The 143,358-nt window shown below is 39.7% G+C and overlaps 12 protein-coding genes and 1 non-coding gene across 22 annotated transcripts; 8 read left to right on the top strand and 5 right to left on the bottom strand.

The window, feature by feature from the left end:
- Positions 1–5,380: 5,380 nt before the first annotated feature.
- LOC146537982 (TAR DNA-binding protein 43-like) lies at positions 5,381–6,588 on the top strand. Its single transcript, XM_085188195.1, has one exon. It carries the CDS (start codon positions 5,588–5,590, stop codon positions 6,494–6,496), a length of 909 nt encoding a protein of 302 aa, XP_085044321.1. The 5' UTR covers positions 5,381–5,587; the 3' UTR covers positions 6,497–6,588.
- Positions 6,589–6,613: 25 nt separating this feature from the next.
- LOC146537981 (serine/threonine-protein kinase ICK) lies at positions 6,614–9,810 on the bottom strand. Its single transcript, XM_085188192.1, has 5 exons — positions 8,443–9,810; positions 8,273–8,335; positions 8,070–8,192; positions 7,377–7,585; positions 6,614–7,297 (listed from the first exon to the last, which is right to left on the bottom strand). Exons 1-5 carry the CDS (start codon positions 9,279–9,281, stop codon positions 7,236–7,238), a joined length of 1,296 nt encoding a protein of 431 aa, XP_085044318.1. The 5' UTR covers positions 9,282–9,810; the 3' UTR covers positions 6,614–7,235.
- A 116-nt stretch (positions 9,811–9,926) lies between these two features.
- On the top strand, positions 9,927–16,285 carry LOC146537980 (uncharacterized). The gene is made up of 3 exons (XM_085188196.1): positions 9,927–10,303; positions 10,384–10,501; positions 12,706–16,285. The coding sequence occupies exons 1-3, from the start codon at positions 10,091–10,093 to the stop codon at positions 13,020–13,022; spliced, it is 648 nt and encodes a 215-aa protein (XP_085044322.1). The 5' UTR covers positions 9,927–10,090; the 3' UTR covers positions 13,023–16,285.
- On the bottom strand, positions 9,958–23,264 carry TrpRS-m (Tryptophanyl-tRNA synthetase, mitochondrial; the record flags this gene model as incomplete). The annotated part of the gene is made up of 7 exons (XM_085188245.1): positions 9,958–14,044; positions 20,944–21,095; positions 21,650–21,794; positions 22,492–22,731; positions 22,810–23,010; positions 23,076–23,145; positions 23,224–23,264. Coding segments are annotated over 7 exons (1,197 nt in total), but the record flags the coding sequence as incomplete, so codon positions are not given.
- A 1,915-nt stretch (positions 23,265–25,179) lies between these two features.
- LOC146537978 (NAD(P)H oxidoreductase RTN4IP1, mitochondrial) lies at positions 25,180–32,857 on the top strand. 2 transcript variants are annotated; one of them, XM_085188193.1, is made up of 5 exons: positions 25,180–25,356; positions 31,434–31,616; positions 31,699–31,907; positions 31,984–32,562; positions 32,634–32,857. In XM_085188193.1, exons 2-5 carry the CDS (start codon positions 31,436–31,438, stop codon positions 32,772–32,774), a joined length of 1,110 nt encoding a protein of 369 aa, XP_085044319.1. In that variant the 5' UTR covers positions 25,180–25,356; positions 31,434–31,435; the 3' UTR covers positions 32,775–32,857. The 2 variants fall into 2 exon arrangements, with proteins under 2 accessions (XP_085044319.1, XP_085044320.1); XM_085188194.1 differs by lacking the exon at positions 25,180–25,356 and adding an exon at positions 28,122–28,249.
- A 5,275-nt stretch (positions 32,858–38,132) lies between these two features.
- On the top strand, positions 38,133–38,203 carry TRNAV-GAC (transfer RNA valine (anticodon GAC)). Its single transcript has one exon. It is a non-coding gene; the product is annotated as a tRNA-Val (tRNA).
- A 510-nt stretch (positions 38,204–38,713) lies between these two features.
- On the top strand, positions 38,714–57,216 carry FASN1 (Fatty acid synthase 1). 3 transcript variants are annotated; one of them, XM_085188191.1, is made up of 12 exons: positions 38,714–38,852; positions 43,998–44,204; positions 46,664–47,430; positions 47,682–48,230; positions 48,329–48,832; positions 49,670–49,898; positions 50,193–50,674; positions 50,954–51,913; positions 51,995–52,837; positions 53,242–53,984; positions 54,126–54,985; positions 55,628–57,216. In XM_085188191.1, the coding sequence occupies exons 2-12, from the start codon at positions 44,039–44,041 to the stop codon at positions 56,731–56,733; spliced, it is 7,209 nt and encodes a 2,402-aa protein (XP_085044317.1). In that variant the 5' UTR covers positions 38,714–38,852; positions 43,998–44,038; the 3' UTR covers positions 56,734–57,216. The 3 variants fall into 3 exon arrangements, with proteins under 3 accessions (XP_085044317.1, XP_085044315.1, XP_085044316.1); XM_085188189.1 differs by lacking the exon at positions 38,714–38,852 and adding an exon at positions 39,458–39,680; XM_085188190.1 differs by lacking the exon at positions 38,714–38,852 and having other exon boundaries at positions 43,517–44,204.
- Positions 57,217–65,011: 7,795 nt separating this feature from the next.
- On the top strand, positions 65,012–93,993 carry dachs (unconventional myosin-IXb-like dachs). 6 transcript variants are annotated; one of them, XM_085188647.1, is made up of 13 exons: positions 65,012–65,157; positions 65,240–65,619; positions 72,893–73,093; positions 74,137–74,216; positions 80,979–81,218; positions 82,535–82,692; positions 83,337–83,875; positions 86,324–86,513; positions 86,882–87,106; positions 87,180–87,404; positions 87,505–88,107; positions 92,349–92,867; positions 92,943–93,993. In XM_085188647.1, exons 3-13 carry the CDS (start codon positions 72,960–72,962, stop codon positions 93,207–93,209), a joined length of 3,180 nt encoding a protein of 1,059 aa, XP_085044773.1. In that variant the 5' UTR covers positions 65,012–65,157; positions 65,240–65,619; positions 72,893–72,959; the 3' UTR covers positions 93,210–93,993. The 6 variants fall into 6 exon arrangements, with proteins under 6 accessions (XP_085044773.1, XP_085044774.1, XP_085044772.1 ...); XM_085188648.1 differs by having other exon boundaries at positions 65,012–65,619; positions 87,186–87,404; XM_085188646.1 differs by having other exon boundaries at positions 65,012–65,619.
- Positions 93,994–94,909: 916 nt separating this feature from the next.
- On the bottom strand, positions 94,910–110,104 carry LOC146537974 (uncharacterized). Of its 2 annotated transcripts, XM_085188644.1 has the most exons (5): positions 109,980–110,066; positions 108,265–108,652; positions 107,461–107,729; positions 97,617–97,713; positions 94,910–96,748 (listed from the first exon to the last, which is right to left on the bottom strand). In XM_085188644.1, exons 2-5 carry the CDS (start codon positions 108,278–108,280, stop codon positions 96,597–96,599), a joined length of 534 nt encoding a protein of 177 aa, XP_085044770.1. In that variant the 5' UTR covers positions 108,281–108,652; positions 109,980–110,066; the 3' UTR covers positions 94,910–96,596. The 2 variants fall into 2 exon arrangements, with proteins under 2 accessions (XP_085044770.1, XP_085044769.1); XM_085188643.1 differs by lacking the exon at positions 108,265–108,652 and having other exon boundaries at positions 109,675–110,104.
- Positions 110,105–110,506: 402 nt separating this feature from the next.
- Positions 110,507–114,113, top strand: LOC146537973 (proteasome subunit alpha type-6-like). The gene is made up of 5 exons (XM_085188642.1): positions 110,507–110,690; positions 110,814–110,990; positions 112,736–112,891; positions 113,002–113,275; positions 114,004–114,113. The coding sequence occupies exons 1-5, from the start codon at positions 110,615–110,617 to the stop codon at positions 114,059–114,061; spliced, it is 741 nt and encodes a 246-aa protein (XP_085044768.1). The 5' UTR covers positions 110,507–110,614; the 3' UTR covers positions 114,062–114,113.
- LOC146537972 (uncharacterized) lies at positions 114,095–116,613 on the bottom strand. The gene is made up of 2 exons (XM_085188640.1): positions 116,330–116,613; positions 114,095–115,718 (listed from the first exon to the last, which is right to left on the bottom strand). Exons 1-2 carry the CDS (start codon positions 116,400–116,402, stop codon positions 114,550–114,552), a joined length of 1,242 nt encoding a protein of 413 aa, XP_085044766.1. The 5' UTR covers positions 116,403–116,613; the 3' UTR covers positions 114,095–114,549.
- Positions 116,614–116,740: 127 nt separating this feature from the next.
- Rab10 (RAS oncogene family member Rab10) lies at positions 116,741–120,828 on the bottom strand. Its single transcript, XM_085188645.1, has 4 exons — positions 120,598–120,828; positions 120,185–120,384; positions 120,017–120,106; positions 116,741–117,535 (listed from the first exon to the last, which is right to left on the bottom strand). The coding sequence occupies exons 1-4, from the start codon at positions 120,722–120,724 to the stop codon at positions 117,341–117,343; spliced, it is 612 nt and encodes a 203-aa protein (XP_085044771.1). The 5' UTR covers positions 120,725–120,828; the 3' UTR covers positions 116,741–117,340.
- Positions 120,829–123,299: 2,471 nt separating this feature from the next.
- SA1 (stromal antigen) lies at positions 123,300–139,043 on the top strand. Its single transcript, XM_085187671.1, has 10 exons — positions 123,300–123,555; positions 123,917–124,548; positions 127,131–127,301; positions 127,810–128,014; positions 128,276–128,501; positions 128,713–128,836; positions 130,096–131,638; positions 135,364–135,494; positions 136,202–136,797; positions 138,797–139,043. The coding sequence occupies exons 2-10, from the start codon at positions 124,069–124,071 to the stop codon at positions 138,921–138,923; spliced, it is 3,603 nt and encodes a 1,200-aa protein (XP_085043797.1). The 5' UTR covers positions 123,300–123,555; positions 123,917–124,068; the 3' UTR covers positions 138,924–139,043.
- The last annotated feature ends 4,315 nt before the right edge of the window (positions 139,044–143,358 follow it).

The following is a 143,358-nucleotide window of genomic DNA, read 5'->3' as shown; positions in this document are numbered from 1 at the left end:
TCGGCTTCATCAACGATGTCTCCCTATTTTCCTTTTTTTTCAGCTTAACGCACACAGTAGGGTAGGCCGAAGGAACCTAGTGTGAAGACACTACGTTCCTCATTTTCTGCCGAATTCTAGAGGCATTGCGTGTTGAGAGCCGCGAGCCACCGATCCATTTTGCCTTTATTTAAGCCAATATTTTTACTATAACTCTTACAAGTTTTTGCCTATATTGCAATAATAATTGAACAGAAAGATTTACAATTTATATAGATATGTCGAAGGAAGAGATTAGAACGGAAATTATATTATCTTAGATGTATATTTGACCAATAGTATAGTGTGTAGTTAGAGCCTTCAAAAGTCTCTTTGTCCGACAAAATATACATTGTCATAGCAAAAATAGTGACGATAATATAATAATAATATAATAATAATCATACGATAAGAACGAGAAATAAAGATAAGCTTGTTACACCAAGAATGTCGCCTGCAAAAAGTTAATAAATCTTTTATGGGTCTGAGTATACGTGTATATAATAAAATTCCGTGTATTCTTAGTTTGCCACTATAAAAATTTAAAATATTTGTAAAAAAAATTCTAACCAGTAAAGCGTATTACACTGTTTAAGAATATTTAGAGGATAAGCATGTATGGAATTAATGTCTATTGAATATAATGCAGGATAGCTGCCAGCTAATGTAATAGATTGTACCATTTATTTTGAAAAGAACAACTGTTGAGTTTTTTGCCGGCTCTTCTCAGCAGAACTACCTTCCGAACCGGTGGTAGCTTTTTGTTCATATATTCATTCGACGATTCAAAAGTACTTATAATAATTGCCTATTTTTGAATAAAGAATATTTTGAATTTGAATTCAGCTTCAGAGGAAATGATCGAAAAGACACTAATTGTTGATTATTTTGGAATTACCATTGGCTGACATATATTTAAAAGATTGCATTTTGACTTTTATTTGGCCAGTGAGGTAATTTGACCAATAACGCGGAGGCTTATGCCTTGAGTAGTGTCGTGACGCGTGAGGGTGAAGTTCGATTTTAAAAATAAGAAGGAAGTTGACGATCGTGGAATGATTTAGTCTTCTGATGTTTTTGGAGAAAAGAAGGACGAGTGTCACGAATCTGCTTCGTTATTCCTGCTTGCATTAACTCACAATGAAGCCCACAGGTCCAATAATAGTTAATTTATAACAATCTAGGTTTAAAGATATTTATTTCTCAAAAAAGACTTTACAATCACTTACATGAGATTTGTGTAATTAATGTTTACAATTTTAAAAAGTCAGTCTTAATACTTGCAAAATATTCTTCATTTTTGCTTCTTCTTGCTTCATTTAACTTAGTACAATAAGGTAGAAATTTATATAATATTAATTACTAGAGGGTAGAAATGTTCTTTTAATATAAAGTTGTAGTTACAATGAGTAATTTAATATTATTTTTATAGTAACATTTTATATTTGTATTTAGGATAGTTTATGCAATTATATTAAGATAATTTAGATTAAATAAGTATTTAAAGTATAAAGAGTTAATACCAGCAAGCCATTATGATAGAAATTATATATAACAAATTTTATAAATATTACGAATAATTTGTGTGAATATGTTTCCATAATTTAGTTTTAAAAATATTATGCGAGCTAGCATTTCTTATGTCGTGGGGTAATTTGTTATATATACTAGTCAAAACAAAATAAGGGCCATTTTTGCACTTTGGTTTAATTTATTCACATGAATGTAATCTTGAGTGGTTGATACTTATGGTACGTTCACCTTAAGTGTTGACAAGATCTATTTGAGTATACTGCCAGCAAAAAATTGTAAAAGTAGGTAGATTTAGAGATTTTTATGAAGCACTTGATTTGACCCTTATTTAAGTTGATAGTTAAATTCAGTCAAAGTTTGGAAGTAGTCGAGCATAGTTCAAATATTGTTTAACTATCGTGTTAATTGATCTTTTCCGAACACTATGCCATGTATTCGACGACACATGGACTTGCCAACCACAACCAGAGCTGTAACTTTAATTCAAGAAGGACATTCACAACGTTCTGTAGCTCTACAGCTCGGCTATTCACGAAGAGCGGTCCAAAATGCTTGGAATCATTTTCAAGAGACGGGAACGGTATCCAGAAGACGAGGATCAGGCAGAATTAGATCCACCACCGCACAAGAAGACCGCTATGTTCGCTTGACTGCGCGAAGAGAGCGTTTTATTACCGCTCACGGCTTACAAAATCGCTTGCGGCAAGCCACAGGTACCCGCGTTAGTGATCAAACGATTAGGAACCGGTTGCACGAAGACCAGCAGTTCTCCAGAAGACGAATAGTGTGAATTCCACTAACAAGTGCTCATCGTGCAAATCGTTTAGCGTATGCAAGGCAACATCTTGCATGGGACATAAGTGACTGGAGTACAGTGTTGTTTACTGATGAGAGTAAAGTGAAATTTTTTAATGATGATAGACGCATTAAGGTTTGGAGACGTGAAGGTGAGCGATTTTCGGATGCTTGCATCCGAGAAAGTGACAGATTCGGGGGTCCCAATGTGATGGTGTGGGGAGGCATCAGTCTATCGGGTAGAACTGAGCAAATAATCCTAAACGGAGGCACTGTAACAGCTCAGCGATACATTGAAGAGGTTATCAGACCTCATGTGGTGCCTTTTGCTCAGAGAATTGGTGCAAGATTCAAGCTGATGCACGACAATGCACCCGCACACACCGCTCGAGCCACCAAAGCAGCTCTAGAAGAAGCGGATATTGAGGTGTTACCTTGGCCTGCGAACAGTCCAGACCTCAATCCGATAGAACACATGTGGGATCTACTCAAACGAAGCGTTAAAAGTACTGACCGGCCCGTACATAACGAGCGACAGTTAATTCAAGTGCTCAAATCAAGCTGGGAGCAAATTCCTCAAGAAACAGTACGACACCTGATTGAAAGTGTCCCTTCCAGGCTTCAGGAATGTGTACAAAAAAGAGGAGGGCACACACGATACTGAAGACAACAAAAAAAGAGTTTTACAAATGCTAAAACTTTTTAAAAGCTTTATGAGCGGGAGTGAGTTTTTTGTCAAAATTGGATAGTCAGTTAAAAAAATTCTAAGTTAATTTTATTGTATCGATTTTAATTAAATTTTAAGTTAATTACATTAGAAAATAGTAAATCTAACGAACTTCATTATTTTCTAATACCTAAGTCCAAGTAACAGATAAATATACTTGAAAATTGCAGTGGCCCTTATTTTGTTTTGACTAGTTAAATTTGAGCCATTCAGTTAGTATATCTAAGTCTTTTTGGGCTTGTATCATAATATCATTAATGTTGGTTCCAAAATAAAAAAGACACGTATCATCTGCATATAAAGTAAGATGTCCCCTCAGGCCCAAAAACGCTATATCGTTTACGTAAAGTAAGAATAACAGTGGACCCAGTATAGAACCCTGAGGGACACCACAAGTGATTGGTAGGATTTTGCTTTGGGTTAGATCTATTTTGACCGATTGATACCTATTACTCAAATAAGATTCCAATAAATTTAGAACTTTGTCCTGGATACCATAGCGTTTAAGCTTCCCGAGTAGCAGTTGGTGACAAACGGTATCGAATGCCTTTTTCAGGTCAATGAACACGCCCAAAGCAATATGTTTCTTATCTAAGTTTATTTTTTATTTTATTTATAAGGTCAAGTGTTGCAGCTAGGGTGTTGCTTTTCGCTCTAAAACCGTACTGGCGATCGGAAACAATTTTTTGGCTATCAAGATGCTTCATCAAGCGCTTATAGATTATTTTTTCTAAAATTTTAGAAAAGACTGGAAGTACCGAGATCGGACGATAATTACCCGGATCCGACTTAAGCCCAGATTTATAGAGGGGGGTTATTTTAGCTATCTTAAGACTAGGAGGAATTATTTCATCGACTATGGCTTTATTAAAACAATTGGATAAACTTGGAGCAATTAAATTCGCTACGCGCTTTATAGCTTTAACGCTAATTTTATCAATGCCCGAGCTTGAATTTGAGTCTAATTTACTTATACCTTTGATTATTTCCTCGGCTGTACAAGGTTCAAGAGAGGATAGTGAGTCGTAGGCAACGAAACTTAACAAGAGTGAGTAAGCACAGCGCAGCGGCTTAGATGCGAAAACAACTTATGTCACAGCACTTTCGTTATAGGAATATGGAGGTATTTCCATCGTCCGTAAGGTTTTATTTTGCAAGACACTAATTTAATATTTTTAGTAAAAATTAACACACGCCTGTTCAGACCACCGTCGACAGACTGACTGGACAATCTCCTACATATATATTAAAAATACCCAAAACTAACTATTAATCTATATGAAAAACTCTATACTATATACATAACTATGACAAAATTCACACAACTTTTACATGAATAAAGTCTCTCAATTATTATTCACAGAAATTATAACTTTATTATTTCTCTATGTAAAACTATACTTAACAATAATTCATAAGAAATTTAACGATATTAAATTAATTATTACTATAAAATACGATTATTTCGGTAAACTATAATAAAACTATATAAAAGTAATACAAACTGAAAAATATTATTTAAAAACTATAATGTGACATTTAAATCTGTTAATAATTCTATTGATCTTACTATTTATTAAGACAAAAAATACTCAAATCCTTGTAAGTGTGCCTATTAAATTTAAAGACCTCCATCGTTTTCTCCAGAATCCCATCACCTGCGAGGTATACCCTTTCAAACAAAAAAAGAATTATCTAAATCTGTTCAGATGTCTTCGAATAATCGCTGAACATACACAAAAAAAAGATTCCGACGACTTGGGAACTTCCTTTTTTTGGAAAGTCGGTTCACAAAATATCATTAGAATGCAAAGATTAATTTCGCCAAGGTGGTAAAATTAAATTTGGAACTCCTAAACAAAGAGGAGAAATTTGTTATTAAAGTGGCCAGGACGTCAAACACCAACTGCATTTATAAGGACCTAAACCTAATATTTTACTAATCGTGGCTTCTGTGTCGCGGCTGGATTTGCTTAGAATAGGGAAACTCCCAGTCCGCTCGACGGCCGCAAGCCGAGGTTCGAGCCCCGCAGGGGGCGCCCTTGCGTCGTTGGCACTCCCACAGGCAGCCCCACAGTGCCTGCATATTTTCAGGGACAGAGTACTCTGTTGGCGACACAGGGTGGGGAGGGAAGAGGGTACCCTCTTGTGATGTTGTGTCGCTGTAAAGGCCAATAGGACTAACAGCATTAACCTCAAAACCGAAAAAAAAAAAAACTAAAATTAAATGTCAAACGCTTGTTCAGCTTTACTATACCAACATAGTCTGTGGCGCGTGATGTCTCATCTGTTGCAGTCTATACTATATGTATAGTCTGTGCGTACATAAAACTTCATGTTCACGTCATACGTCAAACGTCATGCAAAAACTACTTATATTAGAAGAATTATAAAATTATTTAATTTTAGATTAAAACCTCAGAAATATAATTATAGGACGCCTTTTGTCCTTGGAAAGCCGATAATGTAAACGAAGATGAAGTGTACGGCAGTCGGTGTCGTCTGGTGAGCGCGATGTCGATAGAGTACGTGGTGGTGAGCGAGGGTGAGCAAGAGGAGCCCATAGAGCTGCCCACGGAGGAGGACGGCTCGCTACTGCTCAGCACCGTGTCGGCGCAGTTTGCGGGCGCCAGCGGCCTTAAGTACCGCGCGGGCGGGCGCCTGCGGGGCCTGCGCCTGGCCGACGAGCGCGTACTGCCGCCGGCCGAGGGCTGGGCGGCGCACCGCTACTTCTGCGCCTTCCCGCGAGCTGACGTGCCCGCGCCCACGCCACGCCCGCGCTGCTCAGACCTGATCGTCCTCGGCCTGCCTTGGAAGACGGGGGAGGACGCAGTTCGCGATTATTTTGCCACATTTGGAGAGCTACTTATGGTACAAGTGAAACGTGACGCTAAGACCGGCCTGTCAAAAGGATTTGGTTTTATTAAATTTGCAGACTACGACGCACAACTACGCGCACTCGGACGCAGGCACATGATAGATGGGCGCTGGTGCGACGTGCGTATTCCCAACAGTAAGGACGGCGGCTCTGCAGCACACCGCAAGGTGTTTGTGGGTCGATGCACCGAGAGCCTCACGGCCGAAGATCTTCGTGAATACTTTGGTGCATTTGGTCAGGTGACAGATGTTTTTGTACCAAAACCATTTCGTGCATTCAGCTTTGTTACGTTTTTGGACCCTGATGTAGCGCAATCCCTCTGTGGTCAAGATCATATAATTAAAGGAGTGTCGGTGAACATCTCGACTGCTTCTCCCAAGCGTGAGCGTGGAGCGCGGTCTCAGCTGCTAGGATGGGGGCTACTGGAGAGTGGTGCTCCGCGAGTGTACAGCTGGCCGCCAGACGCGTGGCAACACTCCGCACACTCTGCACACTCGCACTCAACAGCACCAGCTGAAGCCAAACCCTACCTCAAGTACGAGTAAATATCTTCATTGCCCTCCTTGTTGATAACTCACAGATTTTATATAAAGATAAATGTGTACATAATAATATAATATAGAATGATAAAGTTGTTTACCAGCCTTTTATTATTTTTATTGCCTTATATTTTACCAATGCCTTTAAATATTTAAAAGTACATACATATTTACAAATTCACTTCACTTTAGGCATTCTTTGGCTTATATTATAGTTAATATTTTTATTGGAAAAAAATATTATTGTGCTTGGCATGAGTATTTTATTATACAACAAATATCAACTACAATGATTTTTAAGATTTAACAAAGTATTATTTTGATGAAAATTTTGCAATATCGATCATATCTTGTTTTATTACATTGTTATTAATAGAAATAATAAAGCTAAATGCACTATGATGTAACAATTAACACTCACTATCCTCATAGCCTGGCATGTTTTCACATAGGCTACCTGAAAATATTGTTTTTGTTTATGTAATGTAGGAAAAGATTAAGTTAAAAAGAATTACTGCAGATACTTATTGTATTAAAGATAGTTTAATGGCTTGAATATACATTTAGTTACAGTTCAGACAAAAAAAAAATCGTACATATTTAATAATTTTCTCTTAATTTAATATTTTTTATTTAGTTCTCAAATTATTGTAATTAACTATTGTGGTGTTTCATTGGAATACTCCTGCCATTGTGTGTAGGGTTACATAATGCCTACTATAAAAAAATATATTATTTTATTTAACTAGCGTAGATATTTGGCCGCCCAATCCACTCTCGCGACCCCACTTCCCACAGCTGTCGCCTCTGAAACAATTCCCAAACTGAGATTGACAGATAAATGGGCAGAAATTCACTTAATTATCTACCCATTGAAGTTATTAACCTTGGTGAGAGTGCAACGTCAGCGGGTGGAAGAGTGTGGTGTCGATCCTGGCGCCTGCCACGTAGCGCGCGGCGCCCAGGTAGGCAGCGGCGGCGGCGGGGGCGCTCGGCGCGCCGTCGGGGGCGCCTGCCTGCAGGGGCGCCAGCACGCTGCGCACGCGCGCGCCGCCGCCCGCCCTCGATCTCCGCGCCGAGTGCACCACCTCGCCCCTGCGTGCGGACATGTTTCACTAAATATATTAAAAAGTCCTTCCATCCCAGTCCAGGCCTGGGATGGAATCCCGCTACGTTAATGTTTCTTACGTTTTCTTAAATAGTATGCTATCCTTAGTGTAGATGTAGAACAACACTAAAAATGTTTTAAATATTTACCAAATTAATTATTAAAAATATTTATCAAAAATGTATTCAATTTATATTTTTTTAGCTTCACGCTGCATCCCGCACATAGCAGGCTATTCAGAGGGAACCTGCGAACTTATAATGCTAAAAAACCTCCAGAGGTGTTGAGTGGCGGAGCTCAACGCCCTGTTTTGCCTCGTTAGTCGTTACCAGAGCAGGGAAAATGAAAATATGGAATATTTAATTCCCGAGTGCCATCACAACCGTCACGGTTTCAATCGCACGCTTGTGCCCGCCGGCCACGACGGCCTCAATTTGTACTATTTGTAAGATATTTATAGAAAAAAAATACCCTAATATGTCTGCGAAACGATCACGCATCGGAGTGGCGGCGGCAATTGGCAAGGCCGGGGCCGGCACTGCAGCAGCTAATGTTGGAGGTGCTGCGTTTTCAAGCTCTACGCGAACGCCGCTCCTTTACCGCAGACAATAGGTACTGTTAATTATAATCAAGTAAAATATCTCTGTGCAATCATGCTGATTCAATACACTCACCGTCTCGGCCTCGGTACCGTAGGAGGGACAACGAGTGCCATTCCGACGGCAAAATATGGAAACCTGAAAGATTAATTTACCTATATAATTTTTAAATTTATGTTTCATAAAAAGGTAATAAAAATATAATACGCTTATGAGCGATCTTTTGGACTAGCGTGTAGCGGCACCTGAGCGCCTGTGGAGCGGAGGGCCGGTCGCGCGGAGGGTAGCGTAGCAGTGCGGCCAGCAGCGCCAGCGCGGAGGGCGATGCGGCCGGCAGCGCGCGCGCCAGCGGTACGCCTGCGCACGCCGGGAAACGGAAGCGCAGCGCATCCGCCAGCGCGTGCCCGTCCGGCCAATGGTCGCGCGACGGCGTGCCCAGCACCGCGCTGATCTTGTACAGCTGGTCGATCTCCGAGTTGCCGGGGAACAGCGGCCGGCCGGTGTACAGCTCCGCCATGATGCAGCCGAGCGCCCACAGGTCGATAGGGGCCCCGTAGTGAGTATCGTGAAGCAGGACCTCCGGTGCGCGGTACCACCTCGTGGACACGTAGTCAGTGTAAGGTGGCCGCGATCGTACCTCGCGAGCCAGGCCCAGGTCCGCTATCTTTACTAGCTCAGGACCTGCGCAAAGCAAGTTCTCCGGCTTGAGATCGCGGTGGAAGAACCCGTGACGGTGCATGTGCGCGAGACCTTGGAGTACTTGGTATAAAATATTGCGGAGGACCGGCTCTGGAAACGGTCGCTCGGCGTCACGTATTAACTGGTAAAGATTGCCCCGCATATATTCAAAAACAAAATATAATGTATCATTTTCACGAATGACTTCACGTAATTTAACAATATTAGCGTGGTTTAGCTTTTTAAGAGATTTGACCTCGCGAAGGTTCATAGCTTCATCCCAGGAATAATATTTTCTTTTCATTCGTTTTATAGCGACCTTCTCCCCGGTGTCTCGTCGCTGCGCCAATGCGACTGATCCGTACGTGCCATCGCCTAGTTGTTGTAAAACCACATAACGATTCATTTCTCCAGTTTACTGGGACAAAAATTTGAAATAATTGTAAGTTACTTTATATGCAACATACTTTCACTATACTTAAGATATGCTGTATGTAACTTCTACGGTTAAAATTACGTACTTTCTTTGTATATCATGGACATATATCTATTTCAGAGAGTTGTGATACTCAAAAATTAAATTAAAGTTGTCATACATTGAAAAGTCTAAGACATCACAAAGTTACTATGGAAACTAATAAGCAAATAATAAATATTTTATCGATAATTCAAATACTAACAATTCAGGAGAAACAGTAAATTAGAGCCAACATTATAAAGTATGTAAAACTACTACACGTAGGAAAATATCTGTATCTATCTATGAATATTTTCTACGGTTACGATTTAGGTAGTCGTATATATATAATTTACTTTATAAAAACACGCGCAATGCCTCCAGAATTCGGCAGAAAGTGGGGAACGAAATGTCTTAACACTAGGTTCCAGCTACCTACACTGCTGTGTGCGGGATACAGTACGTATAATACGGTACGATACTATCCTGGCACGTAAACAACGGTACAACACTATTCGGGAGTCGGTTGTGACTGTCAGGCATCTGTCAGCTGTCAACATTCAAGATGACACGACTTGATATTTTGACATTTAGTATTTACCATTAAAATCAAAATAAAACTGCATTTATGTCAATACTTTTTAATTATTTTTTTTTAGACAACCTATTTTACTATTTTACAATGAAATAATCGTTGCCTAATAATTGATATTTGTGATAGTTCAATAGCGGAGATTGACGAGGCATGAATTGTAGAGATGAGCGGCGTTTTGACTAGATGTAGAGTGAGCTCGGAACAACTAAATACTTTGTTGTCTTTTATGGAAGAGCACCGCGACTTCGCTGCTGGAAAACAATCAATATATTCGAGATTCAGCGCGTGCAAATTGTGGAGACTCTTAGCTGAACGGCTCAACGCGGCGGCAGACGATTCCGGAGGAGCACGCAAGTCGCCCGATAAATGGTGCCGGGTAAATATACTGAAAGACAAAAAATATGTTAAAATTAACGTAACAACTATTACATAAATGAATTACTTTCATGTTTCCAGTTGTGGGCAGATCTGAAATATAAAGCACGAAAAAAGTCTGCAGCCGGAGGAGCTTTGGGCGATCTATCTAGTTTTGAAGAGCGCATTCAGAACTTATTTAACAACAAGACAACTGAATGTAAGTAACAATTAAACTTATTGGAAACTATTGAGTTAATATAGCTGAAAAGATAAAATTAAAAAATTCTTAGTTTATTGCTTTTAAAGTGAGTATACTGTTAGATAAAAATGAAAATATCAATGTTGCTGCAACACAATAATGGGCAAATTTATACATATATATTTTAATACTAAATCTAGTAACAATATTAATAGTCAATGGAATGAACTTTATTTTACAACATGGTTACATAAACCATTTTGTAAAGTTTCTTCCCTTTGTGAATAAATATTCTTTGCAATCTATTGTTCATAAATATCTCTGTGGACTGTGATGATTATAGTATTTTTCCATTTACAATTGTAATTAGTAGTAAGTAGTGTATATACTTATATGCAGAGTGGCCTATAAGACTGTGTTAATCAAATAAGTATTGTAGTTCCAACATAATGGATTGGGATTAAAAATAAATAACAGTAATTTTATATTTATTAAATATAATGATCATAAGTTGACATTCTAAATATGTTGATTTCTGTAGTGAACAAATAAGTTATAGTATTTTTAGGGTCCCATACCTCAAAATGTAAAATTTTTATCATTTACCTCAAGATTTCATAGATGTAACATTCTGAGATTAATATAAAATATTCAAGTCTATGGTCCTTTGTAGCACAAAAAAATCAAGCTTCTAAGTGAACAAAATAAAAAGATATATGTTTATATATTGTTCTTGTTGCATGTCGTATTAAAAAACCTATTTGGCAAGAAGTTAGAACTTGCAGTACAAATTACATATGCAAAAAGTGAAATTTCGTAGATGTTTCATAGAAAGAAATCATTATAAACTTATAATAGTAGATAAATTCATACATCAACATAATTGCATACATTGTATGTTGAACTTGGTACTGTTATTTGTACTTGGTAATTTTGCGAGTCGAACTTGCATTTGACCAGTCTTTTAATAAAACATATTTTTGCATATCATAACAGTCATCATTGTTGCTTGATGTTTGCCGATAATGATAAATAACAGTTTACATATTGTGGAATCCTTAATACTATCCTTATTCTTCCAGAACCTCTGTTGTTAAGATAGTCCAGTTGGAATCCTTGCCTATTTTAAAAATAACTTTTATTTCAATACAGTTCATATTAAAGAAATAGCGACCCCCCCGCGGCTTCGCCCGCTTGAACTACATGATTATTCATTTAGTAAACAGAATTGATGGTCAAATGTGTTGATGTCAATAAATAATTTAATTTTAAGTAAGAATTTATAATATTCTTTGTAAAATAACTGTAATGACTGCATATTACAAAAATCGACTCGAGTAATTCAATATCGAAATCGAATCTAAAATAAATAAACGAATATCGAATCGAAAATGTTTAATTGAGAACCTCCTCCTTGTCTTAAAAGTCGGTTAAAAATACAGATTTATTATAAGTATAAATATAGATATGGATTGCTTTATATTTGCAGGCAAACTCATGCCTTGAATTCATTTAAATGACTAACTTTTTTTTAATGAACCAATTTTGATGAAACAAACTTTAGATGTTAAGCTGGGTTGAAACAAAGAAATTGGTGAAAGTTTTACGTAAATCGGTTCAGTACTTTCAGAGATTAGAGTGACCATACATACAGACAGATAGACAAGAAATTAAAAAAAAATGTTTTCTATTATTCTTTTTAAGTGCCCCTCTATCCATCTCAGTCAAAAATATTAAATGTACAGATAAAATATTTTTACTGTTTTATTATACAGGGTGGAAGAGGCAGCGCTTCTTTTACTGAAACTGCATATAGGGTAAAATATTTCAAACCCAGAATTAAAAAAAATAATCAAGGTACCTCAACGGCTGGGACATAGGATTTTTTTTTCATTTCACGATTTTTATCCATACCTGTATTTCGTGTCACGCACACATACGTATGCGACGTTGCCGCTTTGACAGGTAAGTGAGTGCGTGCCTATTAATATACTTTACAAATGGCGTTTTATTTTAAAACGATAATTTTATTATTTATTTTGTTTGAAAAAAAAACTTTTTCATTTTTGAGAATTATTTTTTTTCCGAATTATATTAGGCTTTTATAGAGTAGTTAAAACTGTGGTTTCATTTAAAGTGGCGCTGACAATTTCACCCTGTATATAGAGATCTGAATTGTTTTGAATAGGCAGTGCTACCATTTTCTCATACAATTTTTGCAGTGGGTGCAGGTGGGTGCAGCCACTCTGACGAGGAGCGCAAGCCGGCGCTGGAGGAGGACATGTACTCGGAGGGCTCAGGGGCCGGCGGGGGCGGGGGCGGCGGTGGTGAGGGCGCGCGCCTAGCCACCGAGGAGCTGCTGGCCGAGGCCGCCATGCGCAGCGCCCTCGCCGCCGAGAAGCAGGCCGAGGCCGTCTCGCAGGCTGTGGAGCTGCTGCGCGATCTCGTGGCGCTGCTGCGCGAGCGCACCGCGCCACCCCCGCCCCCGCCCCCGCCCGACCACGCGCTCGCAATGCAGCACCACCACCACCGGCTGTAGACCGCCACCGGCGAATAATTACTTATCATAACTAATGTTGTTTTATTTACAAATCCATCATTACTATATACAAATATATATTCGCCTAATATAAGTTGTGTAACGTAAAACACGTGCCTGAGAAAATGGGTATGAGTCGAACCGGCATTTGCCTACAGTCAAAATGTGCCAGTTTGTATGTATTGTATATCTATACTATTATATAAAGAGGAAAGATTTGTGTGTATGTTTGTAGTGGATAAACGTAAAAACTACTGAACTGATTTTAAAAATTCTTTCACCATGAGAATGCTATAATATCACTGGAGGAGATATTTATTTCTAGAAACAATTAGAGATTCCTACTACAATTTAAAAAAAAAATACAGACGAATTGACAACCTCCTTTTCTTACAGAAGTTGGTTAAAAAATATGTAAAAAATAGACATGCGCTGCAAAGACTTGAAGATGGAACAAAAAAATGTTAAAGAACATATCATATCCATTCCAAAAACTTCGCGATACCATATATCCTACTAATGTAGTTTTTAGAATTCACCTGAAAATATGAAATTGTTTTCAATGTTTGTTCATTGAAAATAATTTCATAAATACATTTATTAATATAGTACAAGTGGCTGAAGCCGCCCAGGTCGGCTAGTATACAATATATACAGAGATGTAAATAATATTTTTACATTCTTGTAATAGTATGTCGATGTTGAACGTGGACCGGAGCGGCGTGCGCGAGGCGCAGGCGCGCGCACACCTCGTCGTGCACGCGGTCGGCGCGCGTTCTTGCGACGGCGGCGCCGTGGCGCAGCACGTCGCGCAGCAGGGCAGGACGCTGGCGCAGGCGGCGCGCGCGCTCCCGCAGCGGGCCCAGAGCGGTACACAACGCCGCCGCCACCACGCGCTTGTATTGCGCCGTGCTGAGGCCTTCCGCCTCCTGCACCGCCTCCTCGGGCAACATGTCCGCCGCCAGACAGTGCAGCGTGATGAGATTGGAAACACCGGGCCGCATCTCCGGATCAAAGGTCACCTATAAAAATATTATTTTATTTTTTTTTAATACTTTCTTTTGGGCTATCCAAATACAGAACTGTGCATTTACGGCGTTATGGAATGTTTGTCAAATAGAGTAAAAAAATTGTGAAAAACATAGGATACTTTTTTTCTTATATTTGTAATATTATCGATATATACTAATATATTAAAATACATTTAAATTTGACATGCAATTTATTCCGCCATGTCAATAACAATCGCCGCTACGCGTTGCTAAGCAACGGCTTGCAAAGTTTATTGTTTTAAGAAAACGTCACCCAAAGTGAGTTTGCTTACGCCCAATATTTTTTTTTTTTATTTCTTTTATTTATAATATCCGTAATATCTTATTATAATTATATATTATATGTATAACTATTTATTATATGTATATATATTTATTGGATGTATATGTATGTATATTTTACTTCTGCACATCTGCATACCTATTATCCCACATGACAAGGTTGGCTGGGAGAGAATGCTTTTAGCGTTAAGCCCGCCTTTTGTACATTGTTTTTTGTATTTTTAACCGACTTCTGTAAGAAAAGGAGGTTATCAATTCGACTGTTTTTTTTTTTTATTTTTTTTTATGTTTGTTACCTCATAACTTTTAACTGGGTGAACCGATTTTGATATTTTTTTTTTATTTGAAAGGTATAGCTTCCCGAATGGTCCCATTTTTTTTTTGGTCCATGTCTGACAATGGTATCCATGAGAAAATCACATAAGTCTTAAATTTGCATTAGGCATGTGCGCGACTAATAGCCGAATAACTCAGTGTCGCGCCAACCGATTTTGATGATTCTTTTTTTATTTGAAAGGATACACTTCAAGGATAATTTGGTGAAAGTTTGGTTAGGTTTCAATTATGGAATCCGGAGAAAATTGAGAAAGTTTGTTTTTTTTGGTAAAAAATTGATTATACTGTAATAGTTACAAGCAAAATCTTTTTAAATTGATGTCAGAAGTGAGATTCCTGATGGTTGCATTTCTTTTCAACCAACCTCAAAAAAGAGGATGTTCTCATTTTCAACCAACTTCAAAGAAGGGTGATTCCCAATTCGCCCGAATACTTTTTATGTATGTTCTTGTCAATATACCAAAATGTAACTTTGCACAAAAATAATAGCTAATTAAATGAAGTTTTACATAGAACAATCACAACCACTCGTTGACAACCACTACCACCACCATCACCACTCGTTCAAGAAGCATCATTTTAAGATCTACCCATCACTAAAAATCGTAAAATAAATTAATTTTTAACAAAAAGAAAAACCGACTTCTAACATCGAACTAAAAAGTGAAAAATAATTATATAAAGATTTTATAATTTTGAAGTCCAAATGACCTAGCCTACGAGTGGTATAGTATGACCGACGCGAACGGGCAGAACTTTGATGGTTTTGTAAATTTTTATATATTTTCGAATTACTATTATTTTTTATGTAATTATTTGCTGCTTATAATTAATTTATCTCAGTTCGGTTATCTTTACCGATGTTATACACTTAAAATATCGTAAATTTAATCATTTATAAAGTTTGTGTATAGTTTGTGTATAAAAGTATGTTTTAATCATTTAATATTGTTCGCAAAAATTTATTATTAATTAATATAGAAAAATGTTAAGTACGCGCGCACGGCAAACTTTAGTTACTTTTTCTAATTAAAAAAATGTTCTTTTAGTTACTTTTACTTCTTTTGTTTGTTCATTTCGGTTACTCAGATATTTTTTCTAATAATAAATCTCCACTTATTATTATTTTTTAACTTATTTTAATTATTTAGGCTTATATTTTCGCGGACGTAGCCGCATCCGGGTCCACTAGTATATATATATATATATAAAATCGAAAGGTCACTCACTCATCAAGAAATCTCAGAAACTACATGTGCTAGGAATCTCAAATCTTGCATACGAGTTATTTATAGGACGTAGGTGCTCGCTAAGACGGAAATTTGCAATATTTGACTTCTAAGGGGTTGTTTTTGGGGTTGAAACTTCGTTACTACAAATGCTAGGAGTCTCAAATTTTGCATGGTCGTCACTTATAGGACGTAGGTACTCATGGAGACAGAAATTAATAATAACGTAGTACACGCAGGCGAAGCCGCGGGCGGGCCACAGTACTTTAATATTATTATATCTAATATATAAGTAGTTCATCAAAACACTTCTGAATTTCTGTATTAAATACGTACAATAAATAATATATACTAATATAATAAAGCGGAAGAGTTTATTTCTTTAAACGCTAAGATCTCTGGATCTACCGATCCGATTTACTTCCTTTTTGTTTTGTATGAAAGCTGCATTCTTCGGAAGCCAAAACCTGCGTTGCGTTTGTTACGTCGCATAAGTTCATATGTACATACATTGTAATTGCTGTGGTAAGTGTAGATAACTACCACAATTAAGTGATTTACAAATGTAGATCAAATCAAATCAAATATATAAATCAAATATATTTATTCAAATCAACTTAAATGTTACAAATTGCCTCTTAAGTGAAGAGGAGTGCGTTGGTAGCCGTACTAGTATAAACTGTGTCACAGCCACCAGCGTCTTTGCCCCTTTACAATTTTTATGACGTTTTAGACATCTGAAGCATTAATTATCAGTTAAATATTATAAATATAAAGTGCATAAACATAAAGTGGAAAACAAGAAACACTATATAATCTTTCAAAATCGTCAAAACAAAAAAAGGAGAAAAAAACTAACTAGACTTATAAAATTATGAATCAATGAACAAAGCGTAATTATCACGTCGAGCGTAACATCGAGTATGTGTGAGTATGTGTATGTGTGAGTATCTGTATGTGTGAGTAGGTGTATGTGTGTGTCTGTGTATGCGTGCATGCGCGGGTATGAGCTTTTAGATATGTAAGTGTGTATTTATTTAGTTGAGAAGAAAATTCTCAGTTTCAATGTAGGACAGTTTGTTAATCCAAGTTCTAATAATTTTTTTACATTTAATAAAAGGTAGTGGATATATATATTTATGTTTGTTAATTTTATTATAAATGTGGCCGCTGATATTGTAAAAGTGCGTGCGAGCAGACCTCGTTCTGGAATACAAAGTTTCACAGACCCTGGACTTATTACGGTTGGAATTAGGCCTGAAAACAATACTTCTATGCTTGCGGAGTATTACCAACATTATGAAGAGCTTCCTGACTGATAGAACAGAGGTGTCACGGTAGAGTAGATCCGTACTGTAACGCCTAGGTTTCCATAGCATAACTTTCAGTATGGCTCTTTGTGCGCGTTCTAAGGAAAGTATTGTGTTTTTGCTGGCGCCCCCCCAAACAACGATGCAATAGCTTAGAAGACTTTGTACGAGAGCATAATATACTGTGAGTAGGATGTCAGAATCACATGAGTTTCTTAGTTTTTTTAATACCGGAATTATTTTACGTATGCGGTTGGATAAATTGTGAATATGAAGTGACCAGCTTAAACAGCAATCTATAGTAACTCCCAAATATTTAATATTGAAGGCGCGAGAAAGATTAAGACAACTGCAGTCGTTTTGATGAGAGCAAGTATGCGCTTTAATAACAAAGTCAGATGTCGGTTGGGAGCTGAGTCGGTGAGAGAAAGCCATAAATTTAGTTTTATCAATGTTGATAGTCAAAAGGTTGTCATCATACCATTGTGTCACCAATCTGATAGCATCCTCGGCGTAATTTTTGGCCTCAATCCAATCTCTCCCATGTATTATTAACACAGTGTCGTCTGCATAAGCAATGATTTTACAGTTGGGCAGTGACATATTGCATAGGCTATTTACGTACAACAGGAATAGAGTGGGACCCAGAACGCTTCCCTGTGGGACTCCAAATGAAATACCTGCTTTGTCACTTACAAATTGATCAATTTTAACATACTGAGAGCGGTTAGTTAAATACGAACGAAAGATATCTAGAACTATACCACGTATACCAAAAGTTTCCATTTTGTTAAGCAAGATGGGTATAGAAACAGTGTCGAATGCCTTAGATAAATCAAGGAAAAGTCCGATAACTTTTGATTTATTGTCCAGGTGCTTAGCTATGGTTTCCGTAAGCAACAAAGTAGCATCTTCTGTGGATTTGTTTTTAATGAAACCAAATTGATTGGTAGCAAGGATATTATGGCGTTGTAGATAATGTGTTAATCTTTTATTTAATATTTTTTCTAAGATCTTTGAAAGGACTGGAAGAATCGATATCGGTCTATAGTTATTGACACTATTTCTATCACCTGATTTATAGATGGGATGAATCAGAGCTCTTTTAAAAATATCAGGAAAAACACCGCTTGAAAAGCATGTATTAAATATATGAGTAAGAGCAGGGATTATACTAACGCTAACCCTTTTAGTTACCATTGTGTGAATGCCATCAATGCCAGGAGCAGAATCTTCTTTTAGATTAGAGATGATAGCCTTGATCTCTTCATGATCGGTGTCATAAAGTACCATGGAGTCATTTGAAATATAAGAATGGGGATTTTTGATAGCATTTTCTGGACTTAGTTTATGAGAACATTTAGTGAGTATGGCGTTGGCATATGTCGCACCAATTTCAGCAAAATGATTATTAACAATGTTGACAGAGACATGAGGATCACTATGTAGATCTAGTAAGACCGCAGGAGAAGGTGCGGTCGGCTTAAAATAAGTAATTTTATTAATTGTGTTCCATGTACCTTTCGGATTATTTTTATATCTCAAAAATTCATTTTTCTCATAAGCAATCTTTACTTTCTTTATCAAGTTAGTACAAAAGTTACGATATCTGGTGTAAGTAATTCTTAGTATCGCATTGGTCGGGTCACGTTTACTCTTTTGATGCAGTCTGTCACGGTGTCTAATACATCGTACTAGTCCCGGAGTCAACCATGGCTTGATTGGACGTTTTCGATGTGGGACTTTAATTAATCTTGAGTGAGCAGTTATAGCTTCAGAAATTATATTAGTCAGGAGTGAAGCGGCTGTATTGGCATCAGTAGAGTTAAGCACACATGTATAATCAATCTCAGAAAGAGATTGAAATAATGACGGATAGTCTATTCTAGAGATAGTAATTTTAGACCTATCATATTTTATGTTACATAATAAACACAAAACCAACGGCGCATGATCAGTCACATATGAATCAAGAATATACGTAGCTGCGTGTCTGTTAGTTCGTAGCATTACATGATCAATGCAATTTTCGTTACGAGTCGGAAAATTGTGAGCGCTTAAAAAACCGTGGAAAGCCATCATGTCCAAATATGTACCACTATTTAAGTCGGAACTGTTTGGAGCGATATTAATATTCATATCACCAATTACAGCTACAGATTTGACGTGCTTAAGGGATGAAAGACATAAATCAAGGCTATCACAAAATTTACTAATATTACTGCTAGCTGGTGATCGGTAGACTGCCACTATAGCATATTCATTATTATATTGCAGAATAAGAGAACTAGCATCGGATAGTGCGAACTTAGTAATTGAATGCTTTATTAGTGATTTGATGTAGATTATAACACCATCGTTTTGGTTCTGATAATCCGAACAATAGGAAGTGTATCCTTCAATACAAGGTGGATTCGTTGTATTAGAAAGCCAACATTCAGTAAGAATCAGTACATCAAACCTGATACAAATTCTCTCGAGGAGAACAGCAAATGCATCGAAGTTACAAGATACACTACGTATGTTGGTATGCATTACAGTTAGAGAAGTCTGAGATATGTTAATATGATTACCCAGGTCTTCTGGAGAACACACCATGGCATCAGACACTTGAGCAGTATCTATGTCATTAGATATATCATTTAAGGGCAACATTATAACCAGATGGTTCATTGGGGCATTTCTTTAGTAAATACGAGTTTAACCTTTTTTGATAACTTGTATTTGGATGCAGTGTATTCTGATAGAGAGAGTATAGATGAGGTATGTGTGATTGTATGTGTAGCAGTATGGTAAATTGAAGAGTAATGAGAGAGAGTGATAAAAACACACTATTGTAAAATGAATAATTACAATAAGTAAAACACAAAACAGTCATGTATAAACCAAAAGAAATTACAAATATAAACTGACCAAGCCTTAAAAAATAATAAAAATATTGTGAAAATACAAAATTATGGCAAAACATAATAAACACGGCAGCTAAAGCTAGTCACAGCCTAGACGAGGAGAGGAGGCGAGCCAGATCGTTTTCAGTGTCGATTCTGTAAGACTGACCGCCTTCAGTCCTACGGAGAAAAACTTTTCCATGAGCTGTCCAGCAAAACTTGTAGCCGTTTTTGATGCTAAACTCACGTGCTAAATGAAAAGTTCTTTTTGCTTTTTGGGTTAAACACTCGCTAATATAGACAGGCTTGGGTTCTCCACTTAGGTTAAGATGTGAAGTATTCAACTTATTTGTATTATGATTACGATTATAAGTTTTTACGGAAGCTAAAATTCTCTCTTTTAATGATGAATACAAATTATGTAATTTGGACCTATTTGCAATGTTCAGATGATGGAAATAAAACTGCTGTGTGGCTGCGTGCTCGGCAGGCACGCGTCTGAACTCTCAACGTCTCAACCAAAAAATATTGGCGAGAAGATAAAACAAAAAATACAAAATGTAAATAAATAAATAAGCTTCTAAATACAGACAGACCTGAGCCCGCGTTTAAGTCATTGATTATGTTATACATGTTTCACAAGAAAATATTGTTTTTGATATAGTACTTGTTTTTTTTAAAGTTATAAACAAGTTGACGAAATATCGAAAAACGCAAATATGTAACGATATTGCATATGTATATATCAATACATATGCAATGTTACATAGAGAGTAGGTACGAATTTCGTTAAATCAAATGACTTTATATGGAAGAATACAGACCTGTGGGGTGAAGTCCGTAACAGCTTTTCGAATCTTTAATGTGATGTCATCGTCGGAGTCGCTCAGTAAAATCCGCGATTTTGGGTCGGTATCAGACTTTGACATCTTTTTTGTTGGATCACGCAAACTCCGCACGCGATCGCTGCCGTCCTCTATTATTTGTAAAAACATAAAAATTGATTCAGTTAAACGATATACAGTTTGTATCTGGTGATATCACTAACTATACGGGAAAAACAATACCATGACCAACAACACTCACTACAACTAAAGGATGTGCCTATGTACTGCAGACACAAACACACAAACACATCGTTTAAAATATTTAGGAGTTGTTGTTGACCAGCTTTCCTGGAAAGAGCACATAAATTTATTTTATGGACGAGTAAAGAGATTGATTTCCATTTTTACGAATATATGATACATGTGTGATTTTCAATTACTGAAAAGTATTCACTTTGCGCTTTGTAATTCTTTAATAAATTATGGTATCATTGTTTTGGGTGGAGCCATTAAGATACTATTATTGAGAGTAGAAAGGGCTCAACATGCTATTCTTAAATTAATATTTTGTAAAGATTATAGATACCCTACTGACACCCTCTACAAAGTTTGCCAATTTTAAATATAATAAATAAATTATTATATAGTAGCAGATTAACAAGAAACAAATAATAATGTACATAAAACTTAATTTAAATATAACCTGGTAATATTGGTTTCGGAGTTGGAAAGAGTCGACCAAACCGGTGGTGGAAAGTTTTCACAAGTTGTGAGGCCACCTGAAGATGTTGTAGCTGATCTATCCCAACAGGCACATGTGTACCTCGATACACCAACACATCTGCAGCCTGGATGAGGTAAAAGGGCCATTTGATTTGAAGTCCACTTTAGGGTGTACAATGCGGGTATAAAATACACGAATAAAACGAAGTACCTCAGAGCAGGACCATTTTTTAAATATATCGAACAATATCACAATTTAATTTGATCCAACACCATCTATTGAAAGCAGGTACTAAATATTTATTTTACTTGTAGAATAACATTGGGATCAACCATACAGTTAATAATTTATTTGACCATTAATATTATATTAGTAGTATTAGTATTTAACAGAGGTTATGATTAAATTTTAATTGTTTTTACTTCTCTGCTCAGTGATAACAAACAGAAGCATTAAGTTTTGCAACATAACTTAATGCTCAGTGCTGCAGTTCCACCCTTAAGCTACCCTGGTATGCAAGGCAAAGTGTGATTATAAAAAAAAATACTTTTTGGATATGAAAATAAGGTCATATTTATTAAAAACTGGTAATATATTTATGCTACAATGGAAGAGCATCTTACTGTAAATGGAATGTTAATGGTATGCCACTATAAAAAGCCACTATAACCATGCTACAGATATTATCTTAATGACTTATTTGACCCATGACCAGACCATGGAAAATGGGGTGTCTCACAACTGGGTTCTCTATGCTTAACCTTCAGTGCAGAATAAAGTGTAATTGAGAATGTAGCACTAAAAGAAAGTGTTGAAAATACCTGGAGTACTGGATAAAGCAGTAATCCAATAGGAACTTCCTTCATTTTAGCAGACTTTTCCTTATATTGTGGCAAATGAGCTAGACGAGCATGTGTGGCGAGGCAAGCCAGCAGCCAACACAGTTCTGCATGTCTTGGTATGGCTGACTGTACAAATAGTACACTCTTGTCAGGGTCCAGTCCACTTGCCAATAAATAAGCTACTAAATCTAAAGTGTTGTCTTGTATTTGAGCAGGATCCTAAACAGAGATATCAATATATCACTTAAAAATTGTCACACATATTTTAGAAATAATTAATTTTGTTGTAAAATATACTTGTGGAGTTGTGTAAGCATGAAGGTCGGCTACAAACATCATGAGGTCATCCCCTTGGTCCTGAAGTCGCACGCAGCGGCGCACGGCAGCGAAGTAGTTACCAACGTGAAGAGCTCCTGTAGGCTGCAATCCCGTCACAACTCTCCTTGGCCATACTTCACTTTGTTCCTTCTTGGTATTGGTAGCATTATTATTCACATCCTTCGAACCCAATAGTAGGTGCATATATATTTACAAAAACTGTGTGCCAGAAAAAAATTACTAACCTGCAAGTTTCTTTGTTGAGCTTTGTATATCCCAGAAGATATGCTGCGATAACAATCCTTTAATCGTGATCTGTTTTGAAATAAATATTTCCTTACTAATTTCATACTTTTGACATAAGAATTCATTCAAAAAATATTTGAATATTACATAAAATTGTTATTTGCTTTGCTTATGTTCGCATACACAAATGAATTTCATTTCATGAAATTGAAAATTGACACTTTGTCATTTGAAATTCAATTGTCATTTGTATTTGACAGATTCAAGCTTCGTGTCAACACTTATTAACCGACATTGGAGCAAGAGTGAGGAGACTGAGGAGAGTAAGTGTGCCATGGCTTGTGGGCTGGCGCCACAGTCGCAGGTTGATTGATTGATTGATAGTTCAGAGCGTATCCCTATTATCCGAGGTGTTCTTTGCATCGACATCGATTGTGACCTGCGGGTAAGCACTCTTTGGAGGGACAAAGTCTGGAGATCACGGGTGGTTTGTCTACCATAGCCATACCCTAGCACGACTCGGATCACAAACTAAAGCAGTGGTAAATTTTATAAAACTGTGGCGACTTTCCAAGCGGGCACAAGGTGCGGTGTAGTTATAGACTATATGCCGAGGATCTTTGCCTGACGTGATTTTTCCACAGAACATGCCACCTCACGGCTAACCTTAGGAGGCGCTATGTCAGCCGGGGGGTAGATCTTGCTTAATGATGTGGGTCTAAGGCAACCGTTATTATTCGACAAGTCGCATTTAATGCTATGTCCGATTAATACAGTTTCAAGCAATATTATAATACAAAAAAAACAACGTGACATTGGCGAAGTTATTATTATATAATGAATATAATATACTTATATGTAAATATAATATAGTGATAATAGTGTTCGACTGGCACGCTCTCAACAACTTAAACTAAGAACTGAACTTAATACTGAAAAAAATCATTAAATCCAAAAATATAAGATTTGGGATGATAGTAAATGTTGTGTTGTTTCGACATGTCGGATTAAGGTTGTAAATATTATTATTTGCCTGAATCACTTTTAGGTATTATGTCCCTCATGATCATAATATCATCACAAGTTAGAAAATATCACTATACTATTTGTAGGATAATGACAACTCATTCGCCTCAACAGGTCAGTTGTGACACAGAAGCACAAGCGTGTGAATGTAAGCGCGACAGATTATAGGTTCGATTCCCACTCAAGAAAATCAAATACCTAATATTTTCAGTTCTTCGCTCTGTTGTCTAGGTAAAGTGGAGTATTGAGTTCCAGTACTCACCACATAATGACTCCGAAATACAGCGAAAAGTGGAAAGCGTTCTAATACTAATCTGTCTCTACCTACCCTGCTTCATGCAGGATACATGCATATATGGTATACTTATGCGTAAGGTGATCAGACGTCCAGACGTTTTGAACGGGGCTGTCTCGTTTTTCACTTATGTATCGCGGTGTCACAAAACATGCCACCGGGACGTACCAATGTTTCTGAATAGTATGGAAATTAAGTCGGTCGTAACAAATGTCTTCGCGATTATCGCAATACGCTATTTTTCAAAAGAACGGAAGTATTAAAGTGTCAATTACACCAAAAAAGAATGCACCATCAGACGTCGAGAAAAATTAAAGTTATCTTTAAAAAACGTAACCACACTCCTAAAAAGAAAATTCGACGAAAAAAATGAAAGCTATGTTTTATTTACCAGTACAACAAAGTTATTGATAATAAACCAAAGATTATTAAAAACAGTCTTTTATAACTGAATCCAACGTCTGTAATAGAGCAAACAACAATTTTTCTTTTATTTTTTTGTCATTTTTAATTTTCTTAAATAATTTAAACAGCATTTATTTAGGTGCCGAGAGCTTCTAGGGGGCGCCTCGTGAGAGTGTGGACTTTACATTCGACATTTTTATATTATTCTTATATAATAATTAGTTAATAGTTTTAAAGTAAAATATATTTTAATTAGAATAAATATGTTAATATATATTAACATTCATTTTAAAGTATGTTACTAATGGTACTATTTATGATCACCCTATTATGCTTTTGAAAACTACACCTTACGCCTTACCATAATAAAATACTAATCAGTTGTTTTCTAATCTGTGGTCGGCGGTCGCTTAGCTCGTCATGAAAAAAGTAGAAAAAAAATGTCAACATTCAAATGTCAATTTTCAACAATAAATAACATTTTAATTTTGTTAAATAAATAGCGTATATAGATCTAAATATTTGTTATTATTATTGTATATAGTGAACGAAAGGTAAGAGTCTACTAAATAATACTGTCCATTCTAAATGATTATTTAATAATCGATATAAAGTATCATTATGCAAGTTAGGGAAGTTAATGTTATTTAAAATATTTTACAACCAAATAAGAATGCTAATAAACAATCTGAAATAACTGGAAGCATTGCGTGTTGAGTGGCGGAACACGACACCAGAGCGAAGATATAAAAATATTAAACATTTTATTTCCTCGAGTGGGGATCGAACCCACTACCAGTGGCATTTTCAGTAAGGCCTTAATTGACAAACAAACATATATTTTTAATTCTATTAATATTTAAAAATAATAAAGATAAATAGTCAGTGACGTAGTTAGGGTATTTGCTGCCTGGTGCAGTTTAGGAATTGAGGCCCTTTAAAATGGTCAAAATAATTTCAGATTTCAGAACTTGGTAGAGTAGATATACAATTTTTTATTACTTCAAAACTATAATAACTATATATAAGTTGTAACATTAGATTTTGGTAAAAATTATTGCAAAAATTTTAAAATAGACATTACCTGCTTTTGACTAGCAAAGTCATTAATCAAACTCTTTGCTAAGATGCATTTACTTCTATTCCAGAGAACAATACACCTCACCACATTCATTTCATTTCTTCCATCTTTGCTAAATATGCTTATTGGAAGGACCATTTCATTCATTGCATTTTCTCTCTTTAAATACCATAACTTTTGTCTTGCTTCTATTCTAATGGTGAAGGCTTTGTGTTTTAATGGTGAAGGATGGTTCTATTCTAATGGCTCTGTGAAGGGATGATAATGATGCCTAAAAAATGTTTAATAAATTTAATTAAATACACATAAGTTATAAATAAATATATACAAGCAGAAGTAATTGACATCAAAATCTCTATCAAAGAGACTTTTACTTTTTTTTACCATTAAGCTGCCACCAGCCCAAGTGCCCTTTATTGCTATGTGGACCACCAACAGTAGCATTATTTATTTTTTATTAAAGTATCTTTTTCTTTGTTTTGATTTGCTCTTGTTTCTTGTTAAGTCTATTAGACTAGTTCATCAGAATATCCATTGCTTGACGAGGGGCAAGCAGCTAGAGCTGGAATTATTCATGAACTCGGAGGAAATTAATATTATGTGTATTACTGAACATTGGTTAAAGGTGAACCAGCTCATGTTTAATTTCAGAAACCACCGGGTAGGAAGCTCATTCTGCAGAATCAACACAATACACGGGGGGTTGCTTATTATATTAAACAAGAACCTTAAGTTCAAGGAACGGAAAGATATTGTGTCCCTTTCTGTAGAATGTTCTATCGAATTAGCGTGTGTTCAACTAGAGCAATTCATTGTTATATGTGTATACAGACCTCCCTCCACCAATTTAAAATTATTTTTAGAAGTAATGGATGAGGCCTTAAGCAAAACTTACCAAGTCGGGTAAGCCTTTGTTAGTGTGTGGGGACTTTAATGTTAATATTTTGGAAAGTTTAAGTACCACCATTAATTTATTAAGTCTTTTTAAGTCACACAATTTACTTAATTTATTTATGGAGCCAACGAGAATAACTCCTACGACTAGTACTTGTATAGATAACATATTTACTGACATTATTCCATGCTACAAAAGCATTATTAATAAATTGGATTCTGACCACTCTGGTCAGCTAGTAGAATTCTATAGTAAGAAAAAACAGGTGGCTAAGAAAAAAATTGCTTTTGTACCTGTCACAGCTAGTCGTTTGGAACGTATGAGAGTTGCTTTACTAACTAATTTACTAGTTCTAGATATAACTTTACCTCCCAATTCTTCGTACAATTCTTTTTTTTACTCTTTTATTAATAAATTTCATTCAATATTTACTCCCAAAGAGATATCCCCCATCCCAATTACTGATAGTCCTATCTTTGGTGACTGGGCCACAGCAGGTATTTATAAGAGTAGGGAGACGCTGTATATGTTATATTATGAAAAACAGTTTAATAGTGGTGAGGAGTTTAAAGAGTACTTAAAATCTTACTCTAAAATTTTCAAAAGTGTTTGCAAAATTGCAAAATCTTTATTTATTAAAACAAAAATCAGAAATAGTAGTAATAAAATTGAAGCCACTTGGAAGGTTGTTAATGCCGAGACTGGGAGAAAGGTGAAAGATTCTAATTTTAAACTTAGTATTGATGGTCACATTGTTGATTCCGATTTGGAAGTGGTCATTGCATTTGAAAAGTTTTTCTCTACTTTCCCAGTCAGTCTAACAAACGATTTAGGTTCTTCCACCACTATTGCAGAATCGTTAATTAAAGACAATGTTCCCGAATTTTATAATGGTTTCGTTTTCCGTCATGTAAATTATTCAGACATTAGTGTAGCTTTCAAATCAATTAGTATGAAAAAGACAGCCGACTTGTGGGGTGTCTCAGTTAATATCATAAATTCTTTAATTGATATTTTGATCCCTGATTTAGTTACAATTTTTAATAGATGTATTGATTGTGGAGTGTTTCCTGATTTGATGAAATATAGTAAAATAACTCCATTGTTTAAATCAGGTAGTACGCAAGAGTCCACAAATTTCAGACCGATTTCAGTACTACCTACGTTTAGTAAAATTTTCGAAAAGCTGATACTCAGTCAGTCTTACTTATTTTAAAAAAATAAATTACTGCACACAGGTCAATTTGGTTTCACTCGTGGAAGGTCAACATATGATGCTGGGGTCAAATTATTAGAGAGTGTATTCGCGGCTTGGGAGGAGTCACGTGATGCCTTTGGGGTGTTTTGTGACTTATCCAAAGCATTTGATTGTGTGCAGCATAAAACTCTTATCAGGAAGCTACACCACTATGGTATAAGAGGCATTGCTTTGGATCTTCTCACTTCTTATTTAAGTGATCGGATTCAAAAGGTAAATGTCAACGGGAAACTATCACACGGGTCACCTGTAGCATTGGGGGTGCCACAAGGCTCTATTCGGGTCCGTTTTTGTTCCTTTTGTACATTAATGACTTACCTCACCTTATGAGAGATATCTGTGAAATAGTGTTGTTTGCATCTTTAGTTTTTAAGGTTAATAGACGGCATTTGGGAATTGACGATGTAAACAATGCTCTTTCTAGGATATTAGACTGGTTTAGTGCCAATAACTTGCTTTTAAATAGTAGTAAAACTAAATGTATCAGGTTCTTTACTAAGAATGTGCAACAAGTAGAAACCAGGGTTTTGATGAACAATGAGGAACTTAAAGTAGTTAATGAAACTGTTTTCTTAGGTATAACATTAGATGCTAAGTTACAATGGGGTCCGCATATAGAAACTTTATTCGGCAGCGTATGCTGTCCGTAAGATTCGTCAACTGACCGATGTTGACACCGCGCGTTTAGTATACTTCAGCTATTTTCATAGCATTATGTCTTACGGCCTGTTACTTTGGGGCAGTGCCACTGACATAGATACCATTTTTATGCTCCAAAAACGGGCTGTCCGAGCAGTCTATAAAATGGGTCCACGGGAGTCACTAAGGAATAAATTCAAAGACTTTAACATCCTCACACTACACTCCCAATATATTTACGACAACTTAGTATATGTGCATAGAAATATTAATAAATTTAATAAAAACAGTGACCTCCATCAACATAATTTAAGAAATAAAAATAAGCTTGCTGTGCCCTTCTCTAGGCTCCATAAAGTGTCTCACTCATTCGTAGGTCAAAGTATAAAAGCTTTTATAACAAACTTCCAAACGACGTGGTTAATTTATCACTGAACAAATTTAAAAAGGTGGCAAAGCACAGGCTCTGCCAAAAAGCATATTATATATAAGTAGTGGAGTGCCACGTATCCAGATGGTGTGGATGATATTTAAGTTTGTGACGTGCTGTGCGGTTAGAAAATTCGGCGGCAGGTAACAGGTCAAACAGTTCTTCAGAACACTCACCATGATAAATGCGATAGCGAACGCACAGCGAGGAGACGTCTCTACGCAGATCCAAAGTGTCAAGCCTTTCACAGCTTACTGGGTCCTTAATGATTCGAACAGCTCTACGTTGTATGCGATCAAATGGGTCAAGCTGATACTGGGGTGCACCAGCCCAGAGATGAGAACAGTACTCCATGTGTGGCCGAACCGGGGCCCTATATAGGGCCAATCGGTGTTTTGGCGTGAAGTACCGTCTCGCTCTATTGATGACCCCCAGTTTCTTCGAGGCCAACTTGGCCTTGCTTTCCAGATGATCGCGATACTGGCAGTCACTCGAAACATTAAGGCCCAATATGCTGATACTGGGCGCGGCTGAAAGGGGAGTGTTCTGAAAGACTGGCGATACGATAAAAGGGGTTTTTTTTTGTGGTTAACGCGCAAACTTGTGTCTTCAGGGGGTTAAATTGGACCAGGTTCTTTTCACCCCATGAAGAGACATTCTCGAGGGATGCCTCAACAGAAGACACAAGTTTATTTCGGCACTGTTCAGCGTTTTCCCGAGAAAGACTTGCGTGGCCGTAGTAAACAGCGTCCACCGTGCTATCATCTGCATAGCAATGAATGCTAGAATCCTCCAGCATGTCATTGATATGCAGAAGAAACAGCGTGGGGGACAGCATGCAGCCTTGGGGAACGCCTGCGTTCACGGGCATTTGATTGGAGCAAAAACCGTCGACAGCGACCTTGATGCTGCGCCCAGTAAGAAAGCTGGCGATCCACCTGCATAAATTCTCGGAAAGCCCATAGGATGGAAGTTTAGCAAGGAGCGCCCCATGTCACACTCGATCAAAGGCCTTCGCCATGTCCAAACTAACTGCCAGGCCCTCTCCCTTGCTTTCGATAGCCGCAGCCCAATGGTGGGTTAGGTAAACCAGAAGATCACCGGTTGAGCGACCATGGCGGAAGCCATATTGACGGTCATTAATCAATCGGTGATCCTCTAGATAAACCAAGAGCTGGCTATTGATGAATGAATGTATTATTGTTTACAGTATAAAATTTGATAATCTATACTAAGTAATGTCATAAGTATTAAAATTTTCTTTTGTTGAAGGCTCTATTCATATATTGGGAGTTATTGGTTCTATTAGAGAAATTATTGTTATGTTGGATAGCCCATCGATCACGATATCTATAGCGGCTATAGATATTGTCATCGATGGGCTTTATAAGCTCTGCCTGGGTTAAATGGCGGGAGGTCACTGGTGTGGCTTAACGTCTTAACGTCTCGCAAATGAAGATGCTGAGAAGGATGTGTGGCGTAACGCGATCTGACCGGATATGTAACGCATTCATTCGAGGTAATCTTGGAGATGTAGCGGATAAAGTCCAAGAGCGTCGCCTTAGTTGTGCCACGTTACCAGCCTAACAACTACGTAGGATGCAAGTGCCTTGCTATATCAGTCGTTGGTGTGAGACCTCCCGGACGGCCAAGGAAGCGCTGGTTAGATGCCGTGGTGCTCGACATGAGAGCCCATTGTCTAACCACCGAGGACGCTAACATTTATTTTAATAAACATTAGATTTAAGTAAAACAATTATATGATTGCACGCTGTGTTTACCTTTATATAGTTGTACAATTAAGTTCCATTTTTTATTGGATGTGTTAGTATTATAAGTATCATTGTAACAACAGCTAGTGAAACTTTTACAAACAATATAAAAATAAAAAATGAAGACCGTGCAAAGTGAAGTAAGTTGGGTTGGAAAGCAGACTCTGGAAAAAGCCGGGATTAATGCCAGAAAGAAAAAGAGTTCCTTGTCCTGATAACTTCTTTTATAATTGTACACTACAAAACCAGTTTCCACGAAATCTTTCCTTTCAGTTCAGTTTCAGCTGAAAACTTCGTCTCGGTCGCACACTAGTGAATTCAGTATGTCTAATTCAGTCTGTGTCCATCTTAGAATGTCAAAAGTATAGGCAAGAAGCGGCATAAGTATAACCCAACCGTTAAAAGTACCGTAAGCACCTTGTTGCCACCAGACAAAAGGCTGCCAAGCACTTTACCTATCTTATTATTATACCACCTGACATAAGCAGCTACTATAGCAATATTTTCTATACATAAGAAATAAGTATGTAATTATCCATATGTTGATCTTTTCTAGTAATGTCTGGATTGCGGGGAGGAGTGGTGGTGGGCGCGCGCATGCAGGCGTGGCGGGTTCATGCGTACGGCGCTGGTGAGCTGCGCCTAGAGAGCGCGCGCGTGCCCGCCCTGCGCGCGCCCGGCGACGTGCTTGTGCGCGTGCGCGCCGCTTCGCTCAACCCCCTGGACGTTGCCATGATCGGTAACTTGCATTTATTTTCCTGCCATGGAGGCTAGATAAGCTGTTATGTTTGGATATCTTTATAAACTTACTAATTTCGTAGGTGGATATGGAGCTCGGATTCTAAATGCCTTACGAAAACTTGAGGGGTCAGACGTAGAGTTCCCTCTCGTGGTAGGGAGGGACTTCGTGGGCGAGGTGGAGGCGGCGGGCGCGAACTCGCGGCTGCGGCGCGGGCAGCGCGTGTGGGGCGTGGTACCGCCTCACCGCGCCGGCGCGCATGCGCAGTACGTGCTTGTCAAGGACCACTGGGTAACTATGATCCGCTAGGGCTCGTGTACCTCCCTCCTGTAGACCGTCTATAACGTACACCGTTGACGCCCGGCAGGTGGGCCCGGCGCCGCACGCCCTCAGCGACCTGCAGGCGGGCGGCGCGTTGTACGCGGCGCTGACGGCGTGTGCGGCGTTGCGTGCGGCGGGGATGCGCGCGGGCGCTGAATCAGCGCGGGGCGCGCGCGTGCTGCTGCTGGGGCTGGGTGGCGTAGGACAGGCGGCGCTGCAGCTGCTGGTGCAGCGCGGCGCGCACGTAGTGGTGGGCTGCGCCGGCGAGCTGTGCGGACGCGCCACGGCGCTCGGTGCAGCGGCCGCGCTTGACCGCCACGCGGCCGGTTACGAGCGCCTTCTGCTGGAGAGCGGGCCGTACGCGGCGGTGCTGGACTGCGCGGGGCTGGGAGGCGCGGCGGCGGGCGCGCGGCGTTGGCGGTTCGCCCGCTACGTGACGCTTAGCTCGCCGCTGTTGCGCGAGACGGACGCGCTCGGGTTGGCGGGCGGCGCGCTGTGGGCGGCGGCGGCGCTGGCGGCGCACAGCGCGGCGGCGCGCAATGCGGGAGGACACGTGCGCTGGGCGTTCTTTGCGCCGTGCGCCGCAGACATCGAGCTGCTGCGGCGGCTGGCAGAGCACGGGCAGGTAGGTGCGGGAGCGCGGGCGGGCGTGCGGTCCGCTGGGCGCACAGAGTATTGACGGGCGCTGTGTTGCAGCTGGCGGTGAACGTGGAGCGCGCGTACGGGTGGCGCTCGGGCGCGGCGGCGTACGAGCGCGCGGCGGCAGGAGGTGCGCGGGGGAAGCTGCTGCTCGACTTCACCGACGACACGCCTGACGAAGGTCACGAGGAAACATGATTTACTACCGCATTGATGAATTACTTTAGAAGTATAATTTTATTAAATCTTTAAAAGAGCAATTAAATATAGGCATATGAACAGACATTACTTTTAATACTTCATACCTGTGTGCTCATTAGTTGAGTAATCTTCCCTCGATAAATGAACTTATAATAGTTTATGTTTCTAGTAAATATTTCACAACGTGATCAGAAATTAAATTGCTTGGAGACATTTAAAGCAAGAACCTCGTCCAACAGGAACTTGATTAGAGCTGAACTGCGCCCTACCCTTACGCCGTTAATGTATGCAAAGAACTACTCGAGTGACCTTGAATTACAATTGTATTTCATAGAAAAGGTCGTTCATCGAAAACTACTAATCTATAAATAGAGTAAAATGAAAGTGTCGCCCTCCGCCTCCATCAGTGCCTTTCTAAGTCTTCTTCTGAACTACCTAACACAGTTTTAACTGCTTCCCCAAAAAAAAAAGTTTTTTTTTTCAAACAAAATAAATAATAAACTTATTGTTGTAAAATAAAACGCCGTTTGTTAAGAACGACGCTCCCCCACAAAAAATAACAGACGGACAACAAAGTCATAAGGGCTCCGTTTTCACCTTTTGAGATAGGGAACCTTAAAAAGAAGTAAAACATTAATTTCTTATTATGTAGCCATAGCTTTACTAACCCTATTCGAAACATTTATTGCGTGAGTACGATCTTCCGCTATTTGCAAACAATAATACTTGTTCTAATCTTAACAACTTACAGTTTTTATTTCAGCTATTGTTCTACTAAGTCGTTACTATCAATTAATAATTAAATTCAATGAGGCAATCACTACAATACATGGGTAGTAGATGCCTGCATTTCTATTTGTAGACAAATCTGAAAATATTCTTTATTCAAATAGACTATTATGAGTACTATTTAATCGTTGATAAACATGTCGCTACCACCCGACTCTGGCTCGGAAGACAGTTCTGCTAAGAAGAGCCGGCAATCTCAACAGTTGCTCTTTTCAATGTCCATGGTACAATTTAATTATTTTACCTACTTAGTTTACTGGCAGTTATCCTGCATGTCATTTAATAGATATTATACATTTACTATATTTTTTTATTTTCTTCCTAATACATATAGCCCAAGATCCCAGAATTGCTAGACTACCTACCTACGTCAACGTACCTATAGCCTACGTCAATTTAGCAAAGAAATGAAATTTTGAGAAGTATCAGTCTAATATGTAGATGACAGATGACAGTGTGCCTACTCACTAACTCGAAAGTGGAGACGTTTCAGAGGTAGCGCAAAATAACGGTATATCTCTGTCTGGGAAGATGATTAAGACATCGGACTGGTCGGGGTGCTTATGAGTTTAACGGCATTTGACGTCTGGCAGGAGTAAAGGCTCACGTAACCTTAACTTGGCGCTATCTCCGAAAGGTCCCCACTTTCAAGTTAGAGAGTATGCATATAATCTTAACTATATATTAGACTATTAATCCTCAAAATTTCAGCTTTGCTAAAATGACGTAGGTCTAGGGGCTAATCTCGGTCTAATAGCATACTGTTGTAGAATATTGAGCTTTACTTGTTAGTGTTTTTATTTGTTTTTTATGTTTTCACTGGGTAAATCGATTTTGTTTCGATGATGTTTTTTTTTTATTTGAAAGCTAGCTATGAGAAAATCACATAATATGTCTTAAATTTGCATTCGATATGTGCGCGACAAAGGAACGAATAACTTAATGTCGCGACCGATTTCGATGATTCTTTTTTTATTTGAAAGAGTACACTTCAAGGATAGTTGAAACTTCCGGTTGAAATTAAACAAGTTTGTATTTTTTTTATTATAAGTATAGATATATCATAAATGTGGGCATACCATGTCTCATAAATGATTTAATAACTTTAAAAATAAAATCGAACGTATCAGAATGTTTACTTTGTAAAAGTAAGTAATTACTACAATCACGATGTCGGCCGTGATAATGAAATGTTCCAATGCTGAATGTTACCGAGGTCACGTCGAAGTCGAGTTCAGCGATCTCTGTTCTGCAGCATCCCGGCGCCCTCGTGAGGCGCGCGCGTGTCCGTTGCGCGCTGCCCGCTGCCCGGTCGCCCGTGTCACCTACATATATGTATACTTACTTATATTATCTCTTTATTTTTACTAAACTAAGCAAATGTAAATTAACTAAGTAAGCATAGATAAATAGTAAGTATTGTTTGAGGTAATTAGGGGAGAACAGGGTAATGAGAGCCTACTAAGGGAAAATGTTGATAGAAATCATATTTCTCAAAACTTTTCTAATTTTTTATTAGGAACTCATACCTTGATAGACTATACCATTACCCGACAAGTGCGGCTAATGAGAGCCTATTAAACTATTATTAAATATAAAAATAACAAATCGTACTTTAAATGAGATCTTTTGTTATTATAATCATCAACAGGTATAAAACTATTTAGCTTCCCCTAAATTATGTCGCTTCTTTAAAGTACTAAGTATAAGGAAAATAGCAATTTTTTTTCAGCGTGTAGCGAAAAACACACAATCGTCCCCCGTGACTAAACAAATGGCACTAATGACTCGAACGCGTCAGGCAAAGTTTGTCGGTGGTTGACGGAAACAGCTGTGTGCTCACGATTGCGCGAATGGACCTGCATTCCGTGAAATCACCATAGCTCTCATTGCCCGACCGCTCTCATTACCCTGGCATCCCCTACTCCCAATTTAACTACATAGTTCACCATAATGAACATTTGAATATCATGTTTAATTTAGTATTTAGAAATTACTTGTACATTATATAATACTAGCGGACGCGCGCAGCTTCGCTTGCGTACTTAGGGGTGAATTCTAAAAAACCACGAAACATGTAATAAATAATAATTATAAAATATTAAGTCTAAATTTCAAATTTTATAAAAATCGGTGGCGATTTAAAGATTTTTCCATACAAACTTTCAACCCTTTATTTGCACCCTTAGCGGTGAATTCTAGAAAACCGTGAAACACATGTTCCATTAAATATTTTTAAGAGTCTAAATTTAAAATTTTATAATAATCCGTGGCGTTTTAAAGATGTTTCCATACAAACTTTCAACCCCTTATTTGCACCCTTAGGGAGAGAATTCTAGAAAACGATGAAACACGTGTTCAATTAAATACTTTTAAAAATCTAAATTACAAATTTTATAAAAATCAGTGCCGGTTTAATTTTTTTTCCATACAAACTTTCAACCCCTATCTCACCCCTTTAGGGTTAACATTTTTCAAAATCCCTTCTTAGTGGATGTCCAGATTACAGAAGTAAACATCTGTCTAAATTTCACGTTTCTACGCACAGCGGTTACGGCTGTGCGTGCGTCTTACCTCAGTCAGTGAGGACAAGTCCTTTTATATATATAGATAATCTATTACCGCCTATTTTCCGCGAATATTACGTAAAGGAATTTAACAGATTGATTGATGCACGGATTCGTAACTTACACTTAATTAGTATCTTGCGAGCATCTCAAATATCTTTTTGCCCTGAGGAAGAAAAAATATTAAGAGAACACTTTAACAGTTACCAACAGAAACCCACAAAACAAAGAAATTTTAAAAAATAATGTTTCTCAAATTGATTGTATTTGAATCCAATTTAATTTGTTGAAGTTGAAGCAGTAGTTACCATTGAACGTATGTGAAGATATTACATCAATAGGTTACTTAATTGCGAGACAAAATAATGAATGCTAATGTTTACACATATATCTTTGTGTCCAACATATTATAATGTGAAACCTAATTAGGGAAAACTCATATTTTATTGAAGCGTAAATATTCTGTTTACGTAAGTTAATTTAACGTGAATAATAACTTGCAACATATTTGTTTCCATAAAAATACTGCCATATAACAAATATTAGGTATATTTGGTACATATGTGTATTTTTCGTTTCAGTTTTCAGCAGTCTTTGACAATGTCTTAATTTTTTAAATGATAGAACTTTCGGGTATTAATAGCAGGCGGATGTTGGATGTGTTAGTAATAGAACTACCTATAGACTTCTTTTTATAGTAAACTTACAAACTATTTACTTAAATGTATTACTTATATCTTTTAACAATGGCAAAATTAAATAAAAAATGTTTTTATAATTTTGTAAATGTATAAAAAGCTATATTGCTTGAGAGTCATTGACATAATACGATTATACATATACTCATATATATATAGTTTTTACTATGCAAACTAAATTAAATAAAATTTATTAAATTAATTAAGAGCGAAGAAATGAAAATATAAATGTAAATAAACATTTCATCTCCTCGAGTGGGGATCGAACACACTCTGGTAATAAGTAGATACTCCACCACCACCACCACCAATAGTACCAATAATTATCACAATGCATGCCAAGAAACCATATTTTAGGCATTTTTTAAATTCATTAGGCATTTTTTAAATTTTGAAAAACGACCAACATTCTTATCTCTAAATGAAACAGTAAAAATATTTTGTCTGTACATTTAATATTTTTGACTGACATGGACAGAGAGACACTAAAAAGAATAATAGAAAGCAAAAATATATTTTTTTTTATTTACCCCAGTATATTATTTGGTATTCAAAAAATTTTCTAGCGATCGTTAGCTTTTTTAGCCCAGAATAATTACCAGATTTAAACACGCCACTAAAATATTGGTATTTTTACATCTATTTCGTAACAAAATGAATTTTAGTTTGAAATGAATTGTAAAGGAGTCCATATATTTGTATGGCATCCAATAATAAGAATATTGGATTTATTTACTAATATTTTAGGAAACGTAATTTGGTGACCATTCATCCATTTTGGAAAACGTTTCAATTTTCAGAAACGGCTTTACCGATTTAAGGGGAGACGACGTGAGCGCGGGCCGCAAACTTATCCTATAACGTGTAGTGATCATTTTTCTGTCTAAAAATAATAATTTCAATATATTTTTTATTGTGAGTCATATTTTTCCATAATGGTATTAATCCTTATCCTTTAAAATACTTTATTAATTTTCTACTTTAAACGAAGATAAAATTTGCTTTTTACACTATTTCGAAATTGCGATTAGTTTTACAGGAAAACGCATTTAATTATTAACGCATCACGCTACGCATAACGATTCACACATCAGCTGTATCGAGTCAAGTTTCACTTATCCCTTACTCTCAGCATATAAATAAGTATATTAGTTACGTTGGCCATTTAATGTAGATCAAAACTGTCTTTTACTGTTTGTCATTTTAATAAGTACTTTAGAAGTTGTTACAATATCAAAAAATCCTTGCTGCGAAACGGCTCGCCACTCGCCATGCGTCCGCCGCGCCCGCCTGCCTTACACGCATCGGTAGTTCAGTGGTAGAATGGTCGCCTGACACGCGGGCGGCCCGGGTTCGATTCCCGGCTGATGCATTCTATTTAATTTTCCTCCACAGGCTTTCCAAATGACATACTTTGGGGCACCTCCTCCTTACGGAAGTCGGTTAAAAAGTATTTCTTTGCCCTTCTTTTGCGTAACAAGAACAACACAGATATTGTTTTTATGAAGTTGTATTTATACTTAGTCTGGCCATAAGTTATATTACGATAAAAAAAAAACTAAATATTATTTTTGAACTTAAAATCTGTAATTTTATACAATTGTTAATGGTGTTTTCTTACTTTCGCGCCAATATTGTGAAATATTTTGTAATATTAAAATGGAGCGGGGTGATAAAGAGAATCGAATTGCTGTCATTGCATTACGTAAAGTAGGCTTGGACTACGGAGCCAATTGCTACCGGGTTATTGACAGATACCTCCTACGTGAAAGGATATCGAAGCAGTAAGAGAAAGAATTCGAAGAAATCCTGTCCCAAAGCAAAAGATTTTATCTCGAGAGATGATGATAGTACACTGTACCGCTGTATAGCTGTATAATTACATGAAACAATTAACAGATTACTTCTCTATAGTACAGGCACGCAACACGCGAGGCCGCCCAATAAGACGGAGAGCACGCGCGGAGTCGCACGCACGGACGCTGAGAGGACAGCAGGACAGCAGGACAGCAGGACAGCAGGTTAGCGATGATATGTTCACTCGATACGCAATGCCTCCAGAATCCGGCGGTGTTGCCTACCCTGCTATCTGCGGGACAGCGTAAAGCTGATTTCTTTCAATTCTGATGCTTTTAATTTAACAAATGTGCTTCGTGGTTTTATGTATTTTTGAGATATGGTATTTGTAGGTAGCTTATATCTAAAAATTATCCATGTCTCAAATAAAATTTGTTTATTGAACATGGCTCTATATTAGGCCAGCTTTACGGTAACGCCGCGACCCACCACCACCACCCACCACGCACGGTCGCATCCGACAGTACAGATTCATTATTAAGCGATCTCGAATATTATTACTCGTTTTATCATGAATTTTTGTTTACGAAAACAAAACACGTTTCGCCAGTATGGGTCGTAGCTTTGAGTTTGGAGGTGCTGGTAGTGGGTCCCCGCTGGGCGGCGTGGCGGGCGCGTGCTCGCGCCGTGGGGCGCGTGCGGGGCGTGGGGTGGCGGGGGACGCGGGCGCGCGCGGCCCTCATTGGCCGCATGCACGTGGCCTGATCTCGCACCATGGCAACGCGCCCCCGCCCCCCCCCCCCCCCCGCTAGGTATTCGCGCAAGGAGCCGTCCTCTGAGTCACAGTCGCGATCGCGCCGGGCGTCGATATACGCGCGTGTCATCGCCTCGCGCTCGCCTCCGAGTTCGCACCGAATATCGACTGCCGGTCGATACCCACAAGCTCCCGGAGCACCTGAGGAGTGGTGGAGCGGCACCGACGCGACCTGCCCGATCGTGGACCAAGGCCCTTCCTTCACGCTTTGTGCAATTGTGCATTACTTCTATTATAAGTAAGTACACACAAACTTTGTGACACAATTATCAACTCTTATTAGAATTCAATGAATTACCAAAAGCCCCTATACCCATGAGACACCTGTATGCTGCTGCGGCACATGCTATGTGCCTATGCGCCAGGCGGCATTTACGACAGAGAGAATAGAGCTGTGACGCAATGCGCGTTAATCCGTTGTCATTAAACAAACGAGACAACACTCATTTATTGTTATTCATAGCTTTTTTTCAAGTGCCTTATTATTAAGGCATATACTTATTATTAAGTGCACTTGAAAAAAGGCTTTTGCTTGCATTACTACTTAATTTGATAACATGAACAAAAGTAGTAACGTTGGCTTGCTGCAGTTACAGAACTGTAACTATCGATCAGCTGATATGGGCGCGAGTCAGACACACTAGCGGTACCGCCACCACCACCTCCCAGTCCAGTCCCTAGCCACTACGTACATACTATAAACATATTGTAAATAACAGTTTGTTTGTGCATACTATTATACTATACATATATTAAAATATTTAGTTTTAACGACTAACAATTTAGCTGATGCGTAATTTCAATGATATTTATGACATTTGGAGTATTTTACAAAGTGGTAGTGAGGTTTACCGCAAACCAAGCAGGATGGTGCGGTGGTGCGATGCGACACTGGTGCCTCACCAGCACCACCAGTACAGAACGTGGCGTGGTGACGTCACGCGCCTCGCTCGTGTTCACACCTGGACATATCGGAGGACAATTAGACGCCATGGCAGGTATTGAGTAGGATAAATGTAGCATAGTAAATATCTCAGATTGTCATTATAATACCACAAGATATGTTATTACATTCAAAAATATTTTAATATCTAGACAGAGAAGTTTGCGAATACAATGAAGACCTCGCGATTACTAGTTATAAAAAATAAGGATTATGAAAAAATACATTACTTACAGTTTTATATGAAACTGTTTAATTTATTTAACCACTATGCTATGCTAATAAGAAAATGATAGGTATCATATATTAAACAATTATGTACATACATATTATTTGAAATATTTAAATAAGCTACGTAATCCTTAGAAAAGAGCGGATGGCAGTTTATTAATGTCTAATAATATGCACTCGGCAATGTTTATATTGTATCGTTTATGCATTTTTGTTAAAGCATCAAGTACACTGCGGCTCGCGCCACAACTTCCTTTTCTTAGAGATTAGATGGGCTGCTAGGTTTCCACGTCAGGTACGCCAGTTGCTCGTACTTGTGAATCGTACAAAACTCATAATTTGAATATTCAAATTATAAGTCAAATAAAAAATATAGTAAATTGTTAGTAAAATTGAATTTAATATAATGGTAATTATAGTAAGTACCTATTACAGCAGCTGAATAATATTTATGTGTTATGCTTCCTTATCGTGAGATTATTGCATTGACTCCATAGCACACGGATACTGTAACTGCAAATATAATATCTACATTACATTGTTAACGGACCTACAGGGGTAGGTCCATCGGTTTCTCCTACAACTTTTACTTTTTTGACAAAATATCATCTCTGGTATAATTTTTCCAGGTGCCAGGTTTGAAAAAGTACGATAAAATATTACGACTAACATATAAATAAATATTATACCACATATAGATACAGCAAAGATATTTTATGTAATAAATATAATACAATAAACGTATGTATAAAATTCCTTTCTGCGTACATTTTGTGTCAGTTATATTTTACATGAATACAGTAAATAGATTTTAAGAAAATGTCAATGTAATAAGAAAACTATATAATATATTTAAATAAGGAAATGTGCGCACGAAGAAGCATGCGTCGGCGGCGTGGCGCTTAAGAATGTGAGATTGTGAGAACCGCTAGACACTAAGTAGGGAACGGAGTGTCTTGACACCAGGTTCCCTCTGCCTCTGGCCCTGGCCTCTGGCCCTGGCCTCTGGCCTGTTGTGTGCTCATTTGTCCATATGTAACATGTTTTTGTTGATTGCTGGTCTGCTCGTCGTTGTTTTACCAATAATAATACAGAATACCTACATTTAGTATTTGCCTTATTGTTATTGGATTTCCCAAGCACTGCTGACACCGTCGTGGTGTTGTCTATTTTACCTCATCTGTATTGCTGGCTGCCTTTGCGGCTTGTCGGTAAGTAAACAAGGAAAGTGAACAGCGCACGTACGTACCTACGGGTATATTACTTTGTTTACCATTTGCGGTCTCAGTAGGATGTTGAGAAAACTACATCTGAGAATTATGTTTATTTCTATCAATTATAAAGCTGAAAAATTTGTTTGGTTCTCACTCCACCTGCAGTCGTCCTGTCACAGAGACTCGTTGATACATCAAATCTGATGTCAGTGTCGATTCCGTCGAATCAAGTCTATAACAATTGTCAGCCGAAACGAAAATCTTAACCTTTTCTTTTGTACATAGTTTTAATGATTATTACCATTAAGATTAATTTAATTTGTAATTGAGCAACTTTTCATCTCCTTTATATACCTAGTTTGTTTATGTTTTGTTCATTTTTTATCTCTTATATAATAAAATAATAAAAATGTTATGTCTGTACATTTAGAATTTTTGACTAAAGTGGATAGAAATGGACAGACACCTAAAATATATATATATATATATATATAGAAAGCATTTTTTTAAATTTGTTGGTTGTCTGTCCGTATGTACGTCACGTTTATCTCCGGAAGTACCACCTATTGCTTTGTTTTAACTCGGGTTAACATCTAAAATTTGTTTCATTAAAATCGGTTTGAATGTAAATTTTATAATATGGACCGTTTATTTTGAGAGTGGTGTAAGTCCATTTTCTTTTGTTTCGAGAAAATTAAAGATTAGTATGTCGATGATTATGCAATTTCATTTACCGAACGATTTTAAGTTGTTCAAAACATGGTATTTTTTTGAGAAATTAAACACGGACTAGTTATATATAAAAAAATTACATTAAATTAAGCATGAATTACGTGATAGCTCATTTTTCTCAAAAATGGAATTACACCACTTTCAAAATAAACGGTCCATATATGTATTAGTTTGTGATAAATGTGTATTTTTAACCGACTTTCAAAACAAGAAGGAGATTTTCAATTAAATATTTTCGATTCGATATTCGATTCCTTATTTTGGATTCGATTTCGATATTGGATTATTCGATTCAATTTGGGTATTTTTTGTAATATGCAATCATTACAGTTATTTTACAAATAAAATTATAAATCCTTACACAAATTAATAATTCAACATTTAAGGCTGTTTCTGAACGAGTAAATTAAATTATTCATTGACATCAACACATTTGACTGTCAGTCAACTCTGTTTATTAAAAGAATAATCATGTAGTTCAAGCAGGCGAAGCCGCAGGCGAGCCGCTAGTGTATGTATAAAGCTCTTCTTTTTCGTATTCATTCCACTCATAGAAGTGGAAACGTTATTGGTTAATGTAATGTAGATATGTAGGTATTAGCTTTAAGTATTGTAAGCGCTATTTGTTTCCCAATAAAAAAATAAATAATAAATCAAACAAATAAGTTATGTTACAGACTGTTTTTGTTACGTAAGTGGAATTTATTAAACTAATTATCTTTATATTTAATTAATATTTGTATGTAATTATATTGATATTGTAATTGAAAAATAAAACATCTAGCGCGCAATGTCTCGTAAACTGAAAATATAGTTCCATCATCCCTTCGAGGCATAATAGTGTCCAGTTCTTGAATACAATGGGTGCAGCAGCAGCCCACAGCGGCTGCGGCGACCAGTGACCTGCCACGATGCCGTCATTGTCGTCGTCGCGGCCGGTGGGGGAAGCAGTGGCCCGCGGACAGTCTTTAATATAATTACTTTTATTTACTCATGTTATGCTCGTTTAGAAATTACGATACGCGCAAGTCAATCGAGAGGTCAAAAGACCGTCTGTCGTCGCAGATATCTCGCGAAGGTCGAATCGGTCAATGGTATAATAAAAATTTCACGACGGAAATGTTTCTCCTTAATCCTTCCCGCGTCGCAAACTGCTGAGTTGCCAAATGACGATATGGAAGAGTGACGCGAGAGAGCCGGAGAGGTCGACCTTGGTCGTCCTTGCTAAGTGATAAGACGCGCAGGGTCTCATGGAAACGTGGACGGGTCGCGACCCCGCTATCGCGCCCTTTTAACCGCACGTCGCGCGGCCGCAGCTTCACTTGACGTGTGCACCTCCTCGCGAGCGGCTTGTCGTCGCTCACCTCCGCCTCTCGGAAACACGCACTCGTAAATGTTGGCACCGTTCGGAGCTGACAAGGCTGTTTGCTTGCAGATACGAGATATTGTATACGGTGAAAACTACGAAGGAGCAAGATGCCGAGTGCCATGATGAACGGGAGCCGCGCGGGCGACGCGGATGACGTGGTGCTGACAGGCCTGTCGGGCCGCCTACCCGAGTCCGACAACATTGATGAGTTCGCGCAGCAGCTATTCGACGGCGTGGACCTCGTCACGGCCGATGACCGTCGCTGGACGCCTGGTGAGTTAACCCACTAATTTGACTAAAATTGACGCACAATAGCGGCTCGTGTATTGTAGTGTAATTCAGCTCGGGTCGCGCGACCGCCAGCCAATGTTCGCTGCACGGTGAGGGCTTCTCTTATTCGATTTAATTTCAACTTCGGTCTCGATTCGAGTGTAGGTACATATATGCATGTGCGTCTCAGCGGGTAGACTAGGCTAGAATCATGCTGATATCTGATAAGAGCAGAAGATTCGTACGACCTGAAAAGGTCAATTTATTATACAAGAAATGTAGCTTGTTTGTTATGTTGCGTACTTTCATAAAAGTAAATAATTATTTCTTTGATCAAAACAGTTTAATATAAATATCTGGATCTTTCATTTTATAACTATTAAACCGAGTCACATACAAATAGATGGGTGCCTACGCCCTACGCGTCTGTCGCATCTCGCGTCTTGGGTGTTGGGAAACCAAGTTAATCCAATTCTCTATCCTTATTTAATTTTCCTTGAGGATATAAGTGGGCAAACAATAAACAATTACATAAGTAATTGTCCTCATTACTCATTTGAAAAATAACAAAACCGACATCGCTCGCGTTCTTCTCGCGAGCACAGGAATAGTGTGCGCAGCGCCGTCATCGATAACAAAGACACTCCAGATACAAGTGTAGTCATCGCATAGCTCTTCATGATTATATTTTATTTTTAGAAATTTGATAAACTTCATTCATTCATTTTGGTTATTTTTTATCCAAAAACATATATCAACAAATACCTACTTGTTGATAAAAATAAATCAGCTTCACGCTGTATTCCGCACACAGCAGGGTACGCAGAGGGAACCTAGTGTTAAGACACTCACACCCTTGTGCCGCTGCGCCACGACGGCCTAGAGTGGCCGGACGGTACTTGTTGATGACCTAAAATTTACGTATTTCAAGTACCTACAGCAGAAATATCTATTTAAATGAACTCGAGAAAAGCTTAGGTTATTACATTAATTTTATGTAAGTACTAGCGGACGCGAGCAGCTTCGCCTGCTATTTGGACCCTTAGGGGTGAATTCTAAAAAGCCATGAAACACGTGTTCGATAAAATATTTTTAAGAGTCTAAATGTCAAATTTTATAAAAATCAGTGCCGATTTAGAAAAAAATCCATACAAACGTTCTTCAGCTTAATACATAGAAGTATCTCTCCTATCTTCTACCGCCAAAACACTTTGCGCGTCCGTCGTCTGGGCACACCTGTCATGCTGTGATCCTCTCTAAATTTACCTCCCTCTGCCGCTGTTCTCTACGTGTTCATGTCAGTCAAGTGCCAAGTACTTTCCGAGGCCTACCTCTCCTCGCAGTATGGCACTTGGAAACACGAGCTGGCTCAGTTTCCGACCCTGTATCGTCTCCACCTTTTACAGGCTTTCGCTTTCGCCATGTGCGACGCACAACTCCGGAATCCGAAGCGGACTCTAAAACTCCTTCGTTATCGTAATTCTTTGTGTTTTTTCTTTTTTCAATATCCATACTAGTCCCACGAGTATGGGGGGAAAACAGTCAATCCAAGCAGTATTGGTAATTAATTGGTACCTATCTAGGATTGCCATCAGTGTAATCCCATCCCATCATACAACTTCAGCGCCTTCAGAACTAATACAACGGGCAGAGATCGGGGCCTGTTAGATGACAGTAAAAGTTTTTAATCAATGGTGAAACAATAGGATAACTCTGACATCAAAAATTAGTTATAGTTTTAGGACAATGTCGGGCCTTCATACAGTGCAATGTTAGACTTTTAATTTAGAAGCTTCTCCCATTATTTGTTTATTTTGTTATTTATTTAATCTTAATATTGAAATTTGAAATTGCTATTAATCATGACGTGTAATATATTCAATATTCATGTTAGTATTTATTAAAACAAGTAGCGCGACAGCGAAGGGCGCGCGCGTGTCGGCCGCGGCTATCGATCCCGTGTCACGTCACGTGTCCCGCTGTACTCGCTACTAGTGACCGACTGCTTTACTTGTCGCCTGCCACGGAGGAGAAGCTCGTTACCCCTGCAGGGACGATTATAACGAAATATACACGTTTATACGAATACTAGCGGCCCGCCCGCGGCTTCGCCTGCGTGAACTACTTTATTATTAATTTCTGTCTCCATAAGTACCTACGTCTTATAAGTGACGTCCATGCAAATTTTTGAGACTCCTAGCATTTGTAAGAACGAAGTTTCATACAAACTTTCAACCACAAAAACAACCCCTTAGAAGTCGAATATTACAAATTCCCGTCTTAGCGAGCACCTACGTCCTATAAATAACTCCTATGCAAAATTTGAGATTCCTAGCACTTGTACTTTCTGAGATTTGGTGATGAGTGAGTGACATTTCGATTTTATATATATAGATAGATAGATTAACAAAACTTTATTTAAAACGCATATTTCTGAACATATTATCATTGATATGTGGCAGGATTGCACGGACTGCCCGAACGTAATGGCAAGCTCAAAGACCTGGCACATTTCGACGCCACGTTCTTCGGCGTGCACGCGAAGCAGGCCAACCTCATGGACCCACAGCTGCGGCTGCTGCTGGAGCTCACGCACGAAGTAATCGTGGACGCGGGCTTGAACCCCGCTGAGCTGCGTGGCTCGCGCACTGGCGTGTTCGTGGGCGTCTCCAATTCCGAGACCGAGGAGCTGTGGACCGCCGACCCCGACAAGATCAACGGCTACGCACTGACGGGCTGTTGCCGCGCCATGTTCGCCAACCGCATCTCGTACACGTTCGACCTGAAGGGCCCCTCGTACGCGCTGGACACGGCCTGCTCCAGCTCCATGTTCGCGCTGGCGCAGGCGGCGGCAGCGCTGCGCGCAGGCCAGTGTGACGCGGCCGTGGTGGCCGGCGCCAACCTGTGCCTCAAGCCCGCCAACTCACTCAACTTCCACCGCCTCAGCATGCTGTCGCCAGAGGGGCGCTGCGCTGCCTTCGACGCGGGCGGGCGTGGCTATGTGCGCTCGGAGGCGGCCGTAGCCGTGCTGTTGCAGCGGCGCGGGGCCGCGCGGCGCGTATACGCCACCGTGCGCGGCGCGCGCATGAATACGGACGGCGCCAAGGAGCAGGGCATCACCTTCCCGTCCGGTGACGTGCAGCGACGCCTCGCCGAGGAGACCTTCGCCGAGGCGGGCCTCAGGCCACAGGACGTGGTCTACGTCGAAGCCCACGGAACGGGCACTAAGGTATCTTCTATATATTCTTTCTTGAAAACGAATGTTTATTATTATTATTGAGTTTCACAAAGGTCGAAGAATCTCTGTGTTTGTTAACTTTTATTTGGCTTACTTATGAAAACGACGCTTGTGATGCAGGCACGACATATATTATCCTTATAAACAGTCTTGGTCATAAAATAGCATTAAGAAGTGAATTAAAAGCTGCATCAATATTCCGTTTCTGTATTTTTTCCTTATAAAGATGTAAATGTTTCCAGGTCGGAGACCCTCAAGAAGTAAACGCGATCGCAGAGTTCTTTTGCAAGGATCGCAAGACGCCCCTGCTGCTCGGGTCGGTGAAGTCCAACATGGGGCACTCGGAGCCCGCGTCCGGGCTGTGTTCTATCGCTAAGGTGGTGGTGGCCATGGAGCGCGGCGTGATACCCGCCAACCTGCACTACAAGGAGCCCAACAAGGAGATCCCGGCGCTCAGCGACGGGCGCATCCGCGTGGTGGACCGCAATACTCCGTGGGAGGGCGGGCTCGTGGCTGTCAACTCGTTTGGGTTCGGCGGCGCCAACGCGCACGTGATCCTAGAGTCGGAGCGGGGCGCGCGCCCGCCGCCCGCCGCCTATGCCGTGCCGCGTCTCGTGCTGGCCTCGGGCCGCACGGAAGCGGCGGCTGCCGAGCTGCTGGCGCTGGCGTCCGAGCACCCCGCCGACGCCGAGCTGCACGCATTGCTGGACGCCGTGCATGCGCAGAACATCCCCGGCCACGGCTTTCGCGGGTTCCGCCTGCTCGCCGACCCGCCCATAGAGGAGATCACGGTGAGACACGTTTGTTAGAAACAGACATATACTATAATATAATTACAATTGCCAGAAAAAAGAACATTTGAAATATTCGACAAATTTTTAATTCATAGGAGGTGGAGAGCGGGCCGCCGCGGCCGGTGTGGTTTGTGTTCTCGGGCATGGGGTCGCAGTGGGCGGGCATGGCGCGCACACTGCTGCGCCTGCCCGCCTTCGCTGCCAGCGTGCAGCGCTCCGCCGCCGCGCTGCAGCCGCACGGCGTGGACCTACTGCACGCGCTGGCCGATGCGCCGGACGCCGTCTTCGACGACGTGGTGGTGTCCTTCGTTTCCATCGCCGCCGTGCAGGTGGCGCTGGTGGACGTACTGCGCGCGGTCGGCGTGCGCCCCGACGGCATCGTGGGCCACTCCGTGGGCGAGATCGGGTGCGCGTACGCGGACGACACGCTCACGGCGGAGCAGGCCGTGCTGGCGGCGTACTGGCGCGGGCGCAGCATCGTGGACGCAGGCCTGCCGCGCGGCGCCATGGCGGCCGTGGGGCTCTCGTGGGAGCAGTGCGTGGCGCGCTGCCCGCCCGACGTCGTGCCCGCCTGCCACAACGCCGCCGACAGCGTCACGGTGAGGCACTCGCTTAGTAATATACATAATAAGTTACTTAGTAATATATAATTAAAGGAGACATCCTAATATTCTACATTCATCTTCATTTGTGACTCTCAGCTTTTTGCTTCTATGACATTATGCAAGTTAGATATAAGAATAAGTCACGTGATTGTAGCTTGCGTTCCAAAAAAGATAAGAAGGAAAAATAATTTATATCCTATGTGGTTTTCTACAAACTTAATCAAAAGATGAGCCGAAAAAATACATACAGGTTACGTTTTAAAAAATATAAAAATCCCCTGAATTATGAAATTGAGTTTAAATTGCTGTGAGACAGGTGCAATCTTCTTTTTTTTAATCTTATTCAAAATTATTTTTTTAATCTAAATTATAAAGTATTTTTAATCTAAATTATATCGTACTTTTTTTTTTTATTGTACTTATAGTTTGTGTATGCAATAAAGAATTTTATCTATCTATCTATCTATAAAGATAATGGGATACACGGAAATAAAAGTATAAGGAAATGTTAAAATTTTATAAAACACTTTCCCTATTGTCATATATAAAGTAGTATAAATTATTGAATAATAATTATTGTTATTTTAGAAGGCACTTGGTTTAATTTTTTTTTATTGTTTTTAATGTAGGTGTAGGATTTTAAGTTTTAGAATACCTGTTTTTATTTATAATCATATTGAGCTAGCCTGTAAGAGTGATGTATGATGTGAAACATATTTAAACATTTGTACTGTTTTTAATTATTAGTATTTTTTGTATGTTATATTGGCTTGTCTAATCAATATATATAATAAACACTTTAATCAGCGGTGTGATCAATGCGTGTCGCAGATATCAGGTCCGGTGGAGTCGGTGGAGAAGTTCGTGGCGACGCTGACGGCGGAGGGCGTGTTCGCGCGCCGCGTCAACAGCTCGGGCGTGGCGTTCCACAGCAAGTACATAGCGGCGGCCGCGCCGCTGCTGCGTCGCTCGCTGGAGCGCGTCATCCCCGAGCCCAAGCCACGCTCGTCGCGCTGGATCTCCTCCTCGCTACCCAAGGACCAGTGGAACTCGGACCTCGGTGTGTTAAGTCGTTTTATTGTAAAAATTACAAATTCTCAAATATCTGCCGTACCACTGAAAATCGACGAACATACATGGTGATGAAATGGATAGGTACTGAGTGAGGTCCTCTACACAGACAACAGTTGATCCGTCGATCGCGTTAAATTTAAATATCACTTTGAAATTACTGAGCGGATTAATATTGCTTTTTTAATAAAAGCCTAGAGGTCGTTGTTGTGCAGTGAGACTTAAAATATTTTAAGATCAAATAAAAATAAAACGATAAAATAAAAACGTCCACACTTTCCAGCTAAGCTCAGCGACGCTGCATACCACGTGAACAATCTGCTCTCGCCAGTGCGGTTCGCCGATGCCGTGCTGGAGATCCCGGAACGGGCCGTGATGGTGGAGGTGGCGCCGCACGCGCTGCTGCAGGCGGTGCTAAAGCGGGCGCGGCCGGCGCCCGGCGCCGCGCACGTGCCGCTCGTGCGCCGCGACGCGCCCGACGCGTGCGCCCACCTGCTGGCGGCGCTGGGCCGCCTGCACGCAGCGGGCGCGCAGCCGCGGCCGGGCGCGCTGTACCCGGCGCCGCGCTTTCCCGTGTCGCGCGGCACGCCAGCGCTGGCGGCGCGCGTGCGCTGGGACCACGGCGTGGAGTGGAGTGTGGCGCACTACGGCGCCGCGCGCTCCGGAGAGAACGTCGTCGAGTACGATCTCTCCAAAAACGAGGACGCCTTCGTCGCCGGGCACAACATCGATGGCCGGATACTCTTTCCCGCTACCGGATATATTGTAAGTGTTCAAGCGAGTCCAATTTGCATCTGATTCCCAGTCGAAAAGATGAAATGGTTAATATTAGAGGCCGTCTTGGCGCATGGGCATAAGAATGGATATTATTTCTTAATATTTCCATTTCTTCGCTCTGATATCAAGCCAAAAGCCCCGACGTTAAGAGATCCTTGAGATTTTGGCTGAAAGTGGGGATACGGGCTGACACGGCTGATGTTTATAACAATAAAATATTATATTATAGCCTTAATTATAACTTTACTTATTTTTTTTTTAATCTAGACTCTCGTGTGGAAAACGCTTGCAAAGTTACATAACAAAAAGCCAGAAGAAACTCCCGTAGTTCTCGAAAATGTCCAGTTTAAGCGCGCTACTATCATGTCCCGCGACGCACCCGTGCGCTTCCTCATTAACATCCTGGAGGGCTCTGGCGAGTTCGAGGTGTGCGAAGGCGGCGCCGTGGCTGTGTGCGGCACCGTGCGACTCGCACGCGATCCAGTCGCCGAGCGTCTACCCCCCGGCGACGAGCAAGACCAGGGCCCCCATCATCCCGACCTGCTGCCTCTGCAGGCCGACGACGTGTACAAGGAGCTGCGCCTGCGCGGGTACAACTACTCCGGCGTATTCCGCGGCATCCGCGACGCCGACGCGCTCGGCACCTCCGGTACGCTCCTCTGGGAAGACAACTGGATATCTTTCATGGACACCATGCTTCAGTTCGGCATCATCGGCACCGACACGCGCGAGCTGTACGTGCCCACGCGCCTGCAGCGCGCGCTCATCGACCCCGCGGCGCACGCGGCCGCACTGGCGGCGCGCGCCGGCGACCCCGCCTCGCTGCCCGTGCGTGTACGCCGCGACGTCGATGTCACCACCGCCGGCGGTGTCGAGTTCCGCGGCGTCAAGACCAACCTTGCGCCGCGCCGCGCCAACCCGCAGCCCGCGCCCAAGCTCGAGAAATACGTGTTCCTCCCCTACGATAACGCCGCCGTCGGCACCGAGGACACCTCGCGCTCCAAGCGCGACGCGCTCACCGTCTCCCTGCAACTGGTGCTGGAAAACGCGGGCTCGTTGCGCCTCAAGGTGGTGGAAGTAGCGCTCGAGCGCGCGCCCGAGGCGCTGCTGTCGCCACTCTCGCTGGCCGTGCTGGAGGGCGAGCCGCAGGTGCGCGTGGAGGCGGTCCTGGCGGCCGGAGCGCAGACCGCCCCCTACACCGCCGTTCTGCAGCCTCTCGGCATCAAGGTCTGTATTATCATGTCATTCGTTTCGTAAACATTCATTAAGTATATAACTTTAATTAATAGTATGTATAACTTTTTAAAGATAACGAACAAGGATGCCCGCAACGCAGCGCCTGACTCCGACTGCCATCTGGTGATCGCGGCCGACGTGTTGTCGCGACACGGGCCCGCAGTGCTGGCGCACCTGGCGGCCGCGCTGGGCGACGCCGGCATGATGCTGCTTGAAGAGCCGCACGGTACGCTGGAGGCGAGAGAGGCGCGGCGCGCGTTGCAGATGGCCGGCCTCATCCCTGTGTCGCGCCAGGTAGCCTCCAACTGCGAGTACGTGCTGGCGCGACGCACGCCTGCGCTGCCAGAAGCGCGCGTGATCGTGGAGGTGGCGGACGACGGCGCCTACGCGTGGGTAGACGAACTGCGCGAGGCGCTGAAGCGCGCGGAGAGGGAACCCCTGCGCGTGTACGCTTGGTCGAGCGCGCCTGCAGCAGGCGTGCTGGGGCTGGGCGCGTGCCTGCGCGGCGAGGCAGGTGGGCGCGCGCTTCGTGTGTTTCACGTGCCAGGTGCGCGCGAGCAGTTTGACCCGGACGCGCCCGGATATGCGGCGCAAGTAGCGCGCGACCTGGCCGTGAACGTGTTGCGCGCGGGCGTGTGGGGCTCATACCGACACCTGGTGCTGGTGGAGGCGGGCGAGGCGCAGCTGCAGGTGGAGCACGCGTACGTGAACACGCTGACGCGCGGGGACCTGTCGTCGCTGCGCTGGATCGAGAGCGAGCTGCGATTCGCGGAGGCTCGCGCGGCAGGAGGGGCCAACGAGGCCGCGCGGGGAGAGCTGTGCCACGTGCACTATGCGCCGCTCAACTTCCGTGACATTATGCTGGCGACGGGCAAGCTGCCACCCGACGCGCTCCCCGGGAACCTCGCAGGACAGGTACTAATTTCACTGTTAACTAATTACTACTATTTTAATTTATTTGTACAGAAACAGCCTTAAATGTAATATTATTGATTTGGATAAAGATTTATAATATTGTTTGAAAAATAACTGTAATGATTGCATATTACAAAACATACCCAAGTCGAATCGAATAATCCAATATCGAATTCGAATTTAAAATAATTAAATGAATCGAATATGAAATGGAAAATATTTGATTGAGAACCTCGTCCTTGTTTTAAAAGTCGATTCATTTCCCGCTCGGGGAAATGAATCATTTCATATTTTCATTTTATCGTTCTGGTAACTATATGCGGGATACAGCGTGAAGCTGGAAAAAAAACAAATTCCACAATTTGCGGGCTACAAGTCGAGTGACATATTGTATTGAACGGTAGGATTGTATCCTGGGATTGGAGTTCAGCGGGCGGGACTCAGGCGGCAAGCGCGTGATGGGCATGGTGGCCGCCAAGGGGCTCGCCACCACCGTGCTGGCCGACCGCGGCTTCCTGTGGGAGGTGCCGGCTGCCTGGAGCCTGGAGGAGGCCGCCACCGTGCCCGTGGCCTACGCCACCGCCTACTACGCGTTGGCCGTGCGCGGCCGCATGCGGCGCGGCGAGACCGTGCTAGTGCACGCTGGCACGGGCGGCGTGGGGCAGGCCGCCATCGCCATCGCGTTGCACGCCGGCTGCGCCGTGTACGCCACCGTGGGCACGCCCGACAAGCGCGCCTTCCTGCGTGCGCGCTTCCCCGCGCTGCCTGACGAGAACATCGGCAACTCGCGCGATGCCTCCTTTGAACAACTCGTGCTGCGCCGCACGCGCGGTCGCGGCGTCGACCTCGTGCTCAACTCACTGGCCGCCGATAAGCTGCTGGCCTCCGTACGCTGCCTGGCGCCCGGTGGCCGCTTCCTGGAAATAGGCAAGCTGGACATGTCCAACAACACGGCACTGGGCATGGCCGTGTTCCTGAAGAACACCACCTTCCACGGCATCCTGCTGGACGCGCTGTTTGACGCGGCCGGCGACGACGAGGACAAGCGCGCCGTGGTGCGCTGCGTGTCGGAAGGCATCGCCAGCGGCGCCGTGCGCCCCCTGCCCGCCACTGTCTATACCGACCAGCAGCTTGAGCTGGCTTTCAGGTATCAACCTCAACCTTTAACCGTTCGAACATTGTTATTCAAATAAATATGTTTAAAAATATGAGACAAGAATATATTTCACATGGTTTTTCAAAAAAATTATGTTCTATTCAAAATTATTAAAATATTATATTTGTGCAGGTACATGGCGACTGGCAAACACATTGGTAAGGTGTTGTTGCGTGTGCGCGAGGAGGACGCCGCCACCAAGCTTGTGTCTGCCATCCCGCGAACGTACTTCCACCCCGGCAAGAGCTACGTGCTCGTCGGCGGGCTGGGCGGGTTTGGGCTGGAGCTTGCGCAGTGGCTGGTGGTGCGTGGCGCCACGTGCCTGGTGTTCAACTCGCGCAGCGGCGTGCGCACTGGCTACCAGGCGTGGTGCGTGCGGCGATGGCGCGCACATGGCGTGCGCGTGTTAGTGTCCACGGCCGACGCCACAACGGGCGCGGGCGCGCGCGCTCTGCTGCGAGAGGCGGCCGCGCTAGCGCCCGTGGGCGGCGTGTTCAACCTGGCCGCCGTGCTGCGCGACGCCTTCCTCGAGAACCTCACGCGTGACGACTTCCGCGCCGTCGCGCGTCCCAAGGTGGACGGCACTAAGGCGTTGGACGCGGCGTCGCGCGAGCTGGCGCCCGAGTTGGACTACTTCGTGGCCTTCTCGTCGGTGTCGTGCGGGCGCGGCAACCCCGGCCAGAGCAACTACGGGTTCGCCAACTCGGCCATGGAGCGCGTGGCGGAGCAGCGCCAGGCGGACGGGCTGCCGGGGCTGGCCGTGCAGTGGGGCGCCATCGGCGAGGTGGGCATGGTAGTGGACACGATGGCGGCCGGCGACGAGGCCGTGGTGGGCGGCACACTGCCGCAGCGCGTCGCTTCGTGCATGGAAGCGCTGGGCGCGCTGCTGGCGCGGCCGCACGCCGTGGTGGGCTCCATGGTGCTGGCCGACAAGCGCCAGGCCTCTGGCGCTTCGCAGCAGGACCTCTTGCACGCCGTCGCCAACATCCTCGGTGAGTAAACTGTTCGTGGATTCGATTCTCAATTATTATTTTAATTTCCTCACTCTGATAAAGGCACAGCACTGGAAAAATAGCTAGTATGTGGAGAATGGAGTGTAATAATCTTATCCCTCTATTTCGGGTTTTAACTTTGTTAAACTTGAGAAAAATTTTTATAGATAAAAAAGTTAAGAAAAATTATATGCTTTATATGTAATTAAAAAAATTAAATAAAAAAATATATTTATTGAATTGGGATGTGTGTACCAATTTTCAAGTTAATCAGAGGATCATAAGTGAGGAGAGATCTTGACGGAGACGACAAATTAAATAATAATACGACGTTACGCACCTGCCACTTTTTGATTTCCCTTATGTAAAGAACTACACCGTACATTAAAATTGGAACTTAATGAGATAAATGTATGTTGATTTCTAAATGTATGGCGGTGGGTAAGAGTCTACCATGACCTGTATTTATATTTGAATGTATTTTAATAACCTGGCAGATCGTTCGTCATGTGAGGTTTATCAAAAACTATTTTCGGAGGCCAAAATATACACGATGAATCCGGTTACCATAGTTTAATTTAAAATGTGTGCTTGGCCCCAATTTCAATAAATTATTAATATAAAATGTTAATGGTTATGCAGGTATAAAGGATCCTAGCAAAGTATCGGACTCTGCCAACTTGGCCGAGTTGGGAATGGATTCGTTGATGGGAGCGGAGATCAAGCAGACCCTGGAACGCGGCTACGACGTGGTCCTCGGCGTGCAGGAGATACGCGCCCTGACCTTCGCCAAGCTGCGCGCTCTCGGCGGCGACGGCGAAGGCGCGGCGGATGCGGGCGTGTCAGCGGGTGCGGGCGAGGAGGCGGAGGTGGAGGCGGGCGCCGAGCTGGTGCAGTTCGCCACGCTTGGAGAGCTTGTGCCCAAGCAGGTAGTGGTGAAGTTGCCGAGCGCGCCCGCGGCTGACGACACGCCGCCCGTGTTCATGGTGCACCCTATCGAGGGCGTGGTGGACGTGCTGCGCGGGTTGGCGGCCGGCGTGCGCGCGCCCGTATACGGCCTGCAGTGCACGGCTGCCGCGCCGCTCAGCGACATGCCCGCACTGGCGCGCTTCTACGTTACACACATGCGCGCGCTGCAGCCGCGAGCGCCCTACACGCTGCTGGGCTATTCCTTCGGCGCCGGCGTGGCCTTTGAAATGGCGCTGCAACTGGAGCGCGCCGGCTGCGAGGTGCGCCTCGTGCTCGTGGATGGCTCGCCCGCCTACTTGGCCACGCACACCATGCGTGGCAAAAAGAAGCGTGCCGCGCGCACCGCGCAGAGCGACGAGGCGGACGCGCTGGCCTACTTCGTGCAGCTATTCAAGGACGTGGACGCGGGCAAACTGTCGGCTGAGTTGGAGCGCCTGGCCAGCTGGGAGCAGCGCGTGGAGCGGGCCACGGCGCTAGCAGCGAGCGCCACGCAGCATGCGCGCGCGGCTCTGGCCGCCGCCGCCGCCGCCTTCTATCGCAAACTGGTCGCGGTGGACGCGTACAAGCCCGCGGGCCAGCTGCTCGCGCCCGTCACACTGTTCAGGGCCAGCGACAACTACGTGGCGCTGGCCGACGACTACGGGCTGGGCGCGGTGTGCGCGGGCGCACTGGCCGTGCGGCGCCTGCCCGGCACGCACCGCTCTATCCTGGCCGGCGCCGCCGCCGCCGCTATCACTGAGCACCTGTCGGCGCTGCAGGCGCGCGCGCCCGACGCGTAGTCCCACTCTCTTTTCTATAGACGTGTGATTCGATACATTCCAAGGCGCTCGCGCTCCACTCGCCAGTCTCCAGAGTGATTAGTCGTGGTAGTAACCAGTAATCTACATTTTGTAGTATTTGAAAAGAACATCTGTCTTAGTGATATTTTTATATACCAAATATAAAAAAATCAACAATTAGTGCATTTATATAAACTTGTATATAAAATTATATGAGATGGGTTCGATGACAATTTGCAATTTTGTATTAAAATACTAATACTAACGATTGTAAAATTTCTCATTATAACATAATTTTCTGTATATAAAACGTTAATTAACAATGGGACAAATTGGGCAAAGTGGGAAGGGGGGGTTTTGGGGCCGGTCGGCCGTAGTCCGTAAGTAGGTGTAAGTAGTTAGTTCCTGTGTGTGGTTGTTGTCCTAATTTATTTATAACGAAACCAGCGCAAGTGCTCTGTGATTAAAAATCTATTATTTTTATATTTTTGTTTTATTCTGGCTTAAGTATATTTTTCCCCATCTCCCATATTTTTATATCACGACTTTATCACCATACAGTACTCATGGCACAGATAATATCACCCCGTCAGTGCGGTCTGATTTGTGTACCTCCAAGGCATGAACTCCGCTTCACATTGTATCCCGCACACCGCAATACTGTTGATTCTAAATAATTGAGACTGATAGAAGTTACTGGATTTTATAAATTTCTTTTAACGTACTACTATTTACTCTGAAATCCGAGATTCCTTTGCAATCAATCAACAATGTTTATTCTAGCTATTTTCATAAACTATTAGGAAGCTAGTAAAGTCTTGGGTAGTGTTCTTTTTATAGGACATGCGGTCAAATTAATAATATTAGAAAAAAATATCAGGAATTACTCAGGCGAGAAAAAGGCTTTTTAAAAATTATTTATTTAATTTTATAAACAACCTTTCTGTTTTAAAGCAAGTTGAAGACAGAGAATCTTTATTAAAATTTTATATAATTCAAAACAGTTAAGTCAGCCAAATACTAAAACACTATTGTTCGATTCCGCGAGGTGCAAGTGCGGCGTCATCGGAATGTATCCTTATGCTTATGTAACTCCTCCCTCCTTAAGATGGAAGCTGGTCCTGCAGGTTCCTGAAGCGTCCTCGCTGCTGGTTTCCTCCGGGACTCTGGGAAAATGCTCGTAGATTTTCCAAAAATAACATTTATTATAGTAGTATATAATAATCCTAGATAAGCTTGAAACAGCCAGGATAATACTCTATTTCTTTATTTTCTCCTCTTCTTCTAAGGTTTGGATATTATATGCAAGTTGATGTATATAATCGAGAGGTATATATTCTAAATCCTTCTTTTAGGTAAGAGTGCCCTTTGTTACCAAGTATAAGGGTTGGAAATAAGGAATAACTAGGTTATATTTATCATTAGAAATGGAAGGAATTTCTAGGATGGAAATTAGGAAATGTTCTGTACTATATGCTTTCATCATAATAGACACTTTGATTTATTTATTTGAATAGGTTTAATGTTTACAAAATTAAAAACTACATATATTTTTTATGAATTAATAAATGTCCTTATTATAATTATAATTATTAGTATCGAATTATTATCGAAACTAAACCATTTATAATACTATGTCTAACTCTAGGAATATGAATAATATATCTTTTTTTTTTGTTTTTTATAAGTAAATCTAACTTATATTCTATTTTATTTCTATAAACCTTATATATCCTTTAAGATGAAGTATTCTCGCATACAACAAAATAAGTTCTTTAAAATAATTATATATTATTATATATAGTATTTATTTGTATGTAAAATTATTATATATAATATTTTTCTGTATATAGAACTATTATATATAATATTTATTCGTTATTAAGTAAGTAAAAGCAAGGTTAAACATATCATTTTGTTTAAGAGTTATTCTTTAATTAATAAAATCTAAATAATAATAATATAATAAAATTCCATTATGTATGGGATGTAGGGTTATTTTGGCTCTTGTGTAGAACACGAGGGACCTGAAATAAGATTAGGCCTTCGTAGCAATTTATAACGAACTCTATTAGAATTAGAGTTTGGATGATTTTTTATAATCTCCGTTATATAGTAAGGGTGCAAATTAATTATTTTATACGGACCTTTGAAATCTGGTATGGCTTCATCTCTGAGCGTCGTCTTAGCTGCTTGCTCATAGACTTTTTCACCTACCTTATGTGTTTTCTTATGTACTTCCTTAAGGATGATACTATTTTCTTCTCAGTATTATTTACTTTGGTAAATACGTCTTTTACCAATGTCCTAGTATTAGTTACTCTATTGTCTACTCTGTATTTCGAGCTGGGTGTTATTTTAGTGTTAAACTGCCTAACTAGTCTGTCATTATCGTTATATTTAATTAATAAGCCTTTATTTTCGTTATCTGGTTGGGAATGGTTAGTAGATACTAGATTATCAGGGTTGATTGTTAAAATACTCATACTGTCAGTCTCAGTCTCTGACGGGATAATGTTTTGTCGTTGTCAGGCTCTATGTTATTATCGTTGTTATTACTAGATACAAGGGGTACCTGCGCTACGTTTTCACTAGTTTGTGCACTTAAGTCTTGGGATATACTGTCAATTATATTGTCGACTTTATTATTATTAGAATTTACGGTTGATAATGATTCTACATTTTTGTGAGATATTCCATTCATAGGAAAGGCGTCGGCTTTTATATTTTGTTTGCCTTTTTTATATATAACATTATATGGTCGTAACTTAAATGTACCTATGTTACATATGGTTCGTCCTTCTGAATTGGTATTAATGACTTTAGTTATAAATTTTCCATTTTTAACATTAATAATAGCAGCAGGGGATGTTAATCCCTTAGACCAAATATAGTCGTCGTAGATATAAAATCCGTCAGTATAGTTTGTTTTTAACGTGATAAGTTTTTCACACTTTGGTTCTATTTTTATAAGTTTCTTATTATAATCGAAATAAATAGGTATGTCGGCTGTCGCTGTATGTAGTATTTTATTTTTCAAATTAATATTGCTAGATAATGATTTTAATAAATCTAGACCTATAAGTCCTTTGTATTTAGGGTCGAAATCAAAAATAAGGAATTTATGAAGAATGTCAGTATTAAAGATTGGGGGTAAGGGTAAATTTACTACATGACTATGCTGTGTTGTCGCATGAGCTGTTTTTATTTCAAATGGTTCATATTCTACACAATTTTGAAAAATAGAATTAAGTATAACTTCTGGTGAGATAAGGGATCTCGAAGCTCCTGTGTCAATTAAAAACTTACCTTTAAATTCGGGAATTACTATGTAGGGTAAATGATCTTTATCATGATTATTTATTTTTACTATCTCTTTACGTCTGGGTCTATGCCTAACGTAAAATCCTGCTGGTTACTTATTTCGTCATTAACTGGTTCATAAGTATCCTGCTCGTCTGGTATTTGTATATTATCATAATAATACTCACCTGGGGTGTAGTGTTGGGAATACTCATTGAGTTGTTGCTCCTGTGGCTCGTCTGTGTAGAAGAGTTCCTCCACTGCGAACTGCGGCTTCTCTGGTTTATTTGTTGACCTCATAGTCACATCTGATATTTTTTGGGGTGGATTTATTTGCTGGTGAGGGATTGATTGATTAATAAAAGGTCTATAATTACCTGAGGGTTGTCGGTTTTTCCATGGTAGCATTGACTGAACCCATTGTTGACGTTGTTCTGGTGTCCAGTTATTTTGTCTAGGGGTAAAATTTGAATTTACGTGCATAGGTGGATTATTTAATCTAGATTGTGAATTTGAAAATGAAATAAAGTTTCTATGATTTTCTTTAACCTTACTTTGGGGGTTTGACATATTAAAATTATTATTAAATCTATCGTATGTGAGCTTAGCTTCTTCTTGCCTAGCTTGTACAATGGCTAGTTCTAATGTGGTAGGCCTGGCTAGACGCACACCTATTGAAATTTGAAAGTCTAACTGGTTCGTATATTGCTCTATAACCATGTTTTCATAATATTCTTTGTTACTATGTTTACCTACGGACAAAAGGGTGTCAAGTATGTCTCGAAGGCGTTTCCCAAAAGTTTCCGCGTCTTCGTTTTTATTACGTCGCGTTCGAGTTAGCTCTTGCATTAGTTGTATTTCGTTCCTAGGTTCACCTAATCTTCTAATCAAAGCGCGTTTAATCGCGTCCCACGAGTCTAGAGACTCTTCGTATGCTATTGCATCTATTGCGGCTCCACTGAGTCTACTTTTTATCAAACACACAATAGCGGGGTGGTGTTTCGCTGCGCCCTCTATTAATTTCAATATATTATCTACTTCTCTAATATAAAAATTCAACGTTTTTGAATTACCATCGTAACGTGGCATAAAATCTGAAATTAACTTAAAACTAGAATTCTCGCAATTTTCAAAAAACATTTTATCTTTTAATCACGACTAACCTATTTAACAAAATAATTCAAACAAATAAAATATTTCAATTCAATATAATATTTATTAAAATAATATTTTATTATTTCATTTAATTATTTATTCATTATTTCATTTCATTTATTTATTATTTCATTTCATTTATTTATTATTTCATTTCATTTATTATTTCATTTATTTATTATTTCATTTCATTTATTATTTCATTTATTTATTATTTCATTTATTTCTCATAAACTTATTCAATAATAGTAAATGCCTATCGCGATTTGAGCTATATAGACAGATACAAAAATACGGAAGGAAATATAGCATAGGAACTTGGATAACAAAAGTACTCACCAAAGAAACCTCTGCATCTCCAACCGGGACTCAACTGCTTGGCAGAACCTCCGATGCTTAGGTGCTCCGCCGGTCTCGCCGTCGTAGATTCTTCTTAATAGATCGCGGTAATAACGATAGAAACCGTTCGCGGGCTTTAAGAGTTTGATTAAAGCCAAACACGCCGCGATCCTACCGACTGCGCCAGTTAAATTACTCAGGCGAGAAAAAGGCTTTTTAAAAATTATTTATTTAATTTTATAAACAACCTTTCTGTTTTAAAGCAAGTTGAAGACAGAGAATCTTTATTAAAATTTTATATAATTCAAAACAGTTAAGTCAGCCAAATACTAAAACACTATTGTTCGATTCCGCGAGGTGCAAGTGCGGCGTCATCGGAATGTATCCTTATGCTTATGTAACTCTCAGGAGGATATATCAATTAAATAAAAACAAAACCAGAAGCCAGTCGTGGCGCAGGGGCACAAGCGTGCCACTGTAAATGCGACAGTTTGTGGGTTCGATTCCCATTCGAGGAAATGAAATATTTAATATTTCATCGCTCCTCGCTCTGGTATCTATAGGCAATGCCTCAACCACGTGCAACGTAGGGAACTGCAATATAGCGAAGTGTCTTAAAGTAGGGGAGAATTTTAACACTAGGTACCCAGGTATCCTTTTAGTTCACATATTACCTACCTACAGTACGGTATAGGTATGTTGCTTCAAGACATACAACGAATATTTCTAGAACTAAAAGAATATTTTATAAATATGTATGTTATGCGGGTAATAAATTATGATGTTGCTAGCGGTCACTTTCTCTCCAGAACCCTGATTACAGGCATTTCTCCCTTGTTATGGCTTGTTTGCACCCTTAGGGGGTGGATTCTAAATCTATATATATAAAAAGGACTTGTTCTCACTGACTGAGGTAAGACGCACGCACAGCCGTAGCCGCTGTGCGTAGAAACGTGAGATTTGGACAGATGTTTACTTTCGTAATCTGGACATCCACTAAGAAGGGATTTTGAAAAATTTTAACTCTAAAGGGGTGAAATAGAAGTTGAAAGTTTGTATGGTAAAAAATATAAATCGGCACCGATTTTTATAAAATTTGAAATTTATATTTTTAAAAGTATTTAATTGAACACGTCTTTCATCATTTTCTAGAATTCTCCCCCTAAGGGTGCAAATAAGGGGTTGAAAGTTTGTAAAGAATTTTTTTTAAATCGGCGCCAATTTTAATAAAACTTGAAATTCAGACTCTTAACAGTATTTAATTGAACACATGTTTTATCGTTTATTAGAATTCACCCCTAAATAAGCAAGCGAAGCTGCGCGCCTCCGCTAGTCAACCATAAAACACGTGTTCAATTGACTATTTTTAAGAGTATAAATTTCAAATTTTATAAATATCGGTGGCAATTTAAAGATTTTTCCAGACAAACTTCCAACCCCGTATTGGCACCCTTAGGGGTGAATTCTAAAAAACCATGAAACACGTGTTCGACGAAATATTTTTATCAGTCTGAATTTAAAAGTTTATTAAAATCGGTGTCGATTAAATTTTTTTCAATACAAACTTTTAACCTCTATTTCATTCCTTTAGGGTTAATATTTTGCAAAATCCCTTCTTAGTGAATGTCCAGATTACGAAAATAAACATCTGACCAAATTTTACGTTTCTACGCACAGCGGTGACGGCTGTGCGTGCGTCTTACCTCAGTCCGTCAGCTAATATATTTATTAATTGGTATTGGTATTACAAATGGCATTATTAATTTTGTAAGCGTTATATTGTTGTAATGGTAACATCAGTAAGATTAGTTTGTCAGCGTCACGCCGGCTCAACTGTGGGAAGCTAATTACTAGTTACACTGTCGGATCTCTTGTCATCGTTGTCGTCTCGTTACATTTCAATATAATGGCTTAAACAGAATTATTAAATTGTGAGAATATTCGCTCATTCATGGAAATAAGAAAGTTATCTCGTCTCTGGTGTCTTAGTTCTCATTCTCATGAGACAGCTCGGCTCGGCACAGTGCCATTGTCACTCGATGATCACGTTGTTGTATAAACACATAGTTTTATTTAGCTTCACGCGGTATCCTGCCGACCCGACCGTGAATATTAGTTAAAGCCAACAAAGCCCCCCCACCTCCCTCCATCCCACCGCGGGCTCGCCGGCTCGAAGGAGCCGCACTCACCGCTGTTTGTGGTTATGTCACACATATGAATCACCGACCACCGACCACTGTACGTTTACTCGGGTTACGCTTCAATACGTGAGTTTGTGTTGAATTCAATCCGATAATAAATTAAATTTCAATTAAATGAGTCCACCGGCGAGTATGTAATGTATATTGGATAAGCTTTTATTTCCGATTCATAAACAAACTTACTTGTCTTGTTAATATACGCAAATATAGAAAGCGAGTGAACTAGAACTCGAGTCATATAGGGCTCACCGATGTCTGCAAGAGCCGGGAGCACTCCGGTTACGGAGACGTAGCGGAATGTTCAACAAAAAATAAATGTCTTTATTGAGAAGTTGATCGTGTGTGGGACAGACATGCTCGAGCTCCGGGCTTCGGTCCCGGTCAGGTGGTACTTAATGTTATATGTATTGACGGCAACTTAGAAACAGCAGCTTTAACACTAAATGTAATTTGTTCCGGAGATACGTCAGCACTGCGGACCGACAGTGTAACTGATATCTATTATCTACTGGTGCCAACTGCCGGTGCCACAGCCACAAGAGACAACGTAGACCGTGGACGATATCAAATACTATATAGAACGAACACATTCCGAACGCTATCGCCGTCACCCGCAAGTGCCCGCGACAGTTACTCACCTCGTACTCCTCGTAGTCTAGTGAGCGAGCAGCCGTTTACACGCACGCGTCCTGACCGGCGCAAGAGTAGTGTCTCTTTGCATCATACCATCACCACTACAATTTAAAAATTGCACTTTGGAATGTTATAACTATCTCATTAATAAAAGATTTATACAATACTAGCGGCCCGCTCGCGGTTACACTCGCGTGAACTATGTTATTATTGATTTCTGTCTCCATGACTACGTCCTAGTGACGTCTATGCAAAATTTGAGACTCCTAGCATTTGTAGTAACGAAGTTTCATACAAACTTGCGACCCCAAAAACAACCCCTTAGAAGTCGAATTTTGCAAATTCCCGTCTTATCGAGCACCTACGTCGTATAAGTAACTCCTATGCAAAATTTGAGATTCCTAGCACTTGTAGTTTCTAAGATTTCGTGATGAGTGAGTGACCTTTCGATTTTATATATATAGATAAAAAAAATTAAGGAAATAAAATATGGAAAAAAAAATATAGTACCTAAGTTTCATAATAGAAATTCTATAGCAGAGCCACTTGTTACAACAATCAGGTCTCCTCCTCCTCCTGCAGGGTGCAGGCTCAGGCGTGCACGTGGCGGTGGTGGTGGCGGTGGTGGCGGGTCGTCCGCGTACGCTCTCTCCGGCTGTCGGCAGTGTCCGCAGTGCACTCCGCGCGTCCGGTACTAGTCAACAACTTATGTCCGCACTAGTGTTTATCTATGTCATATGGTCTAGTTCATTTATAAGTGTACAATTTATTCCGACGAGCAGTGGACATAAACGTTGGTGTCCTCTTTATATATTAATCTGTATATGATACAACGTAAAAAGAATAAACATATTTTTCCCGTCACTTAGTGACAGTAGTGAGTAGAGGCGGTGAGTTCGTTCGCGCTCCGCTACAGACTGCAGACTGCAGACTGCAGGCGGCAGACGGCAGGCGGCAGCCCGGGGACACGCAATGCGGCGCTGACTCCTCACAAAAAGCTCGCGCTCCCCGCGCCGGGGCGCCGGGGCCGGTCGGGGCCCGCGACACCCGCTTATTTTGGTGAACGCGCGACCAGCGACTCTTCATCGAGTGCGGGTCGTCGCTCGTATCGTTACAAACTATTTGGGCGCGTTTCTGTCGACTCACCGGCCGTAATGAATGCTCGCATGTCCTCGCGCACGTCGCGCGTGTGAGCCCGGTGCCGCTGCTCACGCTGAGGTGGTGTCAGATCAATAGAAATCCTGAGAGGGAGCAGGTTAGTAGTAAAGATATTTTTAAATAAGTTTTTCTTATTAAACTATTTTGTGTAAATTTCGCTGGTAATATCATATGCTATTAGCAAACATTACCAAAAGTGTCCCTGTCATACCTGTAGTAAACATGAGCTCCAGTCACAGTTAATATGACGTCGTCCGCGCATGTCCCGAGTCCACCACTAGTTACCGCACACCTGGTGAAGAGGTGTTGATATTTACCAGTACCTAGGTCCTTTTGTTTGTGTTGCTCATACACGTAGCTTTTCACATCGATTATATTATTTTATATTAAAAATGACATATAAAATATTTCTGAGAAGCCATATTACAGAACTAGAGGCCCCCGTGCGCCTACGCCCTTGAAATATACGAATGTTTGTACGAAAACGAATATAAGTGTATTTAAAAAAAACTGATCAAGTGCGTGTCGGACGATGGCCACCGAGTTCTGTATGAATTTTAGGATTGTGATTAGGAAATACCTTATAATACAGTAATATGCCCGCAAACTTATGTAGGTACACTTATTTTGTATGAAGTGTACTAATAAATATATATTTTTTTCAAATTTCATAAATTATGTATTTTGGGAATTAATTTTATTTTCGTATTTAATAGAAAATTGTTTAGTTATGTCACTTCTGTCTAGTAAGCCGTAACTGCTCGCAAACTGCAAACGTACTTTTTCCCGTAAAAATTTTGATTCCGAAAAGTTTCGGGTTAAAATACAGATTATATATTGCTCCACAAATCTCTACCTGTCATTTTTTTATTTTTATTTAAGAGCTTTGTCGTGACAACGACCGTGCCGCCCTGTTTGGTTTTATTCTGCACTATATACAATATATTTTTTCCTAACACAGAGTCTGGTATTGCTAAAGCACTGTTACATGCTCCTATAGGTATCATTGTAGAAATCTCTGCAGATTAACGACGTCTTCTGAGACGTCAGAATGAGCTTCTGGGCTCAATCTGGACACAATCCATCGTAACATGATATACGTCATCTATGGTGTTGCATGTACAACAATTAGGAGAATTAGTTTTTTTCATTAGAAATGCGAATTTATTTGATGGAATGTGTCCCGACCTAAGTCTTAAACACGTCACACAATCTTTTCTATTTAGGCAAACAGAGTCAATCCATGAATAGTTCTGTACCAAACACCAAACACCCCTAGTTAGAGATCGTTGGTCGAAATATTCCTTCTAAAACGAGTAACACAAATTCCTAAATAAATAAACACAATCAGAAAATACCGATTCGATAGTCATTGGAACACCATCCGTAGTTCCTTCTTTGGCCAGTGTATCAGCAACTTCATTACCCACAATATGAACATGTGAAGGGATCCATTGTAAGACTACTAATCTATTCTGCTGATCATACTCATGAATTAATTTTAAAATATTAAATGCTACCGCTGCGGGAATACCTCTAGGATTAGAGGTAGGGGAGAGCGGGGCTAAAAGTTACCGAGGTAAGTTATTCCGATGGAAATAATTTCGCGGAGAAAAGTGATAGGAATATTTAGTAAACATATAGTGAAATGCAATGTGATAGCGCACCCATGGCCATCATATTGAACAATCCAGTGGCACCCGAAATCAATGGAATAGCACACGGGTGTCGTTGGTGCACGATTGTAAATATTTTCGCATTTGATGTTTTTGGTCTGTCTCACAAATTTTAACGATTAGCCTCGAGTATGTTAGTGTTTTTTAAACGGTTTTATTTAGCTCACCCCGTTTGTTTGTTTGTTTGGGTCAAATTTAGTAATTGAAATTTAACCCTCTTCCCGTTAACCGATTGATCTGAAATTTGGTATACGCCTTTGATTCTGGTGACAATACAATTATCTATATTCAATATTATTGTGAATCCAAGATGGCCGCCGCTACAAGATGGCGGACAACTTAGTTTTTTTCAATCCCATCAATATGGATATCAAATGAAAGGGCTTGTCAAGTAGAATTCAGTGGACTATACAAAATCAAAATCCAAGATGGCTGCCACTATAAGATGGCGGACAAGTTAGTTTTTTTCAATCCTATCAATACGGGTATCAAATGAAAGGGCTTGTCAAGCAGAATTCAGTGGACTATACAAAATCAAAATCCAAGATGGCCGCCGCTACAAGATGGCGTACAAGTTAGTTTTTTCGATCCCATCAATATGGGTATCAAATGAAAGGGCTTGTCAAGTAGAATTCAGTGCACTATACAAAATCAAAATCAAAGATGGCCACTGCTACAAAATGGCGGATAATGTAGTTTTCAATCCCATCAATATGGGTATCAAAATAAAGGGCTTGGTAAGTATAATACAGTATACTATACACAATTACAATATGAATCTCCCACCTAAGTCAAAATCTGGTATCCTGTCGAGGACTGTGTGGCTATAGGGTGCCTAAAAATGATACGTCGCTAGGGGTACCACCCAAGGTAAAAGGTAAAAGCGCGCCGAGAACTGTATGGCACTAGGTGGATAAAAATGATATGTCGTTAGCGTTTTCCCCTCAAGATTCAGGCACATCTTGTTGTACATAGCCTTGTCCCTCTATTGGACCTCTGGGGGGGTCGTTCGTAACATTCTCCATTAACCTTGCAATAATGAGACATCGAGCCTCATTTCAACGAATTGAATAGCATGAGAAATAAAAACTAAAAACTTCTTTTTTTTTTTTTTTTTTTCCTCAGAGTTCATCTGCGATCAGTCCCAAACTATAAGCAGATCTGTTCATTTTAAGTTTGTTGGCGTTTCGAGGAACCTCCCCAGCAGGAAGCTCTACTCATCTTTTACCACCTTTCATCCAGTGTCTGAATATTGTGTCGTTTAAGGCGTTTACTATAGCTGATAGTCATCAGATTTGCTGCTAGTTCATTCGGGTGGTTGCTGAGCCGACTTTTGTATCTGATGGTAGAGCTTTTTATCTCTTCTTTTACTGTTTTTATTTTTAGAAAATTGTGTATTTCTGAGTTGGTTACACCCCATGGGGCGTTCGTTATGGTGCGTAGAATACAATTTTGTAATCTCTGGATAATGGTTATGTTAGAGATACAAGCGCTCCCCCATAGTTGGACTCTATACATCCACACTGGCTTAAGGATCATTTTGTAGATAAGTAACTTGTTGTCTACTGAGAGTTTAGAGTTGCGTGCCATGAGCCAGTACATATTTTTATATCTGATGTTTATTTCATCGCGTTTAGTTTTAATGTGCTTCTGCCAGGTAAGTCGCCTATCAAGGTGAAGGCCCAGTCTTACCGGTGGGCAGTTTCCTTTCCTTAATGTAAAGGTGATGTGAGTAGACTTAGAGGCACTAGTCTTAATGCGCCATTTTTTGAGCCAATCATCCACTTTGCAGAGGCCTGTTTGAAGGATGTTTGAAGCAGTTACAGGATTTGAACTGCTTGCCATTAGCGCAGTGTCGTCGGCAAAGGTAGCAATAGTAATCTGCGGTGCCTCTGGCAGATCAGCTGTGTATAAAGTATAAAGGAATGGACCAAGAACAGAGCCCTGAGGAACTCCTGCCTTTATATCGAAGATGTCAGATGTCTCTCCACTTTCTCGTACTTGGAACATTCGATTGGACAAGTAAGAAGTCATCAGGTTGAAGTAGCTGTGCGGTAAGATATTTTTTATTTTAAAAAGCAAACCTTTATGCCACACTTTGTCGAAAGCCTGTTGTATGTCCAAAAAAACAGCAGAGCAGTACTCTTTCGCTTCTAAGGATCTTCTTATCTGTTCACATACCCGATGTACTTGTTCAACGGTCGAGTGCTCTTGCCTGAAGCCAAATTGATGTTTCGGAATTACTCCTTTTTCAGACAGTGTTGGTGCTAATCTACTTAGGAGGATCTTCTCAAACACTTTGGAGAGTATAGGTGTGAGGCTTATAGGTCTATATGATGTGACATCATCGGTTGGTTTTCCGGGCTTGTGTATCATGGTTATAATTGATACTTTCCATATACGTGGAAGATACTGCACTCTAAGTATACTGTTAAAGAGCGTAGTAATAAATACTAGTGCCTTTTTAGGGAGTTGGGTAAGGATTTCCTTGGTAAGAAGATCGAAGCCTGGTGCTTTATTGTTTTTTAAGCCTCGTATGTGTCTTGCTAGCTCCTTTATAGTTACTGGTCTTGGTGGTAGACATAATTGGAGATCTTGTTGTAAAAAACTAAAAACTTAAAAATAAAAAAGTAAAAAAAAAATTTTAAGTTAAACGGTTTTATATTGCAGATAAATGTACTAAAAGCTAAAAAATAATTTCATAGGAATTATGATTACTAAAATAAAATCGTGGGGACACTTGCTACTTACCACTAGGTGGGTGAAGTCTCACGCTATGTCTTTCAATTGTAGATATTGGACGTGCCCCACGATTAAATTTTAGTAATCATAATTTCTATGAAATTATTTTTTAGCTTTTAGTACATTTATCTGCAATATAAAACCGTTTAACTTAAAATTTTTTTTTTACTTTTTTATTTTACATATATTATCTACTATTTCGGAACACTATTTATAAATTATTTATGTTTCCTAATCTTATTTATATTTAATTTTTTTTCAACACGTGTTTTTGGGGCTAGATGTTCCCTTTTTTTGGGGCATGTTGTGACCTCGAAAAACCTTCGCCAATTCATTTGTACCAATAATGGGATGTAAATATTGTAATTTTTCATACTAAAAAATATTGTAATTTAGTAACATGCGGACTTATGCTCGAAAATCAACTCGAGGTTATGTGTCATATGAGTTGATGCAAAAAGTAGCGGATGTAGTTTTCAAAAATTGCAGGAATAAGATAAAAACTGTTACCAAAGAATTACATATTCATATTGAGCGCTATAAAATCTATGTTTGTTATTTTGGTTTATTAAAATTAAAATAAGTTATATTTTATGTAAAATTATCTTTTACTTTTTAGTTCGTTGTTTTTCCGTTCGGTTTTCTCTGTTCAAAATTAATTCTTTTTACGATGTTCAGTGATAAGTAAACTTAAAAGGATACTTTTTAAACGAGTGTTGATTGTGGTGGTAGTGGTTGTTAACGAGTGGCATCTGTTGTGATACGTAAAACTTGACTCAATTAGGTATTATTTTTGTGGAAACTAACATTTTGGTATATTGACAAGAAAATACATAAAAAATATTCGGGCGAATTGGGAACCTCTCCCTTTTTTGAAGTCGGTCGAAAATGAAAACATCTTTTTTGAGGTTGGTTGAAAAGAAATGCAACGAGGAATCTTACTTCTGACAATAATTTTAACAAAGTTTTCCCTTGTAACTATTCCAGTATAATTAAATTTTACCTAAATAAAAACAATTTTTCTTAATTTTGACCGGATTTTATAATCGGAACCTAACCAAACTTTCATCAAATTATCCTTGAAGGGTATCGTTTCAAATAAGAAAAGAATCATTGGTATCGGTTGGCGTGATATTGAAATATTCGCCATTTTGTCGCACACGTACCAATACAAATTTAATACTTATGTGATTTTCTCTTAGATACCATTGTCAAAAATAGACCATAAAAAAATTAGTTCCCACATGGGTAGCACTAACTTTCAAATAAAAAAAAATCATCAAAATCGGTTCACCTAATCAAAAGTTATGAAGTAACATACATAAAAAAAAAACAGTCAAATTGATTATCTCTTTTTCTTACAGAAGTCGGTTAAAAAAGATTTGATTTTGCGCCTGGTGATTATTATGATACTGTTGATTATTCCTTAAATAAACAGGCTTTGTTCGATTATTTATTGTTTTTTATTTTGCAAATAATAGCTTTAAAAATATGGTAACAATTTACCCCGGTCTGTTAACAACTTGCCCCAAGTCGGGGTAAGTTGTTACTTTCCGACTTCAATCATAAAAAAATTCATAATAAAAAAGTCTTACAAAGAATACTCCAAATTACTGTTTTAATTGCAAGTCTAGATATATAAGTTGAATTTGGTTATATTGTATATTATAAATACTGAAATCAAGTATTCCTAGCAATATTTGAGGTTAAAAAAAAATCGGAACTTTTGGCCCCGCTCTCCCCTACATCGAGCAATGTGTTGAAGAGAACTCTTGGAGTCAGAAAATATCACAAATTTGGTATGATTTACTGACGATATATACGATAGTGCTTCACAAATATCGATTAGTTCTGTATACATGATAGAAATATTTTTATTGATTTGAAATTTCATAACTTCCGAATTTTGATCATCATAAAAAGCTGCCCCTGATGAATTGCCTTCTTTAGACCCATCTGTAAAGATCTTATAGAAGCCACTATAATTATTGCTTATAAACCGTTGGCAGTGATCACCCAAGTAATCAATATCGTAAGTCCTTTTAGGTTTATTGAGATTATCAATATTTATTTTAATGACATTTTCTACCGCTAAGTTGTTTATCCAAGTATCAAAAGAAAAGAAATTAATTTTGTTATTCTGATTTACTTCAAGATATCTAAATCGCTTATGAATATTTAATAATAATGGTTTACGTTTTCTTTTCCATTTATACAACACATCACTTCCAATAGAAGTTTCTAAAATGTAAATAGTATCCATAACATGAGTTGGAGTACTAACTAACTTGCTACCTATCATCGATTACAAGAAAAATAACGATCCTCATTTACTCGAAACGTTCCAATGTCTGCAGTCAGTTGTCAGTTGTAATGTAAAATATTAAATCGTTATAAAAATAAAAATTAAACTAACAAATCACCTGGAGTAAAAGCTTTTTATATTGTTTTCTGTATTTATTGCAGGTGAGGCTATTTTTTTACCTATGTATCTTTAAAATAGCAATAAAATTTTAAAATAAACTGTTTTTATTGTAGAAACCCAATTTGAGCTTTTATTTCAAAGAGTGGAATAATAATATTTATTATATATATATTTGTACATATCATGTAAGTATATTGGAAATAATATTTTATAAGTATATAAACTTGCTCAGCTGGTGACCAATGAGTGATGAAAGAATGGCAAAAAAGATTTATGATGGAAAAGTGAGTGGTAAGAGAGGTAGGGGGAGACCTCGGTTGACCTTCGAAAACACAGTATCAAAGGTACTGGAGAAAGGTCGAAAGAGGTATGTGGAGACCGTAGCGTTTGTCGCTCCGTTCTCTCAGACTATCCCGCTAGGGATAACGCGTGAAGTAACTAAGTAAAGCAAGCACATCACCTACCGCTACATGTAGATATCAGTGATCAGTGTTTTATTTTGAAAACATATTGTAATAAATTAATAGGTGATGGAAAGGATGAGTTACACAACGCGACTATAACACATGGGCACTGGAGCGCCATGCGGGCGGCATGCTGCTGCCGGACCAGACCTACGAAGGCGCAAGCCACGGGGCGCCAGCGCCGGCCCCGCTGGCCGTGCTGCTGCGGGCACACCGCGCGCGTCCTGACTTCTTCTGCACGTACCGCTCCCGGCAGGCGCACAGGTATACATCACGTCATATCATACATCTATATATATATAGATAAAAGGGCATGTGCCCAATGACTGAGGTAAGACGCACGCACAGCCGTAGCCACTGTGCGTAGAAACGTGACATTTGGACAGATGTTTATTTTCGTAATCTGGTCATCCACTAAGAAAGGATTTAGAAAAATTTTAACCCTAAAGGGATGAAAGAGGGGTTGAAAATTTGTATGATTTTATTTTAATCGCCACCGATTTTATAAAATTTGAAATTCAGACTCTTAAAAATATTCCATAGAACACGTATTTCGTGGTTTCATTGAATTTACTCCCTTTCGGTGCAAATAAGGGGTTGAAAGTTTATATGGAAAAAGCTGTTAATCGCCAATGATGTTTATAATATTTGAACCTTAAACTTTTAAAATTATTTCATTGAACACATGTGTCGTGGTTTATTTATTTATTTATTTATTTATTTATATATACTTTATTGTACACCACAACCAGCAGGAAAACAAAGTACATCTAGTACCTATATACACATAACATTGTGTGAAGTACGAAGGCGGTCTTTTTAGGAGACATAAGATTAAAAATATATAGTGGGTGGTGCAAATAAACATTCGTACATTAAGTTTATGCACACAAATATTTATAAAATAGTACAATATATAAAGTAATATTATATACTAACACATAATTATATACATATATGATATATATTGATGTCATATAATAACAAAATATATATTAAGTAAATGGAATAATCAAACGTCTTCATAAAGAACATGTTTATTTTAATTCACCCTCTAACGCCCAATGTTAATAATGTATCTCCTATCTCCAGTTAACGTCAATCTTGTATTGTCCGACATATCTATCCAATCACTAACCTGCATTCCATCCTCCATCTCTGTCTATTTCAATCTATGGTTGCAATTTATGGATTAGGATTGATTATTAACATTGGGCGTATGGGTACAAATAAGCAAGCGAAGCTGCGTGCATCCATTAGTCTTTAATAATGTTAACGTGTCCTTCAAGATTTAACGCATGTTTTAGACCAACGACGGTGGGTGAAGAGAGCCGTACCAGCACCGGCCGGCGGCGACGGAGCCAGCGACGCGGCCGGCAGCGGTCTGGTATATACACACAGAAAGTCTTAGTTCTGGTTAAGTATACCTATTCCCTTTACCATGACGATGAATTCATTATGACCTAAAATCCCATTGCTTAAATCTGCAGGTGTTTTTTAATGAAACTTATATTTAAGAATAATACACGATTAGTAGAATAGAGTACACTAGGTTTGCCTAGAAGAATCCTGCCTCGATCACCTTTAATTAAACTTTTTTGTAACGCGTTTTTGGAGACAATTGCACTCATATATGTGTTTCATGTGAATCGCACACCATTTGAAAGAAAATAGCATAAGGCATTGCAAAATCAATGGTTGCCAGCTATCAGTCTGCCGCAAGCCCAAGGTTGCCTGGTTTAACAGGTCACTTAATGTTAATAATTTGCTAGTTTCTAAATAATTTCATAATAAAGGAGATATAATAAATTGCCTTAAAGTAGGATTATATTTAACAAGTTTAATAAAAGCTTTGAACGTTGTTTAGATTTATTATAATAAATAGGTAATTACGTGAAAAGGAACGCGACATATCGTTCTTTCTCGTTCGGTTATATTTTGAATGAATGACAAGTAGAAGCTTGGCAACGCTCAGTAAGTCAGTAGTATGTGTATGTGTGCGTCACACGAAACACAGGTACCTGCGTCCAAACTGTTGAAGCATCTTGTTTAATTTCTTTACCCATACAGGGTTTGAAATATTTTACCCTATATGCTGTTTCCGTAAATGGTTCGCTAACACTTCCACCCTGTATATAAGATTAAGTATTAGAATGATTCATGTTTAACTCAACAGTATGTTCTATGCCTTATCTAGATACTTTAGCACCAATAGGTAGCGATACATGCGTCTATTTCTATTATCTCAAATATCAACTTCCTCAATACATATATCTTTTGATAGATTAAAGTGATTACAATGAAATAACAACTAAAACCTCGCCGAGATACTTCTCACTTTTATATTTAAAAGTTGCTAAAATTTGTTGTGTACTTTTTACGTGATACGTGATCACATAAACGAACAAACGGAAAAAATCTGTTACTATATACTACTATACTTATGTGCACCTACAGTACGTATAGTACGTATAGTACACACTAGCGGCCCCTGCGTGACTTCGCCAGCTTATTTTTTATTGAATGTTATTAAAGTGTATTTAGGAAAGCATTTCATATCTATCCGCGCACGGCAAACGCGGTTTCTCCCGGACATATTTAACCTTTGGAAATTCCGTGATAAAATTTTGTCTGTGTAAAATCCCCATAAAACAGTTCAGCTGTTCTGGAGATAAGCCCAGACAGAAAGACAAACATTATAAAATTGTTTATTTGTATTTTAGTACCGCGGGAAGACGACCCCTCTCGGTAGTGTCGGCAATCTCTAGGCTTGCGGTAGTGTACGAGGCTGTAGAGGCTGTACGACACGCCCACTCTCACAGTTAGTTCTCTAGATGGCAGCGCTTGTGAAGATATAATCAGTGCCCTTTATAAAAATAGTAGTATATTGCTGGTAAACAATTTTGAAGTTCTCACGCAATTCAAAATATAAAAGCTACATAATCATTTAGATTGAAAACAAATAAATGTGATTAATAACAAATAAAATTTAAATGGGGCAGGGCGGAAAATGGAGAACGGAGTGTCTTAACACCAGGTCTTCTCTGCCTACCTCGCTGTGTCCGGGATACAGCGTGAAGCGGATAAAAAAAATGATAAATACAGTTAAAATCGCTATTCCTATGTCAATTGTGAGTAATTTTCCAGTAAGGCTGGCTGTAGCGCGCTGCAACCTATACCAACGATAGTTACTTCATATATTTCTGCATAAGCTGCGCCAAGACCAGTTTTCACATTCGAAGTCAAGAACCTAACTCAATATCATGAAAGAAATTAGTCGTTTGTAAAAATATTTAAATGATCCCTTTAATTTAACTACATAACATGAAGATTAAATGTTACCGCATATCATAATATTTTTGTATTATCATCGACATGATCGATAAGAGTATAAGATTGTCGATTTGCGTGTCTGTTCGCAATTCCTCTCGCTAACGGCGCTGCCAGATTAGCTGACGTGGCGCGTGCGATGTAGCCACCACCAGCTCCACCGGTTCGTCAAGTCCAAGCTTCAGGCCAGGCTTCAGGGCTGAGGATAACAGGGGCGCGTGGCCGCTCTAGGGATTTATGAGGTGACGAGGGGAACTCGCAGTGGCTTACAAAGACAAGCCAGCCCCCGGCCAGCAGGATACTCTATTCATATATCATGTTTATTAATAAGTAATATGCGCCTCACATTCGGATTGTATTCCAATAGTGTATGTAGGACTAAGCGCGGAGGCTTTACGGGCGCGTGGCAGAGGAATCTTCAGGTGAAGGGTGCGGGGGTGAGCAGGCCCCAGGGGGGCAGGGCGGGGGCCGGGGCCGCGCCGAGCCAGTACGCGGGGTGACGCGTGAGAGAGTGGTCGCCGTCGTCGGCAAACAGCGGCGCGGCCGCCGAGTGTGATGCGAGCGCGCCGCCCGCCATGGCCACGCTCGGCCTTTCCAAGGTGTTCATTTTGGACAAGTACTTCACTGAGCTGCAAAAGTTCTGGGAAACGGAGAAGAAGCTACAAGGTGAGCAAGTGCGCCCGCGGCTGCAACGCTGCGCCTGCGCCACCAGGCAACGTCACTTTAATACTATTGAATAGGTTCCCTAAATCGAGGGATTCATTTCACATTTCAATTTGTGAATCCTAATTATTTCTTTAACGTATGCTCTCATTCATGATCAATATAGAAACGGCATTCATCTGTGAACTACGTTTTTTGCCCATTCGTTTTGTATACAGCATTTTGATGCTGAGTCACGAGAAGATTCGAACAAGTGATAGGTACGCCGGCTCTCTCTCTCTGTCGTCCGGAAGCATTCCTTTTATACATATTAGGTATTATTTAGAATAAACATTAAAATATAGGTACGTTTGTTGTAAGTAAATACTACCTCAGACAAAGCCGGGTTTTCTGTACAAAGGTAGAGCACGGGGCGGTTACTTTCTAAATCATATTATGGACCACCTAATATAACTGAGAGAGTATAATTACGGCTCTACGCAAAGCTAGTCTTTCGGGACGGGGGCGGAGGCTAGCAGCGCGGCGCGGGGCCTCCACACCAGCGGGGCCCGCGCCCCGGGCCTGGGGAGGGGGGGGGGGGGGGGTGTCAGTGGCAGGCAGGTATCTAAGTAAATTCGGCCCTTTCGATTCCACCTTGCCTCTACAGGTTGTTACGAGGTACGAGAATATTAATGCCGAGAGTCACATTCTCGTTGTAACATTATGGTCGACTAAGTTGGTTCTCTAATTTATATAACGGAATCGAATTATGTAGGTTATAGGATTATTAATTAAACATACTGGTATGGTTAAACGACATGTTTTGGAACATATGTATATAAGAATATATAAAACGAGCATAAACAGTATGCGAGTACATGTATGTATGTATATATCAGTAGAGCACATTAGCGGGCGTGCGTGTGGCTGCAATTACACGGGTTTGCGGCGCACGCGCAGTTTTTGCGAGCTCGCGCCGCCCCGCGTCGAGGACATTGTGTAAAGCGATGCGTCGCTCTCGGCCTGCGCCCAGCTCGGACCCGCTCGGACCCCGCTCGGACCCCGCCCGGACCCCTGCCCGGCTACAGCTATAGTGTGGTGTAGTGTGGTATGCGAGTATGTACCCGACTCTAACTCTGAATGAATGACGGCGTCGTGCGCAGAGACAGAGACAGTTACCTTAGTTTACTAAGCATTACGTCGTGTTGTGTCTGCAGTTTGCATATTTTATTGTTATTAAGTTTAATTATTTTTCTTACTTTTGTTTTTGTATTTTAAATTAAAATTTGCGATAATAAATCAATCAATTATGTACAATCTACAAGCATGTTTTTAAAGAGGTGTCTGGTGGGTGGGTGGGTGTCAACCCAATATTGTGACATTCATATTCCAGTTGTTCTCAAGTGGGAGGCGTTGAGGATTTTGATTTATATGTATAAATATGTAGATATATTATAATGTATTATAAGTCTACGTGAGCGCTACGCTACTTTCTGTATCAAATTCAACGGAAAAGATTTCAACGCGCACGCGACGAGCACTGAAATATACAAGTTATTATAATTTAAGTAAGTACCTACTGAACGCCATTTATATGTAAAAATAAAAAGTTCGCTTCATTAAGACGTACTTTAAGTTTCAAATAAGAGAACTAAACAGTCCGCAAATCATCAAACTCACGTTATAATATAGTAAGGTGTACGAGTCACGCCGGTACACGGCCTGGTCGGTAAACATGGCTGCTTCAAACCAGCGGAAACATTAAAATATCATTATAAGTTTCGTTTGGAATAAATACTAATTAATTATAGACGTATCATTTACATACTTAATTGAATATTCTGGAAATTATAAAATGTTATAGATCCTTTAATGGTTATTGCGCAGTTTGCTTTCCACTCTGCGTTCGACAGCACCACATTCCGCAGATAGCGAGCCAGTGACAGGCGGCAGGCCGCGGCGCGTGCCTCCCGCGCCTCGTGCCACTCACGCCTCTCGCGCCTCTCGCGCATTAGATCCAGTCAGTCCTCTCCGCTCTGGTCCCGCGCATATCTTCGCTTAGCTTTGGACATATCGGTCGATGACCCTTACTCCGCCACGAACGTGTTTGTATCGAGTTTGACCTCGAATACCTAAATATTTTTTACGGTAGGCAAATTAGATTTCAAATCAGTCACGAGATTTAAATCGTTACGGTAATATATTTGTATAAAATATAAGAGACGGGTCCCACTTCGGACGGGAAGCGAGCGGCTTTTACCGGTATATGATGGTGGTGCATTCAACAAACTATTAGAGATCTTGCATCCTCGCCGCCGTCGCTTGCCTTTTAAGGGAGTCATTCGATTGCTATTCTAGAGAAAAACATTTGAGGTGAATTTAAATGTCTGTAATAGAATGAAAGAAGTCTCATTACCGCCGACATCAGTCACAACATTAGGTGGAGTACTACCACGGAAAGGACAAATGCTTTACGTTTTATAGTCCGCTCAAATGTAGTAGTCCCGCTATTATATAATATCCTTACCAAAAACCGTCGCCATACATAACTGCGGTAAACTGTGGTAAACTGTAGCTGTACCCTGCTGTATGCGGTGAAGCTGAAGCCGGGAGCTCCTGATGGATGGGAGGTAGGGTAGACGGCGCGGACCTAACTTCGACCACTTCTATTTATCTTTAGTTTTCTAATTAACATGATACTTTAATCTTATAGGTCATATTACATTTAATAGGGAACATACATAAAATTGAAATTTCTCTTCATTTTTTTTTTAAATTTTTACATTACAATGAAACGATATGTTTTTTAACTTATTTATTATTTAAATCCACAAAACGCTTTGCCATTCGTCGAAACGAAATATGACGTCACTTTTTTTTAAAGCAAAATTAGATGTATTTTGATGATATCCTACTTTACAACTAATCCTTATTTCAAGTCCGATCCGATCTATACATACTCGTATAGTAAGACAGTAAAAAAGACGCGTCTGTACATTGAATATATTTACAAAATAATAATTGAGGGGGGTTTAGGAACAGTAATAGAGCCCAAATACACAAAAACTGTCTGTTTGTTTGCCTGTTTGTACGCGCTAATTTCCGGAACTACAGGACGGATATGAATGAAACTTTTTTGTTATATAGCTAATAAGTCTAGGCAACATATGGGCTACAGTTTCTTTTGAAAACCTCGATACCCTACCACCCTATGTGGAACCCTAACAGCCTGTCTAAACTATAAGACATTCTTTATTTATTTAATATATAATATGATTGTTTATTTATTTATTGTTTACGTTTATATTAAAATTTTTTGTTAACCAAATCCACTATATTTATTTATTAAGCCACATTTGATAAGCAAGCAATGTCCACTCTTTTATCTCTAAATAAATATAAACTCTGGTTTTGGTCTCCTGTTGGAATGTAAAATATTTTTTTATTTTATTTATTTATTTTTATTTCTTGTTGGAATATAGCATGAGTTGTTTTCTATTTTCTTGTTTCCTCTTTATTATTGGTGTTTTGTTATTATATTCATACTGTATTTGGTCGGGTAGTAATAACAAATGGAATAAAAGTTTGTTTTTAAAGTTATAATATGCACGAATTGCCGTTACCAATAATCGCACCCCTCCTGTATACATTTCATTTTATTTAATGTTTGAATTAGGATGAGGCTGAAGAGTACACGTCTCACAGCATTCGCTCAGGCTCACTCCTTTTACCGTCTTATTTACTTGTTTAATTTTTGTATTCATCTTATTTTACGTGTATTCTTTTTAAGCTTGTTATTTAAATTGTATTAGTATAGTCTTAAAACGGTAATAAACTTTTTTGAATTTTGAAATACTCAACTGTTCAGGCCTCACCGACCGTGTATGTTGGTGTTAACATGTTTCACTTTAACCATTTTTAACGCGTAATATTTGTTTCCAACTTTACCCTTATCTTGCGTATATCAGAGTAGACACTAAACTAACTTTGAGACAATCCGTTCTCTGTTTTCCGCCTCAACTCCAGACATTCCGAGTTACAAGGCGGACCTCAACTATACCAAACCTGGAAAATGAAAATAAACTTGATCGAACCCACAATCTGACGTCCCACTGCACCACGATGGCCTACGTGTAATTGACGGACATATAACATCAAACAGTACCTACTATTCCAGATGCCTCGTCTTCGAACGAGGCCGTCACCCTCCAGCGGCGGCTGCTGAGCCTCAGCTCGGAGCTGGTCACCCTCCGCAACCACCTGCACGTGGGCGGCGCGGGGCACCCCCCTCAGGCGTGTGCAGGGGTCGCGGCGGGCCCCCCTCAGCCAGCGGTGCCGCCGCGCGCGCCACTGTCGCTGCCGCCGCCGGCGCCCGCGCCTCCTCTGCAGCCGCATCATCCTCCGCTGCCTCCGCCAGGTACTCCCGCACACAGTAGGGTCGACGAATCGTGGCCGCCCTGTAGTATTGTTACCTTTAAATCTGGAATAAAAATTCAAAAAACCTATCTTCAGGGCGGTCGCAGCTTGTCGACTGAACGTCTTTTATTCTGAATTATAATAAACCATCAAACACGTGTTCAATTAAATAAAGCATCAGAGTTGTAGCTCTACACGGGGCCAACAGTTCAGCCTAGTAGACTAAGCCTTTCGAAGCAAGTTTCCATTTGAAGGCCCTGGTTTCCACGGCCTCATTCTATATGGAAATGGTCGCCGCAATCCCCTCTTGAAACTGACTCTCATCAGTAACCATTCGCAATGCTTGGCAATTGTGCCTATTCATTTGTTTTCAGTCCACCAGGCCCGCGAATCCGATAGATATTTCCTCTGCCGGATGCTGCAATCCGTAAGGCCCAACTCTCCGCTCGACTTGTTTTTTGACCCAAAGCACTCTTTCGGATTTACCCCTCTTAATCTCATAGAGGGCGGCTGCCTCCTGCACCCTGAGATCAAGTGGCAGTAATCCGGCAAGTACAACGAAGGCATTCAGGTAGACAGTTTGGTGGGCCCTGACAAATTTTTGGGCAAACCCCCTTTGCAAAACGTCCAAACGCTTCGAACTTAAAGGTGAGCTTGCCGTCGATTATGAGCCCGAGGATCTTTATTTCTTTGGAGAAATCAATGCCGAGCCCAGTCAAATGCTAGGACCACATCGTTCGCGAACGCCGCTTGCTCGTCCGTGAGCTTGTCGACGCTCCAATCCCTGAAGCTAGGGGTCGAGTAAGAGGTTCCAGAGTGTTGGGCCACCTGTCGAGTTCAGCACACAGCCTTTTGTAGTTCTCTTGGTATATTCCGACAAATCTTACGGCAACAAAGCTGTCGATTACTTTTCGTAAATTAATGGGGCAACTTTCCCCGACCAGTCTGGTTTTAATAACTGGCCACCATGTGGTATCAAAGGCTCCCTCTATGTTCAGAGAAACTATTACGATAAGCTTCTTCAACAGAAGCTTCCCGGTAATATACTTCATCAGGTCATAGAGACAGCCGTCGGTGCTTTTTTGGGCCATAAAACTATACTGGCGGGCACTGAGACCCGGAAGGACATGCCACCTGAAACGTATGATCAACAGCTTCTCTAGGATCTTCCCCATAACTGGCAAGAGTATAATGGGGCAATAAGATTTGGAGTCCGTATAAACCGATTTACCCGGTTTTCGGAGAACCACAACTGTTGCCATCTTCTTCATTAAGCGCTCATATTAGTTGTAGCTCTTTTTGATTACTTGTAAACAGAAGCACGATGGCGCGGGGCGAGCACGGGCGCAGCGGCAGCGGCGGGGGGCGCAGGTGCGGGGGGCGACGTGGACGACCTCATTCACCTGCACGGGCCGCTCACGGAGGATGCCGTGGTCCGCGCGCTACAAGCGAGGTTCTATCACAATAAATACTATGTAAGTTCAAATACCTTAGCTATTCCAAAGACGTTGACCGGCGTCTCATTTTCAGTTGTATAATCTGCAGAACAATACAATGAATGGTGGACAGCTTTTATTAGTTTTTAATTTAACAATATTAATAAACATAAAAACTGACACCGACTGTTACTTCCATTATAATTAAATTATAAAAACGATCGAAAGTAATTTTTTTAAACAGTAATGTCATTTGAAGTACGTGAAAGCACTCAATGTCTTAAGTGCTAATTGTTGTCGCGTTAACAGCAGCTTGTGACACAGCAGGGTAGACAAAGGTTACCTAATGTTAAGACACTCCATTCCCCATTTTCCGCCGAATTCTGGAGGCATAGCGTGTTGATTGGCGGAACTCAACGCCGCGTGTTGCCTCGACACCAGAGCGAAGAAATGATAATATAAATTTAAATAAATCTTTAATTTCCTCGATTAGGATTGAACCCACAACCAGTCGTGTTTACTCTACTGCCTTTAGTTTGTTGTCCTTTAAAGTTTTATTTTATTATCATTACAACAAACCAAGTGCATTGAAGTGAACAAGCAGCGCGTAAACCTCTACTCTATCTTTAAATATTTCAAATGGTAGATATTCAGTGTAGATAAGAAGTAATATACTTCGGCAGACTTCCGTAGGGCCGATACTGATAGCGATGAACGCGTACACGGACGCGGACAACGCGCTGACGCCAGGCGCCGCGCGCGCTCAGCGGCCCGAGCTGGCGCGCCTTGTGCACGACGCCGTGCGCCACCAGGCCGACACCGGCCTGCCGCAGGCCATCGTGCTGTCAGGTCTCTCGGGCTCCGGCAAGACGCACGCGTCCATGGTGCTGTTGCGGCGCCTCTTCGACGTGGCGGGCGGCGGGCCCGAGACCGACGCCTTCAAGCACCTGGCCGCCGCCTTCACCGTGCTGCGCTCGCTGGGCACGGCGGCCACGCGCGCCAACGCGCACTCCAGCCGCATCGGACACTTCATCGAGGTGCAGGTCACGGACGGCGCGCTGTACCGCACCAAGATCCACTGCTACTTCCTGGAGCAGACGCGCGTGGTGCGACCGCCGGCGGGCGAGCGCAACTACCACATCTTCTATCAGATGCTGGCGGGCCTGGCGCCGGACGAGCGCTCGCAACTACACCTCGACGGGTACACTGCGAACGACTTGCGGTAATCCCCTCATAATACATATTTGAAAATTATCTATATATATAAAAGGACTTGTCCTCACTGACTGAGGTAAGACGCGCGCACAGCCGTAACCGCTGATGGTAAAAACGTGGAATTTGGACAGATATTTACTTTCGTAATCTGGACATCCACTAAGAAGGGATTTTGAAAAATTTTAACCCTAAAGTGGTGAAATAGGGGTTCAAAGTTTGTATGAAAAAAATTTTAAATCGGCACCGATTTTTATAAAATTTTAAATTTAGATTTTTAAAAGTATTTTATTGAATACGTGTTTCATCGTTTTCTAGAATTCTCCTCCTAAGGGTGCAAATAAGGGGTTGAAAGTTTGTATGGGAAAATTCTTAAATCGCCACCGATTTTTATAAAATTTGATATTTAGACTCTTAAAAATATTTCATTGAACACATGTTTCATGGGTTATTAGAATTCACCCTTAAATACGCAAGAGAAGCTGCGCGCGTCCGCTAGTCTTTATATATAGAGGAAGTGCACAACGCTTTTATATTTTTTAATAACAATGCTTATGAAGTAAGTACCTAAGTACATTACATTATGTTTTAAAGTGACATAGGTTGCTGTGGCGCCACCAAGGCACATTATTATACGCGTATAGAATATGTATATATTATACGTTTTGTAAATAAGTATTTTTCTTTCCTAAGTGTACGCACAATACCGCTTTATCGCAATTATCTTGGGTAGTAATTAATTTCGTACAGAGATGCTAAAAACATAAATAAGTTGAAACAAGCGTATAAGAAGCTTAGTGGTCAGAGCGCCTCGGTCGGGTTCCAGGAGGCGCGGGTTCCAGTCCCGCTATTATTGATTCCCAAGAGTAATTGATGAAATACCGAGAATCCTCAAAGATAAAATAACTACACATAATGTAATATAAAACTTTCTCCTCTTAATACGGCACATAGTTTAAAACAAATCTTTAAGGAATTATTACAATAGTATAATAATAAACAAAATTTAAAACGCGCGGAGCGCGTGCCAAGTTTTGGGTTTCAGAACTGGCGAGCAGCACCGTATGTTATTTTACACGAACCATTTGAAGCCACTTTTTACCTATTCGTAACTCAAAAACTATTCCACCTAAAACTGTCATATTTGGCTCAAATATTTAAACCCCCTACCTGTATACGTGCATTAAATTTCATAAACAAAGCTCAAACAGTTATTTAGATAATGACGTCCAAAAATCGTAAATTTTTAGGGGGGTGACTGACCTATAGACCTTAATGTTAACCAAGTTCCAGATGATCTAGAATGGTGAAATTTAGCATCCGGTTAAGTAATTGGGTGTATGTCAAGGGAAAAATCCGAAACTAGTATTTTTTTAAATATTTTCTTATAATTTTTCAATAAATAGATTCAATTAGGAACATTTACTTATAGCACCTGTAATGAAAGCATAGCAATCAAAGTTAATGATAATTGATTTTTAGGCTTAGCGCCTGCCAACAAAATAAGAGCAATGCATTATTTATATATGTTGCTTTAATTTATGTCACGCGTTAGTAAATATTTTATTTGTTTTGTAGACTAACTTCACTATTACTTACGTAAGCCATCTCGAACAACACGATGCTTTCAAGTATATTTTAAGATAAGATATGTCTCCATTTGTAGCTGAAAATGACTCTAATTTATGTCCTGAGAAAGCCTGCCATCATGTGGACTTCAAGGGCTTCACGTAAAAATATAAAAATATAATAAATGGATTAACATCCTTCATTATTATTTATTACTAGCGGACGCGCGCAGTTTCGCTTGCCTATTTAAGGGTGAATTCTAATAACCCATGAAACATGTGTTCAATGAAATATTTTTAAGTCTAAATTTCAAATTTTATAATAATCGGTGGCGTTTTAAATATTTTTCCATATAAACTTTCAACCCCTTATTTGCACCCTTAGGGGGTGAATTCTAGAAAACCATACAACATGTGTTTAATTATATACGTTTAAGAGTCTGAATTTCAAATTTTATGAAAATTTATGAATATTTGCACCCCTAAGGGTTACATCGATATTAATGAATGTATTCAAATTCTATTCTATTCTATTCAGATTCTATTGTAAATTCATATGAAAACTAGCCAAGTCAGATATTACACATAAATAAAGTCTCCAAGTTGTAAGAAGAATGGCATTTTCAGTTGTTATAAAATATTTTATATTGTTAAAAATAAATTTCAGGACTGACCATTGAACTTGGCATACATTTACATCTCACTTCTTTTATCGCTGAAAGCATACGTTTTATTACAGAACTTGGCTTTCTTTTTACATTTATGTTTTTGATGGGATAAATATTACAAAATTAACATACTGCAGCTTGACGTTTGAAAATTTACAAATATGTAGTCGTCTTTTCTCGACAAGTGTTGTGTACATACAATGTATTCATTTACCTCTGCAGGTACCTGGCATCGTCGAACCCGCGGCGGCCGGAGGCGGAGGACGGCGCCCGCTTTCACGCCTGGAAGAGCTGCCTGGGAGTCCTCGGCATCCCCTTCCTGGACGTGGTCCGCGTGCTCGCCGCCGTGCTGCTGCTGGGCAACGTGCACTTCACCGACAACGCCGAGGGCACCGCCGAGCCCAATGGAGAGGTCATACATTATATTTGCTCGTTAGGGTTTGTCTGAAGTTTCACACCATAACCTTATGGTTATTATCCTCGTGACTCCCCTGGGTACTGTAAGGATTGGAAACAAAACAATTGGTGTGACGCTATTTCTGACAAAAAGCAATATAATCCTACATCCTTAAGTAATTCCCATGTCTGTCCGGCTAGACTCTAGACCCTTTAAACGAAAACTGAAAAATAGGAAATAATGTTTAAATTATTTGAAAGTAAATAAAGTTCGTTAGCTAGTTAACATCTACTATTTTTGTATCCGGTGATAACCTCGGTGATGTAGTAATACCAATGTGGGCGTGGGCAACTCATTTATTATATGTCATCCAATGCACGCAGGCGGAGCTGGTGGCGGCGGGTTCGCTGCTGGGTGTAGGCGCGGCGGCACTGTTGCGCGGGCTGAGCACGAGAGCGCGCGCCGGCGCAGCCGCCGCCGCCGCCGCGCGCGACGCGCTGGCCAAGGCGTTGTACTGCCGCACCGTGGCCACCATCGTGCGCCGCGCCAACTCGCTCAAGCGCCTGGGCTCCACGTTGGGCACGCTGTCCTCGGACTCCACCGAGTCGGTGAGTATCGCCGTCATGGCACCGCGAGCCGGCCCGGCTCGTGGGGCCAGTGAGTCGGTTAGTCACGCCGCAGGTGCAGGACGCAGCGTCGCGCCGCGCCTCCACGGCGGGCGGCGGGGCAGGCGGGGCGCGCGGCCGCGCGGCACTCAACGACGCCGTGCGCCACGTCACCGACGGTTTCGTGGGCATCCTCGACATGTTCGGTTTCGAGGACGCCGCGCCCAGCCGCCTCGAGCACCTGTGCGCCAACCTTTGTGCTGAGACTATGCAGCACTTCTACAACACGCACGTCTTTAAGGTACGCTATGACATTTATTAATTCTGAACATTATTAAACACTAATAAAATAAAATGTCACAGAATAATATGTGCGCTGATGAATTGTTATCCGTTCCAAGTCGTCGGCGGAGTCGTGTCGCGAGGAGGGCGTGTGCGGCGCACTGGAAGTGGAGTACGTGGACAACGTGCCGTGCATCGACCTGGTGTCGTCGCTGCGCACCGGCCTGCTGGCCACGCTTGACGCCGAATGCGCTGCGCGCACTTCGCCCGAACAGTACGTGGCGCGCGTCAGGGCCGCGCACAGAGGCCACCCGCGGCTGGCGGAGGCACGGCCGCCGCACCCGCGCCGCTTCGCCGTGCGGCACTACGCGGGCGAGGTGACGTACGAGGCGAGCGACTTCCTGGACGCCAACCGCGACGCCGTTCCCGACGAGCTGCTGGCCGCCTTCGACACCAGGAGCTGCGAGTTCGGGTTCGCCCGGCACCTGTTCGGGGCCGAGCTGAAGGCACTGGCGGCGGCAGGCGGGCCCAGCGGCGCACACTTCCGCGCGTCGCCCACGGCAGGCGGCGCGGCGGCCACCACGCTCACGCAGGACTTCCACACGCGCCTCGACAATCTGCTGCGCACGTTGGTGCACGCGCGCCCACACTTCGTGCGCTGCCTCCGCGCCAACGCCGACGAGACACCGCTGCTCTTCGACCGCGCCACCGTCGCCCGGCAGGTACGCTGTACGGTGTGATCCGTATCATTTAGTTATGTTAAATAAATAAAACCACAGTTTTAACTACTCTATAAAAGCCTAATAGAATTAGAAAAGAATTAAAGTGACAAAATAAATAATAAAATTATCGTTGGCAAATAAAACGCAATTTGTTAAGAACGACACACGCACTAATAAACCTATCAAGGGGACACCGCCGCACACGCCTCATTTTAACATTAATTAATTCAATTTTAACTTAGGGGAATTGTGCTTAAGATGACATACTTTTTGTTTGAAGACAAATATTTCAAATGAATAAAGTCATATTTCATAATCTACGAAATTATTTTAGTTTCAGAACAATCATCTTTCAAACATCTTAAAAACAAACAAAAATCGCACTTAGGTCGACCAGTGTCGTCTTACACATATCTACAGGGTAAAATGACGTACTTAGTATGTGGCATAAAAACCCCATCATTATTTGTCGAGCATAGTTCACAAATAAATAGTTTCTTCTTTGCTGGGGGGCTTTTAAACACTATTAAGGCCAGATTCATACATGTTGCAAATTTTATGAGGTTGGACTGCTTTATCAGTCACTTCCTTTTCCAAAAGGGAAATAAGCTTCGTCACTGGCGGCTCTTGGATGCCCTTGCTCTAGCAGCCTCATCCATGTCTTCTTGTGACCAATATATATTCGTTTGTAATTGCCAGGCATTTTGTAGGTAAAGCAAAAAAAATACATCGATTCTATTTATAAGAGTAAGATAGTATGCCATCTTATACTCACGTTTTGTATGTCATCTCACCCAATAGATATATGAATTTAATTATTAGGATGCGCTTTTAACGTTAGTTGTGTCATATAATAATCCTATTTTACAAAACGACGCGCAGGCACATCGCCCTACACCTGCGACAAGTGGGCAAGGGCTACCGTGTCATGTACGGGCACGGCTAAAGACGCTAGTACCCAGAAGGAAACTCCGCTTTGCAACGTGGAATATTGGCTCTGTGACCGGACGATGCAGGGAACTCGCAGATGTACTCATGAGACGTCGGGTCCAGTGTGCTTTCCTCCAGGAAACACGCTGGAAGGGCAATAAGTCCCGTAACATCGGACAGGGTTACCGGCTTATATACACTGGGTCACCTTTAGGTAGAAACGGTGTGGCGGTAGTGCTTTCTGAAGAGCTTCAGAATGGGCTCCTTGAAGTTGACCGTCGCTCCGACCGCTTGATGCGGGTGAGGGTACTGATTGAGGGCGTTACCACAAACTTAATCAGTGCTTATGCTCCCCAGGCGGGATGTAGCGCGGCCGAAAGGGAGACATTTTGGGAGCAATATGAAGGGGTTCTACTTGCTATACCGTCTACCGAAGTGGTCTTAGTTGGGGGGGACTTGAACGGTCACGTTGGTAAGGCTGCTGAGCCGTATGAACGTGTTCACGGGGGTTTTGGGCACGGTCTTCGCAATGCAGAGGGAGAAAATATTCTGAGAACCTGTATTGCGTCTGATCTGGCCATCGTGAATACGTTCTTCCAAAAGAATCCTCAGCACCTTATCACGTATAAGAGCGGGTCCCACTCAACTCAAATTGACTACTTATTGACCAGACGGTGTCATATGGGCAGGGTAACTAACTGTAAGGTCATTCCAGGTGAAAGCCTAACGGCCCAACATCGTCTTCTTGTCATGGACTTTAACGTCACTCCGAAGAAGAAAGTAGCCGAGAAACGTAGCCCTCGGATCAAGTGGTGGTTGCTGAATGGACCGATGCAGACCGACTTCCTGGCAGAGGTGAAAAGTCATAATCTTTCGACTACCACCGAGACTGCTCAGGATGCTTGGGATCGGGCCCAGTCGGCAATCATTGCGGCGGGCAGGCGAGTTCTTCGCCTTTCTAGGGGAGGACGTGTCATCGACAGGGAGACATGGTGGTGGAATGACGAGGTGCAGGAGGTGACTCGTGAAAAGAAGGCTGCCTTTAAGAAGTGGCAGGAATCCAACTCTCCTGAAGACAGACTGGAGTACACAGTAGCTAAACGTGCCAGTAAAAGAGCTGTAGCCAGAGCCCGCAGTAAGAGTTTGTCACCATTGTATGACAAACTTGAAACTGTGGAGGGGCAGAAGCTCATTTACAAACTAGCACGTTCCCGGGATAAAGCGACGCAAGATATCGCAAAATGTCTTTGCGTCAGAGATTCCCAGGGCACGCTACTCTGTAATCATGACTCTGTGAAGGAGAGGTGGAGAAGCTACTTCCAGGAGTTGCTGAATACTCAGCACCTATGCAGTCTTCATCACGACCCACCGCCTAACCTCGGACTTATTGCCCCAATAACCCTTGACGAAACACGTAATTGCCTTCGACGCATGAAGAACGGATAAGCGGTGGGACCTGACGACATTCCGATCGAAGCGTGGAAATCGTTGGGCTCTCTTGGTGTGCTCATGCTTACTGACCTTTCTAACCATATCTTGAACACTGGTAAGATGCCGCATCAGTGGCGGCTTAGCTTTATTACCCCTATTTACAAAGGAAGGGGCAGTGTTCAAGATTGTGGTAGTTATAGGGGCATTAAGCTTATGAGTCATACCATGAAGCTCTTCGAGCGCATGATCGACCTCAGGCTCCGCCGAGAGTGCACTGTCTCTGCGTCTCAATATGGATTTCAGCCAGGATCGGGCACCATGGACGCCATTTTCGCCCTCAGAACTTTGATGGAGGCATACAGGGAAAAAAGGAGAGCTCTGCATGTGGCCTTTTTAGATCTGCAGAAGGCCTTTGACTGTGTGCCTCGTCAGTGTATCTGGTGGGCATTGCGATCCAAAGGGATCCCTGAGGCCTATATTGAGATTATCAGAGGCATGTACCACGATTCCGCTTCTATGGCTAGGACTGCTGTTGGCGACACTAGACCCTTCCCGATAACAGTGGGGGTTCACCAGGGCTCGGCTCTTAGTCCATTCTTATTCAATGTAGTGCTCGATACTTTCTCGGCTCACATCCAGGACCAGCCTCCATGGCTGATGATGTATGCCGACGACATAGCACTCATTGCCGAGAACCGACTGACGCTGGAGCGTAAAGTGAACCTCTGGAAGGGTACGCTTGAGAACGGCGGTCTTAAACTAAATGTGTCGAAGACAGAGTACATGGCCTGCGGGAGCCGGGACTCGAGCACCATCCTTATAGGTCCTGAGCCAGCCGTTAAGTCGGAGAAGTTCAGGTACCTTGGATCCGTTATGCACGAGTCTGGAGGCATCGATCACGATGTCCATGGCCGGATAAGCGCTGCCTGGGCCAAATGGCGGGAGGTCACTGGTGTGGTCTGCGACCGCAGAATACCGCCCAAGCTCAAGGGGCTGATATACAAGAGCATCGTCCGACCGGTTCTTTTATACGGCAGCGAATGTTGGCCAGCACCATCTCGGCACACTCAGGAGCTTCACGTCACGGAAATGAAGATGCTGAGGTGGATGTGCGGCGTAACGCGGTCTGACCGCATACGCAACACATTCATTCGAGGTAGTCTTGGAGTCCGTGACGTAGCGGATAAGCTCCAAGAGCGTCGCTCGAGATGGTTTGGCCACGTTACGCGCCGGCCTAAGAACTATGTCGGACGCAAGTGCCTTGCTATACCAGTTCCTGAGACGCGACCTCCCGGACGCCCAAGAAAGCGCTGGTTGGATGTCGTGATGCAGGACATGAGAGCCAATGCTCTAACCACCGAGGACGCAAAAGATCGTGCAAAGTGGAGTAGTTTGACTAGGAAGGCAGACCCTGGCAATAGCCGGGATTAATGCAAGGAAGAAGGAATAATCCTTTTTTACATTTATAATTAGTTCAAATTGAAAATCTTTATCTTACATGTCTTTTCACCATCAAGCAAAAGCGAAAGAAAAATTTGTTGCAATTGAAAATAACGAAAACATGAATTACTTGCCCATCTGCATTCACTTTCAGCCATACTGAATTTAAGCACTAGCTGCATCTACAGACACTCTCTAAAACGTCACAAATTCGCACTTAGCGCTAATAGTTTCATCAATATTGGTAGTGTGTCATCTTATCATAGTTTGCCATCTTGAGCACAATTCCCATATTTCAATTTTCAGGTTAAAGTTTTTCTCACTCAGAGTAAAATATCCATATAAATTAATAAAAATCTTTGATGATTGTTTGTGAATAACGTAATAAAAAATAACGTAAATATAATAAAATAACTTAAACGTAATAATGTTAATTTCAGGTGCGAGCGTTGCAAATTTTGGAAACGGTACAATTAATGGCTACTGGATATCCTCATCGAATGCGTTTCCGCGCGTTTAGCGGGCGGTACCGCGCGCTGTGGCGGCGGCCGGGGCGCGGCGGGGATGGCGCGGGCGGCGCAGTGGGCGGGGCGGGCGGCGAGTCGGGCGCGGGATGTGCGCGAGTGCTGCGCTCCGTGGCCGCCGCCGCCGCGCCGCCCGCGCCCGCCTCGCCTGCCGCCGTGCGCTGGGCGCTCGGCAAGCGCCACGTGTTCCTGAGCGAGGGCATGCGGCAGGTACTGGAGCGCATGAGGCGTGCGCGGCGCCAGGCGGCCGCGGAGCGCATACAGGCGGCGTGGCGCGCGCATCGGGCGCGCAGCGTGCGCGGCGCCTCCCGCCCCGCGCCACCCGCGCGCCGCCGCCCCGCGCCCCTCGCCGGCACCCCGCCCGAGCCCGCCGACGGTGCCAAGTGCGACACGCTGCTCGTCAAGAGGGCGTGCTCCCTCTTCGGCCTCGATCTGGTGAGAACTGTTCCGAGGAGAATCATTAACGACGATCGTTGGAGGATAACATAATAACGTCCGTTGCGGTTGCAGGAGCGTCCGCCGCCGCTGCCGCCGTCGCGCGCCTACACGGTGGCGAACGGCGTGAAGCTGGGATACCCACAGCAGCGCACGGTGGCGGCGGACTGGGACGAGGGCGGCGTGCGACTGCGCGTGGGCGACGCCGTGCTGGCGCTGGGCGCGGCGCGGCGCGGGCACGTGTCCGTGCTGGCGGCCGGCCGCACCGTGCCCGTGCCGCATGCCGTGCTGGCCCCGCCGCGCGCGCCCCGCCCTGCGCCGCCCGCGCCTCCAGCGCCCTAGACCGGCAGCACAGTGCTCGTGCCGCGCCACTCGCGCTGTAAATATATTATCTAGGTATTTGCGAGTGGAGTTCGCCGCGCACGCGCCGCAGTATTACTTTGTGTCACTTTAGTTGTAAGCATACTCATTTTTGAGTTCATAATTTACAGTAAATATATATTTACAATACTCAGTAACAGTGTATATAGAACATATTTTAAAATTGAATTTTATATAACTTTCAGCAGTCAATAAAATAGTAGTTTTATCGCGTACTACGTATTACGTACGTCACAGAGACGAAGTCTTCCTATATTGTATAACTGTATAATTTACTTAGCTACTGTAAAGTCGAATATATAGTGACGTCGCAGTAATATTTAGCTGTTTTCCTCGTATTCTGCTATAACTCCGTTACTGTTACCATTAACATACCGTTTGAGTGAGCAAAGGTCGTGACTAATGCGTTATATTATGTTTACAAGTGTCGCTCGATATTAGTATTATTATGTTTCTTCGAAGTACGAGCATATGTGATACTAATATCTGTATGTATGAATATAATACACTGCCTCTATATGCCTAACTACCTAAGTTAATTATTGTAAGCCATTAAGCATTTGTTTGTATTTGTAAACGTACTACGTACGTAATCCGCGGTGCAGTGCCGAGGGCCTCCTGCAGCCGTGGACGGCCCTCTGCAAGCTTGCCAATATGAGTCTGATACCTTTATATATTCCAGGTTTATTGTAATGATGTAGCTTAAGTTAGGTTTTAAATAAAAATATAAATTAAATATGTATAATATGTCATTTATTCACACCGCGGTGCGTCGGGGCGCCGCGCCGGGGCAGCAGTAAGTTTTCCAGTACACTTTCAAGTATGCCACAACTAGTTTTCGAACGGAGCTTGCATGCAATACACAAGCAGACATCGTTGCTTCCATCAAGTAGGTAATACAAGTCTATTCAAAGACATCCGCAACTTTCTTAATGTAAACTATAAACGAAGCGACTGACTGCAATATGTCCTCCGCCTGCAGCGCCCCAGCAGTCTGCAGCGCAGCGGCCACTACGCTTGGTTGAGTTATCACATCACAAGGGCAATCAATATAAGAGACCATAACATTTTTTGATTCTGCTTTTACCATTTTCTTCTTTTGTATAAAACAATACTTATTATAGTTGAATAGAATCTTTTAACACTATGAAATGAAGCAAACATTCTACTACATTCTAGTGTTACTCTGACACTGAGATACATCAAAATCATATATTTATGTTTAACACTATGTTCAATTATTTTTAAAATGTCAAAAAAGGACACTAGTAGTGTCCTTTGGAAAATGTTATATATATATTTATATATTTATTGTAAGAAACTATTGGAAATATTAAACAACCAAAGGGAATTATCTAGCAGTCTAATAACAATATCTGGTTCTAAAGAATTCATCGGGCAGACATCTTTTCTTTCGGTCGTCGTTGACAGCCCATTAAAGTACCAGCCAGTAAATAGAGCCGTTCTTATATAACCTCTATGGTCATTATTTCTAATAATTATATATATATATATATATATATATATATATATATATATATATATATAATTATTAGAAATAATGACCAATTAAAGTGTATATATATATATATATATATATATATATATATATACACTTTAATTTTTAATAGGAAAAATTTATCGATTTTATAATAACATCATACAAATGGATATCATATTTATTGAAAAAATATAGAGCAAGAAGCGGCAGTGTGTTTGTCTTATGTTACGGAGGTAGTTTACGTTACGACATATCTCAATGCTACACAAAATTTGGCCACGATCATTTATAATACGTAGGTACTTATAAGCTATATCAACTCTATAACATATAACATAGTATAGAAAACTCTGGAACAGCAAATACACTATACATATTACGTAGTACATACTATTAAATTATATATTTATTAGACAGAGACCCGTGTTAAGACACTCTTCTTCACATTTTATCTAATTTAACGAAAAGAGGCGGGAAAGATAAAAATAATTTAAATATAATAATTTCTCCCGATTCGTGATCGAACCTACAACCAACTCGTGTACAAATAACCGACTGTCCCATAATAGTCTCCTATTAATAAATTTATAATAATATTCCATACATACTGTCAATACTGCCTTTTAATGGTTAGTAAGCGAACACGTCTAGCGCACGTCTAACTTAGAAACATCTTATAAAAATGTAAATAGTTCAAAAATGTGAATTACACTGAAACAGAGGCACGACCACGCTCAAAGCATTTACTTGTACAAGAGAACATCAATAAGACTATGTAAGTAGTGCTCACACCAGAGGGCGGCTACAGTACATTGGGCAGTTTGGGATTCAATAGACAAATGTATAAGTTAGACACAAAATGAGGACTTTTAATTGTTTCAAAGGCTTACTCTCAGAGTTGCTTCTAGAGTTGCCTCGTGTTATGAGTATCCAGTACCTGAGGGCCGGCGCCTGCACGCCATACAATCACAGATAGATCGATTACACCCAGTAGTATACACTAAACAAAGTTTACAATGATGTTTAACTATAATATTATTATATAATAAACGTACTCTCAATGAAAGTAAACATTAAATCTAATACGATATACAGCAGCTAGTTGCACCTCCACCACCTCTCGCCCTCACCACATATCTATACATACAATACACTATACAAAACGAGTTTCTTGTTCCTGCGCACTAAATGCGAACACGGTAAATAGTTGAACATTTCAAAATATCATTCCCCCGTTACTATTAAGCATTAAAATCTCACTTATAAACTAATTTCAAACTCTCTAATATTTTAATAAATTTTCAATAATATTGAATTAGCATTTTCACTACAGGTAAAAAATCATAAATTAGAAATAAATTTGATTTTTTTTTTCTAAATATATAACAATGTAATTTGATCCCTTCGAGAGCAAATCTCGATTAAAAAGAACATATTGGAACCCGCCGGTTTATTAAACTTACAAAATATAATAAACCGTACATAGTGTATTGCGTATCATAGGTACTGACGAAGTTAGTCGCAGCATTCATAATTATTTATTTTTATACCAAAAAACTATAACTATCAATTACATACAATGGAATACCTCATCTTTAGACATGGAATACATACATATCGAGAGTTAAATTTTCACAATATGGAATTGAATAGTTTACTGCTATTATATTTTAGCTTTAAGATAATCTGAACATATTGTATATTACCATAGTTACACAATAAGTATACGAGCTCAGTAGAGATCGGCCGGATTGTAGCAACATGTGATACGAGATCTGAGGGCAGTGGTATCGTCAGCAGCAGCAGCAGCAGCGGGCCGGTCGCGCGGTAACAGTAGTCGGCAGTCGCTAGTCCCTTGCTATGGGGGTGCTGCACGCGGCGGCGGCGCCCCCCTCGCGAGGTGAGCCCGCGGGGGAGGCGAGGCAGGGGGAGGGGGCGCCGCACAGCGACGCAAACACGCAGCTGGAGGACACTTCGCGTACGCAGCGTTTTTGTTCAGCTGTAATAGATAATACTTTTGTAATGCTGGATGCTGAACAAATAAAATCATTATTATAATAACAATAAATCCGTCTACTTGAAAATAAGGAACTGAAATATTTTTGATAGCTCTGTTTTATTTTTGTTTAGTCAATTGTTTATCCCTTTTCAGTTTTTTTACGTTAACCTTAGCCTACAAATCTGATGAATTCAATGACATTTCGAATTCCCAGTTTCCTCCAAACTTTTAGACATTGCGTGTTGAATGTCGAAACTAAGCACTTCGCTTCACCTTATAGGAGCGGGAAGATTTTTTTTTTCATAAATATTGTGTGAGGATAGAACCCAGATAGAACAAAAAGACAGCGTACAATACAAATAAGGCGATCATACAGAGGGTTTATGTCAGCACCACTTTAAATAAAACCACAGTTTTCAAAAGAAACATTACAGTACAGTACAAGGTAAAACGCAATTTATTAAGGATGAGGCACGCACACCGATCCGCAGGGACACCGCCGCACACGCCTCACTCCGCAATAGAGTCGTAGGTATTGGCGATAAAGTACAAAGTTGTTTAACTGCGTCACACGAACTACTGGTAAACTGGTGGATAAACGTCTAAACTGTTGAGGTATCTTGATTAATTTCTGTAGGTACGGGTTTGAAATATTTTACCCTATATGCTGTTCCCGCAAAAGGAACAAATATATTATTATATACATCTCTATAATTATAGCTTTGTCATCTTTCAAAAGATAAGAATGCGAGGTTGACCTTGGTCGAGCTTCGAAAATACAATATCAATGACACTTGAGGAAGGACGGCCGGGAGGGCAGATATAAAGAGGTCGATGACAGTGGACAGCATGTTTAAAATGATCTTACCCACAAGATTATGCAAGTTGTCTATGACGACCTCCGTGTTGTATGTGGCGTCCACAGCGCGCTGCAGGAACGCCGTCCACGCACTGAGCTCTGCCTCCTGGAACAAGCATACAATACAAGTTATACAAGTTTCTACTTCTACTTCAACAAGGATTTATGTACACTCTGCCAATTCAGTATTACAAATAATATAAAGACATTGCGTATAAATTCTCCCTCGCATAACGATATATAATACGAATCACTAGTTACTTTAGCTCAACTAATACTCGTACAATAAGCTTTTATATGAGCACATGATTCAAGAGTCTGTAATTGAGCTAGCGGCGTGAAAAATGGCACGTTGATTGCGTTATTAGGCAAAATGGAGCAACGGTGACTAACTAAAGTAATATGATAATGACACCGCTCTCGGGGCTCTTGTCCTCTTGACACCGCAGAGGAAAGGCCTGGCCATTACCATTAGACCAAATTTAATTCATGTATCAATCGATGTATACTCACGTCGATACCTAGGGCCGGCGGTCGGTGCACGGCACCCACTGGACTGGGACTGACAAATACAAATTGCTGGCGACCTTTGACGACACAGTAACTGCGCGCGGCGTAAATGTGGTCTACTATGGTCCGCCTTCACGCTACGGTATATGTTCGTGTGTTATTGCTAATTCTTTATTGTCCTATATCATTTATTTTATGCATTTTTAACCGATTTTAAAAAAAAGGAGGAGGTTCTGAATTCGTCGGACTCTTTTTTTATTTTTTTTTATGTATGCTCACCAAATTCAAAATATTCTTTATTCAAATAGGCAATTATTATAGGCACTTTTGAATCGTCGAATGAACATATGAACAAAAAGCTACCACCGGTTCGGAAGGCAGTTCTGCTGAGAAGAGCCGGCAAGAAACTCAACAGTTGCTCTTTTCAAAATCAATGGTACAATCTGTTACATTAGCGCCAGCTGCCAAGCTATCCTGCATTACTTTCAATAGACAATAATTCCATACATGCATATCCTCTAAATATTCTTGAACAGCTTTACTGGTTAGAATTTTTTTTACAGGTATTTTAAATTTTTGTAGTGGCAAACTAAGAATACACTGCGGAATTTTATTATATACACGTATACTCAAACCTATAAAGGATTTATTAACTTTTTGGAGACGAAAACTTGGTGTAACAAGCTTATCTTTATTTCTCGTTCCTATCGTATGACTGTCACTCTTTTTGCTATGACAATGTATATTTTGAAGACTCGATTTATTACTACTCGAGAATCGATTTGAATAATTCTTTTTATGTTTGAAAGAGTATATCTCACAGGTAGTCCCATGGTGACCATATCAAAATCTGATAATGGGATCCTGGAGAAATCGAGGGAACTCTTTAATTTTTTTAGGCACACTAACAAGGATTAGGGTATTTTTTAATGACGTGTGTGTATGCTTTCGGAAAGCTCATTTGATGACGTGGAACTGATGACGAAGACCACATATGCCCTAAGTAGTTGTAAACCCTACTTACTTTGCGGATAGAATTGTTGACAACAATCCTACTACAATATCAAATTACTAAGCCTGTTTGTTTTACTTGGCACCGACTTCAAAAAGATAAAATGTTTCTTTAATTATTTTTGTTTAACAAAATCAAAGTACTTTGTGCTTTATGTTAAGTAAATCTATTATGTTAAGTAAATCTTCTTCCTTTATTGCTTAAAGTCGATTTGTTTATACTATAGTTAGGAAATGCTTAAAAGTAACTTTCATATATTGATTCCAATGATTCCGTAACATGTTAGTGTGCGTAGTGTGACCAATATAAAGATGACGCCTATCAAATTTAAACATCCGATGAATCCATCCTTCGCGCCACGCAAACATGTAGTCAGGGCTTCATAACAATAAGTCCAGGCTAGAAGTCTCGTATGTACACGCAAGATGAAGATACGCTACTGAATGAAATATTCATAGGTTACGAACAAGCCGGCTTGAATATCAACGTTGTAACTGAGGCAGAGCCTGTAAGAACAGGGACGCAGGCTAATCTGAAGTTAGCTTCCTAGCTGAGGGCGAAAATTTCAGGCACTACTGGCCAAATTGAGACGTTATTTTTGTGTTGGCGGCAAGGAGATGAAAACGGGTGTCAGAATTCTAATAGGAAAGTCGTTCAACGTCGGATGGACGCAATCGACGCCGGCTGGCACTAATTCAATAAATATAAAAGGCAAGAAGGCAACATCTAGTTTTTGAAACGCAGGTGCAGTTGCAATACTAGACTGATGCGTCGTGTTTTTATGGGGACAACAACTTCCCCGAGATAACCGCTAAGCACGCAAATACTTAGCATAACAACTCCTAACCAACACAGAGGAATTGCAAATTAATAACATAAAAGACTTAATTGTCAATTGATTTTTACATTGTGACATTACGCGCCTGGAACAAAATATTTTGATATCAATTAGTTTTACATTAACTAAGGGATAAACATATTTGTAGAAAAATATATATTATATACCAATATTAAAATGCTGAAGAGTTGTTGAATAGAACGTTTGGTTGAACGCACTAATCTAAGGAATTACTGGTTCTAATCGTAAAAATATTTTAGTTCTCTACAGTCCATTCATCGAGAATGTCTATAGGCTTTATTGAACTATAATATCAAACAACTTTCACTTGATGATGCAAGTTGCATGGCCGGCTCCTGTCGAGCTGGATGCATAGCCGCCACGTAACGGTGAAAATTAGGTCAGAGTCGGAGCAAGGTCAAGTACCACCGAACTGTGTCGCGCGGGCCCCCCCCCCCCCTTCCCACCTTGCTAGGGATATGTTTCTAATTAAGTGAACATAACAAACTGCAACTGTCATACATACATGATACAGTCGGCATTTTATAAAATCTACAAGTACATTTTTGCCAATTTGCGAGAAGTGGACAGTATTGACCTTTTAATTAACCCTCGGCTCTACGCGCGTCTCATATTGTAAATTAAGTGCCCACACCTTCGCAAGTCAGCACGAACATGGAATGACCTATGCATTATAAGACCACCTTGCATATTTTAAGGTACAAAAGTTGTACACATATTAAAATATTATTTGGCAATACTACACCAAATCACGTGAATATTGGCTACTTTGCTTTGGAGGAGGCTTTTACTTGTAGGGGGGTTCTTGCAACAAAAAAAAATATTACCTTTTCTTTTCTTATATTATAATTAACCCTAAAAATTAAAATTATACAAACAAATAAATATTAATCCTTATCTAATATAATATGTAATGCATGTGGTACATCTACATCTATGCAGCGACCCTTACGTCCACCTCTCTCATTTAAATATAAGACCCACGTAAATTGTCTTTCTTTAAATCCTACATCTATTATACGATGTTGTTTAAATAAAACATATACTTATAATAAAAGATAAGAATAAAACAATATCTGCATATAGTAAAATATTTGAATACTTTGTTTTACAACGCGCGCACAACAAAGGTGCGTCGAACAGATAAGCAAGTAGTCCAGTGGCGACCCACTTCCCTTTATCGGGGGCCGGTTGCGCCGCGATCTACTAAACAATTACATAATCTAATGTTGTTAACAGCGCCAAAGTAAGAATCTTAACTCCACAATGGTATGACAAAAAGGGTAGATGTAGGTGAAAAAGACTATAAAACCAGTGGAATTGTGTTAGTCGGGAACAGTGACGCTAGTCGCGTTAGTCTTGCGTCTGTGAATGTTTTTGTACTTACATATATTAAACTATTTGATGGCGTTCCTGATTATTATTTCATTATTTAAAGCCTACTATAGACGACCAGTCGTTCTAGAGATGTGGGGTGTGTGGGCGGCAAGCGACCGTCCGCAATTATACACCAACAAACTCCCATATGTGACTGACTGACTCTCATTTCTGCATAGATCACCAATTCTTTCCTAATACTAAACAATCACTTTTTGAATCTTAGTCCGTATAAAAATTATTAATATATTTACAAAATTATTATTTAGAGCCGTTGTAAGGGTATCAGTCTTGAGGATATATTTTGAGGCCGTCGAGGCGCAGAGGCACAAAGGTGTGCGAGACGGTTGTGAGTTCGATCCCCACAAAAGGGGAATGAATTACTAATATTTTCATTTTTTCGTCCTGGCACTAAGGCACCCCGGCGTGGAGTTCCGTCACTCAACACGCAATGCCTCCAAAAATTAGGCGGAAAGCGGGGAACGGAGTATCTTAGCACTAGGTTCCCTTTGCCTACAGCTGTTGCTGCTATATACGGGATAGAGCGTGAAGCTGAAAGAGAATTTTAAAGAGAACAATATTATTATTGCAAATATGAGCTACCTAAAATATTTTTTAAGGCTAAAATAATATATCTAGTAGCTGTAAAACCTGTACAGCGTAAACATTTTTGGGTACTCAAATTGAGAAGAATTTTTCGAATAGATAGATCTATAATATCTATAATATTATATTAATGAGATCTCGAGCAGTCACACGATGGACGCGAGGGCGGTGCGTCCTGCGCTTTCTCTGCGATTAGCGAACAATGCCCGCCGCCCGCCGCCCCACGCCCCACACCCGCGCCCACTTACATTAGAAAGCTAATTTCCGTTTATATGCAAATCCCATGCACGAGATATTAAAATTGGCTTCATATTTTATAGTGCCGGTGTACTTTTACCGCGCTCTGGCAGACCGAGGCGACAGGCGCACAATGGCAACATTTCCCGAGTGACTGGTAATGGAGATTTCACTTACAAGTCATACTATTTCCTCCTAATGCACACGATGACGATGTGCAACAAACACGCTTCAGTCGGATTATAGTGCATCTATATTGAATCACTGAATACCATCCTCCAAACCGTAATATTTTATTGTTACAAAGAATAGGTACTTTTATAAAGATTAAGGCTTAAACACAATCGTTTTAATTGTATTTTAAATGACCCCTAGAATGACCCGATCAAAATAAGTAGTGCGAAGTGATTGATGCCACTACTGCGGGGTCGCTGACCCGCCGCGCCACGTGCTACTTGAGGACCGTGTTATCATCAGATTATCTGAATATACTTAGTAATGGTTGGGATGCTATTTATTTACAGACCCATGAGATAAAATGTAAACATATCAAAAAAATGTTATTTTATAGCGATTGATGGAGTATTTTATATATTACGCTGATAGCACTGTAAGTTATATTATTGAACGATATCTATAGAACTTGTTAGTTAATAATTATTATGATTTAAATTTGTGGATATCAATGAAATTATTTTTATATTACATTTTAAAATTTTATAAAATTTAAAGTGAAAAGATGCAAATACATTATTCAAAAAATAAGATATTTTTCTTATTTAAAGCAAGGAACATTGTAAACATCAAATTTAAAATCTAAAAATGTTTCTATTCACCCACCATTTTCTTAATTTTTAAATATTTGACATTTAAAGACACCCAAAAGCCAACTTGTTCTCAAGCTTGGGACGCATTTTAATAATATAAAAATAACCTACTATAATAGTTAGTTAGTTTATTTATTATAAAAAGAATTGCATTACCTGTGCTATAAAATATTATTTATAAATTATTGAGCACAGGTAATGCTAACATTTTACGTTAAAATGTGAACGTTTGCCATCAGTCAAATTATAACCACCATAACCACCATTGTCGGTCAAAGTGTTGATAACTTGATAAGACAAACTACGAACTTTATATCCTACATGCCATATATCTTTAAGATCTACATATCTGTTTAGATCCTTAGTTGTTTATGCCATATTACTTTATTGTGTGAAGGTGGTGACGCATGCATACACGTCTTGACGAATCCAGCAAATAGCTTAACTCAAATCGCCTGTATTTCGAAATAATTTAATTTAGATGCGTCATACGTATAAAAATGTTGGCTAGACGTCTCGCCCCCAGTCGTGTGCTGGCAGCTCCTCGAGTGCCAGCTCTTGGCAGCTCTTGGTCGCCGAGGGTTCAACGACATGAAGGAAACAAATAAGTTTCTGATACTTAAACTTCAAATAAACATGAGAATATGTTATCTTGACAGCCAACAAAATAATACCTTGAAATCCATTGATTCACATATTTATTTTATATCATGCCTTTAATTGTCTAATGATAAAAAATAGTTTAAATTAATACAAATATATTGATATATTAGATACATTAAGTGAAAATTTTACGGTATATCCGTAAAATATGTTTGACATCACAACCAATGATTTTTAGGTCAACTTCTAGTGTCAATTAATTAGCAGCATAGAATTAGCTCATATGAAGTGCGGGTCGTGTCATGTGTCAATGTCATCACGAGGCGGCGGCGGCGGCGGCTAGTGACACATGTCACGTGTAAACGCTGTAATTGCCGTCTTCCTAATTGCCATGCCATGAGATTTTATCGCTCGCCCCCCAAACGGGACACTCGCCACGGTAAAATATCTATCGTAGGGGGGCAGCGGGTAGACCGCCAGACATGTCAATAAATACCGTAATAACATACAGTAACCTAACGTTTTTCTGTTCCTCTACTGTACCTCATCGCAACGTAACAATCTAATTTATTTACATTCTCTTGTAGAAGTGGATACTTCTGACGTTCTATCACCGTTAAGTATCTATATTATAGGTATAGGTCGGTGCAGACGTGTGAGCAACACGGTTAATCGTAATGAAATGCAATTATACAAAAGAGGACGAGCTCTAATCTAAGTAATCTAGGAAATGAAAAATAACTGGGTTTTACATTAGCTTTACAAATGTATATATATATGGACAAGGCACACGAGCGTTCGGGTCACGTGATGGTAAGTGATCACTGCCACCCACAGCCCCGTGCAACACCACAGGAGTTAAAGGTGCGTTGCCGGCCGACAAGGTGGAGATAGGCGCGCTTTTTGAAGGTGCCCATGTCATATCGACCTGGACACACTGCCGCGAGTAGGCCATTCCACAGTTCCGTGGCGCGTGGAAGGAAGTTCCTACGAAACCGTAGAGTGGTGGAGTACCACGTATACAGATGGGGTGGATGATATTTTAGCTTGTGACGTACTGTGCAGGTAACAGGTCAAACAATTGTTCAGAACACTCCACATGATAAATAAAGTAGATTTGACAAAGCTCTTTTATTAAATATTGTCATTGCTCATTGTTTTTTATAGAAGAACCTAGAATCTTGCTACGCGAGAGGGAACATTTATTACAATTAAGTCAAACGACAGTTTAATACTAAGAAGTACTTTTTTCAATTCCAGGACAAACAATTTTATGGTTTAATTGAAAATTAGCTAAATTAAGGGCACAAATTTTGTCCAAAATCATGACTCACTAAGTACATACGAGTAGTTAGCTAGTACTCTGACCAGCGGCGGGCAAATGGTAATGTCAGGCCGTAGAGAAGAAGGTACCTATCTAGTATCTAAAGTTCAATCTAGGCAGTTGACCGGCACTGAGTCATAAAGCCTGGCCCTGCCGGCTACCTGGCACCTGGCAGGCCGGTAATAGCTGTCAGCCGGCGCGTTGAACCCCGCCGCGCGCCGTGGCAACATTGCCTATATCCAATAACGTTCATAAAGGCTACATTGTAGCAATCGCTTTTGTAAAACGTAAGGCAATTGTGATTTAATTAACATTTTGTATAGTATAAAGTAAGTTTATGTTGTTCTTTAAGAGTAACATCGTATATTGATGCCACCTTTAATCTGTACGGCAACTTAAGTAGGTGCTACAAAAAACTCGGCGTTATAGAGTATTGTCGCCAGCCTCGGCGCAGAGCTCCGAGCCAACGACCGTAAGCCAATTATATCGGCAAAACAATGTACACTTCCGCCTGTTGTCTTTAATGTGTATTACGTAGACACGTTTATATGTGTCTAACAATTAACTTTATTTTACCTTGTGGTACAGAAAATGAGAATAATCTCATTTGATTTACCCCACTAAATAAATATATTAAATGAATATACACTTGACTATGGCCGTTACGAACCTGTTGCTAAATGGACATTATAAATTAATAAACAGAACGAAAAATAAACAGTTGCGAACACTCCTAGAATACATTTATTTATCAGTTTCACGCTATAATCCCGCCCACAGCAGGGTAGGAAGAGGGAACCTAGTGTTAAGACATTCCGTTCCCCACTTTCTGCCGAATTCTGGAGGCATTGCATGTTAAGTGGCAGAGCTCAATGCCGATAAATATTTCACTTCCTCGAGTTGGATCGAACCCACAACCGTCGCGTACAGTCTGCTGCGCTACGACGGCCTACATACGAGTATAGACGCCGCCGTTAAAGATTGCAAACAACATTGAATGGTGGGAATGTTTAACAATACAAGTCACTGCTGCGCCAAAAAAAACTAGTTCCTGCCATTTTTCAATTGGTTTTCAAGCAAGCAAAATGAACGTATGTGACGAAAAATTTGGTATATTTTAAAGTTTTATTACAAAAAAGGTTAAAATGCGACGAACGAACGCCGCGAATGAAATGGAATGGAATGAATGAATGGTTTACCGACCTAATGCGTTACTAACACGACTATCACTAATGTGGTTCAAGCCACATTCAAGTCTGGACGCCCTGTCACAGAAACAATCAGTGTCATCTTTAAGAAGTGCTTTAAGAAAGATGTATTGATGCATCCTCCGTATAGCCCTGACCTTGCTCCAACAGATTTCTACCTGTTTTAGTCATCGCAGAACTCTTTAGGAAGCATAAAGCTAACCTCAAAAGAACACTGCTAAAACTACCTGTCACATTTTTTAATCAAAAAACTCAAAATTTCTACAGGAATGGGATCATGGCACTTCCCATAAGATGGCAACAAGTCATCGATCAAAACGTATTATACATATACAATATTATACATACACAATACATATTATACCTACATAAAATACTTTTTGCCCCGACCTATTACATATTATATATTACGTATTCACAGCTTCGGTTCACAGCTACGACTTAAGTTTAGTATAGTTTTGTAATCACCTTATTTAAATATGAACGTTTAATAAAGATCATATTTGAAAAAATAGTTTTAAAAGAAATCGCAGTGACATTTACAGAGTGTTGTTGTCAGCACCACTTCAATTGATACCACATTTGTAACTACTCTATAAAAAATTAATACAATTAATTATTTTTTTTTTCCCAAAAATGAAAGTTTTTTTTTTTCAAAATAAATAATAAAATTATCGTTGAAAAATAAAACGCCATTTGTTAAGGACGACGCACGCACACCTATCCGCAGGGACACCGCCGCACACGCCTCATTCCGAAATAGAGTCGTAGGTATTGGCGATAAAGTTCAAAGTTGTTTAACTGCGTCACACGAAGTACTGGACTGGTATGGGGGCCTACTATGATTGACAATTAAACTTTTCATTACATATGTTCGGTATTATCATAAATACTACGATAACTTACTTAGTGTCCTAGACCTAACATTTACGCAAGTCAGTGTCTGACAGTGACGATTACATATTAGTAAAAAGATATCCAAATCGCACGCATATGGCAGCGTAGGCAGACGTAACCTACTGTTAAAACGCTCCACTCCCCACTTTTTTGGCGGAACTCAACGCTGGGCTATTGCTTTGGTACCAGAGCGAACAAATCAAATATGAATAACTAATATTTTATTCCCTCCCGTGGGGATCGAATCCACAACCGTCACGTTACAGTCACGAACTTGTGCCCTGCGCCACGACGGCGTACTTATTAGTAGGTATTTTTATAACCACAGAACAAGGGGTACCCTTGTTTCTCAATATCGTTTCGTCTTAAATATAAACAAAGGTCAATACGCACCATTTTAGCCACCATAGTATCCATTTGCGGCTGATGAGCAGCAGTCAGCAGGTGTCGTATCCTCGACGCATTATCTACACACTGTGCCATGCAACGCTGCAGTGCTGCTGCTTGTCGCACCAGTGCCGCTGACAGCGGGACAGAGTCCGAACCCGAGCTCGAGGCCCCACTTGTAGATGCGTTCCGGAGTACTGATTCGAGGACATGTGCATGTTGTGATACATAGTCCAGGCATCGGCGAAGTTCTACAGCTTCGCGTTGCTGACGATCTGTGGTGATATTGAAAGTATTACATTCCACTATGGCAGGGTTCACAGAGGGACATTGTATGATATGCAGCAGAACTCTACACTGTGTTTTGTCTTTTATTGTTACAGAACTAAGAAATGACAATAATTTACGATCAAATGCCGTGCCCTTGCACTATAACGGACCCTTATATGTATATTTCTAATCTAATCTAGCTTTACGCTGTATTCCTAGCGGCGTAGTGAGAAAGAACAGAGCGCCAAAAGCCACGGTCTCTGCATACCTTTTTCGCCTCGTCCACTGTCATCAACTTCTTCATACATACTCTCCGGGAGGTCCTCATGCTTTTTACGTGACCCTCCTCCAGTATCTTTGATACTGTGTTTTCGAAGGTCAACAGAGTTCTACCCCTCCCTCCCACCGCTCACTTTTCCTTCATAAATCTTTTTTGCCATTCTTTCATCACTCATCCTTTCGACGTGCCCAAAGCAGCTGAACACGTTCTGGAAGAACGTACTTCCTCATTCTCACCATGACATCCTCGCTAATACCTACCATTCTGTGTATTCATATCTTTTCATTGCTGATTTGATCAGCTAAACTGACTTTGTATATCTTATGAAGAGGTAGCATCTCCACAATATTCATTTTTCTTTGATTCTTCTTCTGTAATGCCCCAGGTTTCGCTGAGGTATAACAGCGTCGGTACCAACACTCATCTAAATATGCAGCTGTGCTGACGTTTCGCCATCTCATCAATTAACCCTGTTACCGGCCTGTTGTCTTACTCTCATTCAGTCTTAGACCATTATTTTTACACACTTCTATCAGAATTGTGACCAAAGCTTGCAATTCGCATTCCGTTGATATAATGAGCACTGGATCATCCGTGTACAGCTGACAATTTACTCCCATATCACTTTGTTTCACTCCTAGCAGACAGCTATCCAAATACAAATTGAACAACCAAGCTGACATGGTGCATCTCTTGTTCAACTCCCGATTGGATGTCAAACCAAGATGACATGCAAAGAGACAACTCCTACTCGCACATGCAGCTTACAGCAAGGCTCATAATTCTATAAAACAACTTTTCCAAGTCTATAAAAGCACAGAAAACTTTTTGTTTAATGGAATATCTAAGAATTTTTCCATGGTGATGTGGAGGGAAAGATCTGATTCATACATCTTCCAGGTCTAAATTCTCCTTGAGCCTCCCACAACAGCTTTACGAATCTCTCTTGCATTCTTCTCGCTAATATTTCAGCATAAACTTATATATTTATTTAGTGTACTTTAAATAATGAGATAAGTTGTGTTATTTAATATACAGAAAATAAATTTTTGTATTACAAATTTAAACCATGTTTCATAAGTAAAATGTAGTCAAAAAATAGAATCTCTTTATTGACAGAATCAATAAAAATACAACCTTTAACCTGTAATAATAAAATAACAATTTTATTTTAAAACCATACAAGTAATTGTGTTCTCACATTTTTGTGTAAGTGCTGTGCTGCAAGCAAAGTAACATCTCAAAGTAATAAAAGATTTACTCACATGTTACTTCAGTTTTAATTTCACTCAGATAATTACTAATTACATCATTATCATTAAAGTAGTACATTCACATTCACATTTTTATGTACAAAATGATTATCTTCAATTTAATAATATTGAAAATTTTACTAAGAATATATAAATTCCCTAACATAAAGCAAAAATATGTTCTGCTACTTTTTAATTAAATGTGTGATTTTATAATTTTGAAAAGAAATATTTTATACTATAAGCATAAATAAATATACTACACATTTTTTTTAAATTTGTGCTTAAAAAAAAGAAATAAATCGAATAATAAAGTTGGTAAATTAAAAAAATATTTTAATTTTACTTTTCAAAAAATAATATGGTTAATATTCAAAAAATTTAAATAATAACTGTTTATTTCTGTGAACTTATTACCATGAAAATCATAAATTCTTTGGGTCCTTCTTTGATATTTTTCTTCTTGGAGTTGTCTATCAGCTTGGGCTTGTTTCTCCCGAGCTTCCAGGACCTCGAGGAATGAAGAAAAGAGAGATTTCCTTTCATTTGTGTTCGTAACGGTTTCTTGCATGTTTAATGAAATAAGATTATGATAGTTTACTTAAAATTATAATGAACTGTAGAGGAAAGAATGAAATAGTTACAGTCGAATACAGAAATAATGCGCTAACTACGAAAATGGAACTGAACGCAAATAAAAATTAATTCACACAACCACTCACACGACCAACTAACGCGGAATCAAGGAACATATACTAGCGCGAAATGAAAATTGAAAACTGACGGACTAGTTGACTACTGACAAAACAAGCGGCAGTGATTGTCAATTTGTGGAAAATCAAAATATACGTTAGGAATCAAAATTGCCAGCTATAACATAAAGTTAAATTTCCTAACTGGTAATAAACAATAAATATAAATATTGTAAGGTATGGTAGCAAATGTCAGAAGAAGAGAAAGGAACAAAACGAAACAAGTTCATTTTACTCGAATTAGAAAAAGAAATAGGACTTAAAAAATATAATAAAAAGGCATTTTTAGTTTTTTATAATTATTATAATTAGTATTATTAAATTATTTAAAATTTTAAATGCATTTTCATATTTTTTCTTAATTTAATGAATAACTTCCATTATACATACCAATTAATTACGGAATACGATATTATGAGTTGGCGATTTAATTATACATATTAGAGCAAAATAATATGTTGTCAACTCATCATAGAGAACAGACTTACCATGAGTGTTGAAAATTGAACAATTGCAAGCGATTCTGTCAATCACTGGGTGGCTGTCAAACATTCTGCTTTAGTGCTTTAAAACATTAAATAAATTATTATCCAACTTTAATTAAAATGGCTCGCGAAAGCAGCGCAGGATTTGATAGACATATTACTATTTTCTCTCCTGAAGGCAGATTATATCAAGTTGGTTAGTGTACTGTTAATTTATTCAATAACCATAACATAAAACTTTAATTATTTCTATACTTCGTGAAGTTGTACACCTTTCGAATAGTGACAGTATGTAATGTTTGAATATACATATTTTCAGAATATGCATTAAAAGCTATTAACCAAGGAGGCCTCACGTCGGTAGCTCTAAGAGGCGCCGACACGGCAGTAGTGGCGGCCCAGCGCAAGGTCCCTGACCGCCTCTTGGATCCAGCTTCTGTCACACATCTGTTCCGACTGACTGACCACATAGGTTGCGTGATGACTGGCATGACTGGTAAGAACTGCTGGATTTTATACTTCAATGTATTGTTCTTTATACCAATAAATCCATGATAAATACCAATTTGATACAATCTAATCATAAACATTGAAAAAGTTAAGTCAAAATTTGAAAGCAATAAATAATATAATGAAATAAAATATAACATAAGAAAAAACATCAAATTATTGCTTTCTACCTTAATAATTTTTTATGTTAATTATTTGCTTTTATTTTGTTTAAAACTAAAAGGGCATAAATTGAAATCTGTAAGTATAATCAGCTTGAATTTTTAAAAGATAAGTGCCCCTAGGTGTCTGTTACACAGGGGTGGAAAATGGAAATAAGGAAAAGCTTCTCAATGAGTTATGTGTTTTACAATGTGACTGTTTTACTTTTTTAATACTTACAAAAACATATTGTGACAAATTAATCGATATATCTGTATTATATTAAACTTCAAATATTTTATCCTTACAACACATACAATATTTTCGACAAGGATGTCTTATATATAAGACCTATACTGTTAAGATTAATTTCTTTTGCAATGACTATTTAGTTGCTCTTCATGACTTGCTGTCCTTTTTTCTTCACCTGTACATCATAGGTGTATTGAACACAGTTATTTATTATATGGCAATAATTTAATTAAATTAGACCCCTACAATTCACATTATTTATAAAATAATTAATATAAAACTTATTTCATTTACACCATGCTAAAGTCTTCTTATGTATTTTCTCAACATTGTTTATATGAATTTTTTGTCCTATATTTCTTTCATTTACCACTCAATCTCATATAAAAATCAATTTATTATAGACCCAAAAAATATCACTTTCATTATGTGGAGATACTTTCAGTTTTTGTGATTATATACATGAGAAGTCAGGTAAACACTATCTATCTATCAGGTAAAAACAAATGCTATTCTTTTAGTTATAGGTATTCTAGGTATTCCAAATAAGTAAAGAAAGCCCACTGAGTAAATGAGTATCAAAATTTTGAAACAAGTGATGAAAGAATATACTGTTTTTTATACTCTTGTAAATTGATGTACATCAATTTAAATTTTTTGATTCTTTTCTACAATGGATACTTATATATTTTACTTCTTTCTTAATAATTTGAATTTGAAAAACAAATAATGTTGCATAACAGTCAACTGTTGCTATTATTTTTTTTTATATTCACACGGTATTCCAGATATTGCAGAGTAGGCAGAATGAATAAAGTATTAAGACCCTTAGTTCCTCACACACTGCTTGTTGAATGTTAGAACTTGTTGTACCAAAAAAGCAAGGAAATGAAAAGATTTAATTTGGATGGGTGGAAATCAAACCCACTAATGTCGCATTTACTGTTAGATTCTTTGCTCAATTCAATTCAAATTCAAAATATTCTTTATTCAAATAAACTATAAAAGCACTTTTGAATTGTCTAATGTACATGTCAACAAAAAGCTACCACTGGTTCGGAAGGCAGTTCTGCTGAGAAGAGCCGACATTAAATTCAACAGTTGCTCTTTTCAAAGTCAATGGTATATTTTACTATTACATTAGCTGGCAGCTATCCTGCCTGACATTCAATAGACTGAACTGTAATAATACCTGCATCTATGAAAACATCTCGCAGAGAATCTCGAGCTCTTAGATTATAAATATGCTCTTTTTTGGAGAATAAATAAATAAATAAAAATATAATAATAAAAAATTCTTAGGTTGTTATTAATCATTATGCATGGATACACTTCTAGCGGACAGCAGGTCTCAGGTGCAAAGGGCCCGCTACGAGGCGGCCAACTGGACATACAAGTACGGCTCAGAGATCCCTGTGCACATCCTGTGCCGTCGCATCGCGGACATTTCGCAAGTGTACACACAGAACGCTGAGATGCGCCCACTTGGATGCAGTAAGTGTGTCAAAGATGCTTTGCCACATTGATACTATCATTGGGCAGTGGGCCGATATATGTAGTCTTTTACACTTTCAAACATAACATTGCACCATTGTTCGTCGCAGGCATGATGGTAATAGCATACGACAGTGAATCAGGCCCTAGCGTGTACAAGACGGACCCGTCCGGCTACTACTGCTCGTATAAGGCGGTGGCGGCGGGCTCCAAGGCCACCGACGCCAACGCCTACCTCGAGAAGAAGCTGAAGAAGAGAGCCGACCTCAACCATGACGACGTGGTGCAGCTCGCCGTCGCCTGCCTCTCGCAGGTGCTTTCTGTGGACTTCAAGGCGTCAGAGATTGAAGTCGGGGTTGCGTCTAAAGCCGATCCTAAGTTCAGGTAACTATTTTACTTAAATTCTTGTTTTGAATAATGCAAAGCTGCTTTACGCTGTAACCCGCATACAGCAGGTCCAGGCAGACGGAAAATACTTATTGCTAATAAGGTGTCGACGTTGCATGTTGGTTGACGGATCTCAACGCCGCAAGTTTGTATAACAGAGTGAGGAAATGAAAATAATTCAAAGATAACCATTTCTTCGTCCAATAAGACATTCTCTCACGACCGTCTCGTCGTTTTAATATCATTTTCATTCAAGTTATGAAAATATATTTTCTAATACGTTTTAGAAAACATAAAAATTTGTGGGTCCGATCCCCACTCGAGGAAGTGAAATATTTATTTATGTGCCACAATGCCTCCAGAATTCGGCAGAAAGTGGGGAACCGAGTGTCTTAACACTAAGTTCTCTCTGCCTACCGTGCTGTGTGCGGAATACAGCGTGACGCTGATTTAATTTTTTAAATTTGAACGTAGGAGAGGATTTGATTTGAAATAGGATTTGAACCCGCGCCTCGTGGAGACCATCTAAGCGCTCTGCCCAACTAAGCCATACGTTTTCATGGCCTACGTCGAAATTCTTATATGCTTCTTACAACTCATTATTGCCAGCAAGATGTTTCTGTAATAAAATTTTTACAAATTTCCACTTCGGTTCCGGAGTTTTTCTGTCCTAAGTCTGGAATAACACATGATAAAAAAAAATTGATATTCTCTTCTTTTTTCAGAGTATTGACGGAGAGTGAAATAGAGAGACACCTCACTGCCATCGCTGAGAAGGATTGAGGGAATAAAAATTAATAATGCTATAATTTTTTAATAAAATATATGTCTTTGATATTGTTTTATTTATTTGTTGATATTTATAAAAGATAAGTCTAAAGAATATTTTAAAGGATTTCTCTTAAAATATATTTAATATAAAATAAAACAGTGCATTAATGTCATAACTTATACTACACTATACTTCACCTAATAAGATACTAAACAAAACAAAGAATAATGTCACACGTTGAGGGGTTCGCCGAAGTGTGACACGAGGAGTTTTACCCTTGGAGTTTGTGTGACATGGAGAAATAACAAAATAACAGAGGTCACACTAAGTAGGTGGCTAGGACTGGGGAGGGGTCAAAAATGCATTCATGTCACGTAATTTGAATGGCCTATAAGAGCATCGCAAGAACAACGTTCCAGCACGCGAGTACGCAATGCAGGGGCTCTTTATGAAACCTAAGAATTTAATTACATAATTATATACTAGAATAAAATAAACATTAAATGTCTGTGAGGAGTGTGTCGTCGTCGGTGCCGTTAAGGGGGGACGTCGGCACGAGCGCGCGCGGGACCTCCGGCACACTGGCCGCCAGCGCCCGCACACTGCAACAAAAGGCCAGCCCCAGCGCCGGCGCCTCGTAGCGGCGATGCCGGCGCAGCGACCGCGCCCACCGCACGCGACCGCACATACTCTCGCAGAACACCGACTCGCGGATCTCGCTCACTGCCACCAGTGGGTCGTTGAGTACCACCAGCGCCATGCTACGCCCCGACGACCGCTCTCGCACTATCGTCCAGAAGTACTTGGGTACCGGGAACCGCCCCGCGAACACCAGCTCGCGACGTCCGTCGTCCACCCGCACCCCCGCGGCGCCATGCGTGCCTGCGTACACGTCCAGCACGCGTGGCGCGGCGGCGCGCAGCACGCCCGCCACGTCTCGCTGCACGTGCGCCAGGTTCCCGCCCGCCACGGCGCTCCACGCCGCCACCTTGTTCGACGGCAACTCCGCCACGCGCGCGTTCTGGTCCTCGAAGTACGCCGCGGCTAGCAGGTGCGCGCCGGTCAGAGTGTGTCCGGCCAGTGCCACGTCGTCGTGCCGCAACAGCTCGCGCAGGCGCCTGTTGAGGCGCACGTCGTCGGACAGGTGGCGGTCTACGTCGGCGGTAGTCCTGGAGTCGAGCATGGCGTTGAGGTTGCCGAGCAGCGACAGCGGCGCGCCGGCGTGGTGGTGCGCGGCAGCGGGCAGCGCGTTGCCGGGCGCGGTGGCGACACGCGCGAAGGCGGCGCGGCCGCGGTCCTCGTCGTAGCAGAGCTGCGCGATGTGGCGGGCGGCGGCGGCCTCGCGCAGGTGGTAGGCGCGGCCCTGCAGTGGCGGCGCACAGTGCGGCGCAGCGTGCAGCACGTCCTCGAACACGTCCTCCTGACAGCCCAGCTGCAGCAGGGTTAGCAGGCGCTGGTCGTGTGCGGCGCGGTAGCGGCCCGCCTCGCAGCGCGCGCTCAGCTCAGCGTGCAGCGGGTAGGCGAGCAGGCGGCCGGCGCCGCAGGACAAGCGCAGCTCGTGCGCGTGCTGGACGCGCACACGGCCGCCGGCGGCGCGGTGTGACGTCACCAGGGGCATGTGCTCTGGGAGGCACTCCGCACACTGCAGCTCGATCACGCACTCCGTCGCTGTGCAATACAGTAGTAGGTTTATTATATTCTAAAGGCATTGCGTGTTGAGTGGCGAAAGTCACTACACTATTTAATATTTCATTTCCTCGAGTGGGAACGGAACCCGCAACGTATCGCGCTTACAGTTACACTTTGTGCTCCTGCGCCACGACTTGCCTTATTTTGTAGCAATAGTATCGTATACAATTACTTATATTGACATAACTTTTTTATTTATGAACCGATTGAAATAAAACAAATACTAAATGTTAAGGCAAGTTTGCTAAATACAATAGTGCAGTTAAGCCGTTTTTGAGATAAGCGTAAACCAAAGAAAACGCAAAAAAAATACAAATCAGTTTCATGTTTTGTTTCTGTTATGTTCATAAATACCAATAAAAGATTTTCTCATAGACAATATAGACAGCGATAAGTTACAGTTTTATTATATAAGTATAGATAATTATTTCGTCGTCCTGGCTCTAGCACCAAGACACTATATGGAATGTCTCTAAAATGGGAGGAGGAGGGGGCGAACGGTCTTACCATTAGAACCCTCTGCCTGCTGCGAAAAAATACATTAAAATTGTAATACTCTCTTGAATTATTATATTTTTAATTATACTCACTATCATTAGCTGCTAGAGTAGTCGTCCATCGTGTAAAAATAATCAATAGCAAACCACAATACTTCCCAATCATTGTAAATAGAACACTATACAGCGTTCGCTACGAATAGCCGCGGACGCGCACTGCGTGAGGGATTGAGGGATCGTCGGGTGGCGCGTGACCCCACGGCGCGATAACCCACGCTGGTGACACTGGAAAATAACAATATGCTCGTTTGCAAGGAGAACAAATTAACTAGGTTACTATAAAATGTAATCATTTATTTTTTATAGCATCACGCTGTACGCCACATATAAAAGCAACAAGCTCAGTGTAGAGACATTGTGTATTAAGTGATGGGACTCAGTCGTGCCTCGGGCCTCGCCTTCCCGATCAAATATTTGGACTTAGGGTAAAATAAAACACTCATCTTCCATAGGTTGTTTATTATGAACATAATATACAATGCCGATGTTTATTATAAAAGCGGATAAAAACCGACGAGACACATACACCGTACAATGCTTTACTTATATAACTATTTAAATATTTTTAGTGTAATTTAGTAAACCTACGCTCGTAAGTACACTGATGTATTATTGCATCTATAGATATATACGATATTGTACAAGCTATCGACCTAATGAACGAATGTATTTTTAAATATGAACAAGCTGCAATTAGTACATAAACTAGAAATACACATCGAGAAAAGAGGCACGATTTTGATATTTCTTCACCGATCATGTTAGAGTTACTATACTAGATATTATGGTTTATTTGAACACAAATAACAAAGCTAGATATTAAGCAACCCTACAACAAGACTCAATGAAGTTGGGCCACTCTCGTTCCAAGTTTGTGTGTCAACAGTTATTGCACACGAGTTATTATTACGAATTACCACTAAACATACGCTTACGACACAGAGGTTACAGAACATTTGAGAAGAGAGGTGAAGCTCTAAGGTAGAACAAACAATACATAAGATATCTACATCGTTCGGGGTTATATACAGGGGAGAGGCGCGCCTAGGAGCAGCAGGCGCGGGCGGGCGGCGCGCGCGAGGGCCGGCGCTCCACGGCGATGCGCGCGTGGTCGGCGTCAGCCTCGCGCCCCGCCGCCTTGTCCAGGATGGCCTCCGCCAGCTCCGAGAAGGCGCGGTCGATGTTGATGTTGGACTTGGCCGACGTCTCCATGAAACGGATGCCGTGCTCGTGCGCGATCTGCGAGTTGTACATATTCCACATTTAGCAAGTATAAACAAACAACTTAGTATCATTTGAATTATTTTATTCCGGCGTCGGTTGACTATGAGAATAGATGATGAAATGCGCGGTCTGCCTTATGTTTTAAAGAAAAACAGTAAGTAAAACAAAGTATGTAAAGAAGAAATCATCCTTGTTTATTGAGTGAAATAATGAAGTCATGGTATTGAGTCTTTGCTGAATCGCTTTTCTAAACACTAATATTTATTCAAAATAATCAATTTAAAACTACTAATCTTTTTAATTATATAAATGTTCACAAACATCGATGTTCTAATCTAAGGTATTAATTACATCTTCTTCTTCCTGGCATTAATCCCTGCTATTAATTTAATCAAATTTTTAATTTAATCAAAATTAATTACATCATGGTTCCTTAATATAATGAATTATAATGAATAATGAAGTATAATGAATAATGAAAAATATGAAAAACTGTTATGGAAAAATTCATTTCAATAATCTCTCTCTCTCTCTCTCTCTCTTCGTTCTCTATTGGTTTTTTTTGACAACTGTTGCTGCATTTATTTCTGTCTCACGCAAATTTTAACAATTTACATAGAAGATAAATATATGTAATAGAATTATAATAAACAAATACAATTTTGCAATAATAGACTCGAAGAAACTCCGACTACAATGTCGACTAATAAACGCTATTTAGATTTATGACCAGGAGACGGCAAATATCAATTTGTTGTGTTCCTTTTTTTTTCAGCTTCACGCTGTATCCCGCACACAGCGGGGTAGGCAGGGGGAACCTAGTGTTAAGACACTCCATTCTCCACTTTTTGTCGAATTTTGAAGACATTGCGTGTTGAATAGCAGAACACCAAACAGAAGAAATGGAAATATAAACGTAAATAAATATTTAACTTCCTCGAGGATGGAACCCACAACCGTCGCGTTACAGTCACATCCTTATGCCGCTGCGCCGCGACCGCCTTAAACTCTACTTTTCTACTATCTCTATTTTTTACTGTTGATAAATATTTTGCGGCGCGGTACAAAGTATATAAAATGTAATAAAATTGTAATTTTCGAAGATGCACTGTTTCTAAATGCAATAAAAGTGGAGATTGCCGAATGAGATGTTTTAGTACATATTACTTAGTAAGTTCATTTCGTTTTGGAGTGAAGACGTTTTGAGTTAAATTGGATTTTAAAGGCTGACTTGAAAATGAAGATGTGTTTTTTGTGCGACAAGAGCGAAAAAGTAATTGAATTCAACGTGAATCACTTTAAAAGTGTAAACTTATGTTAATATTGTATAAAACTCTAAAAAATAATATTAGTCTAGTTTTTTGTGAATTAATACATACAACACCCTTTCTTCATCTCTGAGTAGGTTACATACCTACTCAGAGACGAAGAAAGAGTCATGACACCATTCTATAAATAGAAGATATTGATATTATAATCATAATCAAGCCATTGTTCTTTTAATAACAGACGTGATATGCATAAAGCCACAATATGTGCATCTGGAATATCATACAAACATATTGAACTCCAGAGCCAATGTCAAAAATATAAAATCATAAATTTGTAAGCAACTATATTTTTTGATACATTTTATCTTTACTAAAATTGGTTGGTTAAAAAACACTTGGTTTATTTGGTTAAACATGCTTATCTAGAGAGCTACTGGTTAAATTTAACAGTTTTTTGTGTGTGATAGTCCAAAGTTGGCTACATTACTTGCGGTCTCATGCACCAAATACAACATTTTAATAATGTAAATAATATAGAAAGTACTGCAAAAACAATTAAATATAAACACAATTTGATATTTGTCCAAGAGGAAAAGTTAATTGACCTTTTATTCCTATTAGTTATTGAAATTATTATTGTTGAGAGGAAACATTTAAATTTAACAAATATAAACCTAATTAAGTGTATCATAGAGACTAAAGTAGAGCAATTGTGTATAATTGTTAAATATAGCCAACATGTAATGAGTATGTCAATTGATGTTTTGTGTCAGTAAATGTCCTCAATTATTGTATATCGTATTACACTCCTTGATCCCACATATTAATTATTGTATTTTTTAATCCACACAATTTTATACGAGGCCTCGGCACAGTGACAGCGCCTCACTGCAAATGTGATTTTCATTTCCCTGATTTGGTGGACCAAGCATGGCTATGAGTTTTGACACTCGACATAAGTGTCTCAAGTCCGAGAACATTAGACCTTGTCTCTCTGTCTTTGGACATAAGCAGAACAAAGTATGATGACAAAAAACATAAAAATTGAAGATTTATTATTAATCTCATTACAATTATTATACAATTATTTATAAATTGTAAGCTTACTGCTGGATGATTAACATTTTCCTAGTTATTTGTTGAGCAGTCATAAAATGAACTATACAAACAAGGAATTATACAGATATTTTGAAGCAAAACAATAGTTTAATAAAATAATACTCACAGCTTCTCCCCGCTCTTTGCTGACAACTCTTTTCTCTTCCATATCACACTTGTTTCCTAATATCATCTTTTCAACATCTTCATTAGCATGCTACAAGAGACAATTTAAATATAGTGTCATCCATTAAACAAAAAAAATACTTGACAATTTTAATACAAAATTACATACCTCATCTATATTTCTTAACCATTTTACAATATCATCAAAAGTTTTTTCATTAGTTATATCATAAACTAACATTATTCCCATTGCACCGCGGTAATATGATGTGGTGATCGTGTGGAATCTTTCCTGCCCAGCAGTATCCCATATTTGTAATTTGATTTTCTTGCCGCGAAGTTCCACTGTTTTGATTTTAAAATCTATACCTGCGTGAATTTCAAAATTAACATTATGAACGAATTAACATATAGCACATTTAATTTTCTCCGAATTTTTGAGCTCCAATTTTTACCAGATTGAATAAAGACGGGGGCAAAATTAGTAAAAAATACCAAATCAATAAATAATGAGTTAAGTAATTGCTGATTTCGATATAAGTCAGCACGAAAATAAAATATAAAGATGGTTTAGTTTCGTACCAATAGTTGAAATAAACGTCGTTGTAAAATGGTTATCTGAGAATCTGAACAATATACATGTTTTGCCGACACCGGAGTCACCAATAAGAAGAAGTTTGAATAACAAATCATATGTTTTCTTAGCCATTTTATTATTTTATTTGTAAAAACGAAGCTACTTTATATCAAAAATTCATTCGATCAAAAATTCTGACAGTTCAAATCTCAATTCTCAATGCCGTCATAAGCAAGTAGTTGCCATTTACTTTGAACGTAGATAGTAGTATTGATATATGGCAACTATGGTACAATGTGTACAGGGTCATACTCATATGAGTGTTATATTAGAATAGCTATAACAAATAAAAGAAAATAGAACGATTTTTCATTCTAAATTTAACTATGCCTACCTCCTTATGATAAGTGGATAAAAAAAAATGATAGAAAAAAAAATGTAAAGAAAAAAATTCAAATTCCATCATTTGTCCCCTTCTGTGGGCTGTTCAGATTCGTAGTTCATAGATTCAAAAATTTGAAATTTAAGTTATTACGCCCGTGTCATCGAAATCACACATATTTTCAGCGTAGAATATACTTGATTTAATTTTATAATGATAATTTCCAAAATGTGCTTCAGCCTTTTTACTATAATTTCTAATAAACTAGCTGTTACACGTATCTGACTCTTTTCTGTGATCCAAAAAATCTGTATTTAAAAAGTTTCTACTAAAGTTACCTTAAATGTAATATCTTTTAATTTGGTAATATTAGACAGCTTTTTTGCTATTTTATAATGACCAAAATAAAATCAATATATCGTATATATCTAGTAAAATTAAATGTAGACTAATGTTTCAGATTATACTAAACATATAGCATTTTACAAGTGTCAAGTGGTTTAAGTTATTAAAAGATTTTGAGTTTAGTTCCATTGAGGTATGTAGAAAATAACTGAAACTATTATGAACAAACAAATAATGATAAGAAAACATGGATTAATATGCTTGCTACTCAGTAATTGTAAGAAATTATATATTTTTTTTATTTATTACCTTACATTTTTAAGACTGAAGAAATCTGTTGTATGAATCTGACATTTACTAGATTTTTTTAATTTTTTCGTGACAACATTGATGTCATATCGTAATCAAGGACGTTATTAACCAATACGATTATTATCAGAAGTAGGAAACCAATCAAATACATGTAGCACTAATACTTTATACTTTTCTGTAGAACTGTGTCCGTTCTGTGGTCATCAAAAAAAATTATGCATCGAATATTTTTCTCGAAAACGAATAATGATCTGGTCTCATATTTTTCCTGTATTAGGTTAATCTATAAGAATGAAATGAGAGTGATTTTGAACAAATATTTCACTTTTTTATTTCGTACACATTTAGGTCGCGATTTGTGTATGACCCTACAATACAATTATTATATTATTTACTACAACTCTTTATTAAATTTCCTTAATGATGAAATAACTTTCACTCGTAAGTTTTCAATATACTTACATGTGAAATAAAAATCGATGAAATATAACCTTACGATGTTCAAGTATTTTTTGTCACAAAATGCCTTATCGTTACTTATTTTTAAGAGATAGATATATGGTGTCGCAGGCTTTCTTTAGATCTAACAAAATTCAATATATTTGTTACACAATGTACTGACATATAATCAACTATGTGTGCAGCGTACGCGCTTAAAGCTATTCGATGGCGTTCCTTATTATTGTTATTTCGTGATTTAAGGCTAACTAAGAATTACACCGTAATGCAATAAAGACTCCTGAAGAATGCAGCTTTCATACAAAATAAAAATAAAGTAAATCGGACCAGTAGATCCAGAGGTCTTAGCGTTTAAGCAAACAAATAAACTATTCCGCTTTATTATATTAGTATAGATTATGAGCTTGCCATAGACCAGCAGGGCTTGAAATAACTTTTAAAAGTTGGTATCGTTACGCCGGGTATCGATACTTGAGAAATATATGATAATGAGCCTTAACTTGAAATCATTAGGTATCGTTAAAATAATATCGTCATAAACTAGTTTTGTTACCATAGCGGCCGTATTTTCTTTTGCTATTCCGAGTTTTGATTGTTTCGACATCGGTGGTCTTACAATATTTTAAAACTTAAATGGGTAAGTTTAATAAAATTATTATCATTATAAAAAATATTTTGTGAAACTTCCTTTGTTTCTTTTTCTTTTAGCCTCACATTGTATCCTGCACACAGCAGGGTAGGCAGAGGGAACTTAGTGATAAGACACTCCGTTCTCCACTTTCAGCCGAATTCTGGAGGCATTGTGTGTTGAGTGGCAAAACTCAACGCCGCGCTTTGCCTCGACACCAGAGCTAAAAAGGGAAAATACACGTAAATAAATATTTCACTTCCTCGAGTGGGGATCAAATCCACAACCGTTGCGTTACAGTCACACCGTTGTGCCGTTGCGCTACAACGGTAACGTCGCATAAAGGTAATAAAAGAAAAGGATGATTCATACCGCTTCTTTTATCGCTACTTCCGAAGTAACACTAAATTTGACGTTATGATTTAACGCAAAATTAACCTTATTATAACGTTATTATTCCGTTAAGTTACCAAGTATCGCTACCAAATTGTAACGATACTTAGGTATCTATATTGAATTACGGTAATTAACGTTAATTTAAATGTGAATTGGTAACGTTGACAAGCCCTGCCATAGACTTCTGATCTTATTCTTAATTCTGTATTATATATTTTTAACTGTGCCCTGTGCTGCTGAAGAATGCGCGCGCCGGTTTCTGAGTTCTGTCATCTGTGCTATCGCGTCGTATTTGTAATTTGAGTATGTGTTGTGTTGAAGTTCTGTTCTGTTGTTGAAGTTGATCCTGATTATTCATTGATTTTTGAAAGTTTTGCGATCCATATATTTTACTCGTACCATTAGAATTTTAATATGATGAGAAGAATATAGAACATAATGGTAACACATATTTGTAGTTAATGCGTCACATAAAAATATAAAAACAACAGCATTTGTTGACTTCACCTAGGCCTCGCTATTACAACAACTAGCTAACTTAAGGGTCAAAGATAATTCTATTCGTGAGTGTAGTATGGAGGAAGGCTCTACGGTTTACATTATTCTCTATATGATATCCTGCCTCTTAAAGTATAGCGTCCTATTAATGTAAAATTTATATTAGCTTTGGTTTGTCCTTTTATTAAAATCTTGCTGAAGTTGATTGTAGATAATGACATCGAGTTATAGTTCTGGTTCTGTTATTTTAATCATTAATTTTCATTCGTATAACACTAATATAGCTTTCTTTTGTTTGTTTTAGTGTTTGAACCAGTCCATCTACTACCATATCTCTATCAGTTCATAATAGTTTACAAAATTTACTGCTTCATATCATTCATGTTTTTCTACTATACGTGACGCTGGCAAATTATTTGGCGCCTGTCATCGTAAAATCAGGCCATTACAAAAAAGATGCATCGGCGAGGCGGCAAACGCATCCGAATGGATGATCCTCCCCCGGAATATGTAAATCCTATGACACCAGCTACACCTATGACCGACTATGGAGGACAATCGGTGCATGACCCCGAAACATCCACTGTTAACTATTCTGGATTTAATGTGGGTGCCGTTGTTAATTCTACCATGGCAGATGCACCTAGGGAATTTGCGGATGAACATCAGGAAGAAGAAACCAGATCTCCTTCACCAGCACCGACTAAGCGGATAACGCGAAGTAGAGGTAGAGGCGGGGACGGTGGTTATGTGGGGCGTCTGGCTGAGTCTCCCCCGCCGCCCCCGCTGCGCAGGCGAGGACGTGGTGGTAGAGGGCGAGGTCGAGGTCGTGGCGCTGCACCACCTCCAGCTTATTCACCTCCTCCTGTACTCTTACCGGGGGATGATGAAAACAGTCTCTACAATATACTGCGTTTCAACAAGACTGCAATAAATGTAAGTTGTTAAAACACTATTATCAACAAAATATTTTGAATGTTTTGAAATGAATATAATGCTTTTGCTTTTATTTATCTTAAAAAGAACTTAAAGACTAAATTTAGGATTTAAATACAATCAAATCTCAATAGTGTCACAGTGACCTTTGTTATAAAGCAATATAAAACAAGGAATTATGTCACAAATCCATTACTATTATTCAGGTACAAATAAAAGCATAGACTGATTTAACTATAATCTATTCTTTTTGGCATGAGACAAAATGGAAACCGAAATACTATTTCTAAAGCTTTTATGATTTTTTTTATTTTTATTTAATTTGGTTCAGGTTTACTCATGTTTTAAAATATAAAAAAATGGATGTAATAAAAACAAAATATCAGAAAACTTTACACTTAACACAGCATAGAAATCTCTATCCAGATTGTGAAAAAGATACCCCTAAAAGAAAATAATCTAATTTTATATTCTTTTAATCTATACATATAATAATATGTACATTTACAAAATAATAATTCAGGGGGGTTTAGGATCAGTAATAGAGCCCAAACCCACAAAAAAAATTGTCTGTTTGTCTGTTTGTACACATTGATCTCTGGAAGTACTGGATGGATTTGGATGAAACTTTTTTGGTTGTATAGCTATTAAGTCTAGGCCACATTTAGGCCAAATTTATTTTGAAAATCTGGATACCTGATGAACCTTAACAGCCTGTCAAAACTATAAGAGATATAAATATATTGCCTTGGGGAAAATTAAGCAACATGACAAACAATTTCTAATAACAGAAATGAAGGACTAGAGTACCTGACGTGGAACCCTAGCAGCCCATCTAGTCTCTAAGAGATATAAATATAGTGTCTTAGTAAAAGTTGATCAACATAACAAGCATTTTCTGTCCATATAATAAATATGAAGATCTGGAGCAAATCATATAGAACCCTAACAGCCCATCTAAACCTTAAGAGATATGAATATAATGGCATCAGAATAGTTGTTCTACATGGTCAGTGTTAAATGAAATGGTTATTATTCTGACCTAATAATTTAAAATAACATAAGCTAGGAGTACTTCCATGCGGTGAAGGCGGTAACAGTTGAGGTCAATTTTATAATGATATGTATATTATTGAAGACTTTGTCTCCTCCATGAAGAATAAATACGATCTTTGATGGACACTCTTGCATTCCCCAATTAACACATATAGTCACACATATAGATTAACACATATAGTAGTTCATTTTTTTATATTCTTTTTCACCTACACTACCCTAGTTTACACAAGTTCACTAACAGTATAATAAAGAATTAACTTACGTACCTAATAATGTATATTATTATAAATATCATGTATCAACATTCCTTATATAAATTACGATAATGTCGTCAAAAAACATTTTAGAATTCATTATAATTAACTTAAATTTGACTTAAATACAGATAATAGGTATATTTATTGGAATAATCTACCAAACAAGTTATAATTAAATATGATTGTCACATTGAGATAGAACAGAAGAAGCATTTTAATTTTAAACATTTGTTTTGCAGGAAACAATTACACATGCTCTGTAAATAGTTAGCTCATTTAAATAAATATTAGCATTTTTATTTAAATCTCAAGTATTATATGTATAAATGAGGTAATGATATATTTTTTATTAAATTGAATAGAAACTGCCAACTGTACATATATGCTGATTCATTAATAATTACTTGTAACTTATAATTTTTAATGCAAAATATAACAAATTATTATTTATATATATTATAATTGTCAGTCAATTGTGTGTATTAAATGAATAATCATGTAGTTCAAGCGGGCAAAGCCGCAGGCGGGCCACTAGTAAATAAATAAAAAAACAAACAATATATTAACTATTTCTAAAACAAAAATAATGTAATTATATTTGTTATAAAAGGTTTATAACAAATTTATCTAGATATTCAGAGGTCTCTCGGAACAGGTTACTGTTGAGGTTAAATTTTATATTTAAATAGATCAAGGTGACTACCTGGTTTTAGACTTAAAAAGAAATAGGGGGTATGTATTTGATATCTGAAAAAAAAAATCTATATATATTGTCTATATGCACAGTCATAACTGATGATGGTAGAAATGTGGAATTTGGGCAGGTGTTTATTATCATAGTGTGAACACCCACTAAGAAGGAATTTTGAAAAATTTTTATACTAATGGGATGATCCGTTATGGGTTTAAAGTTTGTATGGAAAATCTTTAAATCTGCACAGGTTTTTATAAAATTAGAAATTGAGACTTAAAAATTTTTTATTCAACACTTGATCCATGGTTTATTAGAATTCACCTCCAAAACTGAAAATAATGTCAAATATATTGAATAACTATTTGTATAGTACAAGTGAGCAAAGCAAAGCCTAATATACATATATAATGAATGTGTAATGAATGACGGGTCTACATAATCTAAGGATTCTCATTTAACTAACAATGCAACATCTAGTGGAAAAAGTCTGTAGTATTTGATTGCTTTGAATATTCAAATATCAAAAAAATCTATTTGTCATATATGTTACTTTGGCATTATTTTCTTTCCAGCAAGTAGTAGACATATGGATTGAAGAATACAAGAGTAACAAAGAGAGTGCTCTAGTGCAACTTATGCAATTTTTTATCAATTCTTCTGGATGCCGTGGCAAAGTCACCCCAGACATGGCTCAGATGGACCACACACTCATTATTAAGAAAATGACTCAAGAGTTTGATGAGGTTTGTGTTTATTTGTACTTATTTGGAGAAGTGCATGGATTACAGTAATTTGTGGAAAAAAAATGATCAATTTTTTTTTATAAATTTGAAACAAAATGTTTAAAGTATTTAATATAAACAAAAATGTTGTAAGATAAAGTAATTTAGTTAAATTACTTTACCTTATACTGTAAACGCGACGATAGTGGGTTCGATCCCCACTCGGGGAAATTAATTATTATTTATTAATATTTTCTTTTCTTGAACAAAGATGGGGAACGGAGTGTCTTAACATTAAGTTCCCTCTGCCTACCCTGCTACATGTGGCATAAATTGATATGGTATATACTTTGTCTATATAGTAGTTTATAAAAAAAAAACTTCTTTTCTGGCATTGAAAGTTTTAATTAAAATTTTTAATAATATTATAGCAAAAACTGTGGGTAAAGGTGTGGTCTAATTTCAGTTATTGTGTATACTCGTATGTTATATATTATATATGTTGCTGGTTCAAAATATATGATTTCAGGAAAGTGGAGAATATCCTCTAATAATGACAGGACAGACGTGGAAGAAGTTTCGCTCCAACTTCTGTGAGTTCATTCAAACCCTAGTGAAAATGTGCCAGTACTCTATTATCTATGATCAATATCTGATGGACAACATAATCTCTTTGCTCACCGGTCTGTCTGATTCACAAGTGAGAGCTTTTAGACACACGGCTACTTTGGCAGGTCAGTATTGTTTGAGCTTCACACTGTATCTCGTATATAGGAGGGTAGGCAGAGGCCTGTATAAAGTAGCGGGGTTGAGTTTCTCCAAAATGGAGTGTCGTAATACTATGTTTAGTCTTCGTGGGCCTAATAAAAAGAAGTTCGAAAAAGAAACTTTTTTTTAAACCCTATCCGCCCGCGTGAGTGTATTTGGTCGACGCTCTACTTTAGTTCTATTACATTTGAAAAGCTAAAAGGTTAAAATATTTATATGATCAACAGTAATGAAATTAATGACGGCACTGGTAGACGTGGCTTTGCTGACAAGCGTGAACTGCGACAACTGTCTCCGCCAGTACGAGGCTGAGCGGCTGAAGGCCCGGGACAAGCGAGCCAGCGAACGCCTCGAGGTCCTTGTGGCCAAGCGCCAGGAGCTGGAGGAGAACATGGAGGAAATCAAGAACATGTTATCTTATATGTTCAAGTCGGTGTTTGTGCATCGATACAGGTATGTATTTTTATAGACAAGTTGAAGTTTTTTTAGCTTTAAACTATATGCTGTAATTGATCACTGCAATTTGGGTAATTACCAGAAGGGTGAGAATCGAAGTGACAACCATCGTGTTTACTGTCAGACTGTTCTGCTGCGATAGCTTCTAACAATTAAAAATATTAATTATTATTTTATTGGAAATGTGACTTTCAATATGTTTTTTCAGAGATACATTGCCCGATATAAGATCAATTACTATGTCTGAGATTGGCATTTGGATGGAGAAGTTCCCAGCACACTTTCTAGATGATCTTTACCTAAAATACATAGGATGGACTCTTCATGATAAAGTTAGTGTACTGAAATATTGATAGAATGATACTGTTCAATTTAATAGATTTGAATGTTAACATGAAATTAATGTAAATTTAGCCCTCTATACCCTGAAACACATTCTGTTTGGTAGCGTTTTATTATAAACTAGCGGACGCGCGCAGCTTCGCTTGCTTATTTAGGGGTGAATTCTAATAAACCACGAAACATGTGTTCAATGAAATATTGTTAAGACTAAATTTCAAATTTTATAAAAATCGGTGGCGATTTAAAGATTTTTCCATACAAACTTTCAACCTATTATTTGCACCCTTAGGGGGTGAATTCTAGAAAACCATGAAACACATATTCAATTAAATATTTTTAAGTATCTAAATTTCAAATTTTATAATAATCGGTGGCGTTTTAAAGATTTTTCCATACAAACTTTCAACCTCTTATTTGCACCCTTAGGGGGAGAATTCTAGAAAACGATGAAATACGTGTTCACTTAAATATTTTTAAAAATCTAAATTTCAAATTATAAAAATCTGATGCTGATTTAATTTTTTTTCTATACAAGCTCTCAACCCCTATTTGACCGCTTTAGGATTAAAATTTTTCAAATTCCCTTCTTAGTGGATGTCCAGATTACGAAAGTAAACATCTGTCCAAATTTCACGTTTCTACCCTCGGCGGTTACGGCTGTGCGTGCGTCTTACCTCAGTCAGTGAGGACAAGTCCTTTTTTTAATAAATAATAAAATTATCGTTTTAAAATAAAACGCCATTTGTAAAGTATAACATAGGCACGCACACACTTACCTGTCAAATCGGAAACGTCGCACACGTATGTGTGCGTCACACGAAATACAGGTATGGATAAAAATTCCTACGTCCAAACTGTTGAGGTACCTTGTTTAATTTCTTAGGTGTGGGTTTGAAATATATTACCCTATATGCAGTTTCAATAAAAGAAGCGCTGCCTCTTCCACCCTGTATATAGATTGTTAGTATAAAGCTAGGAAACAATAAAACAATTTTTTATCTTCAAACTAATTTTATTCTTAAAGTATATTGTTTATTGCTAATCTCTACCTATATAGGTATAATAATGCTTAGAACGAAATTTCAATAAATGGTCAATTGATACTTAACAATTTCAACAGCTATACATTTTCTTTATTATCAAATATTCACACTCGAATGTCTGACTGACAAATGACGAAGAAAAAAATCAGATTGTCATACTTTGTCCCCTACATTTACTTAATATGTACTTGTTTGTGGTGTCGCAGGTGGGCGAGGTGCGTCTACGCTGCCTGCAAGCTTTACAGCCTCTGTACGAGTGCGAGGAGCTGAAGGGTAAGCTGGAGCTGTTCACGTCCAAGTTCAAGGACCGCATCGTGTCCATGTCGCTGGACAAGGAGATGGACGTAGCCGTGCACGCCGTGCGCCTCGTCATCGCCATCCTCAAGATGCACCCCGATGTGCTCACGGACAAGGACTGTGAGAACGTGTACGAGCTGGTGTACTCTTCATGGCGCGGCGTGGCGGCGGCGGCAGGCGAATTTCTCAACGTGCGCCTGTTCCGCGCCGAGCCTGCGCCTGCCACGCCTGCGCGCTCACGCCGCGGCAAAGCGCGCCTGCCCAACACGCCGCTCGTGCGCGATCTCGTGCAGTTCTTCATCGAGTCCGAGCTGCACGAGCACGGCGCTTACCTCGTGGACTCGCTCATCGAGTCCAACCCCATGATGAAGGACTGGGAGTGCATGACCGACCTGCTGCTGGAAGAGGCGGGCCCCGGTGAGGAGGCGCTCGACAATCGCCAGGAGTCCTCCCTCATCGAGCTCATGGTGTGTTGCGTGCGTCAGGCTAGTACCGGCGAGCCGCCCGTGGGCCGCGCCGCCCGCAAGCACGCGCAGCTGTCCAAGGAGCAGGCCAAGCTGGTGAGCGACGACCGTGCGCGCATGACGGCGCACTTCATCGTCACGCTGCCCGCGCTGCTCGACAAGTTCGGCGCTGACCCTGAGAAGCTGGCCAACCTGGTCGCCATCCCGCAGTACTTCGATCTAGAGCTGTACACCACGCAGCGCCAAGAGGGCAACCTCACGCTGCTGCTGAAGAAGATCCGCGAGATCGTGAAGGTGCAAACGGAGGTGGAGGTGTTGGAGACATGCGCGCGCACGCTGGAGGTGCTGTGCAGCGATGCGCACGCCGTATACACGCGCTGCAACGTGGAGCGCGCTACCATCACGGACATGTGCGTCAACCGCTACAAGGAGGCCGTCGACGACTACCGCTCGCTGCTGGAGGGCGGCGAGACGCCCGACGCCGACGAACTGTTCAGCCTCACCAACTCGCTACGCAAGGTGTCCATTATGTACATGTGCCACAACCTCAACGACACGCACATCTGGGACTCGCTGTACGAGGATCTACCGCGCTGCGTGGCGGACGCGGGTGAGGCGGAGGGGGACGTGGCCGAGGGCATGGGCATGCCGGTAGAGGCGCTGGTGTGCGTGCTGCGTGCTTGCTTCTATTCGGTGCTGTGGTCATTGCACGAGTTGCAGGAGCGCGGGGGCGACGCCGCGGCCCTGCAGGAACGCGTGCGAGCGTACGCGACGCAGTGTCGCGCGGTGGTGGCGCACGGGCGCGCGCCGGAGCTGCGCGAGGAGGCCTACGTGTGCATCTGCGACCTGCTCATCTTTTTCGCAGAGCAGCCGGGCGGCGGGGGCGCGGGCGGGGGCGCAGGCGGCATCACGCTGGAGGCGGACGCGGCGCTGTGTGACCTGCTCAACGACTTCGTGCAGGAGTTCGTCTTCGTGCAACACAACTACGGTAACGAACACTCACACTCTACATTCAAACGCGCACATTTTGATAGACATCGACCAAAATTCACTATTGATTAATACTATAAATCTAAACAGCAGAGTATAGACTGAATTAGTTATTATTATTACTTATATGTTTATATTAATAATAATAATGATTATTAATTTCAATAATGTATAGTTTACTCAATGTTAAGTAAAATAAAAAAAGCCAAAGCCGCTATACTCTATACGCTAAAAAAAAAATTTAAAACTATACATAAATCATTGTATTTTATATCATGCTTTGTGTTCATTTATAAAAATATCTTTTATAAAAAAACTATAAATTTTCATTGACGATCAATTCGATTGAAGATCAATTCGTCCAGTCGTGTATGTCGTGTGACGCAGTTACGCATACAAAAATACTACTACAGGTTACAACTTTGAACTTTATCGCCAATACCTACAACACTATTTCGGAGTGAGGCGTGTGCGGCGGTGTCCCTCTGATAGGTTAAGTGTGCGTGCGTCGTCCTTAACAAATGGCGTTTTATTTTACGGCGATAATTTTATTATTTATTTTGTTTAAAAAAAATCTTTCATTTTTGGGCGCAAAATATATTTTTTAATTGTATTAGGCTCTTATAGAGTAGTTAAAACTGTGGTTTCATTTAAAGTGGTGATGACAAAAACACTGTATAATAGCACCAAAAAATACATAAACAATTTAAGGTTGAGTGTCATTTACACATTATGTATTTATTTATTTCTTAGAATAAACAAAATAATTCTTTTTTTATAAAAATATACTCTTAGCGTCCAAAAAAAAAATAGATTACTTTAATAACTTTAATAGCATATTTTTGTGTTATTTTAAATTTATATAAGCCCGATAAGAATAGGAGAGCTGCATTGGCTTTTAATTAACAATTTTTGATACAATTATATTGCTTTTTATCTAAACTTTGAACTGAACTCACCTTTTTTTTCTCTAACCTATACAGTAAGGGAAGTATGCCCTTAATGTTAAAGTTCATTTTCTCATAAAAATATCGTAATGAAATTTAAACAGAACATGGCTATTTAGAAGCTTAATGTTATTATTATATATATTTTTTTAGAATTTTCAGAACATTTTTAAGCTCGCTTAAAATAATTTTTATGCATAATATTTTGTTTAGTCTATTGCTCCTTCAAAATGTAAATAATAAATAACAATGTAATGTTTTAAAATGTTTTATGGATGGATGATTCATAAATCTCTTAATCAATATTTATCTTAATAATTTGTACTCATTATGTTTTTTTTTTATTTTGATATATGTTCCACTGGTTCGATTTATTTGTAATTTAATATGTGAGTAATATATATAATTTGGGTAGGTCTCAATTTACGGAGTAGAATATTTTTTTACAACTTATAATGTTCCGAAAATTTGGAATAATTTATGTGTTATGTTATGTTGTACATATAAAATGTTGATTGCTATTTCAGATAAAAAGCAATACAATACTATTAAAAATAATTAATTAGACGTCAGTCCTGCTTGCCCATGCCATAGGGCTAGATACTTTGCAAAATACACAAGTTGATTAAAATATTATAACATGTATGTTATGAACGTTCTCGTTATAGATATAATACTTGTTGTCGGTCTTCATGAGGGTGGGTTAAAAATCGTTTCCTAAGTTAAAAATAAAAAAGGCTAGCGATGTTCTTCGTTATTGCTGGAAAGAAAACACCTACATTTGTTAATTAAGAATCCAAATTTAAAGGGTTTGCTTTGGTTGTATTTTGTCCTTCTGTGTTAATATTGATTAACATTTAATAACTTACAATTAATTTGTAATGGGGGTTAGCCGACTGCGTCAGAACTATAAAAAAAAATTTTCGAGCATTTGTATGCCCATTTCTGTGGCACACTCAGTAGCCTCAGTAGTGAAAAGTGGTAGTTAAAACACCTTTTAAAAAAAAACAGTTATCGTTATAATAGTCGTCACCATCGTCTGTAGACAAGAAGCAAGAACTCAAGAGGACATATAGAGGCATGCTGCAATTCTAACTTATCAAGAAATGGTTTCCTGATGGTGACGTGATTAGATCTTTTTTTAAATGATGGACGTTACAACGGATACAAAAGATAAGAACAACCCTGTGGGAGAATAGTGTTGTTCTTCTGCGTCATTTCATTCCATCATTCAACTGGCCCGGACTTATGAAATTTAAGCAGTATGGCAAAGTAATGTCCCGACTGCACATAAGAGTAATTTTGTAATGATTTTTAATGTTATTGTTTTTTATAAAGAAAAATTAAAATATAGCGTTTATTATTTAACCTCCTTTTCCTTCCGTGACATGTTTAACCCGCCCTCGTATGCGTGCCTTTAGTAATGTGTCTTAAATTATTTGTGCAATATAAATATGTAATAGGTACTTGTTTTTAACGATCAGAAAAATATGCATTATCTTCGTTATATTTTAACGAAGATCTGTGGCAAAATGTAAACACGCGCTCGAACACGCACTCGCAGCCGACCGCGGGGCGACCGGCCCCGCGGGCGGCTGCGGGCGGCGCGCGGGGCGGCGCGTAACGAGCGTGTTCTGCTTGCATGTGGCGCGGCGCGGCGGGACCCTGCCGGTAAGCACCTCTCCGAGCGCGCAGTTTACCTTAGTAATGCCGCGGCCGCCCCCCGCGCCGCCCCCCGCAATGCATATTAGTCTCGATCTGACGCGTCACCGTGACCCCGCTTCACCGTGACGCCGTGTCACGGTGTCTTCTTCCTAACATTACTAAGGGAAAATTGTCGCGCTCGCTTTATTCGTCGCATCCGAGGCCGCGGCTCCGTTGTCGCCGCCTCGGGCTCCGGCGAGCGCGCGGCCTCGGATCGTCGTCATATGTTTATCATTAGCACTAAGCAGTATATACTCGTGCTTTGGCAGCATGTCTCGTGCCGTGTCTCATCGTTTCTTTCTTTGGTTATGGTTTGTCACTCGACCGCCTCTCTTGGGCCGCGGTCTCTCGCTGTCGCCACATTTAACTGATTTCTAAACTACTTTGCAACTAATTTGCAATGACAACATCCGATCGTGCTTCTTATTCTTATTTGTAGATTTTTCTGTTAGAGTGATGCATGATTCACATGTAAAGTAGTCGGGTGAGATGTGTGGCGTTGAATCATGGGCGATGAATCAATTGATGGTGACTTCTTAATTCTTCAAGTTGGTATGGTTGTTCAAATGACGCATGTCCAATTGGTTCCTAGAAAACTTTTACGTGATGGCTTCTTAATGATATAATATTATATAATACTAATGTTTAACACATGCATTTAATAATCAGTCTTCATATACATATAAACAAAAATATTCTGAATTCTCAAAATTATTATTCTTTATAAGTTTTTTTTTGTGACACTAAAAATAACTAAAAATGGTTTTAAACTTAACATCTATCTACATAAAATAATATATTATGCATTATTAATAACGTCGCCTATTTTCTGGTATACAACATTAATTTGAATTGATTTGCACTTTACACATTAATTTAGGAACCACTTGGTTCTGATGTCGACGCTGACGTTTCACACGAAGTGTTCTGTCCAGTGAAGTGCTCGCCGCTCCAGGATCATTTTACATTTAAATAATTTGTTTTGTTATTGAATGATTTTTAATCGCTTTGGAGCTTTTGTAGTTATGTCGGAGTGCAGTACTGTGATTGGACGTTGGTGTGCGTGTTGCAGACGGTCAAGACGAGAGACGCATCGAGGAGCTCCACAAGCGCCGGAACTTCCTGGCCGCGTACTGCAAGCTCATCGTGTACAACGTCGTGCCCGTACGCCGCGCCGCCGACGTCTTCAAACATTATATTAAGGTAAGAACTACAAGTCCAACTTACCTTAAAGAACGCTTTACCTTTCTCGGCTCTGAATCCCGTTTTGCCCTAACTCTCCGATTCCAAAGTGATAATGTCCTGGAAATACCTTCGTGTCGTACCCGTTGCTACAGTGAGTCATTCACTGTCTAAGCTGCGAAGCTACGGAATACCTTACCGCGAACTATGAGGCAGTCTAAATCCTTAAATATATTTAAATATAAAGTTAAAAATTACTATCTTAGTATGTAGTATTTTTATATATTTCGACGTAATTGTCATGTATCTTTTTCTATTTATTTTTTTATTTATTTACTTATTTATTTATTTATTTATTTATTTATTTATTTATTTTTATTATGTACGTGTATTCTATGTAGTTTATGAGATAGTATTTATGCAGGTGTATAAATATATATATGTTTGATCGCGCCATGCCATTTAAATTGATTCCTCTAAGATTAGGTTGCCTGGAAGAGATCGCTTTTAGCGATAAGGCCGCCCTTTCACATTTCTTTTTTTGTACGATTTTTTTTGTTTTTGTTAAATATGTTGAATATGGTGTGAAATAAAGAGTTTTTATGTTATGTTATGTTACAAGACACTTTTGTATAAGATCCGTGCTGACTACCGCAAATTATTTACTTTAATATCTGACTAATACTATGTAAATTTTCGTATATATTTGTGTCGCGGTGCGCTTGCAGTGCTACAACGACTACGGCGACATCATCAAGGCGACGCTGAGCAAGGCGCGCGAGATCAACAAACTGAGCTGCGCGCTCACCATGCAGCTGGCCATGCAGGCGCTGTTCACAGCAGCGCGCCGCCCCGCCGCCTCCGCCGCTGCCCCCGCCGGCCAAGCGCGCGCTCCCGAGCTGGCCGAGCTCAAGGAGCTGGCCAAGCGCTTCGCCGTCATGTTCGGCCTCGACGCCGTCAAGAACCGCGAGGCGCTTACGGCGCTGCACCGCGCCGGCGTGGCCTTCGCCGCGCTGGACGCGCCGCCCGCGCCCGCGCCTCCACCGCGCCTCCTCTTCCTGGAGGCGCTGGCCGAGTTCTCCGGCAAGCTGCTGCGCCAGGACAAGCGCGCCGTGCTCAAGTTCGCTGAGGCGCGCCTGGGCGCCGGCGCCGGCGCCTGGGGCGACGACTGGGCGCCGCTGCACGCCTACCGCGCCTCGCTGGCGGCCGACGCGGGCGCGCCGGATGAGCGCGCGGCGCACCCCGCGCCCGCCGCTCGCCGCCACTATGCACGCCGCCCCGCCGCTCCGCTGGACGACGACGACGACGATGACGACGCGCACGGGTAATGTCCACTGCATGTCGGATACGTATGGCCTAAGTCGCCGTTGAGAGCTCTGTCCTTACTAGTGTAATGTAATAAGTGCTAAGTAGTTAGAAGTAGATCAAGTAAATAGTTTAGTCATATGTTTACTTTTTGTTTGTTATCCATAAAACTTGCTCTCAATCCAGCCCGTGTACGATACATGTAGTGTGGGAATATGTATGATATTAAGAACGCGTACTCAATACATTTTAAATGTACATCTATCCCGCATGTAGCAGGAAAGGCAGGACTGTACCCACAACTCGTCGTGTTTAGCTTGTGCCTCTGCGTCACAACTGGCCTCAATATACAAAATATTATAAAAATACCATTAAAAATTACGATATTTAAAACAGTAAAAATATTTTGTCTGTACATTTAGTATTTTTCACTTAAATGGATAGAGGGACACTTACTATCTATCTGTATGTATGATCACTGTTATCTCCGGAGGTACTGAACCGATTTACTTTAAACTTTCACCAATTGCTTTGTTTTAACTCAACTTAACATTTCATCAAAATCGGTTCATTAAAAAAAAGTTATCGGCATTCGACTGACCTCAAGGCATGAGCTTGCCTGTAAATATAAAGAAATCCATACCTATACTTATACTTATAATAAATCTGTATTTGTTTGTAATTAATCTGTATTTTTAAACGACTTTTAAAACAAGGAGGAGGTTCTCAATTAAATATTTTCGATATTCGATTAATTATTTTGGATTCTATTTCGATATTGGATTATTCGATTCGATTTGATTTTTCGATTTTCGATTACAGTTATTTTACAAAGAATATTATAAATCCTTACCCAAATTAATAATTTTCATTTAAGGCTGTTTCTGAACGAGTTGATTAAATTATTCATATATTAGACGTCATTCTACAATCAATTCGTCAATCTGTCAGTCAATCTTTCTCATTAAATGAATAATAATGTAGTTCAAGCGGGCGAAGCCGCGGGCGGGCCGCTAGTCTGAGGACTTATTAAGTGAGCATAAATTGAGATTTATGCTCACTTAATGAAATATGAAACTGAAACATACAACAAACGCGTGTTAACATTACACTTCTCAACTGCTATGCTGCTACTTGTAGTCAAATGCCACCCATTTGCTGGCTTCTATCCGCGGGACGTCATTTGTTTTTTGTAACGATTTAACCTGAATTTTAGCTATCTTAATTTTTTATATCTTCATTTTTAATATCAATTTATTAATATTTTAATATAATTATATTTTTTTGTTTTTTTCTTGTAAATAATGTCCTTTGGATAGAGGTCTAGGCTTAATTCATTATGGTGATATAAATTTTGTCATGTATAATTTAAAAATTTTTTTTCATATAATATTGTTCTGAGCAGGTTTGAGCTAGATAAGTAAGTTAAGTTTGGATATGTTTTATAATAAATTGTATTTATAAAGTGGCCTCTATTATTTATTACTAACATTGTATTTTATTACTAATGCTTAATATATTAAAGTACATATTTGTTTACTATAACAACAGTCAACAGACTATATTAGGTGTGACGCAGTACGCATAGATACCAATAAGGTAAACACTTACTACTACAAAAATATTACTACTAAAGGTTAAACAACTTTGAACTTTATCGCCAATACCTACGACTCTATTTCGGAGTGAGGCGTGTGCGGCGGTGTCCCTGCGGATAGGTTTATGTGTGCGTGCGTCGTCTTTATCAAATGACGTTTTATTTTACAACGTCAATTTTATTGATTATTTTGTTTAAAAAAAATATTTTTTAATTTTTGGCAAAATCGTTTTTAATTTAATTTTAATTGCATTAGGCTTTTATAGAGTTGTTAAAACTGTGGTTTCATTTGAAGTGGTGCTGACAAAAACACTATGTATACTAACACAATTTTATCAATACGTAAAATGTTGGGTTCCTTTTTATTGCATCAACTGCATTACATGGTATAATTACATAAGTACTGTTGTGCCGTACGCAGGACGGTCAGGGAAGCCTTCAGCTCGTTATCCATGTCGGAAGAGGAGGAAGCCATCCCGGCCAGTGCGAGACTTGCCGTGACTCCCGAAGACACTCCCAAAAGGATTTTAAGGTCTAGAAGAGCTTGAAATTGGTAGTTTTTTCTATTGAAAGATTATTTATAAGTAACGTCACACGAATTTCATGATTTTTGTCCCTCCCCCATCTTTGTTACAGCTTTGTTATTTTTAATATATGAATATAAAAGATTTTTTGAGTATCATTTTCGAGTGCCCTTTCCACTAGATAAAATAAAAGAATAACTATAAAAAACTACAGATCCAGTTACATTTGAAGAAAAGCAGTTAAAAAAATAGTGCATATTACAAAATATGGCAAGAATTAAATGATTATAATGTCTTTTTATAGATTAACATTCATTTTTTCTGTAATAAATACAGTATAATAATTTAATTCTCATGTTTTAATAATAATACACAGGCTAACCGCTAAATCGCTTGAGACCTGTTTTAAAATATTGAAAAAAGAAATGTATATCATCTTGTAATTAAATTGCTTCGTAAGACTTCACTTCGTACATCTCCTAGTGTACCACAAATACTACAATCAGGGACCATCAGTAAACCCGTACACCCCTCAGCTGTACCAGACGCCCTCAGCGTTACAAACACTACTTGAAACTTTACTAAAGAGCTTGGACCAATTATCAAGTACATATTGCTAATTTAGATACTTTTAAAATTTCTGTAAAATCTGAAATAACTAGTAGGTACGTTTTTTGGTTAGTTAACGTAAACTATTTATTTGCATAAAATCTTTATAATTTCAACTTTAAAATTAACAATATTTGAATGACAAAATAGAGTGCAGACATGACATTTGACTGTCTGCGCTGTGCGCTGCTCACCGCCGTAAGATTAGCCATAAGACTAATGACTGGTAAGTTATTCGAATAAATCTTTGATTATATTCTTTTTCGTATTCTATAAAAAAAATATGCAATGGAAAATATATTGATGGAAGTATAAAATTCTTTTAAAATTGCAATTAATTGATTCACGTAATAGCAGTCATTTTATTTATCAAGAGTCCTCTAGTTCGTGTTACTACCGAATTAGGGAGGTGCTAGATACTTTTTAATAAATTTATATTTATATAACAACTAGTGGACCCGAACGCGGCTACGTTTTTATAATACAATAGTTTTTCATAAATTCATTGTCACTTGCCTTAAAAAATCTTTTCCTAGTACTCTTATCTCTCTTCTTTTTTAATTATATCCTAACTTTTCGCATTCCTTCGTTGAAATTTCAGTTAAACTTTCATTGTGTGTATTTTCAGAAGGCTTGTATTGAAAAGACATCATTTTTATTTTTAGTACGGTACCCGATATACAATCTGGGAATGTACTTAGTGGCGGACTAACCCCGTCGAAGGCCCGGGGCGGTGTCGTTGAATGAGGCTGCTCGACACACACCCCCCCCCCCCACCGTGTAAAATTTCTTTTAAATATCACTTTTTTTTTCATGTACAAATTAGTGTGCATGCTTACTTAGTTTACATCTTGTAATTAATGTTTGAGTTAGACTTGTATACACATAGAAAATTAAAATACTAAATATCAAAAGTACATGTAGTAGAATTTAGCAAATAAAATCCTCGTGTCCTCGAGATAAAAAGACGAATTGGGATAACAAAAGAAGCTATCATCCGTGTAAATAACGTATGGAAGAAAAGAGAAATTTGTATCAAAACCGAAATAAGAATGTTACGAGCACTGATATTCTCTATTACTACCATTCGATAGATAGGTACAGGTGGAGGCAGATCATCTGCTCTATATGTAAAACCTAATCACTCTCAAATTAGAGAGAAGGCAATCCGCGGCGGCTCGCTTATATTAATAAGAAATGATATACGTTGTAAATCGCGACCAGATATAGTAGCTCTCTCTGACGAACGCTGTATTGAACTGCCCTGCGTTGAATTTAATAGACATATTATAGTATGCGTGTATCGACCCCCCTAAGGTAGTTTTGAAGTATTTGAAGAGAAAATGGAGGATGTTCTTAATAATTTGAGTTCGAACAGTAAATCTTTAATCGTATGCGGAGACTTTAATATAGATATACTACAGGTGACATCATTAAGCCTTCGTCTTCTAAACTTATTTAAATCTTTTAATTTGTTTAATATTCTCTCAGAACCAACTCGTATAACGAATACGTCCGCTACTTGTATAGATAATGCTTTTTGTCATTGTGAGACTGTAGAAAAACAAATTATTACTAATCTTAGCTCGGATCATTGTGGTCAAATGTTTTCGGTAATAGATAAAACAGTCGCAGAACGTAAACAAATATCAATTAGACCAATTACCGAAAATAAAATTAATCATTTTAATAATAAAGTGAGTGAAAAAATAGCAACCTTAGAAATAACCGGATTAAATCCGGATCAGGTATATTGTAAAGTTTTTAATTTACACACTACAGAGTTTGATAACATTTTTAAAGTTAAACAAATATATAAAAACTCGAAGTTAACTTTTAGCGACTGGAACTGTTGGTATATACCGAAGCAGAAACAAACTATATGAATTACATAATATGAGGCAATGGAATCAAGATGCGGCGTTCTTGTTGAAAGTTAGAAATTTTTCAAAAATATTTAAAAAGGTATGTGTCCAGGCTAAGTCTATGTATATAAGGGCAAAAATTTTAAACTCTAATAATAAAATTAAAGCTACATGGGATGCTATCACTACTGTAACTGGGAGATCTAGAGCTGTCAGTGAACCTATTAAATTAAAAGTTAATAATATAATCTTAAATTCAGATTTAGAAGTGGCAAATACTTTTCAAATTTTTTTTTATAAAACTCTGTTATTAAAACTATATCATTATGGTATACAGGGTACTGCCCTTGATCTTATTGCCTCATATCTAAACCGAAGAATCCAGAAGGTTAGTATAAATAATGTAAAATCATCTGGATCTCCTCTAAAGATGGGCGTTCCACAAGGATCTATTCTCTTTTATTTCTTATTTATATTAACGATCTGCCTTTTTATGTGAAGAACCTATGTGATATTGTACTTTTCGCGGATGATACCTCTTTAATATTTAAGGTTGACCGAAATAAAATAAACTATGACGAAGTGAACAGTGCATTATCGCATATTCTTCGTTGGTTTGATGTTAATAATCTAATGTTAAATGCTAAAAAAACGAAATGCATCGAGTTTGCCTTACCAAATGTTAAAAAACATAATTTTAATGTAATAATTAAAGGAGAACCTCTTAATGTGTCGGAATCAGCTATTTTCTTAGGTGTTACTATAGATTCCAAACTCCAGTGGAACGCTGGAAGCACTTGCGGATAAACTCAGCTCTGCCGCGTTCGCAATTAAGAAAGTAAGACAAATGACGGACGTTGAAACTGCCCGACTAGTCTACTATAGCTATTTTCATAGTATTTTATTTTATGGAATGCTGCTATGGGGCAGTGCTTCAGATATCAATTCAATATTTATTCTCCAAAAAAGAGCCGTAAGATATATTTATAATCTAACAGCTCGAGATTCTCTGCGAGATGTTTTCAAAGATGCAAGTATTCTTACAGTTGCTTCCCAATTTCTATACTATAATATTCTCTTTGTCCGACAAAATATACATTGTCATAGTAAACATAGTGACAATCATACGATAGGAACGAGAAATAAAGATAAAATTGTTACTCTAAGTTTTCGCCTCCAAAAAGTTAATAAATCTTTTATGGGTCTGAGTATACGTGTATATAATAAAATTCCGCAGTGTATTCTTAGTTTGCCACTACAAAAATTTAAAATATCTGTAAAAAAAATTCTAACAAGTAAAGCTTATTACACTGTTCAAGAATATTTAGAGGATAAGCATGTATGGAATTAATGTCTATTGAATGTAATGCAGGATAGCTGCCAGCTAATGTAATAGATTGTACCATTGATTTTGAAAAGAGCAACTGTTGAGTTTCTTGCCGGCTCTTCTCAGCAGAACTGCCTTCCGAACCGGTGGTAGCTTTTTGTTCATATGTTCATTCGACGATTCAAAAGTGCTTATAATAATTGCCTATTTGAATAAAGAATATTTTGAATTTGAATTTGAATTCATTGTAAATTTCTACCAGATTATCTAGGACTACAGCCAGAGCGTCATCTGAAGCTTCCATCATAAGCTTAGTTCCAATATAGATCATAATTTATCATCATGAGCTAGTTCATACGCTATAGTAATATTAGTTCCGCGTATAAAATAAAATAGACTGAGATCCCAGGACCCTAGTAGACCTACGTCATTTTAGTAAAGCTGAAATTTTGAAGATTACTAGTCTAATAAGTACGTAAGAGTGTATGCGTACTTACTAACTTGAAAGTGAGGCCCTTTCAAAGATAGCGCCAATTCAAGGTACACGCTCACCTACGTTAAAGTTAAAACGCTCGTATTTAAATATATTTTTGAGAAAAATGTAAAAAAAAAATATTATAACCCTGGTATAACCCTTTACGTAGGCTTTACTCTTGCC

Source organism: Heliconius melpomene, chromosome 7, assembly GCF_056956725.1.
Source record: "Heliconius melpomene rosina isolate 202511_hmr_F chromosome 7, ASM5695672v1, whole genome shotgun sequence".
Classification (NCBI taxonomy): domain Eukaryota; kingdom Metazoa; phylum Arthropoda; class Insecta; order Lepidoptera; family Nymphalidae; genus Heliconius; species Heliconius melpomene.
This window is presented reverse-complemented; position numbering and strand designations above follow the sequence as displayed.

Excerpts from the sequence above, each read along its gene's own strand:
- LOC146537973 (XM_085188642.1), top strand. The coding sequence starts at position 110,615 with ATGGCTCGCGAAAGCAGCGCAGGATTTGATAGACATATTACTATTTTC. Across the intron at positions 110,691-110,813 it reads AGGCAGATTATATCAAGTTG|AATATGCATTAAAAGCTATT; the intron begins GTTAGTGTACTG and ends ACATATTTTCAG. Across the intron at positions 112,892-113,001 it reads GATGCGCCCACTTGGATGCA|GCATGATGGTAATAGCATAC; the intron begins GTAAGTGTGTCA and ends TGTTCGTCGCAG.
- LOC146537980 (XM_085188196.1), top strand. The coding sequence starts at position 10,091 with ATGAGCGGCGTTTTGACTAGATGTAGAGTGAGCTCGGAACAACTAAAT. Across the intron at positions 10,304-10,383 it reads CGCCCGATAAATGGTGCCGG|TTGTGGGCAGATCTGAAATA; the intron begins GTAAATATACTG and ends TCATGTTTCCAG. Across the intron at positions 10,502-12,705 it reads TAACAACAAGACAACTGAAT|TGGGTGCAGGTGGGTGCAGC; the intron begins GTAAGTAACAAT and ends CAATTTTTGCAG.
- dachs (XM_085188647.1), top strand. The coding sequence starts at position 72,960 with ATGCTGCTGCCGGACCAGACCTACGAAGGCGCAAGCCACGGGGCGCCA. Across the intron at positions 86,514-86,881 it reads CCGCCGAGCCCAATGGAGAG|GCGGAGCTGGTGGCGGCGGG; the intron begins GTCATACATTAT and ends CAATGCACGCAG. Across the intron at positions 88,108-92,348 it reads GCGCCACCGTCGCCCGGCAG|GTGCGAGCGTTGCAAATTTT; the intron begins GTACGCTGTACG and ends TGTTAATTTCAG.
- Rab10 (XM_085188645.1), bottom strand. The coding sequence starts at position 120,724 with ATGGCTAAGAAAACATATGATTTGTTATTCAAACTTCTTCTTATTGGT. Across the intron at positions 120,107-120,184 it reads GGTTAAGAAATATAGATGAG|CATGCTAATGAAGATGTTGA; the intron begins GTATGTAATTTT and ends TGTCTCTTGTAG. Across the intron at positions 117,536-120,016 it reads GCAAAGAGCGGGGAGAAGCT|ATCGCGCACGAGCACGGCAT; the intron begins GTGAGTATTATT and ends TACAACTCGCAG.
- LOC146537981 (XM_085188192.1), bottom strand. The coding sequence starts at position 9,281 with ATGAATCGTTATGTGGTTTTACAACAACTAGGCGATGGCACGTACGGA. Across the intron at positions 8,336-8,442 it reads TCCGCTCCACAGGCGCTCAG|GTTTCCATATTTTGCCGTCG; the intron begins GTGCCGCTACAC and ends TTAATCTTTCAG. Across the intron at positions 7,298-7,376 it reads GACGTTGCACTCTCACCAAG|AGGCGACAGCTGTGGGAAGT; the intron begins GTTAATAACTTC and ends GAATTGTTTCAG.
- LOC146537974 (XM_085188643.1), bottom strand. The coding sequence starts at position 109,828 with ATGCAAGAAACCGTTACGAACACAAATGAAAGGAAATCTCTCTTTTCT. Across the intron at positions 107,730-109,674 it reads AAGAATTTATGATTTTCATG|ATCGTCAGCAACGCGAAGCT; the intron begins GTAATAAGTTCA and ends ATATCACCACAG. Across the intron at positions 96,749-97,616 it reads CAACTTGCATAATCTTGTGG|CTGAACAAAAACGCTGCGTA; the intron begins GTAAGATCATTT and ends TATCTATTACAG.
- LOC146537972 (XM_085188640.1), bottom strand. The coding sequence starts at position 116,402 with ATGATTGGGAAGTATTGTGGTTTGCTATTGATTATTTTTACACGATGG. Across the intron at positions 115,719-116,329 it reads TACTCTAGCAGCTAATGATA|CGACGGAGTGCGTGATCGAG; the intron begins GTGAGTATAATT and ends TGTATTGCACAG.
- FASN1 (XM_085188191.1), top strand. The coding sequence starts at position 44,039 with ATGCCGAGTGCCATGATGAACGGGAGCCGCGCGGGCGACGCGGATGAC. Across the intron at positions 49,899-50,192 it reads CCAGTGGAACTCGGACCTCG|CTAAGCTCAGCGACGCTGCA; the intron begins GTGTGTTAAGTC and ends CACACTTTCCAG. Across the intron at positions 54,986-55,627 it reads CGCCGTCGCCAACATCCTCG|GTATAAAGGATCCTAGCAAA; the intron begins GTGAGTAAACTG and ends ATGGTTATGCAG.
- LOC146537982 (XM_085188195.1), top strand. The coding sequence starts at position 5,588 with ATGTCGATAGAGTACGTGGTGGTGAGCGAGGGTGAGCAAGAGGAGCCC.
- LOC146537978 (XM_085188193.1), top strand. The coding sequence starts at position 31,436 with ATGTCTGGATTGCGGGGAGGAGTGGTGGTGGGCGCGCGCATGCAGGCG. Across the intron at positions 31,908-31,983 it reads TGCTTGTCAAGGACCACTGG|GTGGGCCCGGCGCCGCACGC; the intron begins GTAACTATGATC and ends GACGCCCGGCAG. Across the intron at positions 32,563-32,633 it reads GGCTGGCAGAGCACGGGCAG|CTGGCGGTGAACGTGGAGCG; the intron begins GTAGGTGCGGGA and ends GCTGTGTTGCAG.
- SA1 (XM_085187671.1), top strand. The coding sequence starts at position 124,069 with ATGCATCGGCGAGGCGGCAAACGCATCCGAATGGATGATCCTCCCCCG. Across the intron at positions 124,549-127,130 it reads TCAACAAGACTGCAATAAAT|CAAGTAGTAGACATATGGAT; the intron begins GTAAGTTGTTAA and ends TTTTCTTTCCAG. Across the intron at positions 128,502-128,712 it reads GTGTTTGTGCATCGATACAG|AGATACATTGCCCGATATAA; the intron begins GTATGTATTTTT and ends ATGTTTTTTCAG.